Source organism: Hordeum vulgare, chromosome 2H (assembly GCF_904849725.1).
Source record: "Hordeum vulgare subsp. vulgare chromosome 2H, MorexV3_pseudomolecules_assembly, whole genome shotgun sequence".
NCBI classification, from domain to species: domain Eukaryota; kingdom Viridiplantae; phylum Streptophyta; class Magnoliopsida; order Poales; family Poaceae; genus Hordeum; species Hordeum vulgare.
Genome location: NC_058519.1, coordinates 50,617,030 through 50,761,208, shown reverse-complemented (window position 1 = coordinate 50,761,208; position 144,179 = coordinate 50,617,030). Strand labels below are relative to the sequence as shown.

At 42.4% G+C, this 144,179-nt stretch overlaps 1 pseudogene; it reads left to right on the top strand.

Moving 5' to 3' along the window:
* Positions 1–122,276: 122,276 nt before the first annotated feature.
* On the top strand, positions 122,277–123,113 carry LOC123429643 (annotated as a pseudogene).
* Positions 123,114–144,179: the final 21,066 nt, after the last annotated feature.

The following is a 144,179-nucleotide window of genomic DNA, read 5'->3' as shown; positions in this document are numbered from 1 at the left end:
TTTGATATGTGGGTGGAGCGGCACTTGGGTACTGCCCTTTCTTGGACAAGCATCCCACTTATGATTAACCCCTCTCACAAGCATCCGCACCTACGAAAGAATAATTAAGACAAGTCTAACCATAGCATTAAAGTAGTGGATCCAAATCAGCCCCTTACGAAGCAACGCATAAACTAGGGTTTAAGCTTCTGTCACTCTAGCAACCCATCATCTACTTACTACTTCCCAATGCCTTCCTCTAGGCCCAAATAATGGTGAAGTGTTATGTAGTCGACGTTCACATAACACCACTAGAGGAAAAAACAACATACAACACATCAAAATATCGAACGAATAGCATTGACATGACTACTTATAGCATGACTTATCCCATGTCCTGAGGAACAAAAGTGACTGCTCACAAAGCATAATCATATTCATGACCAGAGAGGTAATTAGTAGCATCCAAGATCTGAACATATAATCTTCCACCTAGTAATCCAACTAGCATCAACTACAAAGAGTAATCAACACTACTAGCAACCTTACAAGTACCAATCGGAGTCTCGAGACGGTGATTGGTTACAAGAGATGAACTAGGGTTTGGAGATGAGATGGTGCTGATGAAGATGTTGATGGTGATGAGTCCCCTCCGATGAGAGGAGTCTTGGTGATGACGATGGCGACGATTTCCCCCTCTGGAGGGAAGTTTCCCCGACAGGATTGTCCTGCCGGAGCTCTAGATTGGTTATGCTCAAGTTCCGCCTCATGGCGGCGGCGATTCCTCCCGAAAGCCTCTTCTTGATTTTTCCTGGAACGAAACCCTTCTTGTAGCAAAAGAGGGGCGCCGGAGGGCCAGCTGGGAACCCACAAGCCCCCTAGGCGCGGCCAGGGGGGAGGCCGTGCCTAGCAGGCTTGTGACTTCCTGCTCGTGCCCCTCTGGTACTTCTTCGGCCCAATATTTTTTATAAATTCCAAACTAAATGCTCGTTGATTTTCACAGCTTTTGGAGTTGCGCAGAATAGGTATCTCAAACTTGCTCCTTTTTCAAGCCAGAATTCCAGCTGCCGGCATTCTCCCTCTTCATGTAAACCTTGCAAAACAAGAGAGAAAAGGCATAAGTATTGTACCGTGAAGTGTAATAACATCCCAAAAAGCGATAAATATCAACATGAAAGCATGATGCAAAATGGACGTATCAACTCCCCAAGCTTAGACCTCGCTTGTCCTCAAGCGAAAGCTGAGATCAATAAATATGCCCACATATTTAGAGAGAGAGGTGTCGACAAAACAAGATACATACATGCAGGCATCATGATCATATTCAGAACAACAATACCATCATATCATCTCTTATGCTAAAGTGACAATTCCTTCACAAAGTAAAGTATGGATCAAGAGCCTTACCGATAATTAACAACCGATAGCCTTTAGTCATTGAAGCAATTACAATTTATCACAACATCGGAAAGAGTCAAGTAAGAGCTTGTAAAGCAAATCCACATACTCAATCATCCTTTTGTCTTCTACAATTGCTACAACTCACGTGGTACTCATGAGATCAAAGTTTCAGTTGGACACAGAGAAAGATAGGGGCTTATAGTTTCCCCTCCCAACCACTTACCTCAAGGGTAATGTCAACAACAATAATTCATTAATACTTACTTCCAAGTTGACATATGAATATAGATCTTTCCCTAGCATATGACGTTAGCCAAGATAATGGCGAAATAAGGAATTGGTGAAGACCACCATGGCTCTTTCAAGGGCAAAAAGTAAAGGTACAAGATAGGCCCTTCGTAGAGGGAAGCAGAGGTTGTCATGCACTTTTGAGGTTTGGATGTGTGTCCTCTTAGTGTGAAGGAACGTCACTTTATATTGCCTCTTGTGATAAAGAACTTTATTATGTAGTCTGTCGCTTTTATGTCTTCCTCATCACAGGTTCGTACAAAGCTTATTTTCCACACACTAATAGATTATACATATCAGGGAGAAATTTTGATTGCTTGCACCGATGACAACTTACTTGAGGGATCTTATTCAATCCATAGGTAGGTATGGTGGACACTCATGGCAAAACTGGGTTGAAGGTTTATGGTGCAAAAGTAGTATCTCTACTTGGTGTGGGAGTTTTGGCTAAAATGAGGTGGAAGCAAGCGTCACATGCCAAGGGATCTCTAATCATATAACATTGTTCGGAACCAAGCAAACACAATTCATTATGTTGTCTTTCTTGTCCAACATCTACTTCTAAGCATGTAATAGTTTAGTGAGTGTTCACAATCATAGATGGTGTCAAATATGATATATTAATATGTGAATCTCTCCTTCTTTATCACTTCCTATTAATTGCAACAATGACCAAGGTCTGCGTTCGTCTACCCTCAACAAGTTTCGATAAACATTCTTTTTATATGTGAAGCCATCATTTCCCATAAGATCATTACATGATCTTTCATGCTTTTGTTCTTTTATCATTCTTTTGATCATGGCATGAGACAAGGCCCTTAACTAAGACACTCTTTATTATATGGCTCACGAGCTCAAATACATAGGGGGTGACACAAAGCAAAACTCAAGCCTAAAACAGTAAGAACTTTATTCTACTAGAGGAAGAGAAAACTAAAAAGGAACATTCTAAAACAAAGGTAAAGGCAAAAGATGTGATGGTGATACGATACCGAGGCAACTCCCCCAAGCTTGGCACAAGCCAAGGGGATTGCCCATACCCGTGCTTAGTTGTCTTCCTTTGGAGGTGATGGTGGTGGAGTTGTTGCAACCTTTGATTCCAAGAGGGCCATCAATCTTTGATTTATACCTTGGAGCTCTGTGATATGTTTCTCCAGCAAAACAACTTCACGAGTGAGATAAGTATTGCGAGCACGAGTTGTTTCACAAAACCTCAAGAGCTCAATCAAGGATGGAGATAGTAGGTGGAGGTAGGGTTGAAGGAAATCCACTTCTTCAACTTCTTCCTTGTTGAACACAGATTGCCCTTCGTCCTACGCCTGATTCTCCTCCTTAGTTTTGCCCTTGGTTTCTTTAGGTAGCCTTTCCTTGGCCTCCATATCCTCCATTCTTTTTAGATCAGCATTTACTTCTCCATAGACTTGAGGGAGATTGTTCCCCCCCCCCCACAGATTCCTGAGATGACATCTTTCCCTAAATCTGCGGCACAAAACAGGCTCGAAACGGAAACAACGGAAAATTGCGTGATGCGGGGGTCAGACCTTTCAGGAGAATATATAATGATTATTTTTCTACCAGAAGGAGTACTCCGCAAGAAAACGGAGTCCGGGAAGCACACGAGGTGGCCACAAGCCCCCCATGCGCAGCCAGGGGCTGGCCCGCGCCTGGCAGGCTTGTCGCCTCCTCATGCGCTTTCCGGGGTACTTCAAATTTTTGTATTTTTTCAAAAATTCCAAAACGGAGAAAAATTCCTACTGGAAAAGTTTTGGAGTCTGTTTACTTACCGAATCACATACCTCTTCGTTTTCGGAGTCTAAAACAGGCTGATAAATATCCCTTAGGTACTCCTCCGGAGTTAAGGTATTGATAATATTGCTTTCAACATTTATTGGAGTACCTGAGATATAATGCTTGATTCTTTGCCCGTTTACCACTCTCGAAAAATTACCTTCCGTGTTGTTGATCTTGATGGCACCAGAACGATATACTTCCTCCAACAATATAGGGACCTTCCCATTTTCAGAGAAGCTTGCCTGCAAAAAATCTTAAACGAGAATTATATAGCAAGACATAATCACCTACATTGAACTCACGCTTTTGTATCCTTTTATCATGCGACCTCTTAACCTTTTGTTTGAACAACTTGGTATTCTCATATGCCTGAGTTCTCCATTCATCAAGTGAGCTAATATCAAATAACCTCTTCTCACCAGCAAGTTTGAAATCAAAGTTGAGCTCTTTGATTGCCCAATAAGCCTTATGCTCTAGCTCAAGAGGTAAATGACATGCTTTGCCGTAAACCATTTTGTATGGAGACATGCCCATGGGATTCTTATAGGCAGTTCTATGAGGCCACAGTGCATCATCGAGCTTCTTAGACCAATTCTTTCTAGACCTGTTAACAGTCTTTTGCAGAATTAGTTTGATCTCTCTATTGCTTAGCTATACTTGACCACTAGACTGAGGGTGATAGGGAGACACAATTCTATGGTTGACATCGTACTTAGCAAGCGTTTTACGGAAAGCACCATGAATGAAATGTGAACCACCGTCGGTCATTAGATATCTAGGGACTCCAAATCTAGGAAAAATAACTTCTTTAAGCATCCTCATAAAGTTGTTGTGATTAGCACTACTAGTTGGGATAGCTTCTACCCACTTAGTGACGTAATCAACAACAACTAGGATATGAGTATACCCGTTGGATTTTGGAAAAGGTCCCATATAATCAAAGCCCCAAACATATAATGGTTCAATGACAAGTGAATAGTTCATAGGCATTTCCCGACGTTTACTGATATTACCTATTCTTTGACATTCGTCACAAGACAAGACAAACTTACGGGCATCCTTGAAGAGAGTGGGCCAATAGAAACCTGATTGCAATACCTTGTGTGCAGTTCTATCTCCCGCATGGTGTGCTCTATAGGCCTCGGAGTGACACTTCTGTACGATTTGTCCCTGTTCATGTTCAGGTACACAACGTTTAATAACACCATCTACTCCTTCCTTATAAAGGTGAGGATCATCCCAAAAGTAGTGTCTCAAATCAAAGACGAATTTCTTCTTTTGCTGGTATGTGAAACTAGGTGGTATATATATGGCAACGATATAATTTGCATAATCAGCATACCACGGTGCACTACGTGAAGTATTGATGACATTCAATTGCTCATCAGGAAAGCTATCATCAATAGGTTGTGGGTCATCAAGAACATTCTCCAACCTAGACAAGTTATATGCTACAGGGTTCTCAGCACCCTTCCTGTCGACAACATGCAAATCAAATTCTTGTAGCAAGAGAACCCATCTGATAAGTCTAGGTTTCGCGTCTTTCTTTTCCATGAGGTACTTAATAGCAGCGTGATCAGTGTGAATAGTGACTTTGGAATCAACTATGTAAGACCTGAACATTACCCATGCAAAACACGAGTGCCAAAAATTCCTTTTCCGTAGTAGCATAGTTTCTTTGGGCACTGTCTAGAGTTTTACTAGGATAGTGAATAACATTCAACTTCTTATCAACTCTTTGTCCTAGAACAGCGCCAATAGCATAATCACTAGCATCACACATGATCTCAAAAGGTAAGTTCCAATCAAGTGGTTGAACAATAGGCGCAGTTATCAAGGCCTTCTTAACTATTTCGAAGGCTTCCTCACAATCATCGTCAAAAACAAAAGGAATATACTTTTGCAAGAGATTGGTAAGAGGCCTAGAAATCTTAGAGAAGTCTTTAATGAACCTTCTATAGAAACCAGCATGACCAAGGAAACTTCTTATACCTTTGAGATCTGTGGGGCATGACATTTTCTCTATTGCATCAACCTTAACCTTATCGACTTCAATACCTCTTTCAGAAATTTTATGTCCTAAGAAGATGCCTTCATTAACCATAAAGTGGCACTTCTCCCAATTTAAGACAAGATTGGTATCTTTACATCTCTGCAAGACTCGATCAAGGTTGCTGAGGCAATCATCAAAAGAAGACCCGTAACCGAGAAGTCATACATGAAAACGTCAAAAATCTTTTCACAAAAGTCAGAGAATATAGCCATCATACATCTTTGAAAGGTGGCAGGTGCATTACATAGGCCGAAAGGCATACGTCTATAAGCAAAGGTACCGAAAGGGCAGGTGAAAGTGGTTTTCTCCTGATCAGATTGTGCAACAGGTATTTGGGAGAAACTAGAATAAGTGCCTAGAAAGCAGAAGTGTGTGTGTTTGGACAGTCTTTCTAGCATTTGGTCGATAAAAGGCAAAGGGTAATGATCTTTTCTAGTGGCCTTATTCAATTTCCTAAAATCGATCTCCATCCTATAGCCAGTAATAATCCTTTGTGGGATCAATTTATCCTTATCATTAGGGACAATGGTAATGCCTCCCTTCTTAGGGATGCAATGCACCGGACTCACCCAATCACTATGAGCAACATGATAGATAATACCCGGTTCCAGGAGCTTTAGTATTTATTTTCTTAGTACTTCTTTCATCTTAGGATTTAATCTCCTTTGATGATCAGCAACTGGTTTGGAATCAGGGTCGGTTTTAATCTTGTGCTTGCATAGAGTGGGACTAATGCCCTTAAGATCATCAAGAGTATATCCAATAGCAGCACGGTGCTTCCTCAGAGTTTTTAGTAACTTCTTTTCTTCATGCTCTGAGAGGCCAGCACTAATTATAACAGGATATATCTCTTTTTCATCAAGATAAGCATACTTAAGAGTATCAGGCAACTGTTTAAGATCGAACACAGGATCACCCTTTGGTGGGGCTGGATCTCCAAGCAGTTCAACACGCAAATTATTCTTAAGGATAGTATATTTTTCAAAGATAACTCTATCTACATCATCCCTTTCATCCATATGCATATCATTTTCATGCTCAAGCAAGTATTGCTCTAAAGGATCAGTAGGAGGCAGGACAATAGAAGCTAGGGAAATAATTTCATCCTTACTAGGCAACTCTTTTTCATGAGGTTTTCTACCAAACTTGGAGAAATTGAACTCATGTGACACACCTTCAAAGCCAACAGTGACAGTTTGCTTCTCACAGTCAATATGAGCATTGACAGTATTGAGAAAAGGTTTGCCAAATATGATGGGACAAAAGCTATCTTGTGTGGTAGCAAGAACGAGGAAATCAGCAGGATACTTCATTTTACCACACAAGACTTCAACATCCCTAACAATTCCCACTGGGCAGATAGTATCTCTATTGGCAAGCTCAATAGTGACATCAATGGGTTCTATCTCGACAGGTGCAATCTCGTCTTTGATTTCATCATATAAGGATTGAGGTATTGCACTAACACTAGCAACGCCCACATCATATAAACCATGATAACAATGATCTCCTATCTTAACAGAAACAATAGGCGTGCCAATAACAGGCCTATGTTTGTCTCTAGCGTGTGGTTTAGCAATTCTAGCAGCATCTTCACAGAAATGAATATCATGGCCATCAGCATCGTCGGACAGGAGATCTTTGATAATAGCAATGCTAGGTTCAACTCTAATTTGCTCAGGGGGTATAGGTGTTCTAATGTAGGTTCTACTTATCACCGTTGAAGCTTTAGAATGATCCTTTATCCTAACAGGGAAAGGTGGTTTCTCAATGTAAGCACTGGGAACAATAGGATCATTATAGGCAATGACTCTCTCTTCAACTGGATTGGGTTTAACTACATTGACTTCTAAGGGAGGATGATATTTAAACCACTTCTCTTTGGGGAGATCAATATGAGCAGCAAATGATTCACACAATGAGGCTACTATCTCAGAGTCAAGTCCATACTTAGCGCTAAAATCACAAAAAGTATTTGTTTCATCAAGGATTTAATGCAATCAAACTTCAAATTCATACCTGAATCCTTACCTTCATCAAGCTCCCAATCTTCAGAATTGCGTTTAATTCTTTCCAATAAATTCCATCTGAAGTCAATATCTCTCTTCACAAAAGAACCGCTGCAAGAAGTGTCAAGCATGGTTCGATCATCATGAGAAAGCGGAGCATAGAAGTTCTGAATGATAATTTCTCTCGAGAGCTCATGGTTGGGGCATGAATATAACATTGATTTAAGCCTCCCCCGAGCTTGAGCGATGCTTTCTCTGTCACGAGGCCAAAAATTATAAATATAATTCCGATCACGATGTACTAGATGCATAGGGTAAAACTTTTGATGAAATCCCAATTTCAACCGATTGTAGTTCCATGATCCAGTATCATCACATAGCCTATACCATGTCAACGCCTTATCCCTCAAAGATAAGGGAAATACCTTCTGCTTGACCTCATCCTCGGGCAAACCTGCAAGCTTAAATAAACCAGAAACTTCATCTACATAGATTAAATGCAAGTCGGGATGTGATGTTCCATCTCCTGTAAAAGGATTAGCCAGCAGTTTCTCAAGCATACCCGAAGAAAATTCATAGAAAATATATTCAGTAGGTGCAGCAGGTTGAGGAGCAACTCTTTATGCTTCCGTCCGAGGTGAAGATACCCCGAACAAGCCCCTCAAAGGATTAGTTTCCATAGTGACAAGTGACAATAAATTTCAGCACACTATATAAATGTTTCCTTACCAAATTCCACTTACCAAAGGCGCTTCACTCCCCGGCAACGGCGCCAGAAAAGAGTCTTGATGACCCACAAGTATAGGGGATCTATTGTAGTCCTTTTGATAAGTAAGAGTGTCGAACCCAACGAGGAGCAGAGGGATTTGACAAGTGGTTTTCAGCAAGGTAATATCTGCAAGCACTGAAATTGTTGGTAACAAGTAGTTGTGTGACAAGATGATTCGTAGCAAGTAGCAAGTACCAAAAGTAACAACGGTGCAGAAAAGTGGCTCAATCCCTTTTGTAGCTAGGGACAAGCCAGGACAAATACTTATAGGAGGTAAAACGCTCCCGAGGACACATGGGAAATTCTGTCAAGCTAGTTTTCATCATGTTCATATGATTCGCGTTCGCTACTTTGATAGTTTGATATGTGGGTGGACCGGCGCTTGGGTACTGCCCTTACTTGGACAAGCATCCCACTTGTGATTAACCCCTCTCGCAAGCATCCGCAACTACGAAAGAAGAATTAAGACAAAGTCTAAACATAACATTAAACTAGTGGATCCATATCAGCCCCTTACGAAGCAACGCATAAACTAGGGTTTAATCTTCTATCACTCTAGCAACCCATCATCTACTTACTACTTCCCAATGCCTTCCTCTAGGCCCAAATAATGGTGAAGTGTTATGTAGTCGACTTTCACATAACACCACGAGAGAAAAAACAACATACAACACATCAAAATATCGAACGAATACCAAATTCACATGACTACTTGTAGCATGACTTATCCCATGTCCTCAGGAACAAAAGTGACTACTCACAAAGCATAATCATATTCATGACCAGAGAGGTAATGAGTAGCATCAAAGATCTGAACATATAGTCTTCTACCAAGTAATCCAACTAGCATCAACTACAAAGAGTAATCAACACTACTAGCAACCTTACAAGTACCAATCAGAGTCGCGAGACGGAGATTGGTTCAAGAGATGAACTAGGGTTTGGAGATGAGATGGTGCTGATGAAGATGTTGATGGTGATGAGTCCCCTCCGATGAGAGGAGTGTTCGTGATGATGATGGCGACGATTTCCACCTCTGGGAGGGAAGTTTCCCCGACAGGATCGTCCTGTCGGAGCTCTAGATTGGTTCTGCTCAAGTTCCGCCTCGTGGCGGCGGTGATTCCTCCCGAAAGCCTCTTCTTGATTTTTTCTGGAACAAAACCCTTCTTGTAGCAAAAGAAGGGGCCCAGAGGGCCAGCTTGGAGCCCACAAGCCCCCTAGGCACGGCTAGGGGGGAGGCCGCGCCTAGCAGGCTTGTGGCTTCCTGCTGGCGCCCCTGTGGTACTTCTTCGGCCCAGTATTTTTTATAAATTCTGAAATAAATCCTCGTTGATTTTCACGGCTTTTGGAGTTGCGCAGAATAGGTATCTCAAACTTGCTCCTTTTTCCGGCCAGAATTCCAGCTGCCGGCATTCTCCCTCTTCATGTAAACCTTGCAAAACAAGAGAGAAAAGGCATAAGTATTGTACCGTGAAGTGTAATAACAGCCCAAAAAGCGATAAATATCAACATGAAAGCATGACGCAAAATGGTCGTATCAGACAACAGCATTCAAGGGAACACTGGCAAAGGCAAGAGATCACTGGGAAGCTTTTGTGAACTTCTAGGAATCGAAAGTAGCTCAGGAACGGTGGAGAAAAAACAAGATTAATGCCGTGAAAAAGAAGTGGCAGCATAAGCTAGGGCTAGGTGGCTACGAGGTGGACCGGCCTAAGTGGGATCTCGCTGAGCAAGAGATGATGGATGCACGGGTCACTCCAGTTACAAGGAGCTGCCCCCCCAGGTGCAGGGTTTGGTTCCATGGGAATGGGGGGATGTTGGACCCAAAGACAGGCGATGTTTTGGAGCGGGCATGTCTTAAAGGAGCCGATGTAAGTTTACTTGTTGCAATAGAAGAGGCTCGAACGGGGGTGTTCACGCCCAACAGAGAGAACGACGAGCTTATGCGCGCCCCGAAGAATCCCGAACACCCGGGAAGAACACGATGCAAAGGCGTTGTTCCGTAGTTTGAGGGGTTTGCGGACTACACCGCCGACTACAGAAGTCGTGCGAGAAAGAAGGAGCAGGAGGGGCAACAGATGAAGTTGGAGGCGGAGCACTGGAAGCAGGAAGCAGATCGCCTTCGCATCATAGAATCAAAGCACGCGGAGTTGGAAATCGCTTTCAAGCGGCAGGAGCAGCACATCGGCTCACTTATCCAGGAAAGGGGGGTCTAAGGAGCGGTAATGGCAAGCGAATCCAGCATTGGATAACACCTTCCCATCCATGCCGAGTGAGACGTCTCAAACGTATCTATAATTTCTGCTTGTTCCATGATCTTTTGGGTGACACTATTATATGTTTTGCTACTCTTTTATATTAGTTTACACATATTTGAACTAACCTACTAACTCAGTGCACCTAGTGCCAGTTTCTGTCTGCTGATGTCTATTTTGCACGGGCTTTTACCCAATTTTCCGAAGCCCGAAAAATTCTAGAAAAAATATATAAATAATCAGCGACACAGAAGCTTCCGAATCATCGAAGATGGGTCACAGGGGGGCCAGGGGCCTCCGAGGCGGCCTCCTGGCGCGGCCAGGCCCTAGGCCGCGCCAGGAGGTCGTTTGGGTGGGTCCCACCTCCTCCGGTGCCCTCCTTTGGCCTATATTTAGGGTCCCAATAGGAAACCCTTACAGAACTTCTGGAATCGAGAATTTCTCCATCATTCCGCTGCCGCAGCACTTCCGAGATAGGGAGCATCAGGAGACCTCTTCCCGGCACCCTGCCGGAGGTAGGATTGACCTCTGGGAGATTCTCCACCGCCATGGACGCTTCCCGGACGTGCCGTGAGTAGTCCTCCTTGGACCATGAGTCCATGACCAGTTGCTATGTGATGTCTTGTTTCCAATCTTATGCTTCAATGGTTAGTCCTTGTGAGCTTCCCTACATGATCAAGGCATCTATGTAATTATCTTGCTATTGCTATGCTCGGTTTGTTGGGATCCGATGGATTATGAGATTATGTTCAGATTGTTATGAGTAATATATTTGATTATCCTTTTACATTATGTTCCTTAGTGATTCATGCATGTTCTCCATTGCTATTTATTGCTTTGGCCAAGTAGTAGATTGTTACTCCAAAAGGGATCGTTATGAATGATTATGGGTTCATGCCCCTCGATGTTTAGCTTGAGTGACAGAAACATGAGACTAGGGGATGTGCTTGTTGCGACCAGGGAGAAAACAACGGTGCTTGTAACCACGGTTGCAAGGACTATTTACCTTACGCATATTTCGTTAATGCAGTTGTCCGTTCCTTTGAGTTTACACTTTGGGTGGGGCTCGCAACTTAATACCGGCGAGATGTCCTAGATAGATATCTCAAGGTGGATGATTAGTAAGTAGATGTTGATGAATAAACAGTCTACTTTCCACGGCGTACTACCCATTACTATTGAACCTCTAACTATCAAGTAGCATAATTAGCATTGTGGTGCGATCATAATTCTGCCAATTGCCCAACTGTGATTTTATTACCCAAGCATAGTTGTTTATCGTTATTTGGGAGAGAGACATCACTAGCAAACATCATGTGACTCCGGTCCATATCACCATCATTGTTTACACCTCCATCATTTACCGCTTTCATTTACTTTTCCGTTGCAATCACTACTCCTTTCCCGCTTGTGTTTTGATCCTTTGCAAACTACAAGGCCGGATAGATTGACAACTTTTCTGTACTCGTTGGGAACAAAGGTGGAAGACACCTACTTGTTGAGCCTAGGAGTCCTCCTGGTTCGATAAACCTTACAGTCTCCGTGTAAGGGAAATCTGCTACTGACTACATCTCAACCTTCCACTTGCGGTAACCAACGAGGGGTGAGAAGTATATCCATCAACTCGTCATCAAGCAAAATTTCTGGCGTCTTTGCCGGGGACTCCAGTCTTCAATATAGGGGAGATGCACGCTATCCTTTACCTTTGTTTTTTTAGTCTTGTTAGTTTGCTTTTTAGTTTTTGCTTTAGAGTCCTATACCAAAAACCACAAAAAATAGTTGCTTTGCTCTTGCTTGTTGCCGCTGCTATGGGTTCCACTGAAAATACCAAGTTCTGTGACTTCACTAGTCACAACAACAATGACTTTATCTGCACTCCTATTGCTGCTCCCACCACTTGAGCCACGTCCTATGAGACTAAACCTACCTTACCGAACCTTGTTATGAAAGATCAATTCTCCGGTGCTGGAGATGATGCTGCATTGCACTTGAATAATTTTGTTGAGCTTTTCTATATGGGAAAATATAAAGAACTAGATGGTGATATTGTTAAACTTAAGCTTTTTCCTTTCTCCTTGAGAGGAGGAGCTAAAGTGCGGCTTCAATCTTTGCCTAGGAATAACATAGATTCTTGGGATAAGTGCAAAGATGTTTTACCCGCCTGCTAAGATTATCCAGTTGAGGAGTAACATTATGAATTTTAGGGAATTGGATAATGACCATGTTGATCAAGCTTGGGAACATATGAAATCTCTTGTTAAGAATTGCCCTACTCATGGTTTGACTACTTAGATGGTTATCCAAACTTTCTATGCAGGATTGAACTTTACCTCGCGGAATCTGTTAGACTCGGCCGCCGGATGAACCTTTATGTCAACTACACTTGGTGATGCCACAAAGCTATTGGATGAGATGATGACAAATTATTTTCAATGTCACACCTAGAGAGCTCCAACAGGTAGGAAGGTAAACTCTATTGAGGAATCTCCTCCCTTAATGATAAGGTTGACATGATCATGACTCTACTTACTAAGAAAGCTCCTATTGATCCTCATGATGTTCATTTAATTTCTTTGGTTCCTAAAGAAAGAGCGCAAGTTGATGTTAATTTTATCTCTCGGAACAACTTCAATAATAATGCCTATAGGAGTAATTTTGGTAGAAATCCTAGACCATTTCCATCCAACAACTATGGGAACAACAACAATTATCCTAGCACCAAAAACTCTACTTCTGAGTTAGACAACATGCTTAAGGATTTTATCACTTCCCAAAAAGCCTTCAACAAGAGTGTAGAAGAGAAACTAGAAAAATTAGATAGTCTCTCTTTGAAGGTGGACAACATAGCTCATGATATAGATATGCTTAAAATCATAACTTCCCCACTTGAGGAAAGGAACACCACACCCATGAATGCTATCCAAGTCCAAATTAATGAGAACATAAGAATGCTAGACAAACTTAAATAGAGATGGGCTAGAGAAAAAGAAGAGGAGGAGAGAATAAAGAGGCTCCCTAGACACTGCCATTGCTACTATACAAGTTGTTGTGGATCTCAAAAGTTTTAGCACCCATCGCACTCCTAGTCCCAATGGACCTATTAATGGTGATGCTAATACCTCTACTATAGGACAATAAGGTCCTTTGAATTTAGAGACTACAAAAATAATGAGCTTAGATGACATTACTACCACTTTAATTAATGGTAGTAACCTTGATTTTGACAATAGTAGTCTCTCCGAAGTTATCACCTTTTTGCAAAGAATAGCTAAAGACCCCCACACTAGTACACTCAATATTGCCTTCACCGAGCATATTACCAATGCTCTTATCAAAGATAGCGAGGAGAAGCTCAAGCTAGAGACTTCTATTCCTAGAAAACTAGAAGATGGTTGGGATCCTATGGTCAAAATAAAATTGAATAATATCTCTTGCTTTGCTTTGTGTATGATATGCTTGATTGGAAACCTTATGATCCATGTTCTTTTGGTGTTCGTCTCGTTGATTCTTCCATAGAGAAACCTTTAGGTAGAATTGATGTTGTTCTTATTATTTACAATGATAATTATGTGCCCGTTGATTTTCTTATTATGGACATTGAATGTGATCCTTCATGTCCAATTATTTTGGGACGTCCTTTTCTCCGCACCGTTGGTGCTATCATTGACATGAAAGAGGGAATTATTAAATTCCAATTTCCTATTAAAAAGGGAATGGAACACTTCCCTAGAAAGAAGATTAAGTTACCTTATGAGTCCGTTACTCGGGCAAGTTATTCTTTTGGAGTTGATAAGACTTGAGCTTCTTGCATTATGCCTAGATCAAAGGCATAAAAGAAAGCGCTTGTTGGGAGGCAACCCAATTTGTTTTTACTTTATGTTTTGGTGGTCTTGATGCTTGTTACTACTATAGCAACATCATTGTATCTTTATTTTTAAGCTTTGTGCCAAGTTATAGCCTCCGATTGCAAGAAAGTTCAAAAATTGTGACATGCTGTACAGAAATAGATTATGTCTGCTTGACGGAAAAATTCGCCAAAAATCATTAGATCATCTTTTTGATCTAAATGTTTTTGTCAGCATGCTATATATAATTGCCTTTGTGGCATCTGATCTGAGTTTTTTGATTTGAGTTGCAGACGTGCCCCGAATAAATTATTTACCACCCGTTGTTCTGTTTTTCGCAGATTCTGCCATGTTTTGCATTTTCATTGTTTTGCATTCATAAGAAGCAGTAGTTTTTCATGAAAATCTTTATTTCCAGCAGGTAATGAATTATTTTATTAAGGGAACTAACCACTCTTAACAACTTATGATGAGTTTTGTATGAAGGGAGTTTTCAAGTATTCGATGGGAGATGATGAAAGAAGATACAGGAGCGTCAAGCGGTCAAGCTTGGGGATGCCCCCATGCACCCCAAGAAATATTCAAGGAGACTCAAGCATCTAAGCTTGGGTATGCCCCCATGCATCCCCTTCTCTATCAATAATCATCAGTTCGTCCATCTCCATGCTATATTTTTATCACTTCATATGATATGTGTTATGCTTGGAGCGTCTTGCTCTTTACTTTTTAGTTTATTTTAGTTTTGCTTGCTGTTCATAACAAGTCCGAACCTAGCCTACCTTGTTTGGGAGAGAGACACGCTCCATTCCACTCTAGAACACAACATATATTTGCATGCTTATCCTTTTCATGTGTTCTTCATCTTTTCGTAGCTACTGTCATGCATAGATCTTAATTTTCATGCTTATCTTTTTAAGAGCTATTATTTAGGTTGCTTCTGGAACTCTCCTGAGTTATCATGTTTATCTTGCTTAGAGAGTTGGCTCGTTGAAGTGAGTTGTGTCTCTTGCATGAGTAGGTAATTGAGGTTGCTATTTAACTATAGTAGTAACTTGAAATAGTTTTGAGGTATTGATTTGAGTAATAGTTCATTATGGTGCTTGTGACCACGGTTGCAAGGATTGTTTACCTCACGCATAGTTCATTAATGCAGCTGTCCGTTGCTTTGAGTTCACAGTTTGGGTGGGGCTCGCAACTTAATACCGGCGAGATGTTCTCGATAGATATCTCAAGGTGGATGATTAGTAAGTAGTGCTGATGAATAAACAGTCTACTTGTCTTGGAATACTTCCCATTACTTTTGAGTGTCTTACTTTTGAGCGTCTAACTTTGTAGTAGCATGATTAGCATTGCGGTGCGACATAATTCTGTCAATGGCCCAACTGTGATTTGTTTACCCAAGCATAGTTGTTTATCGTCTTTTGGGAGAGAGACATCACTAGAGAACATTATGTGACTTCGGTCCATATCACCATCATTGTTTACACCTTCATCATTTACCGCTTTGATTTACTTTTCTGTTGCAATCACTACTACTTTACTGCTTGTGTTTTGATCCTTTGCAACTACAAGGTCGGAGAGATTGACAACCTCTGTGTACTCATTGGGAGCTAAGTTATTTTTTGTGTGTGCAGGTCCACGTCTTCTGCTAGAGCCAGGGTGGAAGACACCTACTTGTTGAGCCTAGGAGTGCTCCTGGTTCGATAAACCTTATAGTCTCCGTGTAAGGGAAATCTCCTGCTGACTCCATCTCCACCTTCGACTTGGGGTAACCAACGAGGGGCGAGAAGTATATCCATCAACTCGTCATCACCGAGAAGCAGCCTGGGTTCCGCCCCGGGCGATGATGCACTCGATAGATACCCTATGGATCATATCATAGATACGAAAACTTGTGAGCTACACATATAAGTGAAGAACATATCCGTGAAGGTGGTGGACGGCTATACTTATACAAATCCCCCTAAAGAAACCTTCCATCAATCCGATTCCAGTTGGCTATGCTCATGTCGGGGTTGATGAAGTGGTGGCAGTATATTCGAGGCTAGATCTTGACATTCCTGGAGGTGACAACGAGCACACACTGGGAGAGGCCATACATCATATCATTCTATGGAGAAAGGATTGCATCATCTTTGCAAGGCCACCGACACCGCATCAGCCGGCCCCTCATACAAGTCTGCCACCACGTCAGCCCACTCCTCCTCCCCCAAGTCCGGCACCGCGTCAGCCCACTCCTCCTCTTCCAAGTTCCGGACCACGTCAGCCGACTCCTCCTCCTTAGAGTCCGGCACCGCGTCAGCCGACTCCTCCTCCAAGTCAGGCATCGCGTCAGCTGTCTCCGCCGCCTCAGCGGGCTCCGCCGCCTCAACAACAGCGGAACAGAGGCGCTGCAGCTAGGTCGGCTAGTGTTACAACAGGAGGCAAGAAATTCAGATATGGTCCAACCCTCAATCCTCTTTCGAGGTTGCCTTACCACCTGACTCCCGAGGAAAACACAACCGAAGTGCAAGACCAAGTGAAGGCCTATTTTGGACCGAAACTGCCCCCGCCGCCAAAGGAGATCATACCTGAGCATGTCATACAACACTTTATTAATAATGCTGAACCAGGTGTCAAGCATATCGACTCGGACTATGAGCGCTCTATCAAGAAGTCATATCGAGCACAAAAAAAGGAGTCGAGCTCGAGCTCGAGCCAAGCAGCTGGCAAAAAATGCGGGAAAACTGTTTTGCGGCTGGGAGAACAGGTAGTGCAATCGATCCTCCCGCTACAAACACATGTCAGTACCACGGATCAGAAAATGGTAATAACCGACGATCATAGAAGGCTGGCTAAAGAGGCTGGTGTCACTGTAGAATAACTCCTAGGCATCAAGGACTTCGAAACGTTTAGAGAGGAGCAACTACAATGGAAATATGTCCGCGGCCAAATTATGGTCAAGCCTGAGCAGATCCCGCTTCTATCAACGAGAATGTATGAATTGCATGAATGGTACCTGAGAGTAGTAAAGACTATGGATCGAGAGTCCCTCATGGTGAAAGTCGAGGCAGAGCATTAGTACCATAAAAATTGTGGGTTGAGTATCAAGAAATGTTTGAGTTACTCAATCGATACGCACTCGACAAATCTCTCGTCGGTTGCTATTGTTTGTAAGTGATTTCTTTCTGTAATTTAAGCCTCAAGCTAGCTGTAGTGCTCATTCATTACCTGTAATTATCTTCACCGTATATTCTTTTCCGTGGTATTACGCAGAATGAAGATGTATGAAATGAAAAAAGCTGGACACTATGGCATTGGGTTCATTGACCCAACTACCATTACTAAAGAGACATGGACGAGTAAATTGGAACGAAAAGATTTTAATAAGTGTGGCTGATGAGTTATATATGCACATGCCCACTTAGTTATACAAATGTGTGCGCGTGCAGTTTTCACTGAATCCTGCTAATCATTGAAGTTGACGAGGGAAAAGTTCTAGTACTGGACTCACTACTTAAAGACGATAGAGACTACACAATCGTGAGGGGGATGGTTGACAGGTAATTTCAATCATTACCGAACTATTTGTCGGCCTCTTTAGTTCATTTTCTGATATCAACTAATTAGTAACTCCTTTAATCATTTATTTCTCGGCGGGCAGGGCTTGGGAAAAATTCATCAAACAGGTTGAAGGCCAATGGAAACAAAACGTGAAATGGGTGCGACCGAGGGTAATTTATTTAGTAGTACTAGCTAACTACCATCTCTTTAATTCTAGTTTCAATACCATTATCATGCTTGATTAATTATTATGTGATTGAATTCTATTCTTGTAAAGTGCCTGAGGCAGGCGCCAGGGAATAATTTATGTGCATACTATGTTTGCGAGAACATTTGCATGATGACATCCGAAAGCTCCAAAAGTGATAGACAACGTGGGTACGTTTGGCAGAACATTATTCATCATTGTTTTCTATAATGATCTAATATGTATACGCACAACTAATATATTCATATTAATCTTATTTTTTAACAAAGATGCAACAAAGGCGGGAGAAGCTCCTACCAACGGATAGCGTACGAGCAATTCAAGAGGAAATGACGGGATTTTTGCTCGACCAAGTCATATATCCCAAAGGAGAATACCATTACATGTTGTAATGGCTGGATCTAATGATCTACAAATTGTAGGAGAAATTCTATATATACATGTGTATGTGTGAATGGTCATGCGTGAAATTCGATGATATATATGTGATCGGTTCTACGCGAAATAATATTTTTATATATGCATAACGTGTACAATATGTAGTAGCGTAAAAAAAATTTGAAATGAAAAATAATTAAATGGAAAACACAAAATTAAAATGAAAAATAAACCAGAAACCCAAAACCCCTAAACCTTTTAGTCCTGGTTGGTGTAACCAACCGAGACTAAAGGCCCCCAGCCCCCAGCGCGGGCTCATGCCACGTGGTGGGCATTTGGTCCCGGTTCGTGATGAATCAAAACTAAAGGGGGGGGGGCTTTATCCCCCCCCATAGTGCCGGTTGCAGAACCGGCACTAAAGGTTCTTACGAACCGGGACTGTTGCCCGATTCTCCTAGTGCAAGGATAAAATGGTTATTGGATCCCATTAAATAGATCTACAAATACTTTTAGATGCATCAACAAAAGCATATTTGGATAACAAACTAGGTGAAGGTGGTTTCGGCACAATTTACAAGGTATACCTATTTAACGTTGCGGTGTTCTGTTATCAATGTCTCCATTTCTTTGCATGTCTCCATTTTTTACATCAGTGAACTCGCTCTAACTGCTAACTACTCATCGTTAAGTCATTGTGCAGAGTTATCGATAGGGGATAAACGAGTTGAAAATAGAGTTGCTTTTGCTTGCTAATCTACTGCACAAAAACATAGTGAGAATTATGGGTGCTTGTTTTCAGGAGGAGGGGGACTTAATTGTGTAAGAGTAGCTCCCGGACAAGAGTCTAGGTCATAGTACCATTGCAGTCCGTCTATGCTGTGTACGGTAGGGGTGGAGCTATGTGTTAACACGAGGGGTCCATTGCCCCCCCCTCTTTGAACCAAGTTGGGAACAAAAATTTATGGGAGGGCTTAGATGAAAATTTTCAACCACCGCGGGCTCACACACACACACACACCACAAACACTCATATTTATCTTTGTCTTCCCCAGAAGATTCCATCTAGCTCTGCCACTACTGTCGTGCATGCATTTTTAGATACAAATGTTTTATTGGACAGTGAGTTGAAACCCAAAATCTCATACTTTGGGTTAACAAGGGTTTTTGGAGGCAACCAATCACCGAGATGACACGAAATATTGCCGAGACCAACGGTTACATGTCCATAGACATGCAATAAGCGGGTCCTACTAGAATAAATCAGACATGTAACACTTTGGTATTCTACTTTTAGAGATTATCACGGGCAAATGAAACAATGATGTCTATCTTCTCACTCTAGTGAGTCTACAACGCACCCATTTATGCCCACGCTTTAGTTCAGTTTAGTTGGCAAGAATGGTATTATTGATCGGCTACCAAATCAAATTAGGTCGGGCGGCACCGGACAAAGACAACCATATTGGACATAGTGGATTCATCTTTGAGTAGGATCTCTCCAATAGATAAGTTAATCATATGTATACTTATTAGGTATCTATGAGTTCAAGACAATCCTCCTAAGAGGACAACTATATCAACTCTAACACTCCTCGGAGATTAGACTTTGGCCCCGATGCATCCGAGATGGAAGCTTCGGTTGCGAGAACGTTACTATCATGGGTAACACAGTGGAGGAGTAATTATTCGCCAAATGTATTATTATAGATAACAAATGCTTCACTAGAAACTGCTCATTCGACCAACACTCGGTTGTGGCTTCAGTAGTTTGTACATTGCATTATTTATTTGAGATTTGCTTATCCCCCACCCCCCCGCCCCCTAAGGGCATATTCAACACCGACCACGAATTTCCTTCCACATCCGTCCACGGACATGGATGGGGGGATCTGGTCATCCATGTTATCCGCATACATCCGACCTCCTTCAAAAAATTTAAAGTGTGCATGTTCAAATAGTGGCATACAAAGACTACACACATTCAAATAGCCGCATGTAGCAATAGTTCAAATTTTAAAAAGTTCAAATATTATATTCCAATACTTTTGTCCTCTTTAACCATCCACAGATACTCAATCAGTTCTTCCTTCAAATGCTCGTGAGTTGCTCGATCCCAAATTTGTTTATGCATTTGAATACACTCTTCAAGTGTGGCCAGATTCTTGTGTGGAAGTTCGATAGGATCACCCATGTTCTCAAATTATAGAGCCTCGGCAACATCCTCACCCTCACCCCCATGATCATGTTGTACATGATCACACACCATGTCATCACCTTCCACAAGGTATCCAGATCCCATTGTTTAGCAGGTCCACGAACAACTCCAAAATGGGTCTACAAAATTCCAAATGCCCTTCCAACATCCTTTTTAGCTTCTTCTTGCCATCAGGGAAAGTGAGACTTGTTCTAGCCAACTGGGTTAGAGATTGTGTTGACAAAGGTAGCCCATGGGCGATAGATGTAGTCAACCAGATAGTAGCCCATGTTGTACTCATGTCCATTAACAGTATAGTGGCAAGGAGGATCTTTTCCTTCAGTCAACCTCACAAACAATGGTGATCCCTGCGACACATTGATCTCATTGTGAGATCCGAGCATGCATGTTCTCCGTTGCTATTTATTGCTTGGCCAAGTAGTAGACTGTAACTCCAAGAGGGAGCGTTATGCATGATTGTGGGTTCATGACCCTCTATGTCTAGCTTGAGTGACACAAACATGAGACTAGGGGATGTGCTTGTTGCCACCAGGGAGAAAACAATGATGCTTGTGACCATGGTTGCAAGGATTGTTTACCTTACACATAGTTCGTTAATGCAGTTGTCAGTTGCTTTGAGTTTACACTTTGGGTGGGGCTCGCAACTTAATACCGGCGTGATGTTCTACATAGATATCTCAAGGTGGATGATTAGTAAGTAGATGCTGATGAATAAATGGTCTACTTGTCTTGGCGTACTTCCCATTACTATTGAACCTCTAGATATCAAGTAGCATAATTAGCATTGCGGTGCGATCATAATTCTGTCAATTGCCTAACTGTAATTTGTTTACCCAAGAATAGTTGTTTATCGTCTTTTGAGAGAGAGACATCACTAGTGAACATCATGTGACTCCGGTCCATATCACCATCATTGTTTACACCTCCATCATTTACCGCTTTCCTTTATTTTTCCGTTAAAATCACTATTACCATCCCGCTTGTGTTTTGATCCTTTGCAAACTACAAGACCAGAGAGATTCACAACCTCTCTGTACTCGTTGGGAGAAAAGTTATTTGTTGTGTGTGCAGGTCCACGTCCTGTGTTAGCGCCAGGGTGGAAGACACCTACTTGTTGAGCCTAGGAGTCCTCCTGGTTCGATAAACCTTACAGTCTCGGTGTAAGGGAAATCTGCTGCTGACTACATCTCCACCGTCCACTTGGGGTAACCAACGAGGGGCGAGAAGTATATCCATCAACTCATCATCAGTAACCACTCGTCGTCAATTATCAAACTTTAGTGCCCATCATGCGTATGTTTCTTGGATTAAAACACTAAAGGTGCAAGAGGCTCTCGAAGACATGGATTGGGTTGAAGCCATGTATGAAAAACTCAACAACTTTGAGTGCAACAAAGTGTGGCGACTGGTGCCAAGACCAAAGGAGAACCACAATGTGATTAGGACAAAGTGGATCTTTAAGAACAAGCAAGATGCGAATGGTGTCATCACTCGTAACAAGGCAAGATTGGTAGCACAAGGCTACTCCCAAGTCGAGGGCATCGACTATAGTGAAACCTTTACTCCTGTCTCTCGCCTTGAATCTATTCGCATGTTGCTTGCATTTTCTTCTCATATAACTTCAAATTATACCAAATGGATGTGAAGAGTGCATTTCTTAATGGTCCCATTAAGGAATTGGTTTATGTCAAGCAACCCCCAAGGTTCGAGGATACCAAGATCCCTAATCATGTGTATGTTCTCGATAAGGCACTCTATGGCCTTAAAAAAGCCCCATGTGTGTGGTATGAGCACCTTACCGAGATGTTACATGACCGTGGATTTGAATTTGGGAAAATTGGCCCCACTCTTTCTACTAAGAAGGTCAAGGGGAGCTTCTTCATATGCGAACTATATGTTGATGATATTATTTTTGGTTCTCCTAACAAAGCTTATAATGAAGAATTTGCTGCTCTAATGACTAAATAGTTTGAGATGTCTATGATGGGAGAGTTGAAGTTTTTCCTTGGATTCCAAGTCAAGCAACGAAGTCAAGGAACCTTCATCAATCAAGCAAAATATACTCAAGACATGCTCAAAAGGTTCAAGATGGATGATCTAAAACCGGCCAAGGCCAACGCTCCCATGCCTCTCAATTGCCATCTTGAGCTTGATCCCAATGGTAAAGTCGTGGATCAAAAGGTATATCGCTCTATGATCGGTTCTCTACTTTACCTTTGTGCATCTAGACCGGATACTATGTCGAGTGTGGGAATTTGTGCATGATTTCAATCCGCACCTAAGGAAAGCCACTATGTGGTGGTCAAATGAATCTTTCGATATTTGGCTCATACCCCAAACTTTGGCTTATGGTATCCCAAAGGTGCTTCATTTGATGTCATAGGATATTTAGACTCAGATTGGGCGGAAGACCATGTGGATAGGAAGTCAACTTTCGGAGGTTGCCAATTCATTGGTCGCTCACTTGTAAGTTGATCTTCAAAGAAACAAAATTGTGTTTCTCTCTCGTCCACCGAGGCCCAATATGTAGTTGCTGCCAGTTATTGTGTTGAGTTGCTCTGGATGAGGCAAAATTTAAAGGATTACGGTGTCACTTGTGACAAAGTGCCTTTTTATTGTGATAATATAAGTGTTATCTCGATATCCAACGACCATGTTCAGCATTGCAAGACGAAGCATATTAGTATTCACCACCATTTCATTCGGGAGCATATCAAACGTGGGGAAATTGATCTCATTTATCTGAATACTAAAGATCAACTTGCAGATATATTCATGAAGCCTTTGAATGAAGCAAGATTTCGCGAGTCAAGGCATTAGCTAAATATCATTGATTTGAGCAATGTGGATTGAAACTAGGCACACACCACCACTCTGATCATTTTATCCTGTTTAGGTGTAGGCATGGATTTAGGGGGAGTTTTGTTCTCTCAATAAACTCTCCCGCCCCCTATTATGCATGAATCAATCAAGTCTTTCACTTTAACCATTTTTGGTGCTAGTGCTTCAAAGACGAGTTTTGATCATGGGCCCAAGGTTAAAATCTTCGCGGTGCCATACCATTTGAGTCAAACATAGGTGGCCTCAGCCGCCGCCCATTCCTTGTGAGACGTTTTCTCTTTTCAACTCTTCCTTCTGTGTATTGTTATTTCCCTGGAGCTTATTCTCATCTTTTGTCTTGGTTGAATTTTCTGGAGTTTTTGCCGTGTTGTTCTTCATTGTTTTGGGACTGGGCTCATCCTATGACACAAGCCGTACTACCGCGCAAGTGGTACTGCCACGCATATCCGCGGTACTACCACTTCGGGAACTGCCTGGGGGTTATGAGATGGGTAGGGGAGGGTCTAACTTCCCCCCATACCCATTCTCTTTTCCTCCCTCTTGTTCTTCCTCTCACAGGCGGTCGCAACCCCCGGGAGGCCAGCTCCGGATCTCCCCCTCCGGGCCGTTCCGAGGTCTTCTGGTCGGTGGGGTTCCTCCCCCTCCCTCCCTCCTTGCTCCATGGTCTCCCATCTCATTCTAGGGCAATACATGCAATGTTTGTATTGGCACAAGGAAGTCGGCATTTGTCATCCTGAATTGGTAGTCCTTCTAGGTGTAGTCTTTTTGCGCGAGATCTGTAGTGTCGTGGAAGCAGTTTTTCGCCGCCCGGGCGGTAGTACCACTGCAACATGGACGGTACTACCGTGCAAGCGGAAGTACCGCTCACAAGCACGGTACTACCACTAGTACTCCAGACCTCTCTTTTGTGTTTTTTAGTATTCTATCAATTTTGTTGTTTTTGTTTTCTTGGTTGCTAATTCGTATTCACTTGTGTGTTGTCTCTTCTCCGCCTTTTTGTTCGAGTTCCAGGTGATGGTGACTATGTCCCTCCTCATTGCATGAATCCTAGTCGGGTCGGTTCCAAGCGGTTCTGTACGACTGACGCTTCCGAAGCGAGTGCTAGTTCAAAGCAACCTCAGCAATTGGTGAAGCAGGTTGTTCGCAAGACAAAGGCTCCCGAAGGCCCTGATGACATGACCGATGCTGAATTTGTGGAATTTCACAAGCGGAACCCGTACCGTCTTCCTCAGGACGAGAACATGGTTGGTTCTCCCTTCTGGACTAAAGAGAAATCTATCATTCTTACAGGGATTCTAAAGAACAACACCAACCTCTTTGTGCATGATGTCAAGTCCATCGACATAGAGCACATGGGCAACAATCCCCACACTGCCTAATTTGCTGAGGCCCGGGCTCTGTGTGTTCAGTGGGGTCTTGATACAATCATCAGCTTCAACAAGGATTTCGATAGCGAAGTTGTGTCTCAATTTTCTGCCACCGTTCACTTTCACGTTGATGAGAAACACCGCTTGACTTGGATGACTGGCGACAGGGTTCTTCACTCCGACTGGAAAACATTCATGCACTCCTTGGGTTATGAAGATCGTGGACTGAATGGGCCCATTGGGCTAATGCCACACACTGAGGAGAGGCACATTCACAAGAACATGCTGATTCGACATTCCAAGGTTGTCGAGACTGTCAAGGGTACTCGCACTGAGCTTGTTCCTTTTCTGGATATTATACATCGCATCTTCCATAATACCCCGTTTCCTTGGGTTGGTAACAAGGATCAGGTTCACTCCTATCTTGTGAATCTTCTGCTTCTGTGCATAAAAAATAAAGGTACTAATTCTACTTTGGATGTTTCCCACATCATGTGGAATGAGCTCCGGTCTACGATTCTTGGCAAGAAAGTGCCCATCTATGGGCCATATCTGTTCAAGCTCATTGAGGATACCTGGGCTACTACATTTCCTAATGAGCTCATGGTGGCTGATCATATGGTGTCTCACGGTGTCCTTAAACTTCGTGTGAAGGCAAATTGGGACACTGCACTAGTGGGTCCAGAAATTGCTGCCACCGACTCTGACGATGAGCCTGAGCCGGATTACACTGATGACACCTATGTTCCTCCTTCTGAGCATGTTCCATCTTGGGCAGCCAAGATCAAGACGAAGTTGCAGAACCTTTTGTGCTTTCAAGTCAAGGGGCATTACAAGGCTCATGTGGACTCCAAGAAAGCTCGTAGCCGTGACAAGATCATCATGAGGAAGATGAGTCTTCTTGTTGAAAGCGGACCTAAGGACCGGTTTACTTATGAGGAGGAATGGGTCAAGAACTATCCATGGGATGAGTCAGATGAGGATGTTCCTACTGCCATTGATGAATAGGATGATGATGAGGAGGACTAATCTCTTTGGGCTTGATTTTCATTGCAACTCGGTCTCATCGAACTGGAAAACTCGGTCTAACCGATTTCTTTGAGAGGCTTGCTACTATACTCGGTTATGCCGAACCATAATGCCTTGGTGACTCCGAATTTCACCACTACCTTCCGATATTGTTTGGATTTTTTCCTAAGGGGGAGAAAGATTATCAATGATCCCAAGATTCATTATCTCTTAAGTGTTGGAAATATGCCCTAGAGGCAATAATAAATTGGTTATTATTATGTTTCCTTGTTCATGATAATCATTTATTATCCATGCTAGAATTGTATTGATTGGAAACTCAAATACATGTGTGGATACATAGACAACACACAATCCCTAGTGAGCCACTAGTTGACTAGCTCGTTGATCAAAGATGGTCAAGATTTCCTGGCAATAGACAAGTGTTGTCACCTGATAATGGGATCACATCATTAGGAGACTTATATTATGGAACTAAGGAGTTAGTCACGGGAACTTGTATTATGGAACGAGTAAAGAGACTTGCCACTAACAAGATTGAACTAGGTATGGAGATAGTGACGATCGAATCTCGGACAAGTAACATACCGATGGACAAAGGGAACTGCATACAGGATTGATTGAACCCTTGACATCGTGGTTCGACCGATAAAGATCTTCGTAGAATATGTAGGAACCAATATGGGCATCCAGGTCCCGCTATTGGTTATTGACTGTAGAGGTGTCTCAGTCGTGTCTGCATAGTTCTCGAACCCCACAGGGTATGCACACTTAACGTTCGGTGACGCTAGAGTAGTATTAGGATATGTATGTTGGTGATTGAATATTGTTCGGTGTCCCGGATGAGATCCTGGACGTCACGAGGAGCTCCCGAATGGTCTGGAGGTAAAGATTTATATATGGGAAGTCCTATTTTGGCTATAGGAAAGTTTTGGGTTTTATCGGTATCGTACCGGGAAGCTTCTGGAATGTTCCAGAAGGTTCCACAGGGTTCCGGAGGAGTCCCTAAGGGTCTCTCTAGACCCTAGGACGTGCATGGGCTGTATGGGGGCGTCCAAGCCTTGTTGGGCCAGCCCCCAAGGGCCCATGCGGTTGGGAGGGAAGAGTCCCTAAAGGGGAAGGTGCCTTGGGGAGGGAGGAAACCTCCCTAGGCCCACGCCCCCTCCTTGGAGGAGGGTCTAAGTCTCCGACCCAAATCTCCTCCTAGCCTCCTATATATAGTGGGGGAGAGGGACTTTCTGAACACATCAATTCCCACGCCCTGGTGGCAGCCCTACCTCTCCCATAACTCTGTTTTCTCCTCAGATCGGTTCCGATAGCGCTTGGCGAAGCCCTGCTGGAACTGCTCCACCATCATCTCCACCATACCGTCATGTTGGTTGGGATCTCATCTACTTCTCGTTCCTCCCTTGATGGATAAAGATGGATGAGACATTATCACCCGTACGTGTGTTGAACGCGGAGGTATCGTCCGTTCGACGCTAGATCGAGAAGGATCGTGATGAGATTGCGGGACGGATCGTGATGAGATTGTGGAACGGGCTGCGATTTGGATCGCGAAGACGTTCCGCTACATCAACCGCGTTATATACGGTTCCTCTTAGCGATCTACAAGGGTATGTAGATTCACGCTCCCCTCTCGTAGATGATCATCACCATGGATAGGTCTTGCGTGTGCGTAGGAAATTTTTAGTTTCCCATGCAATGTTCGCCAACACTAAGATCTTACTGAACATTTTGGGAAACAATATTAGTTTTATCATAATTCTTGAGGGGGAGAAAACTTATGTAGGGGAGAAATCTTCAGTGATCCCACAATATAAGAGGGAGAAACATCCAGGATCCCTAACATAAAGGGAGATAGTTCAAGGAACACTTATCTATTCTTAAGGGGGAGAAAAGTCAAATTCAAGGAAACCTTATCAAGAGAGCAGAATCCAGGATCCCTTTCTCTCAATGAGCCCTTACACTCTGACCTTTTTGGAAATTATTGTCAAAGGGGGATAAATATCAAAGCTTCCAATAATCTTACATAAAGGGGGAGAAATATCAAAAAGGTGAGATATGTGTTTCTGAAGGAAGGTCTACCTAAGGGAGATTTGGCTAAGGGGAGATACATCAAACCTTACATAGTCAGGGGGAGAAATACCATTAAGGAGGAGAGAGAGATAAAATTGTTTCATATATCATTATTTTACCACTATCTTTGGATTGAACTTGTCTCACCCTACCTACTCCCAATATCCACATGCTATGATTCACGGGGAGAGCAAATTCTTACATATTCATCCTTAGGGGAGAAAGTTCTAAATTATGCTGGAGACACATTTATCATCAAATCCTATTTTCAATATGTCTTCAATATCTTGGTGCTTTTGAATCTCTTTGCATCTTTACAATAGAGTAGTCTTGTGTTATCTAACATTTGTTTTCCCAAGTGTACTCCTACTGCTAAGACGCTCAAGAAGCTCAAGGTAAGTATATGCATCATATCCTTGTTCATGATGATCTCTTGTCTCTCGCACATATTGTTTGCAAGAGTGAGTCTAGAACATGGAACCTCTTCATTCACATATGTTTGATGCATATAACCAAGATTTATATGGCTTGTCTTGTCCTTCTACCATGTGTGTGCCCATGCAATCCAAAGTAACTATCCTTTAAAAGGGATTGCACACATTTAGCGGGAGCTTGTACTAGTCATGTATCCTTCAAAGCAGTCCCATTCTAATGCCTCTCTTTATTTGAAGCTTTGATTGTATGTTGTCATCAATTACAAAAAATGGGGAGATTGAAAGCACGTTGTTAGGGAACGTCGTATGGGAAACCAAAATTTTCCTACACACACAGAAGATCTATCCATGGTGATGACCATCTATGAGAGGGGGAGTGCGGATCTACATACCCTTGTAGATCGCTAAGCGGAAGCATATATAACACGATTGATGTAGTCAACCATCTTCGAGATCCAAATCGTAGTCCGTCTCGTGATCTCATCACGATCTGTCCCGCGCTCCCATCACAATCCATCTCGATCTAGTGCTGAACGGACGGCACCTCCGTGTTCAGCACACGTATAGCTCGATGATGATTTCTGCCTTCTTGATCCAGCAAGAGGGGAGGAGAGGTAGATGAGTTCTCCGGCAGCACAACAGCGTGGTGGTGGTGAACTAATCCAGCAAGGCTTCGCCAAGCTATGCCGGACTAATCTAGACGAAGAAGACAATCTATGGAGGAGAGGGCAGCACGTAGCTTTTCAGGTATGTGTTGTCCTCAAAACCTCCATTATATATAGGAGGAAGATGGAGGTGGGCTTCCTTGGTCCCTCCTCCAAGGAGGAGAGGTTCGGCCGAAGCTAGAGGAGAGATTCCCCCTGCAATTCCGTTTGGTGGAGGAGTACTCATCTTTCTAGTTAGTCTCCTCCGTCCCTTTCTTTTGCAATTGGCCGAAATATGTCGTATTGGGCTGGCCGCCCAGCCCACAAGGGGGTGATGCGCAACCTTTAGGCCTACTTGGCCCCCCTCCGGGTGTGTGGCCCCTCCTGGTGAAACCCCCAACCCGTTCGTCACGCCCGATACTTTAGTGGTAATGCTCGAAATCTTTTTGGAAGCCAAATATAACTTTCCTATCTATCAATCTTTACCTCTGGACCATTCCGTAGCTCCTCGTGACATCTAGGATCTAATCCGGGACTCCGGAAAACTTTAGTTCACCAAAATACATAACTCAACTATACTGAAACGTCACTGAACCTTAAGTGTGCAGACCCTGCGGGCTCGAGAACTATGTAGACATGACCGAGACACTCTCTGATCCATAACCAATAGTGGGACCTAGATGCCCATATTGGCTCCTACATATTCTACGAAGATCTTTATCGGTTGAACCTCTTTGCCAAGGATTCAGTTAATCCCATATAATATTCCCTTTGTCCATCGGTATGTTACTTCCCTGATATTTGATCATCGATATCTCCATAATGATGACCCACAAGTATAGGGGATCTATTGTAGTCCTTTCGATAAGTAAGAGTGTCGAACCCAATGAGGAGGAGAAGGATCTGCCAAGTGGTTTTCAGCAAGGTAATCTGTGCAAGCACTGAAATTATCGGTAACAAGTAGTTGTGTGACAAGATGATTCGTCGCAAGTAGCAAGAAACAATAGTAACCACGGTGCAGCAAAGTGGCCCAATCCCTTTTGTAGCAAGGGACAAGCCTGGACAAACTCTTATAGGAGGTAAAGCGCTCCCGAGAACACATGGGAAATTCTGTCAAGCTAGTTTTCATTATGTTGATATGATTCGCGTTCGCTACTTTGATAGTTTGATATATGGGTGGACCGGCGCTTGGGTACTGCCCTTACTTGGACAAGCATCCCACTTATGATTAACCCCTCTCGCAAGCATCTGCAACTATGAAATAAGAATTAAGACAAAGTCTAACCATAGCATTAAACTAGTGGATCCAAATCAGCCCTTACAAAGCAACGCATAAACTAGGGTTTAAGCTTGTGTCACTCTAGCAACCCATGATCTACTTACTACTTCCCAATGCCTTCCTCTAGGCCAAAATAATGGTGAAGTTTTATGTAGTCGGTGTTCACATAACACCACTAGAGGAAAAACAACAAACAACACATCAAAATATCGACCGAATACCAAATTCACATGACTACTTATAACATGACTTATCCCATGTCCTCAGGAACAAAAGTGACTACTCACAAAGCATAATCATATTCATGACCAGAGAGGTAATGAGTAGCATCAAGGATCTGAACATATAATCCTCCACCAAGTAATCCAACTAGCATCAACTACAAAGAGTAATTAACACTACTAGCAACCTTACAAGTACAAATTTGAGTCGCGAGACGAAGGTTGGTTACAAGAGATGAACTAGGGTTTGGAGATGAGATGGTGCTGATGAAGATGTTGATGGGGATGAGTCCCCTCCGATCAGAGGAGTGTTGGTGATGACGATGGCAACGATTTCCCCCTGCGGGAGGGAAGTTTCCCCGGCAGGACGGCCCTGCCGGAGCTCTAGATTGGTTCTGCTCAAGTTCCGCCTCGTGGCGGCGACGATTCCTCCCGAAAGCCTCCTCTTGATTTTTTCTGGAACGAAACCCTTCTTGTAGCAAAAGAGGGGGGCCAGAGGGCCTCCAGGGTGCCCACAAGCCCCCTAGGCGCGGCCAGGGGGCCGCGCCTAGCAGGCTTGTGGCCTCCTGCTGGCTCCCCTCTCTTACTTCTTCGGCCCAGTATTTTTTATAAATTCCAAAATGAATCCTTATTGATTTTCACGGCTTTTGGAGTTGCACAGAATAGGTATCTCAAACTTGCTCCTTTTTCAGGCCAGAATTCCAGCTGCCGGCATTCTCCCTCTTCATAAAAACCTTGCAAAATAAGAGAGAAAAGGCATAAGTATTGTACCGTGAAGTGTAATAACAGCCCATAAACCGATAAACATCAACATGAAAGCATGATGCAAAATGGACGTATCAACTCACCCATGCTTAGACCTCGCTTGTCCTCAAGCGAAAGCCGAGATCAATAAACATGCCCACATGTTTAGAGAGAGAGGTGTCGACAAAACAAAATACGAACATGCAGGCATCATGATCATAGTCAGAACAGCAATACCATCATACAAACATATAATCCCTCATGCTAAAGTGACAATTCCTTCACAAAGTAAAGCATAGATCAAGAACCTTACCGAGAATTAACAATCGATAGACTTTTGTCATTGAAGCAATTGCAATTTATCACAACATCTGAAAGAGTCAAATAAGAGCTTGTAAAGCAAATCCACATACTCAATCATCTTTTCATTCTCTATAATTCCTACAACTCACGTGGTACTCATGAGATCAAAGTTTCAGCTGGAGACAGAGAAAGATAGGGGCTTACAGTTTTGCCTCCCAAGTTGACATATGAATATAGATCCTTCCCTAGCATATGACGTTAGCCAAGATAAAGGCGAAACAAGGAATTGGTGAGGATCACCATGACTCTTTCAAGGGAAAAAAGTAAAGGTACAAGATAGGCCCTTCGCAGAGGGAAGCCGAGGTTGTCATGCGCTTTTGAGGTTTGGATGCGTGTCCTCTTAGTGCGGAGGAACGTCACTTTATATTGCCTCCTATGATAAAGAACTTTATTATGCAGTCTTTCGCTTTTATGTCTTCCTCATCATAGCTTCATGCAAATCTTTTTTTCCACACACTAATAGATCATACATATTTAGGGAGCAATTTTTATTGCTTGCACCGATGACCACTTACTTGAGGGATCTTATTCAATCCATAGGTAGGTATGGTGGACTCTCATGGCAAAACTGGGTTGAAGGTTTGTGGATGCACAAGTAGTATCTCTACTTGGTGCGGGAGTTTTGGCTGATATGAGGTGGAAGCAATCGTCACATGCAAAGGGATCTCTAGTCATATAACATTGTTCGGAACCAAGCAAATACAATTCATTATGTTGTCTTCCTTGTCCAACATCTACCTCTAAGCATGTAATAGTTTAGTGAGTGTTCACAATCATAGATGGTGTCAAAGATGATATATTTATATGTGAATCTCTCCTTCTTTATCTCTTCCTATTAATTGCAACAATGACCAATGTCTACGTTCGTCTACCCTCAACAAGTTTCAATCATCATTCTTTTTATATGTGAAGCCATCACTTCCCATAAGATCACTACATGATCTTTCATGCTTTTGTTCTTTTCTCAATCTTTTGATCATGGCAAGAGGCAAGGCCCTTCAACTAAGACACTCTTTATTATATGGCTCACGAGCTCGAATACATCGGGGGTGTCACAAAGCAAGACTCAAGCCTAAAAAACTAAGACTTTTATTCTACTAGAGAAAGAGAAAACTAAAAAGGAACAAACTAAAACAAAGGTAAAGGCAAAAGATATGATGGTGATACGATACCGGGGCAACTCCCCCAAGCTTGAACAAGCCAAGGGGATTGCCCATACCCATGCTCAGTTGTCTTCCTTTGGAGGTGATGGTGGTGGAGTTGTTGCAACATGAGTTTGATCCTCCGTCTTCCAAGGCATAGGTGCTCCATCATGGAAAGATGAACGAGTCTTCGGAATCCTCAAATCTGCAGCCAACCGTATTGATTTAAATCTATACTCATACTCACAGTTTTGGTTCTGCACGTCATAGATCTCGGCTTGGAGGTGATCAATCCTGTCATAGGGCCCAGAGAGGTGCTTCCCAATGCATTGGCATCAATCTTGTGCTTGTTGGTGAACTCCGTGATCATCATGTGGTTGGCGTTGAGTCCACGCTCCACCTTCCCTTGGCACTTGAAGACTTGTTACTCCATTGCTTTGAGCCTCGCCTCCACGCTTCCGGTCTTCTTGGCCCCCTCAACATCATGGATGTGCAACATCCCCTCACGCATCTCGATAGATTGAGGGTGTTGCTGCACTCCCGCGAGGTTGGGATTGATGACCTTCTCGAAGATCTTGTCCTTCGGAACTTTTGGGGACGTCACAACGATCTAGATCTGCAGCAGAAACAAGCTCGAAACGAAAACAGAGGAAATCTATGTGACACAGAGGTCAGACCTTACGGGAGAATATATAATGATTTTTTCCATACCAGAAGGAGTACTCCGCACGAAAACGGAGTCCGGGAGGCGCACGAGGTGGACACAAGCCACCCAGGCCCGGCCAGGGGGTAGGCCGGGCCTAGCAGGCTTGTCGACTCCTCGTGCACTTTCCGGACTACTTTAATTTTTTCTATATTTCACATATTCCAAAACGGAGGAAAATTGCTACGGGAAAAGTTTTGGAGTCGTTTTACTTACCGAATCACATACCTCTTCATTTTCGGAGTCTGAAACAGGCTAATAAATATCCCTTATGTACTCCTCCGGAGTTATGGTATTGATAATATTGCTTTCAACATTTATGGGAGTACCTGAGATATAATGCTTGATTCTCTGCCCATTTACAACTCTCGGACAATTACCTTCCGTGTTGCTGATCTTGATAGCACCGGAACGATATACTTCCTCAATAATATAGGGACCTTCCCATTTAGAGATAAGCTTGCCTGCAAAGAATCTTAAACGAGAATTATATAGCAAGACATAATCACCTACATTGAACTCACGCTTTTGTATCCTCTTATCATGCCACCTCTTAACCTTTTCTTTGAACAACCTGGCATTCTCATACGCCTGAGTTCTCCGTTCATCTAGAGAGCTAATATCAAATAACCTCTTCTCACCAGCAAGTTTGAAATCATAGTTGAGCTCTTTGATTGCCCAATAAGCTTTATGCTCAAGCTCAAGAGGTAAATGACATGATTTACCGTACACCATTTTGTACGAAGACATGCCCATGGAATTCTTATAGGCGGCTCTATAAGCCCACAGTGCATCATAGAGCTTTTTAGACCAATTCTTTCTAGACCTGTTGAAAGTCTTTTGCAGAATTAATTTAATCTCTCTATTGCTTAGCTCTACTTGACCACTCGACTGAGGGTGATAGGGAGACGCAATTCTATGGTTGACATCGTACTTAGCAAGCATTTTACGGAAAGCACCATGAATTAAATGTGAACCACCGTCGGTCATTAGAAATCTAGGAACTCCAAATCTAGGGAAAATAACTTCTTTAAGCATCCTGATAGAGGTGTTATGATTAGCACTACTAGTGGGGATAGCTTCTACCCACTTAGTGACATAATCAACAGCAACTAGGATATGAGTGTACCCATTGGATTTTGGAAAAGGTCCCATATAATCAAAGCCACAAACATCAAATGGTTCAATTACAAGTGAATAGTTCGTAGGCATTTCCTGACTATTACCTATATTACCTATTCTTTGACATTCGTCACAAGACAAGACAAATTTGCGGGCATCCTTGAAGACAATGGGCCAATAGAAACCTGATTGCAATACCTTGTGTGCAGTTCTATCTCCCGCATGGTGTCCTCCGTAGGCCTCGGAGTGACACTTCTGTAGGATATGTCCATGTTCATGTTCAGGTACACAACGTATAATAACACCATCTACTCCTTCCTTATAAAGGTGAGGATCATCCCAGAAGTAATGTCTCAAGTCAAAGAAGAATTTCTTATTTTGCTGGTACGTGAAACTAGGTGGTATATATTTGGCAACAATATAGTTTGCATCATCAGCATACCACGGTGCACTACGTGAAGCATTGATGACATTCAGTTGCTCATCGGGGAAGCTATCATCAATAGGTTGTGGGTCATCAAGAACGTTCTCCAACCTAGACAAGTTATCTGCTACGGGGTTATCAGCACCCTTCCTGTCGGCAACGTGCAAATCAAATTCTTGTAGCAAGAGAACCCATCTAATAAGTCTAGGTTTAGCGTATTTCTTCTCCATTAGGTACTTAATAGCAGCATGATCAGTGTGAATAGTGACTTTGGAATCAACTATGTAAGACCTAAACTTTTCACATGCAAACACGACTCCTAAAAATTCCTTTTCCGTAGTAGCATAGTTTGTTTGGGAACTATCTAGAGATTTACTAGCATAGTGAATAACATTCAACTTCTTATCAACTCTTTTCCCTAGGACAGCACCAACAGCATAATCACTAGCGTCACACATGATTTCAAAAGGTAAGTTCCAATCAGGTGGTTGAACAATACGTGCAGTTATCAAAGCCTTCTTAAGTATTTCAAAGGCTTCCTCACAATCATTGTCAAAAACAAAAGGAATATCCTTTTGCAAGATATTGGTAAGGGGCCTAGAAATCTTAGAGAAGTCTTTAATGAACCTTCTATAGAAACCACCATGACCAAGGAAACTTCTTATACCTTTGATATCTGTGGGGTATGGCATTTTCTCGTTTGCATCAACGTTAGCCTTATCGACTTCAATACCTCTTTGAGAAATTTTATGTCCTAAGATGATGCCTTCATTAACCATAAAGTGGCACTTTTCCCAATTCAAGACAAGGTTGGTATCTTTACATCTCTGCAAGACCCGATCAAGGTTGCTGAGGCAATCATCAAAAGAAGACCCGTAAACGGAGAAGACATCCATGAAAACCTCAATAATCTTTTCACGAAAGTCAGAGAATATAGCCATCATGCATCTTTGAAAGGTGGCAGGTGCATTACCTAAGCCAAAAGGCATACGTCTATAAGCAAAGGTACCGAAAGGGCAGGTGAAAGTGGTTTTCTCCTGATTAGATTGTGCAACTGGTATTTGGGAGAAACCAGAGTAACCATCTAGAAAGCATAAGTGTGTGTGTTTAGACAGCCTTTCTACTATTTGGTCGATAAAAGGCAAAGGGTAATGATCTTTCCTAGTGGCTTTATTCAATTTCCTAAAATCGATCACCATCCTATAGCCAGTGATAATCCTGTGTGGAATCAATTCATCCTTATCATTAGGGACAACGGTAATACCTCCCTTCTTAGGGACACAATGCACCGGACTCACCCAATCACTATGAGCAACAAGATAGATAATACCTGCTTCCAGGAGCTTTAGTATTTCTTTTGTTACTACATCTTTCATCTTAGGATTCAGTCTCCGTTGATGATCAGCAACTAGCTTGGAACCAGGATCAGTTTTAATCTTGTGCTGACATAGAGTGGGACTAATGCCCTTAAGATCATCAAGAGTATATCCAATAGCAGCACGGTGCTTCCTCAGAGTTTTTAGTAACTTCTTTTCTTCATGCTCTGAGAGTCTAGCACTAATAATGATAGGATATATCTCTTTTCATCAAGATAAGCATACTTAAGAGTATCAGGCAACTGTTTAAGCTCGAACACAGGATCACCCTTTGGTGGGGTGGATCCCCAAGTAGTTCAACAGGCAGATTATTCTTAAGGATAGGATATTGTTCTAAGACAATTCTATCTATTTCATCCCTTTCATCCATATGCATATCATTTTCATGCTCAAGCAAGTATTCCTCTAAGGGATCAGTAGGAGGCACGACAATAGAAGCTAAGGCAATAGTTTCAACCTTACTAGGCAACTTCTTTTCATGAGGTTGTCTACCAAACTTGGAGAAATTGAACTCATGTGACACACCTTCAAAGCCAACAGTGACAGTTTGCTTCTCACACTCAATATGAGCATTGATGGTATTGAGGAAGGGTCTGTCAAATATGATGGGACAAAAGCTATCTTGAGTGGTAGCAAGAACGAGGAAATCAGTAGGATACTTCGTTTTACCACACAAGACTTCAACATCCCTAACAATTCCTACACGGCAGATAGTATCTCTATTGGCAAGATGAATAGTGACATCAATAGGTTCTATCTCAGCATGTGCAATCTCGTCCTTAATTTCATAATATAAGGATTCAGGTATTGCACTAACACTAGCACCCACGCACATAAACCATGGTAACAATGATCTCCTATCTTAACAGAAACAACAGGCATGCCAACAACAGGCCTATGTTTGTCTCTAGCGTGAAGTTTAGCAATTCTAGCAGCAACTTCACAGAAGTGAATATTATGTCCCTCAACATCGTCGGACAGAAGATCTTTGATAATAGCAATGCTAGGTTCAACTCTAATTTGCTCAGGGGGGTGTAGGTGTTCTAATGTAGCCTCTACGTATCACAGTTGAAGCTTTAGAATGATCCTTTATCCTAATAGGGAAAGGTGGTTTCTCAATGTAAGCACTGGGAACAACAGGATCATTATAGGCAATGACTCTCTCTTCAACTGGATTGGGTTTAACTACATTGACTTCTAAAGGAGGATGATATTTAAACCACTTCTCTTTGGTGAGATCAATATGACCAGCAAATGATTCACACAATGAAGCTACTATCTCAGAGTCAAGTCCATACTTAGCGCTAAAGTCACAAAAAGTGTTTGTTTCAACAAAGGATTTAACGCAATCAAACTTGAAATTCATACCTGACTCCTTACCTTCTTCAAGCTCCCAATCTTCAGAGTTGCTTTTAATTCTCTCCAATAAATTCCATTTGAAGTCAATATCTCTCTTCACAAAAGAACCGGTACAAGAAGTGTCAAGCATGGTGCGATCATCATGAGAAAGCCGAGCATAGAAGTTCTGAATGATAATTTCTCTCGAGAGATCATGGTTGGTGCATGAATATAACATTGATTTAAGCCTCCCCAAGCTTGAGCGATGCTTTCTCTGTCACGAGGCCAAAAATTATAAATATAATTCCGATCACGATGTACTAAATGCATAGGACAAAACTTTTGATGAAATTCCAATTTCAACCGATTGTAGTTCCATGATACAGTGTTATCACATAGCCTATACCATGTCAACGCCTTATACTTCAAAGATAAAGGAAAGACCTTCTTCTTGACCCCATCCTCGGGCAAACCTGCAAGCTTAAATAAACCACAAACTTCATCTACATAGATTAGATGCAAGCCTGGATGTGATGTTCCATCTCATGTAAAAGGATTAGCCAACAGTTTCTCAAGCATACCCGAAGGGAATTCAAAGCAAATATTTTCAGTAGGTGCAGCAGTTTGAGGAGCAACTATTTGCGCTTCCGTTCGAGGTTAAGATACCCCAAAGAAACCCCTCAAAGGATTAGTTTCCATAGTGACACGTGACAATAAATTTCAGCACACTATATGAATGTTTCCTTACCAATTTCCACTTACCAAAGGCGCTTCACTCCCCGGCAACGGCGCCAGAAAAAAGTCTTGATGACCCACAAGTATAGGGGATCTATCGTAGTCCTTTCGATAAGTAAGAGTGTCGAACCCAACTAGGAGCAGAAGGATCTCACAAGTGCTTTTCAGCAAGGTAATATCTACAAGCACTGAAATTATCAGTAACAAGTAGTTGTGTAGGGAGATGATTCGTAGGAAGTAGCAAGTAACAAAAGTAACAACGGTGCAAAAAAGTGGCCCAATCCCTTTTGTAGCAAGGGAAAGCCTGGACAAAGTCTTATAGGAGGAAAAACGCTCCCGAGGACACACAGGAATTTCTGTCATGCTAGTTTTCATCATGTTCATATGATTCACGTTCGTTACTTTGATAGTTCGATATGTCAGTGGACCGGCATTGGGGTATTGCCCTTACTTGGACAAGCATCCCACTTATGATTAACCCCTCTTGGAAGCATCCGCAACTACGAAAGAAGAATCAAGACAAAGTCTAACCATAGCATTAAACTAGTGCATCCAAATCAGCCCCTTACGAAGCAACGCATAAACTAGGGTTTAAGCTTCTATCACTCTAGCAACCCATCATCTACTTACTACTTCCCAATGCCTTCCTCTAGGCACAAATAATGGTGAAGTGTTATATAGTCGACGTTCACACAACACCACAAGAGGAAAAACAACATACAACACATCAAAATATCGAACAAATACCAAATTCACATGACTACTTATAGCATGACTTATCCCATGTCCTCAGGAACAAAAGTAACTACTCACAAAGCATAATCATATTCATGACCATAGACGTAATGAGTAGCATCAAAGATCTGAACATAAACTCTTCCACCAAGTAATCCAACTAGCATCAACTACAAAGAGTAATTAATACTACTAGCAACCTTATGATACGTCTCCAACGTATCTATAATTTTTGATGGTTTCATGTTGTTATCTTGCCAAACTTTCGATGTTTTATATGCCTTTTATATATTTTTTGGGACTAACCTATTAATTCAGTGCCAAGTGCCAGTTCCTGTTCTTTCCGTGTTTTTGACCCTTTTTCACGCGGAGTCCAAACGGAATAATTCTTTCGCGATGATTTTTTATGGAAAATATCAAAAATACCGGAACAAAAAGATACCGGAGAGGGGTCCCGAGGAAGCCACAAGCCCTGTTGGCGCGGCCACCCCCCCCCCCCCAGGCCGCACCTACCAAGCTTGTGGGCTCCTCGGGGGCCCACTTGACGCAACTCCACCGCAATCTGGTCCTATAAATCCAGAAACCACGAGAAAGAAACCTAGATCGGGACTTCCACCTCCGCAAGCCTCTGTAGCCACCAAAACAAATCTGGAGCACGTTCCGGCTCCCTGTCGGAGGGGGAATCCATCTCCGGTGGCCATCTTCATCATCCCGACAATCTCCATGACGAGGAGGGAGTAGTTCACCCTCGGGGCTGAGGGTATGTACCAGTAGCTATGTGTTTGATCTTTCTCTCTCATGTTCTTGAGATGTCTTGATCTCGATGTACCGCGGGCTTTTCTACTATAGTTGGATCTTATGATGTTCTTCCCCCTCTTCCTTCTTGTAATGAATTGAGTTCCCCTTTGAAGTTATCTTATCGGATTGATTCTTTCAGAACACTTGATGTATGTCTTGCACGTGTCTATCTGTGGTGATCAACTTGCGGGTTTGTGACATTGGGAACCTATGCATATGGGTTGGCACACGTTTGGATATTCATGTTAGTACTCGCTGTATGTTTTGGTGATCAACTTGCGGGTTTCGTGACATTGGGGCCTATGCATATGGGTTGGCACACGTTTTGACTCTCCGGTAGAAACTTCGGGGCACTCTTTGAAGTTCTATGTGTTGGTTGAATAGATGATTCTGAGATTGTGTGATGCATATCATATAATCATGCCCACGGATACTTCAGGTGACAATTGCGTATCTAGGTGACATTAGGGTCTTGGTTGATACGTATCTTAAGGTGTTATCCTAGTACGAACTCTACCATGGATCGTACTTTCACTCTTGAATAGATCGATCACAAAGAATAACATTGTGGTGGTTTCGTACCCGACAATAATCTCTTCGTTTGTTCTCCGCTATTAGTGACTTTGGAGTGAATCTTTGCTGCATGTTGACGGCTAGTTATATGATCCAATTATGTTATTATTGTTGAGATAACTTCACTAGTGAAAGTATGAACCCTAGGCCTTGTTTCCACACATTGCAATACCGTTCATGCTCACTTTTGTTACCAGTTACCTTGCTGTTTTTGTAATTTCAGATTACAAAAACCTATATCTACCATCCATATTGCACTTGTATCACCATCTATTCGCCGAACTAGTGCACCTATACAATTTACCATTGTATTGGGTGTGTTGGGGACACAAGAGACTCTTTGTTATTTGGTTGCAGGGTTGCTTGAGAGAGACCATCTTCATCCTACGCCTCCCACGGACTGATAAACCTTAGGTCACCCACTTGAGGGAAAATTGCTACTGTCCTACAAACCTCTGCACTTGGAGGCCCAACAACGTCTACAAGGAGAAGGTTACGTAGTAGACGTCACCTTACAGGCACCAATCGGAGTCGCGAGATGGAGATTGGTTACAAGTGATGAACTAGGGTTTGGAGATGAGATGGTGCTGATGAAGATGTTTATGGTGATGAGTCCACTCCGATGAGAGGAGTGTTGGTGATGATGATGGCGACGATTTCCCCCTCCGGGGGGGGGGGGGGGGGGGGGGGTAGTTTCCCCGGCAGGATCGTCCTGCCGGAGCTCTAGATTGGTTCTGCTCAAGTTCCGCCCCGTGGCAACGGCAAATCCTCGAAAAGCCTCCTCTTGATTTTTTATGGAACCAAACCCTTCATATAGCAGAATATGAGCGCAAGAGAGCCAACAGGGGGCCCACAAGCCCCCCAGGCCCGGCCAGGGGGGTAGGCCGGGCCTGGCAGGCTTGTGGCCTCCTCGTGGCGCCCCTCTGGTACTTCTTCCGCCCAGTATTTTTCATAAAATCCAAAATAATTCCCCATTGATTTTCACGACTTTTGGAGTTGCGCAGAATAGGCATCTCAAACTTTCTCCTTTTTCAGGCCAGAATTCCAGCTGCCGGCATTCTCCCTCTTCATGTAAACCTTGCAAAATAAGAGAGAAAATGCATAAGTATTGTACCGTGAAGTGAAATAACAGCCCAAAAAGTGATAAATATCAACATGAAAGCATGATGCAGAAGGACGTATCAACGATGCACTAGTTAAGATCCACCCACATAACACTTATCAATAAAAAACATAGTACTAGACAGAATATGGCGAAAGCACTTGACTATCTCTCCCGTGTGTCCTCAGGAATGCCTTAGTCTGTATAAGTTTAGTCCCTCGGCTTATCCTTTGTGTTCAAAAGGATTGGGCCACTTGTTGCACCTCAGCACCATTTACTTTCCTTGTATTTATTTCCTTGTTGCTTACACCAGAAAACCCATAAAAGTTACCTTTCAGTACTTGCAGTTATTACTTGCTCAAGATCGTTTACCAATACCTTCTGCTCCTCGTTGGGTTCGACACTCCTACTTATCGAAAAGGATACGATGGATCCTCTGCACTTGTGGGTCATCAAGACCATTTTCTGGCGCCTTTGCCGGGCAGTATAGCGCTATTGGTAAGCGAAATTGGTAAGTAAACCTTTACACTGTACGTGCTATTTTTATTTTACGGTTTTCGCTTTTTGTCCCTATGGACAACTCTGCTCTTGGTTTGTTGCTTGTGGGGAACCGCCCCAATGCTATTGTGGTGGAGAAGCCTCCCCCACCTACTGAAATTGTGCCCTTTAAAATACCAACTGGTATTATTGAATGTGTCTTGGCTAATCGATATGCAGGAGCTAGACATCGAGGTGAACACTTGTTATATCTTTCACATCTATGCTCCTTATTCAAGCTTGCAGGTTTATCGATGGATTATGTTATGAGAAAGCTATTTTCTCTATCATTAAAAGATAAGGCTTTGGATTGTTATAGGCTTCTCGATAACTCTCATTTACTAAATTGGCAAGATCTTATGCCTCTCTTTTATGCAAAGTTTTATCCTCTTCATGAAATACATCGATACAGGAACTATATTTATAACTTTTGGTCTCGTGACGGAGAAAACATCGCTCAACCTTGGGGGAGATTGAAGGCCCCAATGCTCAACTGTCCCAATCATGAGCTCTCCAAGGAAATTATTCTTACAAATTTTTATGCAAGGCTTTCTCATCAAGATAAAGAGATGCTTGATGCCTCCTCTAGTGGGGCATTCTCCAACAAAAGCACTAAAGCTAAGTGGGATCTTATTGAAGGATCCAGAAGAACACTAACGACTGGGAGATTGATAAAGGTATTGAACCCGTTATAAATTATGAGCATGATTACATTGAGAGCTATGTGGAAACTGATTACTTCAATACCTTTTGTGCTAAGATTGGTCTTGATCCCAGCTACTAATTGATTTTTGCAAAGACTTTACCTCTCATATTGACTCCTCTAAGAAGAGCGAGGATCAACACCATAAACCTTTTAAGGATTTACCTCTTGGTATCATTGTTGTTGACCCTATCTTGCCTGCAGTTTTATATGAAAAGCCCCCTTTTCCGCCAGGATAAGGGAGCATTATTTTGTCATAGGCATACTGAATTAAAGTGAAAGAATGACTGATGAGCATGATGACCTGATTAAGGTCGATCCTGAAGTTGCATTAGTCAAGGATCTTGTTACAAGTAATATTGAGGATTCCAATATAAATTTTTGTGTTGTTTCTACTAACCTTTTTACAGCCAAGCATAAAGGCCCAATTTCAGGTACTCCAGTTGTATCTGTTAAAATAGGAGATCATAATTATTATGGGTTATTTGATTTGGGATCCAATGCTAGTGCTATTCCTTTTTCACTTTATCAAGAGTTCATGAATGAGATTCTACCATGTGAAATTGAAGATGTTGATGTTACTATTCATCTTGCAAACAAAGAAACTATCTGTCCTATTGGAATTGTGCGAGATGTTGTAGTTCTATGTGGAAAGGTAAAATATCCTACCAACTTTCTAGTACTTGGTTTAGTGCAAGATAGTTTTTTCCCTCTAATCACTGGTAGGCCTTTTATCAAAACTTGTGCAGCTATTATAGATTACACGAAAGGAAAAGTATCTATTGAATTTAATGGTGAGCCATATGAATTTAACTTTTCTAAATTCTCGAAGAAAACTCATGGTACTGATTTGCCTAGTAATGATAAAATTATTGAAGAAATTGCTTCTATTGCTATTCCTCCTAACGATCCTTTGCAACAATTTATGGAGGACCACGAGAATGATATGCATATGCAGGAAAGGAATGAGCTAGATGACATATTCTTGAGACAACCTTCTATCGTGAAGCACAACCTTCCGGTTGAGCCTTTGGGAATTTTATCGAAACCAAAAGAAGACCCGGTGTTTGATCTTAAACCTCTTCCCAGTAAGCTCAAGTATGCTTATTTAGATGAAAAGAAAGTATATCCTGTTATTATCAATTCTAACCTTTCAGGATATGAAGAAGAGTGATTATTGGAAGTCCTTCGTAAACACTGAAGCGCTATAGGCTATACCCTTGATGATCTTAAGGGGATTAGTCCATCTATTTGTCAACATACTATCAATCTTGAGCCTGATGCTAAATCGGTTGTTGATCATCAACGACGGTTGAACCCAAAGATGAAGGATGTTGTGAGGACCGAAATCCTCAAGCTTCTAGCTACATGTATTATCTACCCTATTGCTGATAGTAAGTGGGTACGTCCAGTACATTCTATTCCCAAGAAAGGAGGTACGAATGTGGTTCCTAATGATAAGAACGAACTAATACCTCAAAGAATTATTATTGGATATAGAATGTGTATAGATTGCAGGAAGTTGAACAAGGAAACCAGGAAGGACCACTACCCGCTGCCGTTCATCGACCAAATGCTTGAAAGGTTATCTAAAAACACTCACTTTTGCTATATTGATGGGTATTCTGGCTTCTCTCAAATTCATGTTAACACGACCGATCAAGAGAAGACTACTTTTACTTGTCCTTTTGGTAGTTATGCTTATAGACGTATGCCTTTTGGTTTATGCAATGCTCCTGCTACTTTTCAAAGGTGTATGTCTGCTATATTTCATGGTCATGTTTTTGTGAGGAAATTGTGGAGGTCTTCATGGAAGATTTCTCCGTCTATGGAACCTCCTTTGACCATTGTCTCCACAACCTTAATAAAGTTTTGCAGAGATGTGAGGAGACGAACTTGGTACTCAACTGGGAGAAGTGCCACTTCATGGTCAATGAGGGAATTGTTCTTGGCCACAAGATTTCTGAAAAGGGAATCGAGGTGGACAGGGCAAAGGTCGAAGAAATCGATAGGATGCCTTATCCAAAGGACATCAGAGGTATTCGTAGTTTGCTGGTTCATGCTAGTTTTTATAGAAGATTTATTAAAGTCTTTTCTAAGACATAGAAACCCCTCACTAATCTTCTCCAGAAGGATATACCTTTTGTGTTTGATGAAGATTGTAAGGAAGCCTTCGAAGTTCTTAAGAAAGCCTTGATAACCACCCCTATTGTCCAACCACCTACTTGGAATTTGCCTTTTGAAATCATGTGTCATGCTAGTGATTTTGCTATTGGAGCTGTGCTAGGACAAAGGGTTGATAAGAAATTGAATATTATACATTATGCTAGCAAAACCCTTGATAGTGCTCAAAAGAATTACGCTACTACTGAGAAAGAATTTTTAGCGATAGTGTTTGCTTGTGATAAGTTTAGGGCTTACATTGTTGATTCTAAAGTCATCATTCATACTGATCATGCTGCTATTAAGTATCTTATGGAAAAGAATGATGCCAAACCAAGGCTTATCAGATGGGTCCTTCTTCTTCAAGAATTTGATTTGCAGATTGTTGATAAGAAGGGAGCACACAACCTCTCTAGTATGGAGGACATACCACATGATCCTACTCCGGTCAACGATAGTTTTCCTGATGAACAGTTAGCTGTTTTGAAAGTACAATCTAATTATTATACTTGGTATGCAGATTATGCTAAGTTTATTGTTGGAATGTTTTTGCCTCCAGGTTTAACATTCCAGCAGAGGAAGAAGTTCTTCCACGACTTGAGGTATTACTTCTGGGATGACCAACATATTTTTAGAGAAGGTGCGGATGGGATCGTGAGGAGATGCATACCGGAGCATGAGCACAAGGATATCTTGAGATGGTGTCGTAACTGTCCTTATGGAGGACATCATGCCGGTGAGAGGACTGCACACAAGGTTCTCCAGTCTGGTTTTTATTGGCCTACTCTCTTTAAAGGCGCTAGAAATTATGTTTTATCTGGTGATAAGTGCTATAGAGTTGGTAATATTAGTAGGATAAATGAGATGCCTATGAATTATTCTCTGGTCATTGAGCCTTTTGATTGCTGAGGTTTTTATTTTATGGGTCCTTTTCCTCCTTCACAAAAATACACTCACATCTTAGTGGTTGTTGATTATGTGACCAAGTGGGTTGAAGCAATCCCCAATGGAAGTGTTGATCACAATACATCTTTGAAAATGCGCAAGGATGTAATCTTCCCTAGGTTTGGTGTACCTAGGTACCTCATGACTGACGGAGGATCACATTTTACACATGGTGCTTTTAGAAAAGCTCTAGCCAAATATGATGTTAATCATAGAAGTGCTTCACCTTACCACCCTCAAACAAGAGGGCAAGTTGAGATCACAAATAGAGAGATCAAGTTGATCTTGCAAAAGACAGTGAACAGTTCTAGAAAGGACTGGTCCAAAAAGTTAGGAGATGCCATGTGGGCGTATAGGACTGCTTACAAAAATCCCATGGGGATGTCTCCGTATAAGATGGTCTATGGCAAGGCATGCCATCTACCCTTAGAGTTAGATCACAAAGCTTTCTGGGCTGTTAGAGAGCTTAATGCTGACCCAAAGGTTGCTGGTGAAAAGCGTCTCATGAACTTGACTTCTCTAGATGAGTGGAGAAGTCAAGCTTATGAGAGCGCAAAAATGTTCAAAGAAAAGGTAAAGAAGTGGCATGACAAGAGAATTTTGAAATGTGAATTTAAGGTTGGTGATAAAGTTTTGTTGTATAGATCTCGTTTCACGTTTTCTCCAAGTAAATTACTTTCCAAGTGGGAAGGACCGTACCATATCAAAGAAGTCTACCGCTCCGGTGAAATTAAGATTAACAATTTTGAAGGCACCAAACCACATGTTGTGAATGGGCAAAGACTCAAGCATTACATGGCTGGAGACCCCATCAATGTAGAGGTGGATGTGATACAGGTAGCTACTCATGAAGAACATATTGCAACACCTTGTCACACAACAGCAGAAGCAGAATAAGAATAGGTATGAAATACGGTAAAGAAACTTCGCGAATATCAATAAAAGTTATGTATTATGTGTTTTTGCAAAATTAGGAAAATTTTGAGACAAAGTGGAGCCGGAGAGGAGCTCTAGGTGCTCCAGGCAACCTGGTGGCACAGGCTACCTCCTGGCCGCGCCAGGAGGCTGCCTGGACCACCAGGAGTCCGTCTCCGACCCTACTTTGGCTTGTTACCTTCCTTTTGATGCAAAATTTTTCAACATATTCTTTCGGATCGTCCTGGCTCTGTATCTTGCGATTTCGTGCGTTTTCTTTTCGATCTATTTGTGCCAGGAGAACTTTCAGCAATCCTAGGCGCCAAGGCTTTCCCAAAGTCCCCCAAGGACAAGTTCTTCATCAACGTCATCAACCCTTACCTCGCAGAGGTAAAGAGACACCCTCAAACACTTTGGGTGGAGGATGGTGTCCTCCACAAAGAAGATCTGAAGGGACCTGTCAAGGAGGGGAGCACCGAGGCCGGGATGGAAGAGGTGGAGCAAGAAGTCTTCAAGTACAAGTTGATGATCGAGCGTGGTGTCAAGGCCGACTTCGATATCATTACCGAGCTGAAGAAGCAACATGAGAAGGATATGAAGGAAGTGCGATCAATCATATCCGCACTAGAAAGTAAAGTGTTCGAGCTTCAAGGGCACATCTATGACCTTCAAAACCAGAATTGTGAGTATGAACTAGTGTTTTTGCGCATGGGCTTATCTGCCATAAGCAGGATCCTGGAGACTGAAGAATCCTGTATGGAGGGAGCACCTTTGCCATGGAAGCGTTTCGCTAAGGATTACCTGAGGAACAATAACAAGGATGAGCAGTGAAATCTTCATGGGTAATGGCATTCCCTTAGCTTGTTCCAAGCTTGGGGGAGTGCCCGTTATCTTTATCTTTATCTTTATTTTTATCCTATATCTTTTATGGTCAATTTTAGTGTCATATCATGTCTAGGGAAGTTATCTTATGAAATAAGTGTTTGCATTGAGGTCTATCACTCCTTTATGGAGAGTCTTGTATCCGCGAGTGTGAATATTAATGAGAAGTCTATTGGTTTCTTTGATGCACTTGTTATGCTCTTCATGCAATCGACCTTATATGTTGCTTCTTATGGGCGTATTGATCTTACATATCAGGTATGGCTTTGAAAACTTTATTTAATCTTGGCAAACATAGCATTGGTCATAACAACAAGCATGAGTTTTTCTAGTAGCGACATAGCCAAAACCTTTATGTTCTTATGCTTGAAGTGTTATGCTAACAAGGAAGATAACTTGATGTTTCATGCCAATTCTTTATGTTAAACCTTATATTGTTTTGCATCCAAGTTAACATCATTTGTCTGCTCTCAAAAGCCTTTGCTAGCCAACCCTTGTACTAAGCGGGAATACTGCTTGTGCATCCATACCTTGAAACCTCAACCTTCCCAAGAGTCCACCATACCTTCCCTTTATGTGGTATTTCACAACCACTCCTAAAGTATATTACTCATGTGCTATCTTTAAAACCTTCAAATACTACTCCATGTTTTGTGCCTCTGTTTTAGCTCATGAGCAAGTAGTAGATAATTCATGATCTTCTCATACTGAAAAGTTTTATCCTGGGTTTGCATCTTTAATCTGCGAAACCCTAATACAAGAAGGGACTAGCATGAGCGCGCCCAGCTCGTAAAAGATAATTACAACAAACAAAACCTCATTCATGCTTTGTTGATGAGAAATTAGAAAACTTTGGTAGTGATAAACAAAGGATACTAAGGGGATGTGATCGTCCCCACTTTGGGAGTCGTTCGTCAAAACTTGTCCAGCATGAGAAATATTGGGCTATCTGCTAGCATTCTTTGACAAATTATGCAGCTCTCGAAAACTTGTTTTACAATCTTGTTGATTTCAAAATCTCTAAAAGCTCTAGCACATGAGTCTTCCCTACTTCCCTCTGCGAAGGGCTAATCTTTTACTTTTATGTTGAGTCAGTAAACCTACTTCTTTCTATCCAATAAAAGAGCAGACACCTTGTGTTGACAAAGATGCATGCATTTATATTGTTTCATTGAGATTTGCCATATCACAACTTTGTTGACATTATCATTAAGATGAGTAAGTTGTTTATTCATCCTAGCTAAAGCAAACATCTTCATTTGTCTTAGCATTTTCACTTCTTGACTAATAACATGTTCTTTCAAAAAGCTTCAATTGATCTCATCAAAATATAACAGGAATAGTAAAAGTTAAAAGTTATTAGTGGTTCTTTGACCAAGGACATGTTTGCCATGGTTTGATGAGTTTCCTTAGCCCTACTTTTGATTGTGTTTGATATTACTCTTTCATATGAGCCTTATGAGTCGAGATTGTTGTTGAGGATGGTTGAGTTTAGTAGAGAAATTATGATGCTTCTTGTCCGTATTGTTATTTATCGACACTTCACCCTCTAAACTTGTAGACATGTTTACCGAGCTCAGTATTCGCTTGGGGACAAGCAAGGTCTAAGCTAGGGGGAGTTGATACGTCCAAAATGCATCACTATTTTGTATCATAATTTGTCTCTATTTATTGATATATTCCACATTATGATGATGTATTTATAGTGTTTTGGCTTATTTTACACAGTTTACAACTTTCCGATGCCGAAACAGCACACGCAGGATTCAGCGGAGAAAATAGCACGAAGAGTTACCATATCAGAACATCTCCAATTGCGTTGAAAATTACAGGGAAGGAGTTTCCAAACAGATCACGAAGACAGGCCGAAGAAGGGCCCGAGGGGGGCCACAGGGCACCCAGGCGACCTGCTGGCGCGGGCCACCCCTAGGCCGCACCCAGAGGCCGCCTGGGTGGTGGGTCACGCCTCCGGTGCTCTCCTTTCTCCTATATGATCCTTGTGACCTAAAAGTTACGGGGACAAAAGTTTTTCCGGACTTCCGTCGCCGTACCGGGGTGGAAACCTACAGAGAAGAAACGACCATTCTGGCGGGCAGATTCTGCCGGGGAGAACTCCTCCAAGAGGGGGAGATCGTTCTCATCGTCACCACCATCGTCACGGGTATCATCGAGATCATCATCACCATCACCCTCAACACTAGCACCACATCTCCATATTCACCCCATCTCACTTTACCATTACAATCGGAGTTGTACCTTGCACTATTCATCCCCTCTACTCTACCGGTGTTGATTACTCTTTTGTGGTGAATGATATTGAGTTTTGTTGGAGAATTATTGTTATGACCAGATTGTTTATCATATTTTCATCACCTCTAATCATGATCTATTTTATGTCTTGTGAGTAGTTACTTTAGTTCTTGAGGACATGCGAGAAGTCTACTTGCTAGTAGTCAAATAATGTTGAAGTAATATGTGTTGATTGATATTTAAGTTATGGTGTTATTCTTCTAGTGGTGTTATGTGAACGTCGACTACATAAAACTTCTCCTTTTTAAGGACCTAGGGGAATGCATCGTGTATAAAGAATGCTTATGGTGGGTTGCCGGAGTGACAGAAACCTGAACCCCAGTTCACATACTTTTGCACGAGGGAGCGTTGGATCCTAAAGCTTATTGCTATGGTTAGGCTTTGCCTTAATTTTCTCTTGTATTTGCGGACGCTTGCAAGAGGGATTAATCATAAGAGTGTACTTGTCTTAGCCTAGACGGTGCACTAGTTAAGATCCACCCACATAACACTTATCAATACATAACATAGTACTAGACAGAATATGGCGAAAGCACTTGACTATCTCTCCCGTGTGTCCTCAGGAACATCTTAGTCTTTATAATTTTAGTCCCTTGGCTTATCCTTTGTGTTCAAAAGGATTGGGCCACTTGCTGCACCTCAGCACCATTTACTTTCCTTGCATTTATTTCCATGTTGCTTACACTAGAAAACCTATAAAAAGTTACCTTTCAGTACTTGCAGTTATTCCTTGCTCAAGATCATTTGCTAATACCTTCTGCTCCTCGTTGGGTTCGACACTCCTACTTATCAAAAATCGACGATAGATCCCCTACACTTGTGGGTCATCATGCTCCCAGTCACTTTCTTGTAAATACTAGTTTATCATAAACTGTGTATAAACCCAAAAACTTTGATCATCTCATCAAAGCATATATTCCAACTCCGAGATGCTTGCTCCAGTCCATAGAAGGATCGCTGGAGCTTGCATACTTGTCAACATCCTTAGGATCGATAAAACCTTCTAGTTGTATCACATACAACCTTTCCTCAAAGCAACCGTTGATGAAACAATGTTTTGACATCCATCCGCAAGATTTCATAATTGAAAAATGCAGCAAATCGTAACATAATTCCAACAAATTTTAGCATCGCTACAAGTGAGAAAGTCTCATCATAGTGAACTCCTTGAACTTGTCGGAAACCTGTTTGCGACAAGTCGAGCTTTCTAAAATGGTGACATTTACCATCATCCTCTGACTTCCTTTTAAAGATCCATATGTACTTAATAGCCTTACAACCATCAAGTAGTTCTTCCAAAGTTCACACTTTGTTTTCATACATGGATCCTATCTCGGATTTCATGGCCTCCGGCCATTTGTCGAAATCGAGTCCCACCATCGCTTCTCCGTAGCTCGTAGGTTCATTGTTGTCCAGCAACACGACCTCCAAGACAGGATTCCCATACCACTCTGGAGCAGTATGTGTCCTTGCCGACGTACGAGGTTTGGTATTCACTTGATGTGAAGCTTCATGATCACCATCATCATCTTCCACTTCAACCGGTGTAGGCGCCACAGGAACAATTTCATGTGCCCTTCTACTCTCTAGTTCAGGTGATGGTTCAAAAACCTCATCAAGTTCCACCATCCTCCCACTCAATTCTTTCAAGAGAAACTCTTTCTCGAGAAAGGAACCATTTTCAGCTACAAACACTTTGCTTTTGGATCTGAGATAGGAGGTGTACCCAACTGTTTTGGGTATCCTATGAAGATGCATTTATCCACTTTGGGTTCGAGCTTATCACGCTAAAGCCTTTTGATATAAGCATCGTAGCCCCAAACTTTAAGAAACAACAGCTTAGGTTTCTCCAAACCATAGTTCATACGGTGTCATCTCAATGGAACTTCCTGGTGCCCTATTAAAGTGAATGTGGTTGTCTTTAAGGCATAACCCCAAAATAATAGTGGTAGTTTGATAAGAGACATTATAGTATGCACCATATCCAATAGGGCGCGGCTATGAGTTCGGACACACCATTACACTATGGTGTTCTAGGCGGCATGAGTTGTGAATTTTTTTTCACATTGTCTTAAATGTATACCAAACTTGGAACTCAGATATATATTTACCTCCACAATCACATCATAGATATATTATCCTCTTGTCACGATGACCTTTCAACTTCACTCTGAAATTGCTTGAACTTTTCAATATTTCACACTTGTGATTCATCAAACAAATACACATGTATCTGCTCAAATTATCAATGAAGTAAGAACATAATGATATCCACTACATGCTTCAGCACTTATTGGAAAGCATACATCAAAAAATGTATTATTTCCAATAAGTTACTTGCTTGTTCCATCACTTGAAAATGATACGTCTCCAACGTATCTATAATTTTTGCTTGTTCCATGCTGTTATATTATCATTCTTGGATGTTTTACAATCATTTTACTATAACTTTATATTATTTTTTGGGACTAACCTATTAATGATTGCAAAATTGCACAAGTTCTTTTTTCACACTTTAATTTGTAGGAATTAATTAGAAATTGTCGAAAAAAACGCAAAAGGAGCCTTGTTGGAGGAGGACTCTGACTCTCCTGAAATCTGTCCACAACCAGTTTTTAGAGATTGTCAGTTTGACCCCCCGAACACGGCGTCAAATGGAAAACGCTAAAACTAGGGAAGCGTGGGAATTTTATGGCAATGATTCGAGACCATAAATTCGTCCAAAACGGATTTTCGTATGCGATCTTGAGATTCGTTTTATTGAAGGTAAATATGTGATTACACGATCACGAGAATTGTTGACGTGATTGAGTCGAACTCTTAACATATGTCATATATTCGGCCAAGCCATGACTTTGAAGACTCATGAGGGTTGTGAGGAGCCCATAAGAAGGTTATAGAGGTGCCCGAGAGTTATTAGATCAAGGGTCCATCCATCGGAGGGCCATAGAGCACCACACAGGCACACATAAGGAGAGAAAAACCCTAATTTTTATAGAGCCACCAAGAGCCACGAATTTGCCTCTCCCTTGGCACAAGGGGAGAGGCTCCTCCATTGCAGCACGAAGACCAAGTAAGAAGGAGGGGCAAGGTATCGCCACCCGTCGCCACCGCCGCCACCCGTCGCCGGTGATATAGACACCATCTCCTCCATCTCTTCGGGGCTGCACCTCTCCATCAACAAATCTCTCTTTCTCACCATGATAATGTGTGAGTAATCCTCCTCAGGGCTGAGGGTATGTACTAGTAGCTGTCTGTTCAATCTCTCTCTCTCTCTCTCTCGTGTTCTTGAGATGGCACGATCTTGATGTATCGCAAGATTTATTAATATAGATGAATCATATGGAGTTTTTCCCTCTCTATCTTCTTGTGATGAATTGAGTTTTCCCTTTGAAGTTTTCGTATCGGATTGAGTCTTTAAGGATTTGAGAACACTTGATGTATGTCTTGCGATGGAATATCCATGGTGACAATGGGGTGTTCTATTGATCGACTTGATGTATGTTTTGGTGATCAACTTGCGGGTTCCGTGACCTTGGGAATCTATGCATAAGGGTTGGCACATGTTTTCGTCTTGACTTTCCGATAGAGACTTTGGGGCACCCTTTGAAGTTCTTTGTGTTGGATTGAACATGATGAATCTGAAATTATGTGATGTATATCGTATAATCATGCCCATGGGTACTTGTGGTGACATTACAGTATCTAGGTGACATTAGGGTTTTAGTTGATGTGTATCTTAAGGTGTTATTTTAGTACGAACTCTAGGGCTATTCGTGACACTTATAGGGATAGCTCATAAGATTGATCAGAAAAGATAACTTTGAGGCAGTTTCATACCCTCCAATAATTTCTTCGTTTGTTCTCCACTATTTGTGACTTTGGAGTGAACTCTTTGTTGCACGTGAGGGATTTATATATGATTCAACAATGTTAGTATTGTTGAGAGAACTCGCACTAGTGAAAGCATGGGCCCTAGGCCTAGTTTCCAAGCATTTATACAACGTTTTGCTCGATGTTTATTATTTCTTCCCCTACTATTTTTATATTTTTCATATTACAAAAACCTATATCTACCATCCATATTACACTTGTGGCACCATCTCTTCGCCGAACTAGTGCACCTATACAATTTCCCATTGTATTGGGTGTGTTGGGGACACAAGAGACTCTTTGTTATTTGATTGCAGGGTTGCTTGAGAGAGACCATCTTCATCCTACGCCTCCCACGGATTGATAAACCTTAGGTCATCCACTTGAGGGAAATTTTCTACTGTCCTACAAAACTCTGCGCTTGGAGGCCCAACACAAGTCTACAAGAAGAAGGTTGTGTAGTAGACATCAAGCTCTTTTCTGGCGCCATTGTCGGGGAGGTTAGGTAAGCGACACTCACATACTGTCAACGAAGCTCTTTTCTGGCGCCGTTGCCGGAGAGGTGAGTGCTTGAAGGTATATCTTTAGATATTGCAATTAAATCTTTTAGTTTCTTGTTTTTCACAAGTTTGGTTTTATAAAATAAAACTACAAAAATGGAATTGAGGTTCCCTCATATGATTCATCTTTTGAATGCCTTTCGTGAAAATGATGGAAAGGAAAATTGTGCTCAAGTGTTAGAAAAAGTAGTTATTAAAATGTTTGGCACTAAATCTTTGTATGATGAGCATGATTGCAATGTTGTTAGTATGAATTCCTTGAATGTTCATGATGCTAATGATATGCAAAGCAACAAGCTTGGGGATGCTATGTTTGATGAAGATGATATGTTTAGTCCCCCAAGTTTTCATGAGAAAATTTATTATGATGAAAGCATGCCTCCTATTTATGATGATTATTGTGATGACATGTATGCTATAAAGAATAAGAATAATGATTTTAATTTTCAATTGGATTATGCTTCACATGATAGTTATTTTGTTGAGTTTCCTCCCACTACTATTGATGTGAATAAATTTGCTTATCTGGTGAGTAGTAAAATTTCTATGCTTGTAGATCATGAAAAAATGCTTTATGTGCTGGTTATATTGTGGAATTCCTTCGTGATGCTACTAAAAATTATTATGAGGGAGGAACATATGCTTGTAGGAATTGCAATAATATCAAGTTTGCTCTCTATGTGTTCAAAGTTTTGAAGTTATGCTTGTTTTGCCTTCCTATGCTAGTTGATTCTTGCTCCTATAAATTGTTTTTTCATAAAATCCATATGCATAGGAAGTGGGTTAGACATAAATGTGCTTGTCATGAGATTCATGATGCTCTTTTGTATGTTATAATTATTATTCCTATGTGAGCATCATTGAAATCATCATGTCGAGCTAAAAGGCTTTAAAGAAAAACGCTTGTTGGGAGACAACTGATACGTCCATTTTGCATCATGCTTTCATGTTGATATTTATTGCTTTATGGGCTGTTATATTACTTTGTGGTACCATATTTATGCCTTTTCTCTCTAATTTTTCAAGGTTTATTTGAAGAGGGAGAATTCAGGCAGCTGGAATTCTGGACTGGAAAAGGAGCAAATTTTAGTCCACTATTCTGCACAACTCCAAATGCCCTGAAAATTTACGTGGAATTTTTTGGGATTATATAAAAAATACTAGGCGAAAGAAGTACCAGAGGGCAGCTACCAGGGAGCCACAAGCCTGGTAGCCGATACCCCCTGGTGGCGGCTACAGGGCTTGTGGGCTCCCTGACGGCCCACTGGCCCCCCTCTTTTGCTATATGAAGGGTTTCGTTCCAGAAAAAATCAATCGGGAGCTTTTTCGAGGTTTCGCCGCCGCCACGAGGCGGAACTTGAGTAGATCCAATCTAAAGCTCCGGCAGGACGATCCTGCCGGGGAAATTTCCCTCCCGGAGGGGGAAATCGTCGCCATCGTCATCACCAACACTCCTCTCGTCGGAGGGGAGGCATCTTCATCAGCACCATCTCCTCTCCAATCCCAAGTTCATCTCTTGTAACCAATCTCTGTCTCGCGACTCCGATCGGTACTTGTAAGGTTGCTAGTAGTGTTGATTACTCTTTGTAGTTGATGCTAGTTGGATTACTTGGTGGAAGAGTTTATGTTCAGATCCTTGATGCTATTCATTACACCTCTGATCGTGATTATGATTATGCTTTGTGAGTAGTTACTTTTGTTCCCGAGGACATGGGATAAGTCATGCTGATAATAGTCATGTGAATTTGATATTCGTTCGGTATTTTGATATGCTATATGTTGTCTTTTCCTCTAGTGGTGTTATGTGAACGTCGACTACATAACACTTCACCATATTTGGGCCTAGAGGAAGGCATTGGGGAGTAGTAAGTAGATGATGGGTTGCTGGAGTAATAGAAGCTTAAACCCCAGTCTATGCGTTGCTTCGTAAGGGGCTCATTTGGATCCACTAGTTTAATGCTATGGTTAGACGTTGTCTTAATTCTTCTTTCGTAGTTGTGGATGCTTGCGAGAGGGGTTAATCATAAGTGGGATGCTTGTCCAAGTAAGGGTAGTACCCAAGGGCCGGTCCAGCCACATATCAAACTATCAAAGCAACGAACGCGAATACATGAACATGATGAAACTAGCATGACAGAAATTCCGTGTGTCCTCGGGAGCGTTTTTCCTCCTATAAGACATTGTTCAGGCTTGTCCCTTGCTTCAAAAGGGATTGGGCCACTAGATCCACCATTGCTACTACTTGTTACTTGTTACTTTTCGCTTGCTACGTTTCACCTCGCTACACCATCACTTGTTACCGCTACTTTCAGTGCTTGTAGTTATTACCTTGCTGAAAACTGTTTACGAGAGCCTTCTGCTCCTCGTTGGGTTCGACACTCTTACTTATCGAAAGAAATACGATTGATCCCCTATACTTGTGGGTCATCAAGAGTCTTTTCTTGCGCCGTTGCCGGGGAGTGAAGCGCCTTTGGTAAGTGGAAATTGGTAAGGAAACATTTATATACTGTGCTGAAATTTATTGTCACTTGTCACTATGGAAACTGTTCCTTTGAGGAGTTTGTTCGAGGTATCTTCACCACAAACGGAAGCACGAGGAGTTGTTCCTCAACCTGAGGTAACTACTGAAAATATCTTTTATGAAATTCCTTCGGGTATGCTTGAGAAACTGCTGGCTAATCCTTTTAGAGGAGATGGTTCTTCACATCTAGACTTGCATCTGATCTATGTAGATGAAGTTTGAGGTTTATTTAAGCTTGCAGGTTTGCCCAAGGATGAGGTAAAGAAGAAAGTATTTCCTTTATCTTTGAAGGGTAAGGCGTTGACATGGTATAGGCTATGTGATGATACTGGATCATGGGACTACAATCGGTTGAAATTGGAATTTCATCAAAAGTTCTATCCTATGCATTTAGTACATCGTGATCAGAATTATATATATAACTTTGGCCTCGTGATAGGGAAAGCATAGCTCAAGCTTGGGGGAGGCTTAAATAAATGCTATATTCATGCCCCAATCATGAGCTCTCGAGAGAAATTATCACTCAAAACTTTTATGCTCGGCTTTCTCATGAAGATCGTACCATGCCTGACACTTCTTGTACCGGTTCTTTTATGAAGAAGGATATTGACCACAAGTGGAATTTATTGGAAAGATTCAAACGTAAATCTGAAGATTGGGAGCTGGAGGAAGGTAAGGAGTCAAGTATGAATTTCCAGTTTGATTGCGTTAAATCTTTTGTTAAGACAAACACTTCTAGAGATTTTAGCGCTAAGTATGGACTTGACTGTGAGATAGTAGCTTCTCTATGTGAATCTTTTGCTGCTCATGTTGATCTTCCCAAAGAGAAGTGGTTTAAGTATCATCCTCTTGTAGAAAGCAACATAGTCAAAACCAATCTAGTTGAGGAGAAAGTCATTGCTTTTAGTGATTCTGTTGTTCCTTGTGCCTACGCTGAGAAACCACCATACCCTGCTAGGATAAAGGATTATTCTAAAGCTCCAACTGTGATACGTAGGGGTTACATTAGACCACTTGCACCCCCTGAGGATATTAGAGTTGAACCTAGTGTTGCTATTATCAAAGATCTCTTAGCCGAAGACATAGATGGGCATGTTATCAAGTTCTGTGAGGACTCTGCTAGAATTTCTAAACCTCACGCGAAAGACAAATACGGACATGTAGTTGCCCTGCCCGTTGTTTCTGTCAAGATAGGAGATCACTGTTATCATGGTTTTTGTGATATGGGTGCTAGTGTTAGTGCAATACCCCGTTCTGTATATGATGAAATCAAAGATGAGATTGCACCTGCTGAGTTAGAACCCATTGATGTCACTAATACGCTAGCTAATAGAGAACTATCTGCCCTCTGGGAATTGTGAGAGACGTAGAAGTCCTGTGTGGTAAGACGAAGTATCCTACTGATTTCCTAGTCCTTGGTACTGCACAAGATAGCTTTTGTCCCATCATATTCGGTAGACCCTTCCTCAACACTGCCAATGCTCACATTGATTGCATTAAGCAGACTATCACACTTAGTTTCGAGGGTGTGTCTCATGAATTTAACTTCTCCAAGTTTGGAAGACAACCCCATGAAAAAGAGTCGTCTGGTAGGGATGAAATCATTGCTCTTGCCTCTATTGCCGTACCTCCTACGGATCCTTTAGAGCAATATCTGCTTGAGCATGAAAATGATATGCATATGGAGGAAAGAGATGAGATAGATAAAATTGTCTTAGAACAATATCCTATTCTCAAGAATAATCTGCCTGTTGAACTGGTTTCCGATCCTCCCCCACCAAAGGGTGATCCTGTGTTCGAGCTTAAACAGTTGCCTGATACTCTTAAGTATGCCTATCTTGATGAGAAGGAGATATATCATGTTATTATTAGTCCTCTCCTCTCAGAGCACGAAGAGAAGAAGTTACTAAAAACTCTGAGGAAGCACCATGCTGCTATTTGGATATACTCTTGATGATCTTAAGGGTATTAGTCCCACTCTATGTCAGCACAAGATTAAAACCGATCCTGATTCTAAACCAGTTGCTGATCATCAAAGGAGATTAAATCCTAAGATGAAAGAGGTCGTTACAAAAGAAATATTAAAGCTTCTGGAAGCAGGAATCATTTATCCTGTTGCTCATAGTGATTGGGTGAGTCTAGTACATTGCGTACCTAAGAAGGGAGGTATCACCGTCGTTCCTAATGATAAGGATGAACTAATCCCACAAAGGATTATTACTGGCTATAGGATGGCGATAGACTTCCAGAAATTGAACAAGGCAACCAGGAAAGACCATTATCCTTTGCTGTTTATTGACCAAATGCTAGAAAGGCTATCCAAATACACACACTTTTCCTTTCTAGACGGTTATTCAAGTTTCCCGCAAATACCTGTTGCACACTCTGATCAGGAGAAAACCACTTTCACCTGCCCCTTCGGTACCTTTGCTTATAGACGTATGCCTTTTGGCTTATGCAATGTACCTGCCACCTTTCAAAGATGTATGATGGCTATATTCTCTGACTTTTGTGAAAATATTGTCGAGGTTTTCATGGATGACTTCTCCGTTTACGGGTCTTCCTTTGATGATTGCCTCAGCAACCTTGATTGAGTCTTATAGAGATGCAAAGATACCAACCTCGTCTTGAATTGGGAGAAGTGCCACTTTATGGTTAATGAAGGCTTAGCCTTAGGACAAAAAATGTCGGAGAGAGGCATTGAAGTTGATAAGGCTAAGGTTGATGTAATTGAGAAAATGCCTTGCCCCACAGATATCAGAGGTATACCAAGTTTCCTAGGTCACGCTGGTTTCTATAGAAGGTTCATTAAAGACTTCTCTAAGATTTCTAGGCCTCTTACCAACCTCTTGCAGAAGGATGTTCCTTTTGTTTTGATGAGGATTGTGAGGAAGCTTTCGAAATACTTAAGAAGGCTTTGATAACCGCACCTATTGTTCAACCACCTGACTGGAACTTGCCCTTTGAAATCATGTGTGACACTAGTGATTATGCTGTTGGTGCTGTTCTAGGACAAAGATTTGACAAGAAGTTGAATGTTATTCACTACGCTAGTAAAACTCTAGACAGTGCCCAAAGAAACTATGCCACTACGGAAAAGGAGTTTTTAGTAGTCGTGTTTGCATGTGAAAAGTTCAGATCTTACATAGTTGACTCCAAAGTCACTATTCACTCTGATCATGCTGCTATTAAGTACCTTATGGAGAAGAAGGATGCTAAGCCTAGGCTGATCAGATGGGTTCTCCTGCTACAGGAATTTGATTTGCACGTCGTTGACCGAAAGGGTGCTGATAACCCTGTAGCACATAACTTGTCGAGGCTAGAGAATGTCCTTGATGACCCACGACCTATTGATGACAGCTTTCCTGATGAGCAATTAAATGTCATCCACACTTCACATAGTGCACCGTGGTATGCTGATTACACAAATTATATCGTAGCCAAATACATACCACCTAGTTTCACCTATCAGCAAAAGAAGAAATTCTTCTTTGATTTGAGACACTACTTTTGGGATGATCCACACCTTTATAAGGAAGGAGTAGATGGTGTTATTAGACATTGTGTGCCTGAACATGAACAGGGACAGATCTTGCAGAAGTGTCATTCCGAAGCCTACGGAGGACACCATGCTAGAGATAGAACTGCTCATAAGGTATTGCAATCAGGTTTCTATTGGCCCACTCTCTTCAAGGATGCCCGTAAGTTTGTCTTGTCTTGTGACGAATGCCAAAGAATAGGGAATATCAGTAAGCGTCACGAAATGCCTATGAACTATTCACTTGTCATTGAACCATTTGATGTCTGGGGATTTGATTATATGGGACCCTTCCCGAGTTCCAATGTGTACACTCACATCTTAGTTGCTGTGGATTACATCACTAAGTGGGTAGAAGCTATCCCCACTAAAAATGTTGATCACCACACCTCTATTAAGATGCTTAAAGAAGTCATTTTCCCAAGATTTGGAGTCCCTAGGTATTTGATGACTGATGGCGTTGACACTTCATTCATGGTGTTTTTCGCAAGATGCTCGCTCAGTATGATGTCAACCATAGAGTTGCATCTCCTTATCATCCTGAGTCTAGTGGTCAAGTGGAGTTGAGTAATAGGGAGATCAAATTGATCCTACAAAAGACTGTTAATAGATCTCGGAATAATTGGTCTAGCAAACTTGACGATGCACTATGGTCTTATATGACTACTTATAAGAATCACATGGGCATGTCTCCATATAAAATGGTTTACGGTAAGGCCTGTCATTTACCTCTTGAGCTGGAACACAAAGCTTATTGGGCAATCAAAGAGCTCAACTTTGATTTCAAACTTGCCGGTGAGAAGCGGTTGTTTGATATCAGCTCGTTAGATGAATGGAGGGCCCAGGCATATGAGAATGCCAAGTTGTTCAAGGAAAAGGTTAAGAGATGGCACGATAAACGGATACAGAAACGAGAGTTCAATGTAGGTGATTATGTCCTGCTATACAATTCTCGCTTAAGATTCTTCGCAGGCAATCCTCTCTCTAAATGGGAAGGTCCATAAGTTATCGAGGAAGTATATCGTTCCGGTGCCATCAAAATCAATAACACGGAAGGAAATTTTCCTAGAGTGGTAAATGGGCAAAGAATCAAGCATTACATCTGTGGTACTCCCGTAAATGTTGAGACCAATATAATCAATATCATAACTCCACAGGAGTACATAAGGGATGTTTATCAGCCTGTTTCAGACCCTGAAAATGAAGAGGTATCTGTTTCGGTAAGAAATTGGACTCTGAAGCTTTTCCAATAGGAAATTTCCTCCGTTTTGGAATTTTTGGCAAATTATAAAAATAAAAAGTAGTCCGAAGAGTGCATGAGGCGGCCAGAAGCTTGGTAGCCGCCACCTACCCCCAGGTGGAGGCTAGAGGGCTTGTGGGCACCTCGTGTGCCTCCCGGACTCCGTTTTCTTGTGGAGCACTCCTTCTGGTCCAGAAAAAATAATTATATATTCTCCCGAAGGTTTTGATCTTTGTATCGCGCAGTTTTCTTTTGTTTTCGTTTCGAGCCTGTTGTCTACCGCTGATCTAGGTCAAGATGTCTTCTCAGGATTCAAAGGGGGAGAGCTATGTGGCTGACTACCTTGCTAACTCCAAGGTCTATGGGGACTTGGAACCATATGGCTGGACCACTAACGAGGAAGAGGACTATGAGCACCAGGGGAAGGAACAAACGAGTTCCGATGAAGAGGAGGCTCCTCTACCTCAGCCTGGACACACTCATGTGTAGTTCAAGAAGTCAAGCCTCCCTGACCAAAGGAAGAAGCCTAAGACCTTGTTTATCCCTTCTCGTTTCTTGCAGGAGAGTAAGCAGGAACTTTTCCATAGAGTGTTGAAGCTTGAGGAGGAAAATGACGATCTGAGGGAGCATAACTTTTTGCTCAACTGGAAATTAGACAAGCTCAAGACTGCTTCAACAACTCCACCACCATCACCACCAAAGGAAGACAACTAAGCATTGGTATGGGCAATCCCCTTGGCTTTTGCCAAGCTTGGGGTAGTTGCCCTGGTATCGTATCACCTTTATATCTTTTGCTTTTACCTTTGTTTTAGTTCTTTCCTTTTCAGTTTTTATTTCTTCTCTTAGTGGAATAAGTCTTTAGTGTTCAGTTTGAGTCTTTTGCTTTGTGTCTCCCCTGATGTATTCGAGCTTACGAGCTATATAATAAAGAGTATCTTAGTCAAGGGCTTTGCTTTATGTCGTGACCAAAAGTATGAAAAGAACGATAGCATGAAAGATCATGAGATGATCTTATGGAAAGTGATAGCTTCACATATAACACGTATGATGATTGAAACTTGTTGAGAATAAATCAACATAGACCTCAGTCATTGTTGCAATTAATAAGAAGTAATAAGGAAAGAGAGGTTCACATATAAATATATCATCTTAGACACTTTTTGCAATTGTAAGCACTCACCAAACTATTACATGCTTAGGAGTAGATGCTGGACAAGGAAGACAACATAATGAATTGTGTTTGCTTGGTTCCAAACAATGTTATACGACTAGAAATCCCTTAGCATGTGACGATTGCTTCCACCTCATTTCAGCCAAAACTCCCGCACCAAGTGGAGATACTACTTGTGCATCCATAAACCTTCAACCCAGTTTTGCCATGAGAGTCCACCATACCTACCTATGGATTGAATAAGATCCTTCAAGTAAGTTGTCATCGGTGCAAGCAATAAACATTGCTCTCTAATATGTATGATCTATTAGTGTGTGGAAAATAAGCTTTGTACGAACCTGTGATGAGGAAGACATAAAAGCGACAGACTGCATAATAAAGTTCTTTATCACAGGAGGCAATATAAAGTGGCATTCCTCCGCACTAAGAGGACACGCATTCAAACCTCGAAAGCGCGTGACAACCTCTGCTTCCCTCTGCGAAGGGCCTATCTTGTACCTTTACTTTTTGCCCTTGTAAGAGTCATGGTGATCTTCACCAATTCCCTATTTTTGCCTTTGTCTTGGCTACCGTCACATGCTTGGGAAAGATCTATATTCATATATCAACTTGGAGTTGAGTACTTATGCTTTATTATTGTAGACTTTACCCTTGAGGTAAACAGTTAGGAGGCAAAACTATAAGCCCCTATATTCCTCGGTGTCCAGCTGAAACTTTGATACCATGAGTACCACGTGAGTTGTAACAATTGTGGAAAATAAAGGAGATGATTCAGAATGTGGGTTTTCCTTTCAAGCTCTTATTTGACTCTTTCTGATGTTATGATAAATTGCAATTGTTTCAATGACTTTGGACTGTTGTTGGTTACTTCTCGGTAAGGTTTTTGCTTCATACTTTGCTTTGTGAAGGAATTGTTACTTTCCCATCAGAATCTTTATGATGTATTGTTGTTCTATGTATGATCATGATGCCCTCATGTGTGTATTATGTTTTATCGACACCTTCGTCCCTAAACATGTGGACATGTTTATGGAACTTGGTTTTCGCTTGAGGACAAGAGAGGTCTAAGCTTGGGGGAGTTGATACGTCCAGTTTGCATCATGCTTTAATGTTGATATTTATTGCTTTATGGGATTTTATATTACTTTGTGGTACCATATTTATGCATTTTCTCTCTTATTTTGCAAAGTTTATTTGAAGAGGGAGAATTCAGGTAGCTGGAATTCTGGACTGGAAAAGGAGCAAATCTTAGTCCACTATTCTGCACAACTCCAAATGCCCTGAAAATTTACGTGGAATTTTCTGGGATTATATAAAAAATACTGGGCGAAAGAAGCACGAGAGGGGAGCTACCAGGGCACCACAAGCCTGGTAGCCGCCACCCCCCTGGTGGCGGCTACAGGGCTTGTGGGCTCCCTGACAGCCCACTGGCCCCCCTCTTTTGCTATATGAAGGGTTTCGTTCCAGAAAAAATCAATCAGGAGATTTTTCGTGATTTCAACACCCCCACAAGGCGGAACTTGAGCAGATCCAATCTAGCTCTCCGGTAGGACGATCCTGCCGGGGAAATTTCCCTCCCGGAGGGGGAAATCATCGCCATCGTCATCACCAACACTCCTCTCGTCGGAGGGGAGGCATCTTGATCAACATCTTCATCAGCACCATCTCCTCTCCAATCCCTAGTTCATCTCTTGTAACCAATCTCCGTCTCGCGACTCCAATTGGTACTTGTAAGGTTGCTAGTATTGTTGATTACTCTTTGTAGTTGATGCTAGTTGGATTACTTGGTGGAAGAGTTTATGTTCAGATCCTTGATGCTATTCATTACACCTCTCATCATGATTATGATTATGCTTTGTGAGTAGTTACTTTTGTTCCCGAGGACATGGGATAAGTCATGCTGATAATAGTCATGTCAATTTGATATTCGTTCGGTATTTTGATATGCTATATGTTGTCTTTTCCTCTAGTGGTGTTATGTGAATGTCGACTACATAACACTTCACAATATTTGGGCCTAGAGGAAGGCATTAGGGAGTAGTAAGTAGATGATGGGTTGCTGGAGTGACAGAAGCTTAAACCCCAGTCTATGCGTTGCTTCGTAAGGGGCGAATTTGGATCCACTAGTTTAATGCTATGGTTAGACGTTGTCTTAATTCTTCTTTCGTAGTTGCGGATGCTTGCGAGGGGGGTTAATCATACGTGGGATGCTTGTCCAAGTAAGGGCGGTACCCAAGCGTCGGTCCACCCACATATCAATCTATCAAAGTAACGAACGTGAATCACATGAACATGATGAAACTAGCATGACAGAAATTCTGTGTGTCCTCGGGAGCGTTTTTCCTCCTATAAGACTTTGTTCAGGCTTGTCCCTTGCTACAAAAGGGATTGGGCCACTTGCTGCAGCGTTGCTACTACTTGTTACTTGTTACTTTTCGCTTGCTACGTTTCACCTCGCTACACCATCACTTGTTACCGCTACTTTCAATGCTTGCAGTTATTACCTTGCTGAAAACTGTTTACCAGAGCCTTCTCCTCCTCGTTGGGTTCGACACTCTTACTTATCGAAAGGACTACGATTGATCCCCTATACTTGTGGGTCATCAACAACCCACCACTCTTACTTTATATTTTGATGTGTTCACATGATTAAGCTAATGTAGTAATCATGTTTTATAGCTTTTGTTTCAATAAAGTTCCAAGTAGAGCCTTTGGGATAGTGTGGACCATAGTTGAGTTGATTTTGTGCAAAAAATAGAAACTTTTGCTCTCAGTTTAGGAATTTTGTAAATTCACTGAAACGTGCTTTTCATCTGAATTTTTTACACATGATTGATATACAATATGCCTAGATTTTCATAATTTTTCAGAATTTTTAGACAGGGAAGTATGGTTACACCACAGATCTTCATAGACTGTTCTGTTTTTGATAGATTCTGTTCTGCATGGATAGTTTGCTTGTTTTAGTGTCCCCATAGCTTATAGTCAGTGATATAAATTATGGGAATAGTATAACTTAGTAGGTATCATGTGGGAACAATTATGAATCTTGTATGTACCAAAGTGAATAATCATTATTTATAACCCATCTCACAAAGTTCCGTTAAGTTTTTATGTGATTGAAGTTTTCAAGTTTTGGGTGAGATACCGATATGAGGAGAATACAGAGTGACAAGAACCTAATCTTGGGGATGCCCAAGGCACCTACAAGTTAAGATGCAAGGAAGACTCAAGCGCCTAAGCTTGGGGATGCCCTGGAAGGCATCCCCTCTTTCGTCTTCAATATTATCGGTATATCTTACTTCCAGCTATATTTTTATTCATCACATAATATGAGTTTTGCTTGGAGCATCATTTTATTTTGTTGTTCTCCGCTATGTGTTATTTATAATCTTCTTTTTCAATAAAAAGTTCCAAGAATTCCATTAGGATGCTTGCATTGCATGGTTTGATTGGTGTTGTGTAAAAACAGAAACTAGTGATGTAGTGTTTGAATTTTCCTATTTTACTGGAACGTGAACAATTTCTGAAATTTTTACGCAGTGTTGTCATACAAATTTTATAGCATGTCCTAAATTTTCATAATTCTTTGAGTTACACAAGTATACTTTTTCATAAATTGCTACAGACTGGTCTGTTTGGACAAATTGTTGTCATAGTTTTGTTATCTACTTATCCTATAGTTTCCATAGCCTATATTGATAGATATAAATTGTGGAAATGATAGTAAACAGTAGATGATGTTTTAAATTATTATGCAACTTGTCTTGGCAGTACATAAAGAGTTGATTTATTATTATGTGCACTAACCTATCTTACGAGTTCTTTTCAAGTTTTGTGTGGATGAAGTTTTTGAGAATAGGTGAAACCGGGATACGAGAGGATTGAAAAAGATGCAAAAGCTCAAGCTTGGGAATGCCCAAGGCACCCCTGATACATCTCCAATGTATCTATAATTTTTGATTGTTCCATGCTATTATATTATATGTTTTGGATGTTTTATATGCATTTATATGTTGTTTTGTATTATTTGTGGGACTAACCTATTAACCTAGAGCCTAGTGCCAATTTCTGTTTTTCCACGTTTTTGAATATTGCAGATAAGTAATATTAAGCGGAGTCCAAATGGAATAAAATCTCCGGAAATATTTTTTTTCTGGACCAAAAGACATGCAACAGACTTGGAGTAGGGGGCAAGGCAGTTGTCAGGAGGCCACAAGCCTGCACGGCGCGCCCTGGGAGGGGGCGTGGTCGCGCCCCTGGCTTGTGGGCCCCGTGCAGGTCTCCTAACCCTAATTATTGTCCTATAAATTTCCAAATATTCCATAAACACCAAAGAGAGCCACTAGAATACTTTTACGCCGCCGGGAGCCTCTGTTCCCGAGAGATCCAATCTGGGAGCCTTTTCCGGTAATCTGCCAGAGAGGGAATTCATCATGGAGGGCATCTACGACAAATCCATTTACCCTCCGATGGTGTGTGAGTAGTTAACCACAAACTACGGGTCCATAGCTAGTAGCTATATGGCTTATTTTCTCTCTTTGATCTTCAATATCATGTTCTCATGATCTTCATGGAGATCTATTCGATGTAATACTCTTTTGCGGTGTGTTTGTTGAGATCCGATGAATTGTGAGTTTATGTTCAGATTATCCATGAATATTATTTTAGTCTCTTATGAATTCTTATATACATGATTTCATATCTTTGCAAGTATCTTTGAATTATTTGTTTGGTTTGGCCAACTAGATTGGTAATTCTTGCAATGGGAGAAGTGCTTAGTTTTGGGTTCAATCTTGCGGGGTCCTCACCCAGTGACACTAGGTGTAGCGAGGCACGTATTGTATTGTTGCCATCAAGGGTAAAAAGATGGGGTTTTCATCATATTGCTTGAGTTTATCCCTCTACATCATGTCATCTTACTTAATGCATTACTATGTTCTTCATGCACTTAATACTCTAAGTGGAGGCAGGAGTCGGTCGATGTGTGGAGTAATAGTAGTAGATGCACAATCGTTTCGGTCTACTTGATACAGACGTGATGCCTATATGCATAATCATTGCCTTGGATATCTTCATAATTATTTGCTTTTCTATCAATTGCTCAACAGTAATTTGTTCACCCACCGTATTACTTTCCTTTATGAGAGAAGCCTTTAGTGGAACCTAGGGCCCCGGGTCTATTTTCCATATCATATTTTTAGATCTATAAACCAAAAATACCAAAAATACTTTGCTGCAATTTATTTACTTAAGTTTTACTTTCAGATATATCAATATTTTATACCTATCTCTATCAGATCTCATCCTTGCAAATAACTCTGAAGGGATTGACAACCCCTCTATAGAGTTGGGTGCAAGTGTTTGATTATTTGTGTAGGTACTACTATTGGAGTCTTGTTTGTTCCTCCTACTAGATTAATACCTTGGTTCTCAAAAAACTGAGGGAAATACTTATCTAGTTTGTTGCGTCACCCTTTCCTCTTCAAGGGAAAACCAACACAATCTCAAGAGGTAGCAACCCCAAGTAATTATTTCAAGAACTCTCAAGCATCTAACCTTGGTCATGTTACGCATCCCACCTCTTTTCGTCAACTATCGGTTAGCCTATGTTGAGCCTCAATTTTTATTCGTCGCATCCTATTCTTGGAGTGTTATCTTCTTTTGTTTGTTGTTTAAATAAAATACTCACATCTGAAAATATATTTTTTGAGGGAGAGAGAGTTCTCACATAGCTCCTTAATTGTTTGACTACTCATTGATCTTCACTTATATCTTTTGTGAGTAGCTTGTCATTTCCTCTAATGCTTCACTTATACCTTTTGAGGGATGAAATCTTTATGCTCTTGTGCTTCCTTTAAATTGGTTTGAGCATGTCGAAAGGGCAATAGCAATATATGAAACTAGTCCCGAAGTAATAGATATCCAAGAGGGATATAATAAAAACTTTCATGAAGATCATTGGACAAATTAAATTTGATTCTTTATAGTAGTTTTGAAACATGATGATAGTAATATGTGAGTCATGTTAGTGAGTAATTATGCTTTAATTAGGAATATTGGGGTTTAGGTTTGTGATTCCCTATGCATGCACGAAAGTCAATAGTTATGTAATGAAGTTACATCCTAGTGTGGTGCATTATTCGGTGTTAGTTATGACTCAATGCTCACTTATGTGAATTTTCGTTTCTTGGTTTGATTTCTTCCCAATCTATTTGCTCGCCTTCATTTATACTAAGTAGAAATACTACTTGTGCATCCAAAATCCTTAAACCAAGTCTTGCCTCATGAGTCCACCATACCTACCTATATGCGGTATTTTCATGTCGTTCCAATCACATTTGTATCTACCATCTCTAAATTTTCAAAATAATTTTTCTCTTTTGTATGCCCGTACCGCTCATGAAACGGTGGGGAGTATCCAATATTTTTCCATGCTAGGTGGGTTATTCTCACGATATCTGTTGATTCACTATCATTCACAAGAAAGTGGATGGTATTCAGGATGCCCATTTCCATGCTCAAAAATCAAATCAAATATAATGAAACAAAACTCCCCCCAGGAATGTTGTTGGTATGGACGGTACCCATGGATTTGGTTCACCGTGGAGTGTGCTTGATTGGTGGAGGTGGAGTAAAAACTTTACCATTTTGTTTGGGAACAGCCTATACTGTATCTAGCATGAAAAGTATTGTGAGCTACTTTGTCGTCTTCGTTGACAGGAAAAACATGCTACTCAAAATATTTTTTCTCTCTCATTTTAAACCTTGAGCTCTGTCACCTCTACAAATCCCTACTTCCCTCTGCGAAGGGCCTATCTATTTACTTTATGCAGTTTTTATTTTTTCTTTGAGTCTCCATCTTCTCTTATAAGCACCAACTAGGGAACACTATGATCATACTTGAGCATTGTGCATAGCTAATATTCGAGTGTGTTTCATGAATGGATCAATGATTGAGCATGATGGGTGAGGGACAACTTTCTTTAGTGTTGATATTTTGAAAGACATGGTTTCTTGTTGACATGTGATAACCCACAAGTATAGGGGATCACAACAGTTTCCGAGGGTAGAGTATTAGCAGTTGAGTTGTCAAGGGGAAGCCAAAGAATATTCTTGAGTATTAGCAGTTGAGTTGTCAATTCAACCACACCTGAAAGACTTAGTATCTGCAGCAAAGTATCAGTAGCAAAGTGGTGATAGCAACAGTAGCAACGGTAACAGTAGAAGCAGCGACAGCAATAGCGACAGAGTAACAGTAGCAGCAGTGACAACAGTAGCGGCAAAGTAACGATAGCAGCAGTGACAGCAGTAGCGGCAAAGTAACATAGCAAGGACCAGTAGGAAAAACTGGTAGGCATTGGATCGCTGATGGATAATTATGTCGGATGACATTCATCATGCAACAGTTATAACACGGAGAGATATGTAACTAGCTCCAGTTCGTCAATGTAATGTAGGCATGTATTCCATATGTAGAGATACATGCTTAGGGAAAAGAACTTGCATGACATCTGTTGCCCATCCCTCCCGTGGCAGCGGGGTCCTAATGGAAACTACGGGATATTAAGGTTCTCCTTTTAATAGAGAACCAGAACAAAGCATTAGCACTTAGTGAATACATGAACTCCTCATACTATGGTCATCTCCAAGAGTGGTTACGGCTATTGTCACTCCCGGGTTGCCGGGACATAACACATAGTAGGTGACTACAACTTGCAAGATAGGATCAAGAACACACATATATTGATAAGAACATAATAGGTTTAGATCTGAAATCATGGCACTCGGGCCCTAGTGACAAGCATTAAGCATGGGAAAGTAGTAGCAACACGAATCTGAGAACATAGTGGATACTAGGGATCAATCCCCATGAAAACTGACTCGATTACATGATAGATCTCATCCAACCCATCACCGTCCAGCAAGCCTACGATGAGATTACTCACGAACAGTAAAGAGCATCATGGAATTGGCGATGATGGAAGGTTGGTGATGACGATGGCGACGATCTCCCCTCTCCGGAGCCCAGAATGGACTCTAGATCTGCCCTCCAGAGGAAGAACAGGTGGTGGCGGCGCCTCCGTATCATAAAACGCGATGAACTCTTCTCATTGATTTTTTTCCGGACGAAAGGGACTAAATAGAGCTGGAGTTGGAGGCGGCGGAGATCCGAGGGGCCCACAAGCCTACTAGGCGCGGCCAAGGGGGCCCGCGCCTGGTGGGCTTGTGGGCTCCTTGCTCCACTCCTCCGGTTGATTCTTGCGCCAGTATTTTTTATATATTCCACAAAAAATCCTCGTAAATTTCTAGGTCATTCCAAGAACTTTTATTTCTGCGCAAAAACAACACCAAGGCAATTCTGCTGAAAACAGCGTTAGTCCAGGTTAGTTCCATTCAAATCATGCAAATTAGAGTCCAAAACAAGGGCAAAAGAGTTTGGAAAAGTAGATACGACAGAGACGTATCAACATGCTGAGTATTGAAGTCCTTATGTTAAAAACTAGACTATTGCTTTGAATCACTTACAAGTCTAAATGTCCATGATATACAAAGAAAAGAATTTGATGAACATGTTACGCAGCATTCCACATAAAAAAAATATGTTTTTATCATTTACCTACTCAAGAACGAGCAGGAATTAAGCTTAGTGATGCTGATACGTCTCTAGCGTATCTATAATTTTTGCTTATTCCATGTTGTTATATTATCATTCTTGGATGTTTTACAATATTTTCACTATACCTTTATATTATTTTTTGGGACTAACCTATTAATGCTTGCAAAATTGCACAAGTTCTTGTTTCACACTTTGATTTGTTGTAATTAATTAGAAATTATCGAAAAAACCGCAAAAGGAGCCTTGTTAGAGGAGGACTGTGAGTCTCCTGAAATCTGTCCACAAACAGTTTTTAGAGAGCGTCAGTTTGACCCCGAAGACGACATTAAATGGATAACGACAAAATTAGGAAAGTGTGGGAAATTTTATGGCAATGATTCTGGACTACAAATTCGTCCAAAACGAAGTTCGTATGCAATCTGGAGATCCGTTTTACTGAAGGAAAATATGTGATTATGGGATCACCAGAATTGTTGACGTATTTAAGTCCAAATCTTAACATATATGATATATTCGGCCAAGCCAAAACATTGAAGACTCATGAGGGCTGTGAGGAGCCCCTAAGAAGGATATAGAGGTGCCCGAGAGCCATTGGATCAAGGGTCCATCCATCGGAGTGAAATAGAGCACCACACAGGCACATATAAGGAGAGAAAAACCCTAATTTTGATAGAGTCACCAAGAGCCACGAATTTGCCTCTCCCTTGGCAGCCGCTAAGAAGGGGAGAGGCTCCTCCATTGCAGCACCAAGACCAAGGAACAAGGAGGGGCAAGGGGCCGCCGCACGTCGCCGGTGTCGTGGCCGCCATCGCCTCCATCTCTTCGGGGTTCCACCTTTCCATCAACAAATCTTCTCACCATCAGTAATCCTCCTCGGGGCCGAGGGTATATACTAGTAGCTATGTGTTCAATCTCTCTCTCTCTCTCTCGTGTTCTTGAGATGGCACGATCTTGATGTATCGCGAGCTTTATTAATATAGATGAATCATATGGAGTGAAAGTATGGACCCTAGGCCTTGTTTCCAAGTATTTATACAATGTTTTGCTCGCTGTTTACTATTTGTTACCTTGCTGTTTTTATATTTTCAGATTACAAAAACCTATATCTACAATCCGTATTACACTTGTATCACCATCTCTTCGCCGAACTAGTGCACCTATACAATTTACCATTGTATTGGTTGTGTTGGGGACACAAGAGACTCTTTGCTATTTGATTGTAGGGTTGCTTGAGAGAGACCATCTTCATCCTACGCCTCCCATGGATTGATAAACCTTAGGTCATCCACTTGAGGGAAATTTGCTATTGTCCTACAAAACTCTACGCTTGGAGGCCCAACACGAGTCTACAAGAAGAAGGTTGTGTAGTAGACATCAGAAAAAGAGGCCTTCAGTCATCTTGCCATGTGGGATGATTTGCATGTCTCAAGTAATTCAGAATCAAGTGAGTCCAAACGGTCCATCTGCATGGAGTTTCTTCATGCGTTTATACCAATAGGCATGGTTCACATGTCTCAAACGATTCAAAAACGAGTGAGTCCAAAGATCCATCAGCATGGATCTTCTTCATGCCTTTTATACCAATATGACTCAACCGGCAGTGCCACAAGTAAGTGGTACTATCATTACTACTTTTTATCTTTTGGCATTAATATTATGAACATGTGTATCACTACGATCAAGATTCAATAAACCATTTATATTTGGTGCATGACCATTAAAGTTTTATTCAAGTAAACGGAGTTACCATTATTCTCTTTAAATGAATAACCGTATTGCAATAAACACGATCCAATCATGTCCATGCTCAACGCAAACACCAATCAACATTTACGTTTAACACTAACCGCGAAGGTAGAGGGAGCGTGCGATGGTGATCACATCAACCTTGAAAACACTTCTAACACACATCATCACATCACCTTTAGCTAGTCTCCGTTTATTCCATAGCTTTTATTTCGAGTTACTAACATTTAGCAACTGAACCAGTATCTAATACCCATGTGCTACTAGGAGTACTAGTAAAGTACACATCAATAACACATATATCTAATATACTTCTGTTGATGTTGCCAGCCTTCTTAACTACCAAGTGTCTAGGGCAGTTCCGCCTCAGTCATCATCCCCCTCATCATAGAAGCACTAACTCTCGGGTTTGGGTTCAACCTTAGGTTTGTTCATTGGAGTGACAACCGACTTGTAATTCTCAAAGTCTCCCTTCTTTCCCTTGCCCTTCTTGGTAATAGTGGTTTTACTAACCATCAACATTTGATGCTCCTTCTTAATTTCTACCTTCGCGGTGTCAAACATCGCGAATAGCTCAAGGATCATATTTTCCATCCCTAGTATGCTATAGTTCATCACGAAGCTTAATAGCTTCGTGGCAGTGAATTTGGAGAAATATGAAAATCACTATCTTATCTGGAAGATCAATTCCCACTCGATTCAACCGATTGTAGCACCCAGACAATCTGAGCACATGCTGAACGATTGAGCTTCTCTCCCTTAATTTGCAGGCAAAGAATTTTGTCGAAGATCGCATACCTCTCAACACAGGCACGAGCCTGAAATCCTAATTTTTACTCTTAGAATATCTCATATGTTCCATGACGTTCAAAACGTCTTGGGCGCCTCAATTGTAAGTCATAAAGCATGACACATTCAACTATCACGTAGTCATCAAAACCTGTATGTTAGATGTTCACAACATCTACATACGACGCTCGAGGGGGGGGGGGGTAGCACACGGAGCGGTGCATTAAGGACATAAGCCTTCTATGTAGCAATGAGGATAATCCTCAGTTTACGGACCCAGTCCACATAATTGCTACTATCATCTTTCAATTTAGCTTTCTCTAGGAACATATCAAAATACACGGGAGCTACGGCGCAAGCTAATCATCTACAACATAATTCGTAAACACATTTTGACTATATTCATGATAATGAGTTAAATTAATCATATTACCTAAGAAATCCCACTCAAATTGGCATCCCTCTAGTCATTCGAGTGTCACATGATCCAAATTCACCAACTCAAGTCTGATAATCATGTGAGTTAAGTTGGCTTCAATGGTGAACATCTCTATGTTGATCATATCTACTATATGACTCATGTTCGGCCTTTCGGTCTCTTGTGTTCCGAGGCCATGTCTGTACATGCTAGGCTCGTCAAGTTTAACCCGAGTGTTCCGCGTGTGCAACTATTTTGTAACCGTTCCATGTGAACGTAGAGTTTATCACACCCGATCATCACGTGGTGTCTCCAAACGACGAACTTTCGCAATGGTGCACAGTCGAGGAGAACAGAATTTTATCTTGAAATTTTAGTGAGGGATCACCTTATAATGCTACCATCGTCCTAAGAAAGATAAGGTGCATAAAAGTATTAACATCACATGCAAATCATAAGTTACATGATATGGCCATGAACTTGTGCTTTTGATCTCCATCTTCAAAGCACCGGCATGATCTCCATCGTCACCGGCGCCACACCATGATCTCCAACATTGTGCTTCCATTGAGGTTGTCACGCTAACTATGTTGTTGCTACTAAAGGTACTGAACTAGCGATAAAGCAAAGCATCACCAAGCGTAAAATAATTAAAGAAAACCCTATAGCTCCTACCGGTTGCCATAGCATCGACATGCAAGTCGATATGTAAGTATTACAACATGATCGTCTTGTACATCAAATATATCATATTATGTCTTTGGCCATATCACATCACATGCATACCAGCAAAAACAAGTTAGACGTCCTCTAATTTGTTGTCGCATGTTTTACGTGGCTGCTATGGCTATCTAGCAAGAACGATCTTACCTACTCAAAACCACAAAGGGGATACACAAGTTGCTATTTAACGTTCTCCAAGGACCGCCTTTGTCAAATCCGATTCAACTAAAGTAGGAGAAACAGACACCTGCCAGCCATCTTTACGCAACAAGTTGCATGTCAGTCGATGGAACCAGTCTCTCGTAAGCGTATGAGTAAGGTTGGTCCGGGCCACTTCATCCAACAATACCGTCGAATCAAGAAAAGACTAAGGAGGGAAGCAATCTGAATATCAACGCCCACAAAATTCTTTGTGTTCTACTCGAGATGTCATCTATGCATAGACCTAGCTTGGATACCACTGTTGGGGAACGTCGCATGAGAAACACAAATTTTCCTACGCACACATAAGATCTATCCATGGCGATGACCATCTACGAGAGGGGGAGTGCGGATCCACATACCCTTTCAGATCGCTAAGGGAAGCGTATATAACGCAGTTGATGTTGTTGGAAATATACCCTAGAGGCAATGGTAAAATAGTTATTATTATATTTTTCCTGTTTCAAGATAATCGTTTATTATCCATGCTATAATTGTATTGAATGAAAACATAGATACATGTGTGGATGTATAGACAAAACAATGTCCCTAGCAAGCCTCTAGTTGGCTAGCCAGTTGATCAAGCATGGTTAAGGTTTTCTCACCATATGCAAGTGTTGTCACTTGATAACTAGATCACATCATTAGGAGAATCATGCGATGGACTAGACCCAAACTATGAATGTAGCATGTGATCGTGTCATTTTATTGCTATTGTTTTTCTACGTGTCAAGTATTCGTTCTTCTGATCATGAGATCATGTAACTCACTGACACCGGAGGAATACCTTGTGTGTATCAAACGGCACAACGTAACTGGGTGACTATAAAGGTGCTCTCGAGGTATCTCCGAAGGTGTCCATTGAGTTAGCATGGATCAAGACTGGGATTTGTCAATCCGTGTGTCGGAGAGGTATCTCGGAGCCCACTCGGTAATACAACATCACATACAAGACTTGCAAGCCATGTGACTCAGATGTAAGTCACGAAATCTTGTATTATGGAACGAGTAAAGAGACTTGCCGGTAACGAGATTGAAATAGGTATAAGGATACCAACGATCAAATCTCACGCAAGTAACATACCGAAGGACAAAGGGAATGTTATACGGGATTATATGAATCCTTGGCACAGAGGTCAACCGATAAGATCTTCATAGAATATGTACGATCCAAGATGGAAATCTAGGTCCCACTATTGGATATTGACCGAGGAGTGTGCCGGGTCATGTCTACATAGTTCTCGAACCCGCAGGGTCTGCACACTTAACGTTCGATGATATTTTACTATAGTTGAGTTATATGTGTTGGTGACCGAAGGTTGTTTGGAGTCCCGGATGAGATCACGAACATCACAAGGGTTTCCGAAATGGTCCGGAAACAAAGATTGATAGATAGGATGGTTGCATTTGGTCACCGGAAAGTTTTCGGGCATTACCGGCAGTGTACCGGGAGTGACGAATGGGTTCCGGGTATTCACCGGGAGGGGGCCACCCACCTGGGAGTGAGCCCAGTGACCCTAGGGTGGCGCACCAGCCCTTAGTGGGCTGGTGAGGCTAGGACAAGAGGTCTATGGCGCCACAAGTGGAAAAAACCAAAGGAAAGGAAAAAAGGAAAGAGGGAGGTGGGAGGTGGGAAGTAAGGAGTGGACTCCTTCCCCCAAACCGAATTGGGGTGGGAGTCCACCTCCTCCCCTTGGTCGGCGCCCGTGGGGCTCCCATGAGCCCCAAGGCTAGCCCCTCCCCTCCTCCTATATATACCGGTGGTTTTAGGGCTTTTGAGACACCACTTTTGCCACATGCAACTCAAACCTATACCACGTAGTTCGTACTCTAGATCGGATTTCTGTGGAGGTCGGGCGGAGCCCTGCAGGAGTAGATCATCACCACCAACGGCGTGCCGTCACGCTGCCTGAGAACTCATGTACTTCTCTGTCTCTCTTGCTGTATCCAGAAGGCCGAGATCATCATCGAGCTGTATGTGTGTTGAACATGGAGGTGCTGTCCGTTTGACGCTAGATCGGAACGGATCGTGGGACGACATCAACTGCATTTTTAACGCTTCCCGCTTAGCGATCTACAAGGGTATGTGGATCTAATCTCCTCTCGTAGATGAACATCACCATGATAGGTCTTCGTGTGCGTAGGAAATTTTTTGTTTCCCATGCAATGTTCCCCAACAGTGGAATCATGAGCTAGGTTCATGCGTAGATGTTATCTCGAGTAGAACAGAAAAGGTTTTGTGGGTGTTGATGTTCGATTTGCTGCCCTCCTTAGTATTTTCTGGATTCGGCGGTATTGTTGGATTGAAGCGGCCCGGACCGACATTACTCGTGCACTTACGAGAGACTGCTTTCATCGACCGACATGCAACTCGTTCCATAAAGATGACTGGCGTGTGTCGGTTTCTTCAACTTTAGTTGAATTGGATTTGACCGAGGCGGTCCTTGGAGAGAGGTTAAATAGCAATTTGCACATCTCCGTTGTGGTTTTTGCGTAAGTAAGATGCCATCATACTAGATACCCATAGCAGCCATGTAAAACATGCAACAACAAATTAGAGGACGTCTAACTTGTTTTTGCAGGGTATGTGATACGTCTCCAACGTATCTATAATTTTTGATGGTTCCATGCTATTATCTTGTTAAACTTTGGATGTTTTGTATGCCTTTTATATCTTTTTTTGGGACTAACTTATTAACTCAGTGCCAGGTGCCAGTTCCTGTTTATTCCATGCTTTTGACCCTTTTGAGAGGAGGATTTCAAACGGTGTCCAAACGGAATAAAACTTCCGAAAAGATTTTTTCCGGAATAGAAGATATGCAGGGGACGTGAGAACCAAGGCAGAGGCCACCAGGGGAGGCCACAAGCCCCCTAGGCGCGGCCAGGGGGGCCCGCGCCTAGCAGGCTTGTGGGCCCTCTGTGGCTCGTCTGCCCTACCTCTTCCGCCTACAAATTCCTGAAAAATCCGAAACTGCGAGAGAGATGCACGAAAATACTTTTCCACCGCCAGAAGCTTCTGTCTCCGCAAGATCCCATCTGGGGCACGTTCTGGTGCCCTGCCGGAGGGGGATTCGAATATGGAGGGCTTCTTCATCAACACCATGGCCTCTCCGATGATGCGTGAGTAGTTCACCATAGACCTTCGGGTCCATAGCTTGTAGCTAGATGTCTTCTTCTCTCTCTTGGATCTTTAATACAAAGTTCTCCGTGATCTTCATGGAGATCTATCCGATGTAATCTTCTTTGCGGTGTGTTTGTCGAGATTCGATGAATTGTGGATTTATGATCAGATTATCTATGAATCTTATTTGAGTTTCTTCTGATCTCTTATATGCATGATTTCATGTCCTTGTAATTCTCTTCGAGTTGTGGGTTTTGTTTGGCCAACTTGATCTATGATTCTTGCAATGGGAGAAGTGCTTGGTTTTGGGTTCAAACCATGCGGTGACCTCACCCAGTGACAGAAGGGGTAGCGAGGCACACATCATGTTGTTGCCATCAAGGGTAAAAAGATGGGGTTTACATCATTGGTTTGAGTTTATCCCTCTACATCATGTCATCTTGCTTAAGGCGTTACTCTGTTCGTCATGAACTCAATACACTAGATGCATGCTGGATAGCGGTCGATGTGTGGAGTAATAGTAGTAGATGCAGAAAATATCGGTCTACTTGTCTCGGACGTGATGCCTATATGTATGATCATTGCCTTAGATATCGTCATGACTTTGCGCGGTTCTATCAATTGCTCGATGGTAATTTGTTCACCCACCGTAATATTTGCTATTTTGAGAGAAGCCTCTAGTGAACACTATGGCCCCCGGGTCTACTTCACATCATATTTTCAGCCTTACTCTTTTACTTCGTTGCACTTTCCGCCTTCAGATCTCTCTTTGCAATCAATCTTGAAGGGATTGACAACCCCTTTATAGCGTTGGGTGCAAGCTTGTTTGTGTTTGCACAGGTACTCTAGACACTTGGCCTGATTCTCTTACTAGATTGATACCTTGGTTCTCAAAACTGAGGGAAATACTTACTGCTCCTGTGTTTCATCACCCTTTCCTCTTCATGGGAAAAACCAACGCAAGCTCAAGAGGCAGCAAAAGGATTTGTGGCGCCGTTGCCGGGGAGGATCAAGTCAAGAATTGTCTCCCGTCAACGTGTCAATCTCTCGCACAGGGGATTATTCTAAGTGAAGCTCATCCAAGTAAGTGTCGCAAACTCATCTCTTGCATTTACTTTTTTTTGCCTCTCATTTTCCTCTATCCCACTTCTGAAAAACAAAAATTTACAAAAATATTTGCCTTTTTCATTTGCCTTTCCTTTGCTTGTGTGCTATGTGCCTTCAATATTCTTGCATCTTTGCTTGCTGAAAATCTAGTCATATGGATCCACACCCACTTGCTAATCTCTTTAAGAAATCCACTTATGTGGAACCAATTGCTAGTGAGTTGAGTGCACTTGAATTTCTCTATGGAGTTTTGCTTGAGATGCGTGAATCTGAAAATCGTGATGAAGAAATTTTTGAAATGATTCACGAGGGCTCCTTGAATGAAAAGCATGATTGCAATGATTTCATTATAAATTATATTAATGACAATCATGCTAAAAATATGCAAAACCCTAAGCTAGGGGATGCTAGTTTTGCTATGTACACTACTTGTTGCAATGATCATGATAGGGGTAATGATTTTTCTTATGATCTTGAAAAAAAATTTAAGCCTCATGATGAATATGATATTTGCAATAATATTGAAAGTGGGTCTGGAGAAATCATGACTTTAGTTGATGATAATCCCACTATTTTTGAAGAGCGTCAACTTTGCATGCATGTGGACATTGAAAAGAATATCCTTTGTGATAGCTATATAGTTCAATTTGAATATGATACCACATGTAATTATTATGAGAGAGGAAAATATTGTGGTAGAAACTTTCATGTTACCAAATTACCTCTCGTTATGTTGAGATTGATATTGTCTCTTTCTTCTTCCTTGCATATGGTAACTATTGGTTGTCTTGACAATTTTTTTCCTATAAAATGCATGTGTATAGGAAGTATGTTAGACTTAGATGTGATTTTCACATGCTTTATGATGCTCTCGTTGTGCTTCAATTCTTTTCTTTTGTGTGAGCATCATTGAATTATCAATGCCTAGTTAAGGGCGTTAAACAATAGCGCTTGTTGGGAGGCAACCCAATGAATTTATCTTTGCTTTTTGATTTCTGTTTTGTTGCATCCACACCATCATAATTCTGTTAAAATTGTGTCTTTTGTGTTTCTTTTTGTGTTTGAGCCAAGTAAAACCTTTATGACTAGTTTCGTGGTGCTTTTTTGATCCTGCTGGAAAAAGACAGGAACTTTTAGCTCACGAAATTATTTTTCATTTTTATCCAGAAAGAGATTTTGAGTTGATTCTTTTTGCTGCTGGTTGATATGCCATTTTCCTAGGCTCTCGTAGTTTGTCAGAATTTTTGAGGTACCAGAAGTATACGAATTATACAGATTTCTACAGACTGGTCTGTTTTTGACAGATTCTGTTTTTGTTGTGTTGGTTGCTTGTTTTGATGAAACTATGGATAGTATCGGGGGGTACTAGCCATGGAAAAGTGAGAATACAGTAATATAACACCAATATAAATAGAAATCAATATTGCTACAGTACCTAGAGAGGTGGTAGTTTGTTTTCTTGTGCTAATGGTATCACGAGTTTCTGTTTAAGTTTTGTGTTGTGAAGTTTTCAAGTTTTGGGTGATGTTCTCATGGGCAAGGGATAAAGAGTGGAAAGAGCGTCTTGTATCCTAGGAGTATTTTCTTTTTGTTGTGTCACATTCATCCTTGCTGCACACCTTTTGAGAGAGACATGCACTGATCATGAATTTGCTACAATACTCATTGTGCTTCACTTTTATCTTTTCAGCTAGACCATTTTACTCTATGTGCTTCACTAAGATCTTTTAGAGCACGGCGGTGCATAACTTGGTAGTTGGCTTGTGATATGAAAGTAGTCCCAAAGGTGATAGGTACCCAAAGAGGATACAATAAAACTTCCATCTTCATGTGCATTGAGTAGAAATAGAAGTTTCATTCCTCTCAATTAGTTTTGAGACGTGGATTTGGTAATATTAAAAGTTATGTTAGTAGGGTGTTGTGAATCTAGAAATACTTGTGTTGAAGTTACTGATTCCCGTAACATGCACGTATGGTGAACCGCTATGTTAGGAAGTCGGAGCATAATTGATCTATTGATTGTCATCCTTTGTGTTGCGGTCGGGATCGCGCGATGGTTCAAACCTACCAACCCTTCCCCTAGGAGTATGTGTTTAGCACTTTGTTTCGATTACTAATAAAAACTTCCGCAACAAGTATGTGAGTTCTTCTTGACTAATGTGAGTCCATGGTATAGATGCATTTTCACCTTCCACCATTGCTAGCCTCTCTAGTACCGTGCAATTTTCGCTCGTGCACAAACCCACCATATGCCTTCCTCAAAACAGCCACCATACCTACCTACTATGGAATTTTCATAGCCATTTCGAGATATATTGCCATGCAACTCCCACCGTTCCATCTCATGACTTGTGTCGGCACTCTCATACTGCCATTGCATGATCGTAAGATAGCTAGCAAGATGTTTCAACGTCATACGCCAAGCTAGATCGTTGCACATCCCGGTACACTACGGGAGGCATTTCCTATAGAGTCATCATCGTTCTAAGCTTTGAGCTATGAGTAAATAAAAGTGTGATGATCATAATTATTAGAGCATTGTCCCATGTGAGGAAATAAAAAAAGATGCCAAAGTTGCCCACAATAAAAAAAATGAGGCCAAAGAGCCCAAACAAATAAAGAGAGAGAAAAAGAGAGAAGGGACAATGCTACTATCTCTTTCCACACTTGTGCTTCATAATAGCACCATGTTCTTCATGATTGAGAGCCTCTCGTTTTGTCACCACCATATACTAGTGGGAATCTTTATTATATAACTTGGCTTGTATATTCCAATGATGGGTTTCCTCAAAATTGCCCTAGGTCTTCGTGAGAAAGCAAGTTGGATACACACCCACTAGTTCTCCTTTTGAGCTTTCACATACTTATAGCTCTAGTGCATCCTTTGTATGGCAATCCCTACTAATTCACATTGATATCTATTAATGGGCATCTCCATAGCGCTTTGATATGCGAGTCGATGTGGCCATCTCCTCCTTTTTGTCTCACAACCTCCACCACACTCCATTCGACCATAGTGTTATATCCATGGCTCACGCTCATGTATTGCGTGAGAGTTGAAAAAGATTTGAGAAAGTAAGAGTGTGAAAAAAATTACTTAGATATCATCATGACTTTGCGCGGTTCTATCAATTGCTCGACAGTAATTTGTTCACTCACCGTAATATTTGCTATTTTGAGAGAACCTCTAGTGAACACTATGGCCCCCGGGTCTACTTCACATCATATTTTCAGCCTTACTCTTTTACTTCGTTGCACTTTCCACCTTCAGATCTCACTTTGCAATTAATCTTGAAGGGATTGACAACCCCTTTATTGCGTTGGGTGCAAGCTTGTTTGTGTTTGCGCAGGTACTCTGGACACTTGCCCTGGTTCTCCTACTCGATTGATACCTTGGTTCTCAAAACTGAGGGAAATACTTACTGCTCCTGTGCTGCATCACCCTTTCCTCTTCAAGGGAAAAACCAACGCAAGCTCAAGAGGCAGCAGTATGCTTGTGATATGATATGGCCACAGACATGATGTGATATATTGGATGTATGAGATGATCATGTTGTAATAGTTAATATCGACTTGCACATCGATGCTACGGCAAACGACAGGAGCCATAGGGTTGTCTTTAAACTAACATTTGTGTTTGCAGATGCGTTTACTATATTGCTAGGTTGTAGATTTAGTAGTAATAGCATAGATAGCACGACAACCTCGATGGCGGCACGATGATGGAGATCATGGTGTGCCACCTGTGACAAGAAGATTTTGACAGTGCTTTGGTGATGCAGATCAAGAAGCACAAAGATCATGGCCATATCATGTCACATATGAATTGCATGTGATGTTAATCCTTTTATGCACCTTATCTTGCTTAGAATGACGGTAGCATTATAAGGTGATCCATCACTAAAATTTCAAGATGAAATTGTGTTCTCCCGGACTATGCACCGTTGCGACAGTTAGTCGTTTCGAGACACCACGTGATGATCGGGTGTGATAGACTCAACATTCACATACAACGGGTGCAAAACAGTTGCACACGCGGAACACTCGGGTTAAACTTGACGAGCCTAGCATGTGCAGACATGGCCTCGGAACACAAGAGACAGAAAGGTCGAGCATGAATCGTATAGTTCATATGATTAATATAGAGATGTTTACCATTGAAAATATAGTCAACTCACGTGATGATCGGACTTGAGTTAGTGGATTTGGATCATGTACCACTCAAATGACTAGAGGGGTGTATTTTTTGAGTGGGAGTTTATCAGTAATTTGATTAGTTAAACTCTAATTATCTTAAACATTGTCTAAGTACATTTGCAATATTTTATGTTGTAGATCAATGGCTCACGCAGTAGCAACCCTGAATTTCAATATGTTCCTAGAGAAAGCTAAGTTGAAAGATGATGGAAGCAACTTTGTAGACTGGGCTCATAATCTAAAGCTGTTCCTACAAGCTGGGAAAAAGGATTATGTCCTTAATGCAGCACTAGGAGATGAACCACCCGCTACGTCTAGCCAAGATGTTTTGAACACCTGGTTAACACGTAAGGAGGACTACTCAGTAGTTCAATGTGCAGTCTTGTATGGCTTAGAACCAGGACTTCAACGTCACTTCACTAGTAGAAAACAGGGCTATCGTTCGGCCCTGGCCAGCCCATTAGTCCCGGTTCTTCAAGAACCGGGACCAATGGGGGGTATTAGACCCGGTTCGTGAGCCCAGGGGGCCGGCCGGGGCCCCGTGGGCATTGGTCCCGGTTCGTGTAGAACCATTTGTCCTGGTTCGAGCCACGAACCGAGACCAATGGTCCTCGCTGCTGGCCCATAACCATTGGTCCCGGTTCGTGGCATGAACCGGGACAGAAGGGGTGGCTTTAGTCCCGGTTCATGCCACGAACCGGTACAAATAAGTTGCCTGTATATACCCATCTCCGCGGCAGAGCACTCTGTTTTTTTGGCCGGCGAGGGGAGGGAATTTTGGTGCTCTAGCTCACCTCCTATGCACATGAGGTGTTCGATGAAATGCCCGAGCCACACTAGTTAAGCTTTCTCCTCTCGAAGCTTGACCTAGGAGCTTCATTTTTCCCGAGATTTATCTAGATTTAGGGGTCCGTCATGCCCCGTCCCCGTTTTCACCGCCGTTGATCGCCCGCGCCGATCTCGTCGTCGGCACCACCGTGGTGAGCCTCTTGTTCTTATCTTCTTTATGATACTTGTCTGATTTTTTTACTTTAGATAGATATTTGTCTGATTTTCTTAATTTTGACACACATAATTATATGTAATGCACGCAGATGAACCGACAATGGATGTATGGTGACAGACACACCTCCGAGTACATTAAGGGCGTGCATATTTTTCTCCAAGTGGCTGAGGCAAACAAGCAGAATGGTTTTATGTGTTGTCCATGCAGTAAATGTGGGAATACGAAGTCTTACTTTGAATGGAAAATCCTTCACACCCACCTGCTTTACAAGGGTTTCATGCCACACTATAATGTTTGGACGAGGCACGGAGAAATAGGGGTTATGATTAAAGACGGCGAAGAAGAAGAGGACGATGACAACTATGTGCCCCGTGAATACGGTGATGCTGCGACGGGGGGAGCTGCTGACGATCAAGAGGAACCAGACGATGTGCCTGATGATACTGCCACGGAGGAAGCTGCTGAAGATCAAGAGAAACCAGACGATGTGCCCGATGATGATCTCCACTGGGTCATTCTCGATGCCAGGACGCAATGCAAAAGTCAAAAGGAGAAGCTGAAGTTCGATTGCATGTTAGAGGATCACAAAAAAAAGTTGTACCCCAATTGTGAAGATGGCAACACAAAGCTGGGTACCGTACTGGAATTGCTGCAGTGGAAGGCAGAGAATGTTGTGCCTGACAAAGGATTTGAGAAGCTACTGAAAATATTGAAGAAGAAGTTTCCAAAGGATAATGAATTTCCCGACAGTACGTACGTAGCAAAGAAGGTCGTATGCCCTCTAGGATTGGAGGTGCAGAAGATACATGCATGCCCTAATGACTGCGTCCTCTACCGCGGTCGTACGAGGATTTGAACGCATGCCCGGTATGCGGTGCATTGTGGTATAAGATCAGACGAGATGACCCTGGTGATGTTGACGGCGAGCCCCGCAGGAAGAGAGTTCCTGCGAAGGTGATGTGGTATGCTCCTATAATACCACAACTGAAACGACTGTTCAGAAACAAAGAGCATGCCAAGTTGATGCGATGGCATAGTGAGGATCGTAAGAAAGACGGGAAGTTGAGAGCACCCGCTGACGGGTCGCAGTGGAGAAAAATCGAGAGAGAGTACTGGGCTGACTTTGCACGTGACCCAAGGAACGTATGGTTTGGTTTAAGCGCGGATGGAATTAATCCTTTTGGGGAGCAGAGCAGCAATCACACCACCTGGCCCGTGACTCTATGTATGTATAACCTTCCTCCTTCGATGTGCATGAAGCGGAAGTTCATTATGATGCCAGTTCTCATCCAAGGCCTAAGCAACCCGGCAATGACATTGATGTGTACCTAAGGCCATTAGTTGAAGAACTTTTACATCTGTGGAATGGAAACGGTGTACATGCGTGGGATGAGCACAAACAGGAGGAATTTAACATGCACGTGTTGCTGTTTGTAACCATCAACGATTGGCCCGCTCTCAGTAACCTTTCAGGACAAACAAAGAAGGGATACCACGCATGCACGCATTGTTTAGCTGACACCGAAAGTATATACCTGGGAAGCTGCAGGAAGAATGTGTACCTGGGCCATCGTCGATTTCTTCTGACCAACCATCAATGTCGAAAGAAAGGCAAGCATTTCAAAGGCGAGGCAGATCACCGGAAGAAGCCCGCCATGCGTACCGGTGATGACGTACTTGCTATGGTCAATGATTTACACGTAATCTTTGGAAAGGGTCCCGGCGGACTAGCTGTTCCGAGTGACGCTGGGGTACATGCACCCATGTGGAAGAAGAAATCTATAGTTTGGGACCTACCCTACTGGAAAAACCTAGAGGTTCGCTCTTCGATAGACGTGATGCACGTGACGAAGAACCTTTGCGTCAACCTGCTAGGCTTCTTGGGCGTGTATGGGAAGACAAAATATACAGCTGAGGCACGGGAGGACATGCAACGTTTGCACGAAAAAGACGGCATGCCTCCAAAGTAGTATGAAGGTCCTGCCAGCTACGCTCTTACCAAAGAAGAGAAGGAAATCTTCTTTGAATGCCTGCTTAGTATGAAGGTCCCGACTGGCTTCTCGTCGAATATAAAGGGAATAATAAATATGGCAGACAAAAAGATTCAGAACCTAAAGTCTCATGACTGCCACGTGATTATGACGCAACAACTTCCGGTTGCATTGAGGGGGCTTCTACCGAAAAACGTCCAATTAGCAATCGTGAAGCTATGTGCATTACTCTATGCAATCTCTCGGAAGGTGATCGATCCAGAAATCATACCAAGGCTAAGGAGTGATGTGGTGCAATGTCTTGTCAGTTTCGAGCTGGTGTTCCCACCATCCTTCTTCAATATCATGACGCACGTCCTAGTTCATCTAGTTGACGAGATTGTCATTCTGGGCCCCGTATTTCTAGACAATATGTACCCCTTTGAGAGGTTCATGGGAGTCCTAAAGAAATATGTCCGTAACCGCGCTAGGCCAGAAGGAAGCATCTCCATGGGCCATCAAACAGAGGATGTCATTGGGTTTTGTGTCGACTTCATTCCTGACCTTAAGAAGATAGGTCTCCCTAAATCGCGGTATGAGGGGAGACTGACTGGAAAAGGCACGCTTGGAGGGGAGACAATAATATGCAGGGACGGATATTCTTGGTCTGGAGCACACTGCACAGTTCTATAGAACTCTACCTTGGTGACCCCTTATGTCGATGAACACAAGAACAGTCTGCGCTCCAAACACCCGAAGCAGTGCGATGACTAGATTACATATGAACACATCAGGACTTTCAGCAGTTGGTTGGAAACATGTCTCAGAGATGAAAACACTGTTTGTGATGAGCTGTACTCGTTGTCCAGGGGACCATCTTTGACTATCACGATTTGGAAAGGATACGAGTTAAATGGGAATACATTTTACACGATCGCCCAAGATCAAAAGAGCACCAACCAAAATAGCGGTGTCCGCTTTGATGCAGCCACCGAGAGGGAAAAGGACACATATTATGGTTACATAGTGGACATATGGGAACTTGACTACAGAGTAGATTTTTAAGGTCCCTTTGTTTAAGTGCAAATGGGTCAATCTGTCACGAGGCGGGGTACAGGTAGACCCATAGTACAGAATGACAACAGTGGATCTGAACAATCTTGGGTACACTGACGAACCGTTCGTCCTAGCCAATGATGTGGCACAGGTTATCTATGTGAAGGACATGTCAACCAAACCGAGAAAAAGAAAAAAATAAGGAAGCGAATACATCATACGATGAGCCAAAGCGCCACATAGTTCTTTCAGGAAAAAAGGGACATCGTGGGAGTGGAGGGCAAGACAGACATGTCCGAAGATTATGAAAAGTTTCATGAAATTCCTCCCTTCAAAGTCAAGGCTGACCCAAGCATCCTGATAAATGATGAAGATTATCCATGGTTACGGCGCAATAAGGAAAGGACACAAGCGAAGAAAAAGTGAAGACTTTCTCCACAACTATTATGATGATACCATGCCATCTTTCAACCTTTTTGTAGTTCATTTGAAATGCATGTTGTAACACACAGGTGAGCACTGCGCTTCTCCCTTCACCGTCTCTACACTCAGGACTTATAAACTGCTGCGAGTGCCTCTCGCTTGGCGAGGTGGGACTAAAAAACAGCTGCAGAAATAATCAACTAAAAAACTCTTTTACCGGTTCATGCCACGAACCGGTACTAAAAGGTGCTCGTGGGGCCGAGTCTTAAAATCTGTACCAAATAAAATGCCTTTGTACTAAAATTATATAGAATTTTGTTCAAAACATTAAAAGCAAAAAGAATTATCATAGAAGAAAATAAATAAGTAATTAGAATTTTGTTACAAACTTTAATAACAAAAAGAATTAGCGTAAAAGAAAATAAATAAGTAATTAGAAACAAAAAAGAAAGCAAAAAAACTAGGAAATATTAAAATAAAGGAATCAACTAAAAAGCTTTTATAAACCTCTAGTATTATTGAAACTAAAATTATATAGAATTTTGTTACAAACTTTAATAGCAAAAAGAATTATCATAAAAGAAAATAAATAAGTAATTAGAAACAATATAAAGTAAAATAAAGTATTTTGTTGTAAGTAGAAACAAAACAAAATAAGCTAGCTAGCACTTTGAATTTAAGTAGAAACAAAACAAAAAACAAAAAACAAAACAAAAATAATAGAAAAAATTAAAAAAAATAGATTCGAATTTAGAGAGAAATTCAACCTAAATTCAAAGTGCTAGTTAGCCTAACTAGCTCTTTGAATTTAAAGTGCTAGTTAGCCTAACTAGTTGTTTGAATTTAGGCTGAATTTTGTCTCTAAATTCGTACCGCTCGACATTGGAGCCGCGGCGGAGCTTATAAACAGGCTCGGCAGCCCTTCGCTTGGCGAGGTGGGACTAAACATCCAATCGCACCGCGGCTGTGGCAGGCACATGCCTTTAGTCCCGGTTGGTGGCTCCAACCGAGACCAAAGGCCCCTCTTTAGTCCTGGTTGGTGGCACCAACCGGTACCAAAGGCCTCTTTTCGGCAGCCTTTGGTACGGGTTGGTGCCACCAACCGGGACCAATACAACCCTTTAGTCCAGGTTGGTGCCACGAACCGGGACCAATGCTTCTGCTATATAAGCCAACACTTTGGAAATTTTTCGATTTGACGGCGCCGCGAGCTCATCCACGCCCGACGACGCCGTGAGCTCATCCACGGCGCTGTCAGGCTGCCCCGTCGCCGTCGCCCGTCGCCCCCAAGCCCACGCCGTCGCGGTCACCCTCCGCCCCCGTTGCCATCGTCGTCGCCCTCCGCCGCCCCCGAGCCATCGCCCGTCACCGTCGTCGTCGCCCTCCGCCCCCCGCCGCCCTCGCCGTCGCCTTCGCCGCCCACACCGTCGCCCCGGCCGCCCCCAATGTGAGTCGCCGCCGCCATGGCTCTGTTTTTTATTGTTTTTAATTTTTGATTTGTAACATTTGATTTCTATATACATATATAGTTGTAGAATGCTCATTTCATGCATGTATGTTTGCATTTTTCATATATGTATGTTTGCAGAGACCGGGGGTCTTAACCTCCTTTTCAAACAAAAATATACCCATATGACCAACGTCTGATGGGTAGCGTGAGTCGTTGCCTTCTTTGTGCGCGATATTTCGCACAAATATGGCCTCAAATCAAAAAAGGTTCAACAAGAAAGTTGTTTGTATCACCCATATATATAAATTTGAAATTGGGCGCACCTCCATCCGAGATCATATGTGGACTGTGGTACCCAAAAATGAAATTGTTGTCTCAACCATACTTAAATCCGAGTTCGGTTAATTTTTAAAGAATGTTTAAAGGATTTGGAATACTTCCATTTTATGGGAAGTCCAGCAACATCATAAATAGATGTGAGGTCACGGTGCATTGAACAACACATAGCAAAATATTCAATCAACCACTTTTTACATTTATATACCTTTTTATCTCTCCCTTGTTTATATGCATTCACGTTCTTCATTGTTCATCATTCTTGCTATGAATAGATCATCAGCATGTGTTTGTTATCCGATATACCCAACCACTTCGTGTAGTGGCCAATAATTCATATGGTGTTTCTAGATCGTTCAGTGAATATACTCTATCAACCATCCCTAGTTTTCTCATTCATGCATCTAATTACATGCAAAGGACGATTCAAACTAATATCCACTAGTCAACAACCCGTGCATTTGCACGGGCTAGTTTTAATGCATGGTTACTTAGGAATGGTCTTGTGAAAGTATATTGATTTTGGAAATGGTGGTTAGTCTTATGTGTGTAGTTCCTTCAAAACAAATGTTATGTGTGTAGTTCCTTCAAAACAAATGTGAAAACCAAAGTGCTAATTTTTGTGGGTATCTTAAAATGGAAATCAAATGCTTTATAATTTTAACATTTAAATGAAATATAATAAAGCATAGAATAGTTTCATTCAACATATTGATTTTGTTATTTATTTAGTTCATTTTACGATGCCTATCCCGCATCCTCGTCGTCGACTCGGCGGAGGACACCTGCTTGATCAGAGGGGCCATGTCCGGGACTGGGCTCTGCCCGGCTGGTATTGGAGGTGCTACCTTCCGGGGGACATAGGTTGGTGAGGAGGTAGCCCGTTGTTGACCGATCCTTGTTTGGTGGCGGTCGTGTGGGCCAGTGATGGTGCCAAGGCTTCCGGACACCGCGGAGGTGGTACGTCACCGTGTCAACGAGGAGGACGAGCACGTCCGTAGCTACATGGTTGCATTGGAGGGCAGGTTCGACAATACCTGGAAGGTTCTTCAGGGATCTCACTGGAGCTATGATCCTGTGATGGTTCCTTCTCTTTGGGTGTCCACCTCCCACGACGATACCCGTCGGGCGCTACGGTTCTAGCTGTATTAATGATGCTTTAGGTATGATAGTATTCGAGGAGTATTAATTAGTGATAATATTCGACGATGTATGGACACAAGAGATCGATGATGTAGTCTTGCTTATAATTGAATGCATGCTAATTTGAATACTACTTTATTTTACGATTTGTTTTTGCTTATTGAATGTTCAAATTGGAAAAGTACTCCTACTTTGAATGCTAAAATTAGAGAGCACTATGCAGAAATCTAGGAGCCCCCCTCCATCATTCGCGTCGTCGTCCCCGTCACCGACCCCCCCTCCGACCTCGAGTCAGGGTCTATATTGTTTTATGCTATTTTACCTTAAGTAGGGTATTTAATTAGGTCCTCCCTAATACTAATAATCATGTTGCTGTAAATGTTGTATGACAATGTTGTAAAGGGTAGTAATTCGTCTCTTCTGCTGCTTTTCAGAGATGGAGTTCTTCACGGTTATACTTGAGAAATCTTCCAGACTAGTGCTGCCGCACAATTTTGTGAAGATGTTGGACGGCCATCGGCCACAGAACATGAAGCTGAGGCAGGCCGGCAATGGGCTTCGCAAGCTGTGGGACGTGGAGGTGGTCTTCGACGCCGATGGCCGCATGTACCTAGGTCGTGGCTGGAAGCAATTCGTCCGTGCCTACGACCTGAGGATCGGGTACTTCCTTGTCTTCAGGTACGACGGTAACGCCACGTTCGCCGTGAAGGTGTTCGACACGACTATGTGTCGGAGGCGCTAGCAGGACGACGACGATGTCGGTACGCTCTGTCTCTTCTTCCTCTCCATTAGGCTATCTCTCACACCCATTTTAAAAAAACTTTTTTGCATTTGGCAAGGCAATGGGAGCAAGAGCAGCGAGTACTGCGACAGGTGCTATGTCTACGGCAGCAGCGACTCTAGCGACAGCAAAAGTAGGAGCGACGATGGCCTCGCGATGGATGTCCCACAGCTGGGCGACAGGGCCATGCCAATTGTGGTAGAGGAGTACATCCCACAGCCTGGCCTGGGGCTTTGCCACTCTAAGCGCATCAAGATGATGAAGGAGAAGGTGAAGAAGGAGGAGTGAATATCTTAAGAACTTGATGGCTTTAATCTTTATAGTATAAACCTTTTAAGTACGATAGTGTTGAACTGCAACTGCACTTTTAAGTATGATGGTGGTGTGTCTGATGAAATTTTGTGCATGCTCATGGATGCTCCTTGTTATTATGATGTATGATGATGCATGATTAGTAGGACTTGTTATTATATATGATGATGTATGATGCGAGCATGAAGAGTTATTATATATCAGCGGGTAAAATGAACATACCAGTAGCGTTGGTAAACCAAGCACGAAGATAAGAGAGGACACTTCTCTCTATTAGCTAGCTAATAGCAACCTAAATTAACCCCCAAAACCCCTAAACCAGCCACTTTCAAAAAAAACCTCGGCTGCAGCCAGTTTCTGACGCGTGGATGCCTTTTGGTCCCGGTTTATGTCACCAACCGGGACCAAAGACCCCCCTGCCTGGGCTGCCCGCAGCGGCCATGTGGATACCCATCTGTCCCGGTTCGCGTAAGAACCGGGACTAAAGGGGGGAGGCATTAGTAATGACCTATTAGTCCCGGTTCCAGAACCGGGACTAATGGCCCTTATGAACCGGGACAAATGCCTTGTTTTCTACTAGTGCTTTGAACGTCATGGAGCATATGAGATGTTCCAGGAATTGAAGTTTATCTTTTAGAAGAACGCCCGGATCGAGAGGTATGAGACCTTCGATAAATTCTATGCTTGCAAGATGGAGGAGAATTCGTCTGTCAGTGAACATGTCCTCAAAATGTCTGGGAACTCAAACCGTCTAGGTGAGCTGGGGATTGAACTCCCTCAAGAGGCTATCACTGACAGAATTCATCAATCACTGCTACCTAGCTATAAGGGCTTTGTGTTGAACTATAACATGCAAGGGATGAAGAAGTCACCCGGCGAGTTATTCGCGATGCTGAAAGTCGCAGAGTCAGAACTCCGGAAAGAACATCAAGTGTTGATGGTCAATAAGACCACTGGTTTCAAGAGAAACGGCAAAGGAAAGAAGGGTAACTCCAAGAAGAGCGGCAAACCTGTTGCCAATCCGACGTAGAAACCCAAGGCTGGACCTAAGGCAGACATAAAGTGTTATTATTGCAAGGGGATGGGTCACTCGAAGCGCAACTGCCCCAAGTATTTGGCTGATAAAAAGGCGGCCAAAGAAAAATCAGGTATATTTGATATACATGTTATTGATGTGTACTTAACCAACTCTCATAGTAGTGCGTGGGTATTTGATACCGGTTCTGTTGCTAATATTTGCAACTCGAAGCAGGAACTACAGAATAAATGAAGGTTGGCGAAGGATGAAGTGACGATGCGCGTGGGAAATGGTTCCAAGGTTGATGCAATCGCCGTCGGCACAGTCTTACTTCAGTTAACATCAGGATTAGTTATGAACTTAAATAATTGTTATTTAGTGCCTGTGTTAAGCATGAACATTATATCTGGATCTTGTTTATTGCGAGACGGTTACTCGTTTAAGTCAGAGAATAATGGTTGTTTTATTTCTATGAGTAATATCTTTTATGGTCATGCACCCAATGTGAGAGGATTGTTCATATTGAATCTTGATTGTGATGACACACATATGCATAACATTGAGACCAAAATATGTAGAGTTAACAATGATAGCGCCATGTTTTTGTGGCACTGCCGCTTAGGTCATATTGGAGTAAAGTGCATGAAGAAACTCCATTATGATGGAATTTTGGAGTCACTTGATTTTGAATCACTTGAGACGTGCGAACCATGCCTCATGGGCAAGATGACTAAGACTCCATTCTCCGGAACAATGGAGCATGCAAGTGACTTGTTGGAGATCATACATACCGATGTGTGCGGTCCAATGAGTGTGGAGGCGCGCGGCGGATATCGTTATTTTCTCACCTTCACTGACGATTTGAGTAGGTATGGTTATATCTACTTAGTGAAGGACAAGTCTGAAACGTTTGAGAAGTTCAAGCAATTTCAGAGTGAAGTTGAAAATCATCATAACAAGAAGATCAAGTTCCTACGTTTTGATCGTGGGGGTGAATATCTGAGTTTCGAGTTTGGTGCTCACTTGAGACAATGTGAAATCATTTCACAGTTAACACCGCCTGGAACACCACAGCGTAATGGTGTGTCCGAACGTTGTAATCGTACTATATTAGAAATGGTGCGATCTATGATGTCTCTTACTGATTTGCCGTTATCGTTTTGGGGTTATGCATTAGAGACAGTTGCATTCACTTTAAATAGGGCGCCATCAAAATCCATTGAGACGACACCATACGAGCTGTGGCATGGCAAGAGGCCAAAGTTGTCATTTCTTAAAGTTTGGGCATGTGATGCTTATGTCAAAAAGCTTCAGCCTAAAAAGCTGGAACCCAAAGCGGAAAAGTGTGTCTTCATAGGTTACCCAAAGGAGACAGTTGGGTACACCTTCTATTTTAGATCCAAGGGCAAAGTGTTTGTTGCTAAGAAAGGAGCTTTTCTTGAGAAAGAGTTTCTCTCGAAAGAATTGAGTGGGAGGAAGATAGAACTTGATGAGGTTGTAGAACCTCCACTCCCTCTAGATGGTGGCGCAGGGCAGGGGAAACCTGTGTTGAAGCGACGCCGGTTGAGGAGGAAGCTAATGATGATGATTATGAAGCTTCGGATCAAGTTACTATCGGACATCGCAGGTCGACAAGATCACGTACTGCTCCTGAGTTGTACGGTAATCATGTCTTATCAATCATGTTGTTAGACAACACTGAACCTGCGAATTATGAAGAAGCAATGGTGGGCCTGGATTCCAACAAATGGCTGGAGGCCATGAAGTCCGAGATAGGATCTATGTATGAAAACAAAGTGTGGACTTTGGAAGTATTACCTGAAGGTCGCAAGGCTATTCAGAACAAATGGATCTTTAAGACGAAGACGGACGCAGACGGTAATGTGACCGTTTATAAAGCTCGACTTGTGGCAAAGGGTTTTTCACAAGTTCAAGGAGTTGACTACGATGAGACGTTCTCACCGGTAGCGATGCTTAAGTCCGTCCGAATCATGTTAGCAATAGCTGCATTTTTTGATTATGAAATCTGGCAGATGGATGTCAAAACGGCGTTCCTTAACGGTTTTCTTAAGGAAGAGTTGTATATGATGCAACCCGAAGGTTTTATTGATCCAAAGAATGCTAACAAGGTATGCAAGCTCCAACGATCCATTTACGGACTAGTGCAAGCATCTTGGAGTTGGAATGAGCGCTTTGATGAGGTGATCAAAGCATTTGGGTTTGTACAAGTTGTTGGAGAATCTTGTATTTACAAGAAAGTGAGTGGGAGCTCTGTGGCGTTTCTAATATTATATGTGGATGGCATATTGCTGATTGGAAACAACGTGGAGGTTTTGGAGAGCGTAAAGGATTACTTGAATAACAGTTTCTCAATGAAGGACCTAGGAGAAGCTTCTTACATTCTAGGCATTAAGATCTATAGGGATAGATCGAGGCGCCTGATAGGACTTTCACAAAGCACATACCTTGATAAAGTTTTGAAGAAGTTCAAAATGGACCAGTCGAAGAACGGGTTCTTGCCAGTATTACAAGGTATAAAATTGAGTAAGACTCAGTGCCCAACAACTGCGGAAGATAGAGAAAAGATGAGTACTATCCCCTATGCTTCAGCCATAGGTTCTATCATGTATGCAATGATGTGCACTAGACCGGACGTCAGCCTGGCCATAAGTATGGCAGACAGGTTTCAAAGTAATCCAGGAGTGGATCACTCGACGGCGGTCAAGAATATTCTGAAGTACCTGAAAAGGACTAAGGAAATGTTTCTCGTTTAAGGAGGTGACGAAGAGCTCGTCATAAAGGGTTACGTCGACGCAAGCTTTGACACTGATCCGGATGACTCTAAGTCTCAAACTGGATACGTATTTATTCTTAATGGGGGTGCGGTAAGCTGGTGCAATTCCAAGCAAAGCGTCGTAGCAGATTCTACATGTGAAGCGGAGTACATGGCTGCCTCGGAAGTAGCTAAGGAGGGTGTCTGGATGAAACAGTTCATGACGGATCTCGGAGTTGTGCCGAGCGCACTAAATCCAATAACTTTGTTCTATGACAACACTGGTGCCATTGCTTTAGCAAAGGAACCAAGGTTTCACAAGAAGACCAGACACATCAAACGACGCTTCAAGCTCATCCACGACTACGTCGAAGGAGAGGACGTAAATATTTGCAAAGTGCACACGGATCTGAATGTATCAGATCCCCTAACTAAACCTCTTCCACGAGCGAAGCATGATCAACACCAGAACTGTATGGGTGTTAGATTCATTCCAATGTAAATCGCATAGCCATGTGAGCACTAGAATATTGACTCTAGTGCATGTGGGAGACTATTGGAAATATGCCCTAGAGGCAATGATAAAATAGTTATTATTATATTTCCTCTTTCAAGATAATCGTTTATTATCCATGCTATAATTGTATTGAATGAAAACATAGATGCATGTGTGGATGTATAGACAAAACATTGTTCCTTGCAAGCCTCTAGTTGGCTAGTCAGTTGATCAAGGATGGTTAAGGTTTTCTGACGATATGCAAGTGTTATCACTTGATAACTGGATCACATCATTAGGAGAATCATGTGATCGACTAGACCCAAACTATGAACGTAGCATGTGATCGTGTCATTTTATTGCTCTTGTTTTTCTGCGTGTCAACTATTCATTCCTATGACCATGAGATCATGTAACTCACTGACACCGGAGGAATACCCTGTGTGTATCAAACGTCACAACGTAACTGCGTGACTATAAAGGTGCTCTACAGGTATCTCCGAAGGTGTCCGTTGAGTTAGCATGGATCAAGACTGGGATTTGTCATTCCGTGTGACGGAGAGGTATCTCAGGGCCCACTCAGTAATACAACATCACATACAAGCCTTTCAAGCAATGTGACTCAGATGTAAGTCACAGAATCTTGTATTACGGAACGAGTAAAGAGACTTGCCGGTAACAAGATTGAAATAGGTATAGGGATACCGACCATCAAATCTTGGGCAAGTAACATACCGAAGGACAAAGGGACTGTTATACGGGATTATATGAATCCTTGGCACAGAGGTTCAGCCGATAAGATATTCATAGAATATGTAGGATCCAATATGGACATCCAGGTCCCGCTATTAGATATTGACTGAGGAGTGTCCTGGGTCATGTCTACATAGTTCTCGAACCCGCAGGGTCTGCACACTTAAGGTTTGATGATGTTTTAGTATAGTTGAGTTATATGTGTTGGTGACCGAAGGTTGTTTGGAGTACCGTATGAGATCATCGACCTCACGAGGGTTTCCAAAATGGTCCGGAAATGAAGATTGATATATAGGATGGTTTCATTTGGTCACCGGAAAGTTTTCGGGCATTACCGGCAGCGTACCGGGAGTGACGAATGGGTTCCGGGTATTCACCGGGATGGGCCCACCCACCCGGGAGTGAGCCCAGTGACCCTAGGGTGGCGCACCAGCCATTAGTGTGCTGGTGAGGCCAGCCAAAGAGGGATATGGTGCAACAAGTGGAAAAACCCAAGGAAAGAACAAAAAAAGGAAAGAGGGAGGTGGGAAGGAAGGAGTGGACTCCTTCCCCCAAAACGAATTGGGGTGGGAGTCCACCTCCTCCCCTTGGCCGGCGCCCTTCGGGCTCCCTTGAGCCCCAAGGATAGCCCCTCCCCTCCTCCTATATATACTGGTGATTTTAGGGCTTTTGAGGCACAACTTTTGCCACGTGCAACTCAAACCTATACCACGTAGTTCATCCTCTAGATCGGATTTCTGCGGAGCTTGGGCGGAGCCCTGCAGGAGTAGATCATCACCACCACCGGTGCGCCGTCACGCTGCCGGAGAACTCATCTACTTCTCCGTCTCTCTTGCTATATCAAGAAGGCCGAGATCGTCATCGAGTTGTACGTCTGCTGAACGCGGAGGTGTCGTCCGTTCGACGCTAGATCGGAACGGATCGTGGGACGACGGTGATTTGAATCACAAAGCTGTACCACTACATCAACCGCGTTTCTTAACGCTTCCCGCTTAGAGATCTACAAGGGTATGTGGATCTAATCTCCTCTCGTAGATGAACATCACCATGATAGGTCTTCGTGTGCGTAGGAAAATTTTTGTTTCCCATGCAACGTTCCCCAACAGATGTAGTCGAAAATCTTTGTGATCCAAATCGCGGTCCGTCCCACGATCTCATCATGATCCGTCCCGTGATCCCATCAAGATCGATCCCGATCTAGTGCCGAATAGACGGCACCTCCGCGTTCACCACACATACAACTCGATGACGTTCTCCACCTTCTTGATCCAGCAAGAGGGGCGGAGCGGTATATGAATTCTTCGGCAGCATGACGGCGTAGTGCTGGTGATGGTGAACTAATCCAGCACGGCTTCGCCAAGATATGCCGGACTAATCTAGATGAAGGAGACAATCTATGAAGGAGAGGGAAACACGTGGTTTTTCACGTATGTGTTGCCCTCAATACATCCAATGTATATAGGAGGAAGAGGGAGGTGGGCTGCCTTGGCCCCTTCTCCAAGGAGGAGAGGTTCGGCCGAAGCTACAGGAGAGAGTCCTCCTCCAATTCGGTTTGGTGGAGGAGGACTACTGTTCCTAGTTGGTATCCTCCTTCCCTTTCTTTTGCACTTTGCTGAAATAGGCCTTATTGGGATGGCCGCACCAGCCAACCAGGGGGTGGTGCGCCACCTTTAGGCCTACTTGGTCCCCCTCCGGGTGGGTGGCCCCTCCCGTTGAAACCCCCGAACCCATTCGTCACTCCCGGTACTTTACCGGTAATGCCCGAAATCTTTCCGGAAGCCAAATACAGCTTTCCTATATATCAATCTTTACCTCCGAACCATTCTGTAGCTCCTCATGACGTCCAGGATCTCATCCGGGAGGCCAAAAACTTTCGGTCACCAACATACATAACTCAACTATACTGAAACGTCACCGAACCTTACGTGTGCAGACCATGCGGGTTCGACATCTATGCACACACGACCGAGACATTGTATGGTCAATAACCAATAGAGGGACCTGGATGTTCATATTGGCTCCTACATATTGTATGAAGATATATATCGGTCGAACCTCTATGTCAAGGATTTAGTTAATCCCATATATTATTCCCTTTGTCCATCGGTATGTTACTTGCCCGAGATTCGATTGTCGGTATCTCCATACCTAGTTCGATCTCATTGCTGGCAAGTCTCTTTACTCATTCTATAATACAAAATCCCATAACTAACTCCTTAGTCGCATTGCTTGCAAGGCATGTTGTGATGTTGTATTATCGAGTGGGCCCTAGAGATACCTCTCCGTCATACGGAGTGACAAATCCCATTCTCGATTCATGCCAACCCAACAGACACCTTCAGAGATACCTGTACAACAACTTTATAGTCACCCAGTTACGTTGTCACGTTTGATACACACAAGGCATTCCTCCGGTGTTCGGGAGTTGCATGATCTCATGGTCATAGAAACAAATACTTGATATGTAGAAAACAGTAGCAATAAACTAACATGATCATATGCTACGTTCATAGTTTGGGTCTTGTCAATCACATCATTCTCTTAATGATGTGATCCCGTTATCTAACGACATCTCATGTCTATGGTTAGGAAACCTTGACCATGTTTGATCAACGAGCTAGTCCTTAGAGGCTCACTAGGGACAGTGTGTAGCCTATGTACCCACACATGTATTTGAGTTTCCAGTCAATACAATTCTAGCATGGATAATAAACAATTATCACGAATAAGGAAATATAATAATAACTAATTTACTATTTCATCTAGGGATTATTTCCAACACACATATGCTCCCTTGGTGGTTTTGATAATTCATGATAACATACATTGTCTCTTGGACTAACTCTTTTACCTAGTATATTTCAGGTATAGTCCATAGAGAGCATTGGCATATAGGATTGTGAGGACAAGCCCCTTGATGCAAGGAAGGAACATGATTGGCTCAAGCTTCAAGCAAGAATACTTTACATTTTACATTTGTGAGAAGTCACTTTGAGTCCATAGGAAATCCAATACTATTAAAAGGGGGTGAGGTATTATGATGAATTGGTTGCTCATGTGCTTAGAGGTAGCAACCAAAAATACTCAGCCATTCTCCCACAAAATATCTCTGTCCAAACCCAAACCTGCAAAATCGGTGCCACCAACTATTTCCACTTGGCCCTACCGATTTTACACTTGGCAAATCCTATGCCAAACCCTACCATCTCGCTACCATAAACTTTTGTTGGGGAACGTTGCATGCGAAACAAAAAATTTCTTACGCACACAAAGACCTATCATGGTGATGTCCATCTACGAGAGGAGATTTGGATCTACGTACCCTTGTAGATCGCACAGAAGGAAGTGTTAAGAAACGCGGTTGATGTAGTGGAACGTCTTTACGACCTCGATCAGCCCCATGAACCGTCCCGCGATCCGTCCCACGATCCGATCCGATCTAGTGCCGAACGGACGGCACCTCCGCGTTCAGCACACGTACAACTTGACAATGATCTCGGCCTTCTTGATCCAGTAAGCAAGATGGATAAGTAGATGAGTTTTCCGGCAGCGTGACGGCGCTCCGGTGGTGGTGAGGATCTACTCCTGCAGGGCTCCGCCTGAGCTCCGCAAAAATATGATCTAGAGGTAAAACTATGGTGTCTAGATCTGAGTTGCACGTGGCAAAAGTTGTGTCAAATCAGCTCTAAATCACCACTATATATAGGAGGGAGGGGGAGGAGGCTTTCCTTGAGGGTCAAGCCGTCAAGGGTGCGTCAGCCAAGGGAGAGGAGTCCTACTCCAATCCTATTCCAATTAGGATTGGAAAGTGGAGTCCTTCTCTTCCTTCCCACCTTTATTTTTTTCTTTTTCTTTGGTTTTCTCCTTATGGCGCCAAGGCCCTCTTGGTCTGTCCCACCAGCCCACTAAGGGCTGGTGCACCACCCCTAGGGCCATTGGGTTTCCCCCGGGTGGGTTGCCCCCCTCCCGGTGAACTTCCGGAACCCATTCGTCACTCCTGGTCCAATCCCGATAATGCCCGAAAACCTTCCGGTAACAAAATGAAGCCATCCTATATATCAATCTTCGTTTCTGAAGCATTCTGGAAAACCTCGTGATGTCTGCGATCTCATCCGAGACTCCGAACAACATTCGGTAACCACACATATAACTCAACTATACTAAAACATCATCGAACCTTAAGTGTGCAGACCCTGCGGGTTCGAGAACTATGTAGACATGCCCCGAGGTACTCCTCGGTCAATATCCAATAGCGGGACCTGGATGCCCATATTGGATCCTACATATTCTCCGAAGATCTTATCAGTTGAACCTCAGTGTCAAGGATTCATATAATCCCGTATGTCAATCCCTTTGTCCTTCGGTATGTTACTTGCCCAATATTTGATCGTCGGTATCTGTATACCTATTTCAATCTCGTTACCGGCAAGTCTATTTACTCGTTCCGTAATACAAGATCCCGTGAATTACACTTATTCACATTGCTTGCAAGGTTTGTGTGTGATGTTGTATTACCGAGTGGGCACCGAGATACCTCTCTGTCACACGGAGTGACAAATCCCAGTCTTGATCCATACTAACTCAACGGACACCTTCGAAGATACCTGTAGAGAACCTTTATAGCCAGCCAGTTACGTCGCGACGTTTGATGCACACAAAGTATTCCTCCGATGCCAGTGAGTTATATGATCTCATGGTCATAGGAATAAATACTTGACACGCAGAAAACAATTGCAATAAAATTACACGATCAATATGCTACGTTCATAGTTTGGGTCTAGTCCATCACATGATTCTCCTAATGTTTTGATCTAGTTATCAAGTGACAACACTTGCACATATCCAAAAAACCTTGACTATCTTTGATCAACTGGCTAGCCAATTAGAGGCTTGCTAGGGACATTGTTTTGTCTATGTATCCACGCATGTATCTATGTTTTCATTCAGTACAATTATAACATGGATGATAAACGATTATCACGAACAAAGAGATATAATAATAACTAATTTATTATTTCCTCTAGGGCATATTTCCAACAATCTCCCACTTGCACTAGAGTCAATAATCTAGTTCACATCACCATGTGATTTTAACGAATCGAACACCCATATAGTTCTGGGGTCTGATCACGTCTTGCTCGTGAGAGAGGTTTTAGTCAACGGTTCTGAATCTTTCAGATCCGTGTGTGCTTTACAAATCTTTATGTCATCTTATAGATGCTGCTACTACGTGCTATTCGGAAATACTCCAAATATCTACTCTACTATACGAATCCATTTTACTACTCATAGTTATTCGGATTAGTGTCAAAGCTTGCATCAACGTAACCCATTACGATGGACTCTTTAACCACCTCCATAATCGAGATGTTCAGTGATTCAATCCTGGATCACTCTGGATAACTTAGTCCATTAGTTACCAAGGATAACTTTGACCGTTGTTCAGTGATTCAATCCTGGATCACTCTCTGTACCACTTAACAGACTTGTGTCAAGGCACACACTAGGTGTGGTACATAGCATGGCATACTGTAGAGTCTACGGCTAAGGCATAGGGGATGACCTTCGTCCTTTCTCTTTCTTCTACCGTGGTCGGGCTTTTGAGTCTTACTCAAATTCACACACTTACACACACAGCCAAGAACTCCTTCTTTGCTGATCTATTTTGAACTCCTTCAAAAACTTGTCAAGGCATGCATTTCATTTGAAAGTTTTGTTTAGCATTTTGATCTATCTCCATAGATCTTGATGCTCAATGTTCAAGTAGCTCTATCAAGGTCTTCCTTTGAAAACCCCCTTTCAAACAACCTTTATGCTTCACAGATATTCTACATCACTTCCGATCAACAATATGTCAACCACATATACTTATCAGAAATTCTATAGTGCTCCCACTCACTTCTTTGGGAATACAAGTTTCTCATAAACCATGTACAAGCCCAAAAGCTTTGATCATCACATCAAAGCGTATATTCCAACTCCGAGATGCTTGCACCAGTCCATAAAAGGATCGCTGGAGCTTGCATACTTGTTAGTATCCTTAGGATCGACAAAACCTTCTGGTTGGATCACATACAACCTTTCCTCAAGGAAACCGTCGAGGAAACAATGTTTTGACATCCTATGTGCAATATTTCATAAATAATGCATCAACTACTAACATAATTTCAACACACTTTTAGCATCGCTACGAGTGAGAAAGTCTCATCATAGTCAACTCTTTGACCTTTGTCACAAACATCTTTGCGACAAGTCGAGCTTTTCTTAATAGTGATTTAACACCATCATCGTATGTCTTCCTTTTAAAGATACATCTTTACTTAATAGTCCTACGACCATCAAGTAGTTCTCCCAAAGTCTACACTTTGTTTTTCATACATGGATCCTCTCTCGGATTTCATGGCCTCCGGCCATTTGTCGGAATCCGGGCCCACCATCGCTTCTCCATAGCTCGTAGGTTCATTGTTGTTCAACAACATGACCTCCAAGACAGGGTTACTGTACCACTCTGTAGTAGTACGCGACCTTGTCGACCTACGAGAATTGTAGCAACTTGATCCGAAGATCAATGATCACCATCATCAGTTCCACTTCAATTGGTGTAGGTGCCACAGGAACATCTTCCTGCGCCCTGCTACACACTGGTTGAAGTAACGGTTCACTAACCTCATCAAGTTCCACCACCCTCCCACTCAATTCTTTCGGGAGAAACCTTTCCTCGAGAAAGGACCCGTTTCTAGAAAAAAACACTTTGCTTCCGGATCTGAGATAGGAGATGTATCCAACTGTTTTGGATATCCTATGAAGATACATTTCTCCGCTTTGGGTTTGAGCTTATCAGACTGAAACTTTTTCACATAAGCGTCGCAGCCCCAAACTTTTAAGAAACAATAGCTTAAGTTTTTCCAATCCATAATCTATATTGTGTCATCTCAACGGAAATACGTGGTGCACTATTTAAAGTGAATGCGGTTGTCTCTAATGCATAACCCATAAATGATAGTGGCAATTTGATAAGAGACATCATAGTATGCACCATATCAAATAGGGTGAGGATATGATGTTGACACATCATCACACTATGGTGTTCTAGGTGGTGTGAATTGTGAAACAATTTCCACATCGTCTTACCTGTGTACCAAAAACTCGTAACTCAGATATTCATCTCTATGATCATATCATAGACAGTTTATCCTCTTGTCACAACGATCTTCACTCTGAAATAGCTTTGAACTTTTCAATATTTCAGACTTGTGATTCATCAAGTAAATACTCCCGTAACTACTCAAATCGTCAGTGAAGTAAGAACATAACGATATACACTGCGTACCTCAGCACTCATTGGACTGTACACATCAAAAATGTATTACTCCCAACAAGTTACTCTCTTATTTCATGTGGCATGATTTGCATCTCTCAAGTGATTCAAAATCAAGTGAGTCCAAACGATCCATCTCTATGGAGCTTCTTCATGCATTTATACCAACAAGTATGGTTTGCATGTCTCAAACGTTTCAAAAATGAGTGAGTACGAAGATCCATCAGCATGGAGCTTCTTCATGCATTTTATACCAACATGACTCAAGTGGCAGTGCCACAACTAATTGGTACTATCATTATTACTTTGTATCTATTAGCACCAATATTATGAACATGTCTAACACTACGATCGAGATTTAATAATCCATTGAGGGTAATTATTCAAGCAAATAGAATAACTATTATTCTCTTTAAATGAATAATCGTATTGCAATAAACACGATGCAATCATGTTCATGCTCAACGCAAACACCAAATAACCATTATTTAGGTTTTACCATCAATCCCGATGATAGAGGGAGCGTGCGATGTTTGATCATATCAACCTTGGAAACACTTCCAACACTTATCATTACCTATCCTTTAGCTAGTCTTCGTTTATTCCGTAGCTTTTATTTCGAGTTACTAACCAATTAGCAACCGAACCGGTATCTAATACCCTCGTGCTACTAGGAGTACTAGTAAAGTCCAAATCAATATCTTGTATATCAAATATACATATTTTGACTTTGCGAGCCTTCTTATCTACCAAGTATCTAGGGTAGCTCTGTGTTAGTGATTCTTACCCTCATAACAGAAGCACTTAGTCTCGGGTTTGGGTTCAATCTTGAGTTTCTTCATTAGAGCAGCAACTGGTTTGCTGTTTTATGAAGTATCCCTTCTAGCCCTTGCCCTTCTTGAAACTAGTGGTTTTACTAACCATCAACAATTGATGCTCCTTCTTGATTTCTACTTTCGCAGTGTCAAACATTGCGAATCACTCAAGGATCATCATATATATCCTTGATATGTAGTAGTTCATCACGAAGCTCTAGCATCTTAGTGGTAGTGACTTTGGAGAACCATCACTATCTTATCTGGAAGATTAACTCCCACTTGATTGAAGCGATTGTTGTACTCAGACAATCTAAGAACATGCTCAACGATTTGAGCTTTTCTCCTTTACTTTGTAGGCAAAGAATCTTGTCGGAGGTCTTATACCTCTCAACAAGGGCACGAGCATGAAATCTCAATTTCATCTCCTAGAACATCTCTTATGTTCCGCGACGTTTTCAAAAATGTCTTCAGCACCTTGATTCTAAGCTATTAAGTATTACGCAATGAACTATCACGTAGTCATAAAAAACGTGTATGTCAGATGTTCGCAACATCCACAGACGACGCTCGAGGTGCCGCACACCGAGTGGTGCATTAAGGACATAAGCCTTCTGCGCAGCAATGAGGACAATCCTCAGTTTTACGGACTTAGTCCGCAAAATTGCTACTATCAACTTTCAACTAAATTTTCTCTAGGATCATATAAAAACAGTAGAGCTATAGCGCAAGCTACATCATAATTCGCAAAGACCATTAGACTATGTTCATGATAATTAGTTCAATTAATCATATTGCTTAAGAACTCCCACTTAAAAAGTACATCTCTCTAGTCATTTGAGTGGTACATGATCCAAATACACTAACTCAAGTCCGATCATCACGTGAGTTGAGCATAGTTTCAGTGGTAAGCATCTCTATGCTAATCATATCAACTATACGATTCATGCTTGACCTTTCAGTCTCATGTGTTCCGAGGCCATGTCTGCACATTCTAGGCTCGTCAAGCTAACCCGAGTGTTCCGCATGTGCAACTGTTTTGCACCCGTTGTATCTGAACGTTGAGTCTATCACACCCGATCATCACGTGGTGTCTCGAAACAACGAACTGTCACAACGGTGCACAGTCGGGGAGAACACAATTTCGCCTTGAAATTTTAATGAGAGATCACCTCATAATGCTACCGCCGCTCTAAGCAAAATAAGGTGCATAAAAGGATTAACATCACATGCAATTCATAAGTGACATGATATGGCCATCATCATGTGCTTCTTGATCTCCATCACCAAAGCACCGGCACGATCTTCTTGTCACCGGCGCCACACCATGATCCATCATCATGATCTCCATCAACGTGTCGCCATCAGAGTTGTTGTGCTACTTATGCTATTACTACTAAAGCTATGTCCTAGGAATATAGTAAACGCATCTGCAAACACAAACGTTAGTTTAAAGAGAACCCTATGGCTCCTGCCGGTTGCCGTACCATCGACGTGCAAGTCGATATTAACTATTACAACATGATCATCTCATACATCCAATTTATCACATCACGTCATTGGCCATATCATATCACAAGCATACGCTGCAAAAACAAGTTAGACGTCCTCTAATTTGTTGTTGCATGTTTTACGTGGCTGCTATGGGTATCTAGTAGATCTCATCTTACTTACGCAAAAACCACAACGGAGATGTGCAAATTGCTATTTAACCTCTCCAAGGATCGCCTCGGTCAAAACAAATTCAACTAAAGTTGAAGAAACCGACACCCGCCAGTCATCTTTATGCAACGAGGTTGCATGTCAATCGATGAAACCAGTCTTTCGTAAGCGTACGAATAATGTCGGTCCGGGTCGCTTCAATCCAACAATACCGCCAAATCCAGAAAAGACTAAGGAGGGCAGCAAATCGAACATCACCATCCACAAAACCCTTTGTGTTCTACTCGAGATAACATCTACGCATGAACCTAGCTCATGATGCCACTGTTGGGGAACGTTGCATGAGAAATAAAAAAATTCCTACGCACACGAAGACCTATCATGGTGATGTCCATCAACGAGAGGAGATTTAGATCTACATACCCTTGTAGATCACACAGCAGGAAGCGTTAAGAAACGCGGTTGATGTAGTGGAATGTCTTCACGTCCCTCGATCAGCCGCACGAACCGTCCCATGAACCGTCCCGCGTCCGTCCCACGATCCGATCCGATTTGTGCCGAACGGACGGCACCTCCGCGTTCAGCACACGTACAGCTTGACAATGATCTCGGCCTTCTTGATCTAGCAAGCAAGACGGAGAAGTAGATGAGTTCTCCGGTAGCATGATGGCGCTCCGGTGGTGGTGGGGATCTACTCCTTTAGGTCTCCGCCCAAGCTCCGCAGAAATATGATCTAGAGGTAAAACTATGGTGTCTAGATCTGAGTTGGACGTGGCAAAAGTTGTGTCAAATCATCCCTAAATCACCACTATATATAGGAGGGAGGGGGAGGAGGCTTGCCTTGAGGGCCAAGCCCTCAAGGGCGCGCCGGCCAAGGGAGAGGAGGAGTCCTACTACAATCCTATTCCAATTAGGATTGGAAAGTGGAGTCCTTCTCTTCCTTCCCACCTTTCTTTCTTTTTTCTTTGGTTTTCTCCTTATGGCGCCAAGGCCCTCTTGGGCTGTCTCACCAACCCACTAAGGGCTGGTGCGCCACCCACAGGGCCATTGGGCTTTCCCCGGGTGGGTTGCCCCCCTCCCGATGAACTTCTGGAACCCATTCGTCACTCCTGGTACAATCGCGGCAATGCCCGAAAACCTTCCGGTAACCAAATGAAGCCATCCTATATATCAATCTCGGTTTCGGGACCATTCCGGAAACCCTCGTGGCGTCCGTGATCTCATCCGGGACTCCGAACAACATTCGGTAACCACACATATAACTCAACTATATTAAAACAGCATCGAACCTTAAGTGTGCAGACCCTGCGGGTTCGAGAACTATGTATACATGCCCCGAGGTACTCCTCGATCAATATCCAATAGCGGGACCTGGATGCCCATATTGAATCCTACATATTCTCCGAAGATCTTATCGGTTGAACCTCAGTGTCAAGGATTCATATAATCCCGTATGTCATTCCCTTTATCCTTCGGTATGTTACTTGCCCGAGATTTGATCGTCGGTATCTTTATACCTATTTCAATCTCGTTACCGGCAAGTCTCTTTACTCGTTCCGTAATACAAGATCACGTGACTTACACTTAGTCACATTACTTGCAAGGCTTGTGTGTGATGTTGTATTACGGAGTGGGCCCCGAGATACCTCTCCGTCACAAGGAGTGACAAATCCCAGTCTTGATCCATCCTAACTCAACGGACACCTTCGGAGATACCTGTAGAGCACCTTTATAGTCACCCAGTTGCGTTGCGACGTTTGATGCACAAAAGGTATTCTCCGATGCCAGTGAGTTATATGATCTCATGGTCATAGGAATAAATACTTGACATGCGGAAAACAATAGCAATAAAATTACAAGATCAATATGCTACTTTCATAGTTTGGGTCTAGTCCATAACATGATTCTCCTAATGATGTGATCCGGTTATCAAGTGACAACACTTGCACATAGCCAAAAAACCTTGACTATCTTTGATCAACTCGCTAGCCAACTAGAGGCTTGCTAGGGACATTGTGTTGTCTATGTATCCACACATGTATCTATGTTTTCATTCAATACAATTATAACATGGATAATAAACAATTATCACGAACAAAGAAATATAATAATAACTAATTTATTATTGCCTCTAGGGCAACTTTCCAACAACTTTCACATCAGTGCCACCAAGATTCGGTGACCAAATTTCTGTTGAGAGGATTTCAAGAATCAGAATTTCCGAGATTGAAATCGGTCTCATTTAGATTTGGAAACTGGTCTAAGTCATCATATCGGTACCACCGAGATTCTTATATCGTCCTCACCGAGAATTCAAAAGCTGCCACATTTAGTGCAACTCGGTACCATCAATATTCATTTTGGTGTCACCGAGGTGGGCAATAATGTTGTAATAGTTCGATTTTGGGGAATGCCTGTATATACCCCTCCACCTACCTCTCATTCGTAGGGGAAGCACTCATAACACACTTACACTTGCGAGATCCATTTTTCTCAGAGAGAGACACCTACTCGTGTGCTGGGATCAAGAGATTCCAATCCAATCATTTAAACCTTGATTTCTAGCCTCATCAAGTTGCTTTCCACGAGATCAATCTCTCCTACCCCTGCCAAATCTGAGAGAGAGTGATTGAGCGTTGAGGAGACTATCTTTTAGAAGCACGAGAGCAAGGAGTTCATCATTCTACCGCATCTATTACCTTTTGAAGGATGGTGCCTCCTAGATCGGTTAGGTCTCGCTTGGGAGCCTCCTCCTTCGTGTTGTGGAGTTGAACCAAGAAGTTTGTACGGGAAAAGAGATCGCCTACTTCATGAAGATCTACCGTGAGTGAGGCTAGTCCTGTGTGGACGAAAGCCGTGGTGGAATAGACAAGGCCGCTTCTTCGTGGACCCCTTGTGGGTGGAGCCCTCCGTGGACTCTCGCAGCAGTTACCCTGCATGGGTTGAAGTCTCCACTAACATGGACATATGATAGCGCCACCTGTCGGAATCATGCCAAAAATCGTCGTGTCAACCTTCTTGCGTTTAATCTTCCTAAACTCTACTCCTTACTACATGTGTGAAGTCTTTATTTGTTGCTGCCATATTTGTTGACTAGCATGTGTTGGTTGCACTAGACTTGTTCGAATGCTAAAATCCACCAACCACTAAAACTGGGAAAATGCTAGGATTTTAATTTATGCAAGTAATTTATTCACCCCCTCTCTAGGCACCTCTTCTATTGATCCCACAGTTCAATCATTCGAGATCAACGAATTTCAATCAAAAGTTGTTAAATTTCAGATATGATGAGATGTTTTATAAGCAGATATATGATTTTCTAAGCTATTAGTTGTTGTATTTAATTCCTTTTTTTCGAAATTATGTGAATGAATAATGCAGTATTGGTTGTTCTACTTGGGACTATTATTAATTTTTGGTTCTTGAGTATAATGTTTATAGTTGCATAATATATATCCAAATATTCGATGGTGATTTCATTTATCTTGCAATCCGCCCTGATTCCTAAATTTTCCTAGCTCCGCCACTGGAAAAAGTAGTTCTCTCTTTCCATAATCACTGGAAAGCCGTACAAGCATCCAAATATGCAGATAAAAGAGACACATCTATATAAATAGTGTGACATATCGGTTCACAATTTGTAGTCAATGGTCAAATCTAATAGTGGTTGGCAGTGATCTAAAGATTACAATTTGTATGAAAAGACGTCCTTCATATAAATAACTGCAACTAACTCAACCTCAAACCCATTTTCATTCCTTCTCTCATGTTAAACTAAAAAAAAAAAACATACATGCAAGTGCGGGTTGAGCCATCGACGCGGCGTTCGCCTCGCCTTCGGCCTAGTGGCGGACCTAGCCCACTGAATCAGGATGGACCATCAATAATACTGTACATATACATTTATTTATTTATTTATTATTTTTAGCATTTTTCTATGGTATAAAAGCTATTTTAAAATCTCAGGATGGGTCATGACCCACCCTGGCCACCCTCTACCTCCGTGACTCATTTTGCCTGCTAGTGCAATGACATTTTGACCTTGGAATGCGTCTTTTAGGACCCCAACACAAAAATTTCATCGCACACAAGTTCTCTCTAAACCTTTTTGAACCAAAGCATATCACTTAAACATGATTTTGGCTCTCGATGCGTAATTTTTTAGTTAATGGACAAAAGTGTGCATCTGGTTCAAGTTTATGAACCAGTGGGACAGTTTACTCCGGAATGTTCTAGACAAATGCAAAATGGGTCATCGCCTGTAAGCAGTACAATGCATTAGCTTTATATTTGGAGACTTTCTTGTAGTACATTATTATTTTTATTTCACAAAAAAATAGTACTGTGTTTTTGTGTGTGGAGAAATACTCCCCCATTCATATATATAGGGCCTAATGTGTCTTTCAAGAAGGCCTGTGACTATTGACTAAATTAGTAGTATGTGTGATGTATAACGTGAAAATTATACCATTGGAAGCTTCTTTCACGTATGAATTTTAGGGTATGCTTTGTGTAAAACACAAGCTATATAATGTTGCCCTAATATGTGGCTAAAGTTAGCCTAAAAAACACATTACTTCCTTTGTTTTTAAATATAAGACTTTTTATAGATTTTAATATAAACTACATACGGATGCATATGGACATATTTTAGAGTGTAAATTCACTTATTTTACTGCGTATGTAGTACATAATACTCCCTCTATAAACTAATATAAGAACGGTTAGATTACTAAAATAGTACTCTAAATATTTTAGTATTAATTTATGAAGGGAGTAGAATTTTTAAAATATCTTATATTTAGGATTTATATTTAGGAACGGAGTGAGGAGAACCTATATATACTAGCCGAATGCCCGTGCGTTGCCACGGAATAATAAATTTAGACTTAAAGATGAAAAATTTCTACATAGCTAGTATCTTGGTGATGACTTCATTATTTCTTTCATAATTTTCATCATGCGATGGACCTGAAAGAAGGCTTTGCAATTAGTTTTGGACTGTCTTATCACCGCTTATGCCCCACAGCTCCAACAAGAAAATGTATACACCACCCCAACATGGCTCACCCTCTCTTATAAGAGCTTTTCTCCCTCTCTGGCAACATGAAAGGAGAAGACATGTTTCCCCACCGTCTACCACCGGTGACCAATCCATGCGTTTGCCACTGTGATGACGGGAGGCGTACGAAACAATGGTGCTTCGGTTTTCGGTTGTAGCGGTTACGTAATGGAGAATAGCCTTTCCCCAACTCCACCTCATCGGCGTTCTCACTAATAATTACAGTCATTCATAATATATATTTTTGAGGATGGGGAGTGGGGTGCTCGGCCATGAAAATACTTTCTTCGTTTTTAAATATAAGTCTTTTTAGAGATTTCATTAAGGGGCTACATACGGATGTATGTAGACATATTTTAGAGTGTATATTCATTTGTTTTGCTCTGTATCTAACCCTTAGTGAAGTCTTTAAGAAGACTTATATTTAGGAACGGAGGGAGTACAACATGTCGATGATGTGTTTGCCGATTGCTAAAGCCCATTGTGTACCCAGGGAGCTATATTGCATTCAATTACATATTTATTGGTTTTGAGATAACAAATTGGAGATGCTATCTGATTCTTATAAGCACAGATTAATGTGGTACCTAAGGAAAATATTTCACCACAATTGTATATGTCATGTGAACTTAAAAGTTATATGCTAGTCCAATTCATAGTGTTTTCAATCCAGTTTGGATATTTATCCTATTTGTTTTATAGAAGTAAGCTATGGGTTAATTCATATCATTATATTATAGCATATTATTGTCATCACCATGATTGCATGAAAACATTCATACACAAACAAATACTAAAAGGAAGGGACATTTCTCGCCAGCTAACTCTCCTTTTCATTAAGACAACAGAAGGGTCGTCAACTGACCATCGATGATGCTAAAAATGAAAGAAAGTTAAATTGGACTAATTTGATAACCCGAGGTTAAGGTTGTGATAGGAAGGCTGCAGCGGGTGTATTGGAGGGTCAGCTAACAATGCAGAAACCATAATGCTAGAAGAAGGTCCATAACCATGTACTGAACTGGCTTGTTGTGTGTGGGTCGTGGAGGCAGGGGTGCATCACTGCTCCAGGAATACCATCACCATTGAGTTTGTCCATAACCGGGATAAACAAGCATCTTACATAGCTTAGATTTACTGGCTAAAAATAAAATCAAGAAAGCTAACATTAACCAAGCGTTGGAGTTTTGTCTAAGAATGGAACGCCTGGAATGTAAAGAAGGTCGATCCAGTAACTTGGAAATCATGAAAAGCTATGAGAACTCGATAAAAGATGTGTTGTCAATTTGGCAGGTGAAACTGTGCATATGAATTGCCATATAACATCAAAACATAAGGTCTTCTGTACCTTTTCCTGTTGGTTGAATGTCAGCTCTGATCTATGAAGCATCATTACATGCACACTAAATTCGAGCTGCTAAATTTGCGCAACTAACAAAATAAGCATGTGTGTAAGCTGCCTAGAAGAAACATACATACATGATGCTTCGTAACACGGAACACATCTTGGCATCCATTGGTACATGTATCTTTGTAGATGCATTCATGATCTAAACGTTTAAAACTCTATGAATCATTTATTTTCAAAAATATTAGTACTAATTTTAGTTTCTGGATAGTACACAGAGTATTAGTTCAGAGTTCATATTTCATAACCTTCAATTTATGTATTTCTGAAACACCATGCTGCACAAAGAAACACCATGTTATGTGATTGTTCCAAGTATAACTTGAATCGTATCTGAGGACCAATTGTAAGAAAATAAACAAGCAGATTAGAATCACATTCAAACAACATATCCATCAAACTGTAACAAGCAGTGTGTAGGCAACAATCTTAGCACATACCTGCACAAATGATACTTCATGCCGCTTAACCTGATTGTATTTGGTCTGAGCATCCCCTCCCCCTTGCTCAGTTTGCGTCCATCTACGCCATCCAGCGTATGTAGTTTGAGTGTATGACATTGTAACTCTTTTTTCTCTATCAATGGAAAGATAGGTAATCATGTATAGAGCGATGCCACCGCTGAAGTTTGTGTTGTTGACCACCTACACATGCCTGAAACAAGTAATCAAAGAAGAGGGGAATCACTTATGACGACTGGCAGAGAAGAAAGCACTCAGTGCGTGCTGCTGAATACCGTCCTGATTATGCACTCCAATGGATGATTGTTCGCGTCATAAACTACACAAATTTGCAAGATGAACTTGGATAATGCATTTCAAGTATGAACTGATAGCTAGGAGAAAATTGAATGTGGAGCACCTGACGATGGTGACGATGCGCTTGGAGGCGGCAGCGATGCACCGGCCCTGGTCGTCGAGGACGAAGACAGCACGCGGCTTAGGTGTGGTGTCACCTGCCCGTGTCCGCCTAGCGAACCTCCCCCTTTCCTCAGCCTCCTCCGCATTGTCGTAGTCCCTGTACCCTACCTCATCGTCGAACTTCTCCCATCGTAGAGAGGCAGGCGGGCGGGCCATGTGTACCGGCGGTGAGCATTCGGATGGCCCCTCCTAGGCGACGGCCATCCGACTGAGCCCCTCGACGTCCCGCGACCCTGGTGCTAGTAGCTGGGTGCCCGTGTATGGCATTGCCTCCCTGGCGGACCTTGTTCGTCGCCGTTCTCGTCGCGGAGCCTGGCGGCGGCCTGCACTGGAGGTTGTTCGAAGAAGGGCCCCTGTTCCTGGGTGGCGGCCGAGACGACCCAGCTGCTCGAACGGAGACGCACCCCTCGTAGCCCGCGCTTAGGCAGATTAAGCCTCGGCCGAGCAAAGAATCGGCGGGCGGCAAGACCGTGACCCACGCTTAAGCAGATACGGGCGGTTACAGGGGTGTGGCGACAACGAGGGGCGGCGGCGGTGGCGGTGGCGGAGAGGAGGAGTGGTAGTCTGTAACCCTCTGAGCGGTTGGCGGCATCAACGAAGGAGAGATGGCATATGGATCGTGGCATCGTGCTTGCGCATTCCTGGACGATGAAGGAGTAACATGGCATCGGTGGGTTAACCTTGTTGAGGGCCTTTTTAGTGAACCGGTTTGCCCTGTTGACCGTACGAGGTGGGGAGGGGTTTTTTTTTATTTAATCGTCTGGTTTATGAAGGAATGAAAAAAATCGGTGTAAGTGCTAGCGGGAGGAAGTGGGGATCGTAAGAGGTCGAACCATCACGATGGCAGATCCTCCTTTAATAGTATAGATTACTCCACACATCAACCGCTATCTAGCATGCATCTAGTGTATTTAGTTCATGACGAACAGAGTAACGCGTTAAGCAAGATGACATGATGTAGAGGGATAAACTCAAACCAATGATGTAAACCCCATCTTTTTACCCTTGATGGCAACAACATGATGCGTGACTCGCTACCCCTTCTGTCACTGGGTGAGGTCACCGCACGGTATGAACCCAAAACCAAGCACTTCTCCCATTGCAAGAATCATAGATCAAGTTGGCCAAACAAAACCCACAACTCGAAGAGAATTACAAGGATATGAAATCATGCATATAAGATATCTCAAGAAACTCAAATAAGATTCATAGATAATCTGATCATAAATCCACAATTCATCGGATCTCGACAAACACACCGCAAAGAAGATTACATCGGATAGATCTCCATGAAGATCACAGAGAACTTTGTATTGAAGATCCAAGAGAGAGAAGAAGTTATCTAGCTACTAGCTATGAACCCGAAGGTCTATGGTGAACTACTCACGCATCATCGGAGAGGCCATGGTGTTGATGAAGAAGCCCTCCGTATCCGAATCCCCTCTCCGACAGGGCACCAGAACGTGCCCCACATGGGATCTTGCGGAGACACAAGCTTGCGGCAGCGGAAAAGTATTTTCGTGGATCTCTCTCGCAGTTTTGGATTTTTCACGAATTTATAGGCGGAAGAGGTAGGGCAGACGAGCCACAGGGGGCCCACAAGACTGCTAGGCGCGGGGCCCCCTGGCCACGCCTAGGGGGCTTGTGGCCCTCCCTGGTGGCCTCTGCCTTGGTTCTCACGTCCCCTGCGTATCTTATGTTTCGGAAAAATCATTTTGGAAGTTTTATTCCTCCTATGAAAAGGGTCAAAAACACGGAAAAAATAGGAACTGGCACTTGGCACTGAGTTAGTAAGTTAGTCCCAAAAAAAGATATAAAAGGCATACAAAACATCCAAAGTTTAACAAGATAATAGCATGGAACCATCTAAAATTATAGATACGTTGGAGACGTATCAAGCATCCCCAAGCTCAACTCCTGCTCGTCCTCAAGTAGGGAAGTGATAAAGACTGAATATTTGATGTGGAAAGCTACCTAGCATAGTTGTCCTTGTTAACTTCTTTCATGTGACATGAATGTTCAGATCCGTAATATTCAAAACAATAGTTTGCTATTGACATGAAAACAATAATACTTCAAGCAAACTAGCAAGGTAATCATGAACTTTCGAAATAACAAGGCCAAAGAAAGTTATCACTACAAAATCATATAGTCTGGCTATGCTCCATCATCCCCACACAACTAATTTAAATCATGCACAACCCCGGTATTGGCCAACTAATTGTTTTCGCACTCTTACTTTCTCAAACCTTTTTCAACTCTCACGCAATACATGAGTGTGAGCCATGGATATAACACTATGGTGGAATGGAGTGTGGTGGAGGTTCTGAGACAAAAATGAGGAGATGGTCACATCGACTCGGCATATCAAAGCACTATGGAGATGCCCATTAATAGATATCAATGTGAATGAGTAGGGATTGCCATACAAAGGATGCACTAGAGCTATAAGTATGTGAAAGCTCAAAAGGAGAACTAGTGGGTGTGCATCCAACTTGCTTGCTCACGAAGACCTAGGGCAATTTTGAGGAAGCCCATCATTGGAATATACAAGCCAAGTTATATAATAAAGATTCCCACTAGTATATGGTGGTGACAAAACGAGAGGCTCTCAATCATGAACATGGTGCTATTATGAAGCACAAGTGTGGAAAGAGATAGTAGCATTGTCCGTTCTCTCTTTTTCTCTCTCTTTTTTTGTTTGGGCTCTTTGGCCTTTTTTTATTGTGGGAAACTTTGGCCTCTTTTTTTTATTTCCTCACATGGGACAATGCTCCAATAAAGATGATCATCACACTTTTATTTACTCACAGCTCAAAGCTTAGAACGATGATGACTCTATAGGAAATGCCTCCGGTAGTGTACCGGGATGTGCAACGATCTAGCTTGGCGTATGACGTTGAAACATCTCGCTAGCTATCTTACGATCATGCAATGGCAATATGAGAGTGACGGCACAAGTCATGAGACAGAACAGTGCGAGTTGCATGGCAATATATCTCAGAATGGCTATGAAAATGCCATAGTAGGCAGGTATGGTGGCTGTTTTGAGGAAGGAATATGGTGGGTTTGTGCACCGGAAAAAATTGCGCGGTACTAGAGAGGCTAGAAATGGTGGAAGGTGAAAGTGCATCTATACCATGGACTCACATTAGTCATGAAGAACTCACATACTTGTTGCGAAAGTTTTTATTAGTAATCGAAACAAAGTGCTAAACGCATACTCCTAGGCGAAGGGTTGGTAGGTTTGAACCATCGCGATCCCGACCGCAACACAAAGGATGAGAATCAATAGATCAATTATGCTCCGACTTCCTAACATAGCAGTTCACCATACGTGCATGTTACGGGAATCACTAACTTCAACACAAGTATTTCTAGATTCACAACACCCTACTAACATAACTCTTAATATTACCAAATCCATGTCTCAAAACTAATTGAGAGGAATCAATCTTCTCTTTCTACTCAATGCACATGAAGATGGAAGTTTTATTGTATCCTATTTGGGTACCTATCACCTTTGGGACTACTTTCATATCACAAGCCAACTACCAAGTTACGCACCGCCGTGCTCTAAAAGATCTAAGTGAAGCACATAGAGTAAAATGGTCTAGCTCAAAAGATAAAAGTGAAGCACAATGAGTATTCTAGCAAATTCATGATGAGTGCATGTCTCTCTCAAAAGGTGTGTAGCAAGGATGATTGTGACACAACAAAAATAAAAGACTCCTACGATACAAGACGCTCCAAGCAAAACACATATCATGTGGTGAATAAAAATATAGCTCCAAGTAATGTTACCAATGGATTGAAGACGAAAGAGGGGATGCCTTCCCGGGGCATCCCCAAGCTTAGGCTTTTTGGTGTCCTTGAATTTCGCTTGGGATGCCTTGGGTATCCCCAAGCTTGAGCTCTTTCCACTCTTTATCCCTTTGTCCATGAGAACATCACCCAAAACTTGAAAACTTCACAACACAAAACTTAAACAGAAACTCATGATATCATTAGCACAAGAAAACAAACTACCACCTCTCTAGGTACTGTAGCAATATTGATTTCTATTTATATTGGTGTTAGATTACTGTATTCTCACTTTTCCATGGCTAGTACCCCCCGATACTATCCATAGTTTCATCAAAACAAGCAACCAACACAACAAAAACAGAATATGTCAAAAATAGACCAGTCTGTAGAAATTTGTATACTTCGTATACTTCTGGTACCTCAAAAATTCTGACAAATTACGACAGCCTAGGAAAATGGCATATCAACCAGCAGCAAAAAGAATCAACTCAAAAGCTCTTTCTGGATAAAAACGAAAAATAATTTCGTGAGAGAAAAGTTTCTGTCTTTTTCCAGCAGGATCAAACAACCATCACCAAACTAGTCATAAAGGTTTTACTTGGCTCAAACACAAAAAGAAACACAAAAGACACAATCATAACAGAATTATGATGGTGTGGACGCAACAAAACAGAAAGCAAAAAAAGAAAAGATAAATTCATTGGGTTGCCTCCCAACAAGCGCTATTGTTTAACGCCCTTAACTAGGCATTGATAATTCAATGATGCTCACACAAAAGACAAGAATTGAAGCACAACGAGAGAATCATAAAGCATGTGAAAATCACATCTAAGTCTAACATACTTCCTATGCACATGCATTTTATAGGAAAAAAATGTCAAAACAACCAATAGATAACATATGCAAGGAAGAAGAAAGAGACAATATCAATCTCAACATAACGAAAGGTAATTTGGTAACATGATAGTTTCTACCACAATATTGTCCTCTCTCATAATAATTACATGTGGTATCATATTCAAATTCAACTATATAGCTATCACAAAGGTTATTCCTTTCATGATCCACATGCATGCAAAGTTGACGCTCTTCAAAAATAGTGGGATTATCATCAACTAAAGTCATGACTTCTCCAAACCCACTTTCAATATTATTGCAAATATCATATTCATCATGAGGCTTAAAAAAAATTTCAAAATCATAAGAAAAATCATTACCCCAATCATGACCATTGCGACAAGTAGTGGACATAGCAAGACTAGCATCCCCAAGCTTAGGGTTTTGCATATTTTTAGCATGATTGTCATTAATAGAATTTATAATGAAATCATTGCAATCGTGCTTTTCATTCAAGGAGCCCTCGTGAATCATTTCATAAATTTCTTCATCACGATTTTCAGATTCACGCATCTCAAGCAAAACTCCATAGAGAAATTCAAGTGCACTCAACTCACTAGCAATTGTTTCCACATAAGTGGATCTCTTAAAGAGATTAGCAAGTGGGTGAGGATCCATATCACTAGATTTTCAGAAAGCGAAGATGCAAGCATATTGAAGGCACATAGCACACAAGCAAAGGAAAGGCAAACAAAAAAGGCCAATATTTTTGTACATTTTTGTTTTTCAAAAGTGGGGGAGAGGAAAACGAGAGGCAAAAAAAAGTAAATGCAAGAGATGAGTTTGCGACACTTACTTGGATGAGCTTCACTTAGAATAATCCCCGGTGCCTGAGATTGACACGTTGACGGGAGACTATTCTTGACTTGATCCTCCCCGGCAAGGGCACCAGAAATCCTTCTGCTGCCTCTTGAGCTTGTGTTGGTTTTTCCCTTGAAGAGGAAAGGGTGATGCAGCACAGGAGCAGTAAGTATTTCCCTCAGTTTTGAGAACCAACGTATCAATCCAGTAAGAGAATCAGGCCAAGTGTCTAGAGTACATGCGCAAACACAAACGAGCTTGCACCCAACGCTATAAAGGGGTTGTCAATCCCTTCAAGATTGATTGCAAAGTGAGATCTGAAGGCGGAAAGTGCAACGAAGTAAAAGAGTAAGGCTGAAAATATGATGTGAAGTAGACCCGGGGGCCATAGTGTTCACTAGAGGCTTCTCTCAAAATAGCAAATATTACGGTGGGTGAGTAAATTACTGTCGAGCAATTGATAGAACCGCGCAAAGTAATGACGATATCTAAGGCAATTATCATACATATAGGCATCACGTCCGAGACAAGTAGACCGATACTTTCTGCATCTACTACTATTACTCCACACATCGACCGCTATCCAGCATGCATCTAGTGTATTGAGTTCATGACGAACAGAGTAACGCCTTAAGCAAGATGACATGATGTAGAGGGATAAACTCAAACCGATGATGTAAACCCCATATTTTTACCCTTGATGGCAACAACGCGATGTGTGCCTCGCTACCCCTTCTGTCACTGGGTGAGGTCACCACATGGTATGAACCCAAAACCAAGCACTTCTCCCATTGCAAGAATCATAGATCAAGTTGGCCAAACAAAACCCACAACTCGAAGAGAATTACAAGGATATGAAATCATGCATATAAGAGATCAGAAGAAACTCAAATAAGATTCATAGATAATCTGATCATAAACCCATAATTCATCGGATCTCGACAAACACACCGCAAAGAAGATTACATCGGATAGATCTCCATGAAGATCACGGAGAACTTTGTATTGAAGATCCAAGAGAGAGAAGAAGACATCTAGCTACTAGCTATGGACCCGAAGGTCTATGGTGAACTACTCACGCATCATCAGAGAGGCCATGGTGTTGATGAAGAAGCCCTGTGTATCCGAATCCCCCTCCGGCAGGGCACTAGAACGGGCCCCAGATGGGACAGAAGCTTGCGGCGGCGAAAAAGTATTTTTGTGGATCTCTCTCGCAGTTTTGGATTTTTCAGGAATTTATAGGCGGAAGAGGTAGGGCAGACGAGCCACAAGGGGCCCACAAGCCTGCTAGGCGCAGGCCCCCTGGTCGCGCCTAGGGGGCTTGTGGCCTCCCCTGGTGGCCTCTGCCTTGGTTCTCACATCCCCTGCGTATCTTCTCTTCCGGAAAAAATCTTTTTAGAAGTTTTATTCCGTTTGGACACCATTTAAAATCCTCCTCTGAAAAGGGTCAAAAACACGGAAAAAACAGGAATTGGCACTTGGCACTGAGTTAATAAGTTAGTCCCAAAAAAAGATATAAAAGGCATACAAAACATCCAAAGTTTAACAAGATAATAGCATGGAACCATCAAAAATTATAGATACGTTGGAGACGTATCACATACCCTGCAAAAACAAGTTAGACGTCCTCTAATTTGTTGTACTCCAAGTCCGAATCCCCTCCCCCATCCCCTTCAGATCTGCTGATTTCTTCCTTGGATTAATCCCCCAAGGTTGGCTACTAGGTAATCTCTTCCGTTTCCCATCCCTCTATCCAAATGGAATAGGTATTTGTTTGAGTAGATGAGTAGATTGATATGAGTAGATTGATATGAGTAGATGAGTAGATTGATATGAGTAGATTCATATGAGTAGTTAGGATATGAGTAGATTCATATGAGTAGTTAGTATGAGTAGTTAGGATATGAGTAGTTAGGATATGAGTGGTTAGGATATGAGTAGATTCATATTAGTAGTTAGGATATGAGTAGATTCATATGAGTAGTTAGGATATGAGTAATATGTAGATGAGTGGATTAGTAGATGGGTATTTTTTTTGAATATGAGTATTTTTTGTGATTTGTAGGATGGTGTGGCTTTTGAATGATGTTTATGACGTTGAACACCGGGCCTATTTGATGTCGGAGAAGAAAATGGTAAGTAGATCATATGATAAAAAATCATGTATTTAATATGATGAAAATGTAATGATATCACTCACTCCTATCTGTTTGCAGGAGCTTATGCCCTTTAAGATCCGGTCTCACGGGCCATCGACTGTAATGCAGTACGATGAGCGGTACACACCATACATCGAGATGACAGGACTCCTTCCATTCATTCAGCTTGTGAGTCGGTCAACGCCCAATCTGAACGCTGCAGCAGTCACTGCACTTATTGATCGGTGGAGGCCGAAGACACATAGTTTTCACCTCCGGACCGTAGAGATGACAGTTACTCTTCAAGATGTTTCCATGATCACCGCACTTCCGATCGAGGGGAAGCCCCTTTGTATGAGCACTGATTCCGAGGGATGGCGGCAACAAATGGAGGCCCTTATTGGTATGTCGCCTCCAGAGCCGAAAGTAGAAGATGGAGGGAAGAAAGATAGAGTCCCGGCCGGCGCTCCTTTCACTTGGATTGCCGCCAACTTTGCTCATTGTCCTGAGGACGCAAATGACAAGGTGATCCAGAGGTATGCTCGCGTGTACATGTGGTACGTCATCTCTAGGACTATCTTCGCTGATGGCACTGGCAAGAATGCTCCATGGATGTGGCTGAAGGCATTGACTATTTTCGACAACAAGTTCAGTTGGGGCTCGGCCGCACTGGCTTACTTGTATCGGCAGGTAATAAATTGTTAATAGTAAGTACTCTCTATTATCCTTTTCTGCTAAACTGATGCATGTTTGTTGTTACTTGTAGTTGGACGATGCTTGTCGCAGGTCCACAAAGGATGGTGGAGTTGGTGGTTGTATGCTCCTACTTTCGGTATGGAGATGGGAACGCCTTCCTGTTGGACGTCCTAAAACCTCAAAGTGGAATACCTGGGATGACCACGGCAACCCTGTACGGCTTCCTACATTGGCTTACAAGTGGGACTTGGTATCGGAGGTGGCAAGCAAAGTGAACCTATTGTACAAGCAATACACCAACGAGATGGACTCGCTTACCGCCGAGCAGGTAAGATGGTTTCAGAGTTGACTTCCAGCTTTTATGTTGTGAGTAAAATGAATTGTGCCTTTTATGTTGTGTTCTAGGTGGAATGGCAGCCATATGGTGCCGGGCCAAAGTTTGGTGATGCACACACGTTCGAGCTCAATCCACTATGCCTGCAGGAAAAACATATTTGGCTAATGTGTTGTCCCATTATATGCAATTCGGTGGTTGAGTTTCATCTCCCGCATCGTGTGATGCATCAATTTGGGTTGTTTCAGCCACACCCGCCGGAGTGGGTGGACACCGACACACAGCTTCACAGGTAACAAAATCATGCACAATAAAGAAGTACTGATGAGTTTTGTTTTTAGTGTTGAGTGAGCGAATGATGGGTTTTGTAAAAAGCAGGTTGGATAGGAGGAGGAAGCGAAATATGAAGGATTGGCATAAGCATCATAAGAACTATGTCATTATGCTCGAGCAAAGTGTGTAGGCAGCTTCGAGTGCACAACGAACCCAACACCGCGAGCAATGTCCGCTTGCATTCAACAACTACGTAAGATGGTTTCAGGAGAGTATTCGTGTCGAGATTTGTCCGCCGACTTACGAGGAGGACATATTGGAAGAACCCACTGAGTACGATGCACTTGCCCATGGCGATTACAACAAGTTAATTCGCGAAGGGTACCAAACTTCCTTCGCCCCTGTCCTGAACTTTGTGGTAAGTGTGCTCACCTATGTTAAGTATGAATGCTAGTACACCTATTCACTTGCATGTCATTGTCTTGTGATCATAGCGCAAAGAGGTCAAGAAACAAGCTGATGAGTCTGAAACTATTCTAGAGAAGACACGTGGAGGAAAAAAAAGGGAGAATCTGCACTTCGTCTTTTCATAAACGTGTTGTGTCATTATTATTATTTTGCCGACGAATGCAACATACGGTACCTTATATATGTCATTTATATTTGAATCTAACAGGAACAGGGAAAGAAGTTGCGGTGCCTATCCAACATTTTAGGTTGCCTTGACCCTGAATATGTTTCACCTTCGAGATCCGGTTCATCCCAAAGAAATACTCTAGACGATTCAGCTTCTTCGGGCGCTCGTATGGACGATGGTGACATTACCTCGGCAGCTAATACCCAAAGAAATACTGTAGAAGATGATGTTGACACTCCAGAGGTATGACATAGCCATCATACATTGTGCACTTTCAACCTTCATATGTATGACGACATCGTTTTGGGTTGCGGTCGGAATGACGTTGAAGGCTTTCCAACGCTCCGCTTACATGTTGAAGCCTAGAAAGGAATTTAGGCGGTACTCACCGGATGATTATGCGAAAGGAAAGAACCCGGTCGCCGGGGGCTCTCGTTTCTCAAGGATGAGAAGCATGGGCGATGAGGATGAGGATGACGATGACGATGAGTCGGATGACCCGGAGCAATTTGTAGTTGCGAGAAGAAAGAAGCTAGTTTTTAAGAGGGGATGAGGCCCCAAGATGTGAACCGGAGCCATTTGGAGTTGTGAAGCATTTGCACTTGTTGGTGTTGCACTTGTGTTGTGAACCATTTACTTTTGTTGTGAACCATTTGGAGTTGTGAACCATTTACTTGGTGTTGCACTTGTGTTGTGAACCAGTAGGAGTTGTGAACCATTTACTTGTGTTGTGAACCATTTGCTTACTATGATTTATATGCTGTCAAAATATATGCTTTCAATTGCTGTCAAAATATATGCTGTCAAAATGCTGTCAATTGATGTCAAACTTCAGATTCCAGCAGGTTTTCACATCTGTGGCGCCCAAGGCTTAGGCGCCACACATGTGCAACGCCCAAGGCTTAGGCGCCACATATGTGAAAACCTACTGCCACCTTTCCCTCAACACAACCCTTTGAGCACACCCTTTCCCGCCACCTTTCCCTCCTCCGTTCCCGCCAAATTTTGAGCACACACTTTCCCGCCAGCTTTCCCTCCTCCGTTCCCGCCAATATTTCCACGTCTTCTTTGCCGCCATCTTTCCCTCCTCCGTTCCCGCCAATATTTCCGCGCCTTCTTTCCCGCCACCTTTCCCTCCTCCGTTCCCGCCAATATTTCCACGTCTTCTTTCCCGCCACCTTTCCCTCCTCCGTTCCCGCCAAATTTCCACGTCACCTTTCCCACCAGAATTTTCCTGTCAACATTTCCCGCCATCTTCCTGGTCATCTGAGTCTATAAAAGGAGGCATTGGACTGCCTCCCTCTGTCATCCAGCCTCACTTGAGAACACTACCATTGCTTTAGTCAATATGAGGTTGCCTTGCTCGGATCAAAGCATCAGGCCTAAGAAAATGAAGAGTGTGAGTTTGCCTCGGGGGGTGGAAGCAGTTCGATGTTGGTGCGGTGATCTCTGCAAGGTGAATGAGGTGACGGATTTTTCAAATTGGTTGGGCATGAAGTTTTAAATGTGCGCCAATTATGAATCTGATCCACCCGAATCTATTTCTACGTACATTAGGCATCTGGTATGCTCAAGTCATCCAGATTATTGTTTACTTGATATTATTGTTTACTTGAATCTGATCCATCCGGTAGTCTCCTCCTCCTCTCTGCATGTACTATCGTTGGATTGACACGGAAATGCCGGACTGGGCGGTGACCGAGATTCGTGAAAGAGGTCAACGTGCATGGGCTAGCTGGGACTTGGAAGAGCGCCGCGAGAAGGCTGAAGCAGAGGAGAAAGCAGCGTAGAAGAAAGAGTGGGAAGAGTACTGCGTGGAGCAGAGGGCTTTTCTTGATGAGATGATAAGGAAAAACCAAGAAGAGAAACTTCGGCTGGAGGAGGTTTACAGACAGTGGGAACGGGCCCGTGAAGCTGAGAGGGAGAGAAAGAGAGAAAGGGCTCGTGTGGCCAAGACAGCAGAAGAAGCCAGTGATGGAAAAGGAAAATATCCACGTTGGACTCAGTAGATTTCACCAAGTTGTATGAGCAAGTTGTATCTTAATTTCAGCAAGTTGTATCTTAATTTCAGCAAGTTGTATCAGCACGTTGTATCTTAATTTCAGCTAGTTTTATCAGCGCGTAGTATCTTAATTCCGGCAAGGTTTATCTTAGTTTGTTTGTAATCTAAAGTTCTTGGTACTATTTGTGTTATCCAACCTAGACCTTCTTTACTAGCGTCTCATACATATCCATGGCACCTAGACATTCTTTACATAACCAACACACGAATCTCATACATAACCAACCTTTTTTTACTTTACAAATAATCCTTGTTAAAAAGAGTAGCCAAGTTATCTGTTCAAGCAAGATGTGAAACAGAGAGTAACAGAAAGTGCACACTTCACATGCTAATAGGTTTCACATGTGTGGCGCCTAAGCCTTAGGCGCCAGACATGTGAAACCTACTGGCGTCTGAAATGTGCACTTTCTGTTACTCTCTGTTTCACATCTTTTTCACATGTGTGGCGCCTTAGGCTTAGGCGCCACACATGTGAAACCTAGTGGCGTCTGAAGTGTGCACTTTCTGTTGCTCTCTGTTTCACATCTTTTTCACATGTGTGGCGCCTAAGCCTAAGGCGCCACACATGTTAAAAAGATGTGAAACAGAGAGCAAGAGAAAGTGCACACTTCTGTTACTCTTTATTTCACATGTGTGGCGCCTAAGGCTAAGGCGCCACACATGTGCAACGCCCAAGGCTTAGGCGCCACACATACTGGCATGCTGAAAATTGCAGCACATAGTGGTGGAGGAGTTCAAATATACATCACAACTATAGTGGAGTTCAAACATACAACACAATAATACTAGAGTTAAAACATACAACACAAATATAGTGGACTTCAAACATACATAGGGTTCTTAAAGAACATACGTCCAAAAGTGCATACATAGTGGAGTTTCATAGTAAGAAAGCACGCATGCGAACAAGGTTCAACAACACATAGGATTCAACAACACATAGGGTTCGAAGATGAAAGCGCACATGAGAATAGAAGCATCCGGCTCTATTGGGTCGAGCAAGGCCCCTTTCCCTTCTTCTTCTTCCTCTCTTCTTCCTCTTCCTCTTCCCTTTTGCGCATTTTTGAAGCCTCTTCCTTAACCCTCTCCGTGAAGCGTTGATGCTCCCGCTCTCTCTTTGTTGTGCCCTCTGCCATCATCTTCTTAAAGTTAGCTTCCCATTATTTTTTACGTTTCTCTAGCGTCTTCTTGTCATTCTCCTTTATCCTAGCCTCATATCTCCGGCGCTCAAGTTCCATTTGCCACTGCTAATCCATCCTTTCCTTATACTCCTCATCCTTCTTCTTCCACGCTTCGGCTGCATCCTCCTCTCTCAATTTCTTTGCAGCCCTCTCCATCAACCGCTGCTCCTCACTGGGTGCATCCTTCTCCTCCCCCCCACTCCGCTTTTGCCTTGTTGGGTTGAGAAGCCGCCATACCTACAAAACAGGCATCAAAGCTCATAGTTAGTAAAATAACATACAAAGGAGCATGAAAAACAACATGATAAAGATAAGTCAAATATGTGACATACGGAAATGGTCCTCGTAGGTATGCACGCATACCAATCCTAGTAAGTCCACCACCAATCCCACCACTGCCTCTAGCACCACCACCACCTATCCCACCCCTGCCTCTAGCACCACCACGACCTATCCCACCCCTGCATCTAGCACAACCACGACCTATCCCACCCCTGCCTCTAGCACCACCACCACCACCACGTCCTCTAGTAAGCCCAAGTCGGATAGGAACATGTTGAGTAGGAACTTGTTGAGTAGGAACTTGTTGGCTTGTGCTTGCTTGACCCGTCCCTTGTTGGCTTGTGCTTGCTTGACCCATCCCTTGTTGGCTTGAACTTGGTTGTCTATGACCATGTTGGCTAGGACTTGCTTGGCTTGACCTGGAATCATTGTTTCTGGACTTCTTCTTTGGCTTCGTACACATTCTTGTGTTGTGCCCTATTACACCGCACTCTCCACAATGTGATCTCTCAGTAGGCTCTTGGAATTGGTTGTTCTCCATTTCTCTGCCACCACCATGGCCCCATCCATCCATGTCTCCTCTAAAACGCTTTGTCTTTCGTCTTCCCTGTTTCACAACCTTCCACTCCGGGTCGGGCCATGGTTGTACTCCATGATACTCCGGCCATTGTGATTGGTCAAAGTATGGTTCAAATCTAGGAGCCCATGTATAAAGTCGTGATCCGCAAAATAAATCTTGAAATACGTGTTGGCACGGAAAATGTTGCCCGATCAGACTCCCTAAACGTGTCGAGTCCATAAAAAATTTGAGGGGCGCGACAAAATCCCCTCCTGACCCGCGTAAACACAGGTTTCTGCCTCGCCCCTACGGTGCCCCGTATCCCAGGAAAGCGGTTGGCAGGAGGGACATTTAAGACCCGCGCCCTTTCCCCACCCCCTTCGGCCGCCCGCCCGCCATTCGTTCCGCCCATTCGTCGCCGGTGATTCCGACCAAATCTGTGGGCGGAATCGCGCCGCGGGGGCGCCCCTGCCCTCTTCCACCATGTCGCTGCACCGGCTCCCCGGATCCGCCAATCCACCGCGGTCGGAGAGCCACCACCGATGATGGAATTGAGCATGTGCGAGAAGCTTTTGCTCGACGATTCATCCGACTCAGACGACTCGTATGTTGAGACGATGTTTCTCACCTTTCCCCAGCAGACGTTGGTAATGGCCCTTGCCTTGAAGGAGCACGAAGATGAGAACGAGGATCGACCGTCGGCCAACTTTGCATTCCTTGAAATCGCCATCTCAGAAATAAGATGTTGATGCAAGAGACTACTTTGCAGACAATCCAACATATCCGCCACACCTCTTCCGGAGAAGGGACCGTATGCATCGATTCATCTTTGTGAAAATTGTTCAAGCTTGCGAGGCCAATTGTCGGTATTTTGTTCAAAGGAGAAATATCGCAGGCTTGAAGGGATTTAGTGCATATAAAAAAATCTTGGCTACTATGCAGGTGATTTCATACGACATTCCGGTTGACTATGCCGATGAGTACCTTCGCATTGGTGAAGATACTACAATTGAGTCAGTGCGTAGGTTTGCCAAAGTGATCATACGTGTCTTTGCTCCTGAATATCTTCGGGCACCAAACAAGGAAGACACAAAAAATTTGATGGCATCTAATGATAGAAGAGGTTGGCCTCACATGTTAGGAAGCATAGATTGTATGCATTGGACTTGGAAAAATTGCCCACAGGCATGCGAGGGAATGTATTGTGGCAAGTCTCGTGATGCAAAAATTGTGCTACAGCTTGTAGCATCCGAGGATTTATGGATTTGGCATTGCTTTTTTGGTATGTCAGGTACTCTTAATGATATCAATGTGTTGCAATGGTCTCATTTGTTTGCTAGGCTTTCTAGTGATGATGCTCCTTCTTGCAACTACACTATCAATGGTCATGAATACATAAAGGGATACTATATTGCAGATGGTAAATACCCTCCTTCGTGCACATTTGTCAAGATGGTCAAAGACACCCAAACTAGGAAACAGTGTGAATTCGCAAGGGCACGAGGCAGCCCAAAAAGACATTGAAAGAGCATTTTGGGGTTTTGCAATCTAGGTTTGCCATTGCTCGTGGTCCTGCCCGGTTTTGGGACAAATGATCCTTGAAAAACATCATGACATGCTATGTTATTCTTCACAATATGATTATCAAAGATGAGAGAGGCATGGACTTAAAGTTCTTCTATGACAATATGGGTAGCCGTGTCAAACCAGCTAGAGACCCTAACCGAATTAGAGCTTTTCTTCAGACCTATAAGGAAATTGAAAATGCACACACCCACTTTCATCTTCTTGAGGATCTCATTGAGCAACATTGACAAAGGGTTGGGCAGTAACACATTCCATTTTTCCATTAATTTTCATTTCATTCATCTGTGATTTGTATACGGGACAAGTTTTGTATTGAATTATTTAATTTGCTTCAATGATAGCTTGACATATTTTAATGGTGGATGATTGCAGTCCATCCGTTGGTGCCAAAGGCAGGACAACTCATCTAGGTAGCTGCATGACGCAAAATTTCCCGGGAGAATGTATACGTCCAGATGAGATGTGCGGAGTTCTCCGGGTTACAAAGACGCGGGGGAGAAAAGTATCCATTGTGTCATCATCTTCATTGCAAGCGATTGTTAAACTCTATTGTGATGCAATAACCATGCAAACATTTTGACCTTGCCCAGAGCCCCTAGTTTCCAAATCAGAGGTTTAAAACTGCTCATTGCAGGAAGTCTGACACGATGCTCATTGGGTTTACATGCCGCAAATCAGGCACCCACTGGTCATTAAGAGCTTCAGGCACTATTCTATTTTTACGCCGCACGTGATTGAAGAGGGTACATAATCTCATGCGCAGTGATGCTTCCTACACTTCCAGAAATTTGCAGTTTTCCGTTTGGGAAACGTTTAACACCGGTAGACCGGCCCAAGCGCTGGACCGATCACGTGGGTGCCTTCCGATCTAGCGCAGAGATTCATGCCCTCCTTTGCCACACCACGCGTCACCAATCCTTCTCGTCCTTATCTGGAACTGATGATCTATTTTGCTGGAACTGATGAATTTTTTTACTACTATTGATTTTTGCTACAACCGTGTTTCGGTTTTGCTAGAACTGGCCCATGTTTTTGCTATCACCCACCCCTCCCATAATCTACTACCATGATGATTTTTCCTGCAAACGATGAACCATTTTGCTACAACCGTTTTGATTTTTTATTACTATCGGTCCACGACAGTGAACTATATCTTCTATTTTTTTCTATCGTTTTTGCTGCAACCATATATTCATTTTGCTGGAACAAATTGCAATTTTTGCTACATCCTTCTCCACGACATGCGAGCTATATCTTTTGTTTTTATGTCGTTTTTGCTACAACCATACATTGATTTTACTGGAACCGAAGGCAAATTTTGCTACATCCATCCACGACGGTGTTTGGTCGACGGTAGCGATGGTTTTTTTCCTGCAACCGTCTCGGATTTGTGCAACTGCTGGAGATTCCATTTGCTACTACCGGAGATGGAATTTTACTAGGAACAGAGGCTGCCTCCGAGAGCAAGAATGGAGGGGAGGCAAGCTTCGAGGCCCGCGGAGAGCTCATCCATGGCTAGGGAGGGGTGGGGTCAAGGGGTTTCGATGGTCATGCGGTGGTGGTTCTTTACATTTGGCCTGCGGCGGCAGGAGGTGGACACGATCCTAATTTAATTTCAAATCGAGCTTTTGAAGAGCCATAGAAGTTCCAAGATCGTGTCCACCTCTTGCCTGAATAGATTGGCAAAATGCACTGTGTCATCCATGTATAAGCTAATCGGCATGCTTATTCCCATGTCGAGAAGAGGAGCCAGGTTGCCTTGTTTCGTAGCTACCGTCACAAGACGATGTAGAGGGTCAATGGAAAAAATTAAGAGCAATGTGATAATGGGTCACTCTGCCAGAGGCCGTGGCAGTGTCAAATATGGCCTCTGTTGGGCTAAGTCCCTTCACATGGAGGTGTGTTGGCAGCCCAACATCAGCCCATAAGTCCAACACATGTGAGCCGTTGATTCTCGCTGCATCCAATGATTGAAAGTGCTTTCAAGGGAAGGGAAGCAAGAAGAAAATCCTAGCCACTCCACCCCTACCTGTGGTGGCTACCATTCTGAGAGTGAGAAAGAGTACACAAGATAAAACACAATCTGTTTGAGAGAGGAAGGAGAAGAAGTGGAGGTTCTGTCCAGATTTGGTGCATCTAACTAGACAATGTTCAAGCTAGTGATTGCAGGCTCAAACGTGCGTGGATCACCCCCAAACTGGGTGAGCTCATTCCTTACTCTTAGTACTTCGATCTAGTTAGCTAATTTGAGGATTGGGTCAGTGGAGCATCAGATTTGAGAGTGGTTTTGTCAGCTCTGACTGCTGTAATTTTAGAACAGGGTAGTTTTGGGAGACGAACAGCTTGGGTAGGCAAACGGTATCTGATTGAGCTGAAATTTTGAGGGGATCTCATGAACTCGTGTGTCTACTTGTCTGCCAAATTTTGTCCTGTTTGGTTTAGCAGTTTGAGAAAATATTGCAATATAGTGAAGGGGACAGAAGTTGTGTGTACTCTACTATGCTGAAATCTTGCCTCTTGTGGTTGTTGTTGCTGTTGCCAGTTGGTAATGTGGAGAGTGTGTTGTAAATATCCCTAGTGGTTCTAGAGAATACTTTGTACTCATCATTCTCACAGTAAAATTGTGTGGACCGGTCGGTCCACAGCCCTTGTTTTTACTCCTCAACTTGAGGAGGTTTTCCACGTTAAATCCTATCTCACATGTGCATGTTGTTTGTGTTATACCGCTGCTTACTTGTTGGTTGAAGATGTCCTCAAAGTTCATCACAAGACAAGGGGCCGTGTAGTGTGTATATTTGTCGTGTAGGTGAATTTATGCAGCTCATTGTTGCTGTCCAACCCCAACAAAGTGGCATCAGAGCCCTTATTTTCTTGTGCAAATTGCTGAATTTCTTGTAATTAAAGATGGAAGTGAATACTAGCAGGATGATATCTTTGAATGGTACAAATTACCAAGCATGGAAGGGCAAGATGGAGGACTTGTTATATGTTAAAGAATACTGAAAGCTAGTGTTCTCCACTGAGATGCCGGAGGGCACTGAGGAAGGTCAGTGGAAGGTACTTCATCGTCAAGCTTGTGGGTTTATTCGACAATGGGTCGATGACAATGTTTTGAACCATATCATTGATGAGACACATGCACGCAACTTATGGAAGAAATTGGAAGAGTTGTTTGCCCGAAAAGAAGGTACAAACAAGATGTTCGTGATCAAACAGTTGATGTGTTTGAGGTACAAAGAGGGCACTCTAATTGCAGATCATGTGAATATATTCAAAGGTATTATAAATCAGCTTTCTTCAATGGGAATACCATTTGAAGATGAAGTAAGAGCCTTGCTGCTACTAGGCTCATTACCGGACAACTGCTAGACCTTTAAGGTCACAGTTTGTAGTTCAACACCTAATGGAGTTTTCACTTGGAATCTTGTGGAAACCAGGGTACTGAATGAAGAATCCAGAAAGGTGGCTGAAGCTAGTTCTCCCTCAAATTCAGAGGTGTCGGTCACTCAGTCCAGGGGGAGAAGTAAGAGGAGAGGTCTAGGTAAAGGGGCAAGAAGAGGTAGGAGCAAATCAAGAGGCAAGTATGTTGATTATGAGTGCCACCACTGCCATCAGAAGGGCCACATTAAGTGGCAATGTGACAAGTGGAAGAAAGACAAAAAGATAAAGAAGAAGCAAGATCAGAAGCAAGCTGATAGTGATAGTGACACAGAGGGCAATCGAGTTACTGCAGTAGAAGAGGACATCATGCTTGTTAAGCATGAAGAAAATGAGGACAAATTTGGTTCCACTTTTGAGGAGAGGATCACTATTGTTTCTGATAAAACCGTCAACCTTGTGGATGGTGATGAGATGATTTGGATACTAGACAGTGGTGTTACCATTCATGCTACATCTCGCACAGAGCTATTCAGAAACTATATATCCGGTGATTTTGGTGTTGTAAAGATGGGGAACAATGATAGGGCAGCCATCATTGGAAAAGGAGATGTGCATTTGGAGACCGCAAATGGTACAAGGTTAGTCCTCAAGTCTGTGAGGCATGTTGAGACACTTCGTCTGAATATTATCTCAGTTGGTTTGTTTGATGGAGATGATTGATATGTCTCCAACGTATCTATAATTTTTTATGGTTTCATGCTATTATCTAGTCAAACTTTGGATGTTTTGCATGCTTTTTATTTCTTTTCTGGGACTAACTTATTAACTCAGTGCCAAGTGCCAGTTCCTATTTTTTCCATGTTTTTGACCCCTTTCAGAGGAGATTTTGAAACGGAGTCCAAACGGAAGAAATTCCCCGAAAATATTTTTTTTGGAACGGAAGAAGATCGGAGAACTTGGGAGCCAAGCCAGAGGAGCTCCAGGGGCCCCACAAGCCCCCACCCCGTGGCCAGGGGGCCGCGCCATCCAGGCTTGTGGGCCCCCTAGAGGTCCCCTGACCTAGATCTTTCGCCTATATAGTCCCATAAATTCCAGGAAAAATCAAGAGATCATCGCAATCGGTTTTCTGCCACCGCAAGCTTCTGTCTCCGCAAGATCCCATCTGGGGCACGTCCAGGTGCCCTGCCGGAGGGGGGGATTCGGACACGGAGGGCTTCTTCATCAACACCATGACCTCTCCGATGATGCGTGAGTAGTTCACCATAGACCTACGGATCCATAGCTAGTAGCTAGATGGCTTCTTCTCTCTCTTGGATCTTCAATACAAAGTTCTCCATGATCTTCATGGAGATCTATCCGATGTAATCTTCTTTTGCGGTGTGTTTGTCGAGATCCGATGAATTGTGGATTTATGATCGGATATCTATGAATCTTATTTGAGTTTCTTCTGACCTCTCTTATGCATGATTTCATATCCTTGTAATTCTCTTCGAGTTGTGGGTTTTTTCTGGCCAACTAGATCTATGATTCTTGCAATGGGAGAAGACCTTGGTTTTGGGTTCGTACCGTGCGGTGACCTCACCCAGTGATAGAAGGGGTAGCGAGGCACGTGTCATGTTGTTGCCATCAAGGGTAAAAAGATGGGGTTTTCATCATTGGCTTGAGATTATCCCTCTACATCATGTCATCTTGCTTAAAGTGTTATTCTGTTCGTCATGAACTCAATACACTAGATGCATGCTGGATAGCGGTCAATGTGTGGAGTAATAGTAGTAGATGCAGAAAGTATCGGTCTAGTTGGCTCGAACGTGATGCCTATATGCATGATCATTGCCTTAGATATCGTCATGACTTTGCGCGGTTCTATCAATTGCTCGACAGTAATTTGTTCACCCACCGTGATATTTTGTATTATGAGAGAAGCCTCTAGTGAACACTATGGCCCCCAGGGTCTACTCCACACCATATTTTTAGCCTTACACTTTTTACTTCGTTGCACTTTCCGCCTTCAGATCTCACTTTGCAAACAATCTTGAAGGGATTGACAACCCCTTTGAAGCGTTGGGTGCAGGCTTGTTTGTGTTTGCGCAGGTACTTTGGACTTGACGAGGCCCTCCTTCTGGATCAATACATTGGTTCTCAAACTGAGGGAAATACTTACTGCTCCTGTGCTGCATCACCCTTTCCTCTTCAAGGGAAAAACCAACGCAAACCAGGGAAGTAACAAGAAGAATTCCTAAGCGCGAGGGAAGGACTTTTGTTGCCGCAGCAGAAGAATTTCTGGCGCCTTTGCCGGGGAGGAAGATCAAGTCAAGAACTCATCCAAGTAGGTTTCGCAAACTCATCTCTTGCATTAACTTTGTTTGCCAGTTGCCTCTCGTTCTCCTCTCCCCCACTTCACCAATTTGCCTTTTTCGTTCGCCCTTTTTGTTCGCCCTTTTTCCCGCCTGCTTTTTGTTTGCTTGTGTTCTTGCTTGCGTGCTAAAGCCTGAATGGCCCCACTAAGGGATTTTGATGCTCGCTTTGCGAAGTTAGAAGAGATTGAAACTAGTGTTAAAGGCTTCATGTCTACATAGTTTGAATATAATAGTTACTTCCCTAGAGAGCTGAAGGAGCAAAATTCTTTTCTGGCTTTTATGAGTAGAGAAGTTGATGATATGGCCAAAGAATTCCTTGCGCTGAATTCCCAGTTTGCTCGTCTTGAAAAGCTAGTGGGCCAGATTTCTAATAAGCAACCTACTTTAGTCAATAAAATGGCTGCTAAACCCGAAACTCGTGATGAGAATCACAAAGATCTTAAAGTGCTTGGTGTGACTCCCATTGAATCTTTGTTTTCTTGTGTCAAACCTAATGATTATAGGGCTGGATATGAATCCACTTTGGTTGAAAAGTTCCCCAAGGATTCGGAGTCCATCTATCTTGATGCTAAAAGCATTAAAAGTGGAGTAGAAGACGTTAAAACTTTGAGTAGTAATGAAATCCATGTTGCTCCTTGATTGAATGCATTTCTTTGATGCAACCCATGTTGAACTCTCCACACGCTTATAGCCAAAACAAAGCCTTTACCGATCATATCGTCGAAGCTATGATAAAAGCTCTTGAAGAGAAACTTGAATTGGAAGTCTCTATCCTTAGAAAGCTTCATGATGAGTGGGAACCTACCATCAAAATCAAAACCAAAAACTATGAGTGCAATGCTTTATGTGATTTGGGTGCTAGTGTTTCCGTGATTCCAAAGTCTTTATGTGATGTTCTGGGTTTTAATGAGATTGAAGAGTGTTCTCTTAATTTGCATCTTGCTGATTCTACTATCAAGAAACCCATGGGAAGGATCAATAATGTTCTTATTATTGCAAATAGGAACTATGTACCTGTGGATTTCATTGTGCTTGACATTGATTGCAATCCTGCATGCCCTATTATTCTTGGTAGACCTTTCCTAAGGATTATTGGTGCTATCATCGATATGAAGGAAAGGAATATCAGATTTCAATTTCCTTTAAGGAAGGGCGTGGAACACTTTCCTAGAAAGAAATTAAGATTTCCTTATGAATCCATGATGAGGGCCACTTATGGGTTGAGCACCAAAGACGATGATACGTGATTCTATCGCTCCTATGCCTAGCTAAGGGCGTTAAACAATAGCGCTTGTTGGGAGGTAACCCAATGAATTTATCTTTTTCTTTCTGTTTTGTTGCTTCCACACTTTCATAATTCTGTTGTGATTGTGTTTTTTGTGTTTCTTTTTGTGTTTGAGCCAAGCAAAACCATTATGACTAGTCTTGGTAATGGTTGTTTGATCCTGCTGGAAAAAGACAGAAACTTTTCGCTCACGAGATGATTTTTCAGTTTTATTCAGAAAGAGCTTTTTAGGTGATTCTTTTTGCTGGTGGTTTATATGCCTTTTCCCAAACAGTCGTAATTTTTCAGAATTTTTTAGGTAACATAAGTATACGAAGTATACAGATTGCTACAGACTGATCTGTTTTTGACAGATTCTGTTTTTGTTGAGTTGGTTGCTTGTTTCGATGAAACTATGGTTAGTATCAGGGGGTACTAGCCATGGAAAAGTGAGAATACAGTATCCCAACACCAATATAGATAGAATACAGTATCCCAACACCAATACAGTAACAAAAGAGGTGGTAGTTTGTTTTCTTGTGCTAATGATATCACGAGTTTCTGTTTATGTTTTGTGTTGTGAAGTTTTCAAGTTTTGGGTGATGTTCTCATGGACAAAGAGATAAGGAGTGTAAAGAGCTCAAGCTTGGGGATGCCCAAGGCATCCCAAGCCAAATTCAAGGACACCAAAAAGCCTAAGCTTGGGGATGCCCCGGGAAGGCATCCCCTCTTTCGTCTTCAATCCATCGGTAACATTACTTGGAGCTATATTTTTATTCACCACATGATATGTGTTTTGCTTGGAGGGTCTTGTATCTTAGGAGTCTTTTCATTTTGTTGTGTCACAATCATCCTTGTTGCACACCTCTTTGAGAGAGAGAGACATGCAATCATCGTGATTTTGCTAGAATGCTCATAGTGCTTCACTTATATCTTTTGAGCTAGATACTTTTTGCTCTAGTGCTTCACTTATATCTTTTGAGCTAGATACTTTTGCTCTTGTGCTTCACTTATATCTTTAGAGCACGGCGGTACATGATTTGGTAGTTGGCTTATGCTATGAAAGTAGTCCCAAATGTGCTAGGTCCCCAAAGAGGATGCAAAAACCTCCATCTTCATGTGCATTGAGTAGAAAGAGAAGTTTTGATTCCTCTCAATTAGTTTCGAGACATGGATTCGGTAATATTGAGAGTTATGTTAGTAGGGTGTTGTTAATCTAGAAATACTTGTGTTGAAATTAGTGATTCCCGTAGCATGCACGTATGGTGAACCGCTATGTTAGGAAGTCGGAGCATAATTGATCTATTGATTGTCATACTTTGTGTTGAGGTCGGGATTGCGCGATGGTTTACACCTACCAACCCTTCCCCTCGGAGTATGCGTTTAGCACTCTGTTTCGATTACTAATAAAAACTTTCGCAATAAGTATGTGAGTTCTTCATGACTAATGTGAGCCCATGGTATAGATGCACTTTTACCTTCCACCATTGCTGGCCTCTCTAGTGCCGCGCAATTCTCGTCGGTGCACAAACCCACCAAATTCCTTCCTCAAAACAGCCACCATATCTACCTACTATGGCATTTTCATAGCCATTCCGAGATATATTGCCATGCAACTCCCACCGTTCCGTCTCATGAATTGTGTCGTCACTCTCATATTGCCATTGCATGATCGTAAGATAGCTAGCGAGATGTTTCAACGTCATACGCCATGCTAGATCGTTGCACATCCCGGTAGACTGCCGGAGGCATTTCCTATGGAGTCATTATCATTGTGATCTTTGAGTTGTGAGTACATAAAAGTGTGATGATCATCATTATTAGAGCATTGTCCAATGTGAGGAAATAAAAAAAAGAGGCTAAATAGCCCAAAAACAAAAACAAAAAGAAAAGAAAAGAAAAGAAAAAAGAGGCCTAAGAGCCCAAATAAAAAAATGAGAGAAAAAGAGAGAAGGGACAATGCTACTACCTTTTTCCACACTTGTGCTTCATGTTAGCACCATGTTCTTCTTGATTCAGAGCTCCTTGCTTTGTCACTACCATATGCTAGTGGGAATCTTCGTTTTATAACTTGGCTTGTATATTCCAATGATGGGCTTCCGCAAAATTGCCCTAGGTCTTCGTGAGCAAGCAAGTTGGATGCACACCCACTAGTTTTCCTCTTGAGCTTTCACATTCTTATAGCTCTAGTGCATATCTTGCATGGCAATCCCTACTCATTCACATTGATATCTATTAATGGGCATCTTCATAGCCTATTGACACGCCGAGTCAGTGTGACCATCTCCTCCTTTTTATCTCACAACCAGCACCACGCTCTATTCCACCTATAGTGCTATATCCATGGCTCGCACTCATGTATTGCATGATAGTTATAAAAAGTTTGAGAAAGTAAGAGTGCGAAAACAATTACTTTGACAATTCTGGGGTTGTGCATGATTTAAATTAGTTGTGTGAGGATGATGGAGCATAGCCAGACTATATGATTTTGTAGGGATAACTTTCTTTGGCCTTGTTATTTTGAAAGTTCATGATTACTTTGCTAGTTTGCTTGAAGTATTACTATTTTCATGTCAATAGCAAACTATTGTTATGAATCTTACGGATCTGAACATTCATGCCACGTGAAAGAAGTTGCAAAGGACAACTATGCTAGGTAGCATTCCACATCAAAAATTCATTCTTTATCACTTCCCTACTCGAGGACGAGCAGGAGTTAAGCTTGGGGATGCTTCATACGTCTCCAACGTATCTATAATTTTTGATGGTTTCATGCTATTATCTTGTCAAACTTTGGATGTTTTGCATGCTTTTTTTTTATTTTCTGGGACTAACTTATTAACTCAGTGCCAAGTGCCAGTTCCTGTTTTTTCCATGTTTTTTACCCCTTTCACACGCGATTTTGAAACGGAGTCCAAACGGAAGAAAATCCCCGAAAAGATTTTTTTGGAACGGAAGAAGATCAAAGAACTTGGGAGCCAAGCCAGAGGAGCTCCATGTTGGAAATATGCCCTAGAGGCAATAATAAATTAGTTATTATTATATTTCTTTGTTCATGATAATCGTTTATTATCCATGGTATAATTGTATTGATTGGAAACACAATACTTGTGTGGATACATAGACAAAACACTGTCCCTAGTAAGCCTCTAGTTGACTGGCTCGTTGATCAAAGATGGTCAAGGTTTCCTGGCCATAGGCAAGTGTTGTCACTTGATAACGGGATCACATCATTAGGAGAATCATGTGATGGACTAGACCCAAACTAATAGACGTAGCATGTTGATCGTGTCATTTTGTTGCTACTGTTTTCTGCGTGTCAAGTATTTATTCCTATGACCATGAGATCATATAACTCACTGACACCGGAGGAATGCTTTATGTGTATCAAACGTCGCAACGTAACTGGGTGACTATAAAGATGCTCTACAGGTATTTCCGAAGGTGTTAGTTGAGTTAGTATGGATCAAGACTGGGATTTGTCACTCCGTGTGACGGAGAGGTATCTCGGGGCCCACTCGGTAATACAACATCACACACAAGCCTTGCAAGCAATGTGACTTAGTGTAAGTTGCGGGATCTTGTATTACGGAACGAGTAAAGAGACTTGCCGGTAAACGAGATTGAAATAAGTATGCGGATACTGACGATCGAATCTCGGGCAAGTAACATACCGAAGGACAAAGGGAATGACGTACGGGATTATATGAATCCTTGGCACTGAGGTTCAAACGATAAGATCTTCGTAGAATATGTAGGATCCAATATGGGCATCCAGGTCCTGCTATTGGATATTGACCGAGGAGTCTCTCGGGTCATGTCTACATAGTTCTCGAACCCGTAGGGTCTGCACACTTAAGGTTCGACGTTGTTTTATGCGTATTTGAGTTATATGGTTGGTTACCGAATGTTGTTCGGAGTCCCGGATGAGATCACGGACGTCACGAGGGTTTCCGGAATGGTCCGGAAACGAAGATTGATATATAGGATGACCTCATTTGATTACCGGAAGGTTTTCGGAGTTACCGGGAATGTACCGGGAATGACGAATGGGTTCCGGGAGTTCACGGGGGGGGGGGGCACCCACCCCGGGGAAGCCCATGGGTATTTGGGGTGCCGCACCAGCCCTTAGTGGGCTGGTGAGACAGCCCAAGAGAGGCCTATGCGCATAGGAAATAAAATCAAAGAGGAAAGAAAAAAAAAGAAGGAGGTGGGAAAGGGAAGAAGGACTCCACCTTCCAAACCAAGTGGATTTCGGTTTGGGAGGGGGAGACCTTCCCCCTTGGCTCGGCCGACTCCCTTGGGAGTCCTTGGACCCCAAGGCAAGTCTCCCCCTTCCTCCTCCTATATATAGTGGGGTTTTAGGGCTGATTTGAGACGACTTTTCCACGGCAGCCCGACCACATACCTCCACGGTTTTTCCTCTAGATCGCGTTTCTGCGGATCTCGGGCGGAGCCCTGCTGAGACAAGGGCATCACCAACCTCCGGAGCGCCGTCACGCTGCCGGAGAACTCTTCTACCTCTCCGTCTCTCTTGCTGGATCAAGAAGGCCGAGATCATCGTCGAGCTGTACGTGTGCTGAACGGGGAGGTGCCGTCCGTTCGGTACTAGATCGTGGGACTGATCGCGGGATTGTTCGCGGGGCGGATCGAGGGACGTGAGGACGTTCTACTACATCAACCGCGTTCACTAACGCTTCTGCTGTACGATCTACAAGGGTACATAGATCACTCATCCCCTCTCGTAGATGGACATCACCATGATAGGTCTTCGTGCGCGTAGGAAAATTTTTGTTTCCCATGTGACGTTCCCCAACAGTGGTATCAGAGCTAGGTTCATGCGTAGATGTCTTCTCGAGTAGAACACAAAAGTTTTTGTGGGCGGTGATGTGCGTTTTGCTGCCCTCCTTAGTCTTTTCTTGATTCCGCGGTATTGTTGGATCGAAGCGGCTCGGACCGACATTACTCGTACGCTTACGAGAGACTGGTTTCATCGCTACGAGTAACTCCGTTGCTCAAAGATGACTGGCGGGTGTCAGTTTCTCCAACTTTAGTTGAATCAGATTTGACCGAGGAGGTCCTTGGATGAGGTTAAATAGCAAATCATATATCTCCGTTGTGGTGTTTGCGTAAGTAAGATGCGATCCTACTAGATACCCTTGGTCACCACGTAAAACATGCAACAACAAAATTAGAGGATGTCTAACTTGTTTTTGCAGGGTATGCTTGTGATGTGATATGGCCAACGATGTGATGTGATATATTGGATGTATGAGATGATCATGTTGTAATAGAAATATCGACTTGCACGTCGATGGTACGGCAACCGGCAGGAGCCATAGGGTTGTCTTTATACTAATGTTTGTGCTTGCAGATGCGTTTACTATTTTGCTAGGATGTAGCTTTAGTAGTAATAGCATGAGTAGCACGACAACCCCGATGGCAACACGTTGATGGATGATCATGGGTGGCGCCGGTGACAAGAAGATCGTGCCGGTGCTTTGGTGATGGAGATCAAGAAGCACGTGATGATGGCCATATCATGTCACTTATGAATTGCATGTGATGTTAATCCTTTTATGCACCTTATTTTGCTTAGAATGACGGTAGCATTATGAGGTGATCTCTCACTAAAATTTCAAGACGAAATTGTGTTCTCCCCGACTGTGCACCGTTGCTACAGTTCGTCATTTCGAGACACCACGTGATGATCGGGTGTGATAGACTCAACGTTCACATACAACGGGTGCAAAACAGTTGCGCACGCGGAACACTCGGGTTAAGCTTGACGAGCCTAGCATGTGCAGACATGGCCTCGGAACACATGAGACCGAAAGGTCGAGCATGAATCGTATAGTTGATATGATTAGCATAGAGATGCTTACCACTGAAACTATTCTCGACTCACGTGATGATCGGACTTGAGATAGTGGATTTGGATCATGTACCACTCAAATGACTAGAGAGATGTACTTTTTGAGTGGGAGTTCTTAAGTAATATGATTAATTGAACTAATTGTCATGAACATAGTTTAATGGTCTTTGCGAATTACGATGTAGCTTGAGCTATAGCTCTACTGTTTTTTATATGTTCCTAGAGAAAATTTAGTTGAAAATTGATAGTAGCAAAACTTTGCAGACTGGGTCTGTAAAACCGAGGATTGTCCTCGTTGCTGCGCAGAAGGATTATGTCCTTAATGCACCACTCGGTGTGCTGCACCTCGAGCGTCGTCTGTGGATGCTATGAACATCCAACATACACGTTTCTGATGACTACACGATAGTTCAGTGCAAAATACTTAATGGCTTAGAAGCAAGGCGCCGAAAACGTTGTAAAACGTCACGGAACATAAGTGATGTTCTAAAGAGATGAAATTGTGATTTCATGCTTGTGCCCTTGTTAAGAGGTACGAGACCTCCAACAAGATTCTTTGTCCACAAAGTAAAGGAGAAAAGCTCAATCATTGAGCGTGTGCTCAGATTGTCTGAGTACGACAATCACTTGAATCAAGTGATAGTTAATCTTCCAGATGAGATAGTGATGGTTCTCCAAAGTCACTGCCACCAAGCTGTGAGAGCTTCGTGATGAACTATAACATATCAATGATAGATACAATGATCCTTGAGCGATTCGCGATGTTTGACACTGCGAAAGTAGAAATCAAGAAGGAGCGTCAATAGTTGATGGTTTGTAAAACCACTAAGTTTCAAGAAAGGCAAGGGCTAGAAGGGATACTTCGTGAAACGGCAAAACAGTTGCTGCACTAATGAAGAGACCCAAGATTAAACCCAAACCCGAGACTAAGTGCTTCTGTAATGAGGGGAACAGTCACTGAGGTGGAGCAACTCTAGATACTTGGTAGATAAGAAGGCTCGCAAAAGTCGAAAGAAGTGTATTTGATATACATGATGTTGATGTGTACTTTACTAGTACTCCTAGTAGCATGAGGGTATTGGATACCGGTTCGGTTGCTAAGTGATTACTAACACGAAATGAAAGCTACGGCATAAACGGAGACTAGCTAAAGGCGAGGTGACGATACGTGTTGGAAGTGTTTCCAAGGTTGATATGATCAAACGTCGCACGCTCCCTCTACCATCGGGATTGGTGTTAAACCTAAATAATTGTTATTTGGTGCTTGCGTTAAGCATGAACAT